The 144,179-nt window shown below is 40.6% G+C and overlaps 6 protein-coding genes and 2 long non-coding RNA genes across 11 annotated transcripts in view; 3 read left to right on the forward strand and 5 right to left on the reverse strand.

The window, feature by feature from the left end:
• Positions 1 to 6,078: 6,078 nt before the first annotated feature.
• On the reverse strand, positions 6,079 to 31,083 carry ism2a (isthmin 2a). Its single transcript, XM_006632263.3, has 6 exons — positions 30,029 to 31,083; positions 20,561 to 20,782; positions 17,393 to 17,672; positions 12,842 to 12,979; positions 11,980 to 12,048; positions 6,079 to 10,396 (listed from the first exon to the last, which is right to left on the reverse strand). Exons 1-6 carry the CDS (start codon positions 30,164 to 30,166, stop codon positions 9,879 to 9,881), a joined length of 1,365 nt encoding a protein of 454 aa, XP_006632326.2. The 5' UTR covers positions 30,167 to 31,083; the 3' UTR covers positions 6,079 to 9,878.
• A 1,958-nt stretch (positions 31,084 to 33,041) lies between these two features.
• Positions 33,042 to 53,741, reverse strand: sptlc2a (serine palmitoyltransferase, long chain base subunit 2a). Its single transcript, XM_006632128.3, has 12 exons — positions 53,496 to 53,741; positions 49,987 to 50,181; positions 48,994 to 49,148; positions 48,666 to 48,814; positions 48,237 to 48,361; positions 47,116 to 47,209; positions 46,747 to 46,852; positions 46,195 to 46,414; positions 45,830 to 45,956; positions 37,794 to 37,929; positions 37,579 to 37,708; positions 33,042 to 34,841 (listed from the first exon to the last, which is right to left on the reverse strand). Exons 1-12 carry the CDS (start codon positions 53,643 to 53,645, stop codon positions 34,722 to 34,724), a joined length of 1,707 nt encoding a protein of 568 aa, XP_006632191.1. The 5' UTR covers positions 53,646 to 53,741; the 3' UTR covers positions 33,042 to 34,721.
• A 32-nt stretch (positions 53,742 to 53,773) lies between these two features.
• LOC107077770 (uncharacterized) lies at positions 53,774 to 72,209 on the forward strand. Its single transcript, XR_001478773.2, has 3 exons — positions 53,774 to 53,997; positions 63,666 to 63,809; positions 72,033 to 72,209. It is a non-coding gene; the product is annotated as an uncharacterized lncRNA (long non-coding RNA).
• Positions 72,210 to 85,091: 12,882 nt separating this feature from the next.
• On the reverse strand, positions 85,092 to 99,434 carry alkbh1 (alkB homolog 1, histone H2A dioxygenase). Its single transcript, XM_006632264.3, has 6 exons — positions 99,297 to 99,434; positions 94,764 to 94,872; positions 92,794 to 92,956; positions 91,605 to 91,695; positions 89,464 to 89,657; positions 85,092 to 88,908 (listed from the first exon to the last, which is right to left on the reverse strand). The coding sequence occupies exons 1-6, from the start codon at positions 99,432 to 99,434 to the stop codon at positions 88,485 to 88,487; spliced, it is 1,119 nt and encodes a 372-aa protein (XP_006632327.2). The 3' UTR covers positions 85,092 to 88,484.
• A 171-nt stretch (positions 99,435 to 99,605) lies between these two features.
• On the forward strand, positions 99,606 to 101,602 carry slirp (SRA stem-loop interacting RNA binding protein). Its single transcript, XM_006632265.3, has 4 exons — positions 99,606 to 99,702; positions 100,672 to 100,730; positions 101,099 to 101,206; positions 101,444 to 101,602. The coding sequence occupies exons 1-4, from the start codon at positions 99,636 to 99,638 to the stop codon at positions 101,513 to 101,515; spliced, it is 306 nt and encodes a 101-aa protein (XP_006632328.1). The 5' UTR covers positions 99,606 to 99,635; the 3' UTR covers positions 101,516 to 101,602.
• A 269-nt stretch (positions 101,603 to 101,871) lies between these two features.
• On the reverse strand, positions 101,872 to 108,316 carry snw1 (SNW domain containing 1). The gene is made up of 14 exons (XM_015350418.2): positions 108,228 to 108,316; positions 107,176 to 107,329; positions 106,216 to 106,377; positions 105,810 to 105,905; positions 105,443 to 105,549; positions 104,953 to 105,057; positions 104,735 to 104,804; positions 104,365 to 104,430; positions 104,119 to 104,235; positions 103,713 to 103,854; positions 103,172 to 103,274; positions 102,796 to 102,913; positions 102,373 to 102,530; positions 101,872 to 102,164 (listed from the first exon to the last, which is right to left on the reverse strand). The coding sequence occupies exons 1-14, from the start codon at positions 108,239 to 108,241 to the stop codon at positions 101,972 to 101,974; spliced, it is 1,605 nt and encodes a 534-aa protein (XP_015205904.1). The 5' UTR covers positions 108,242 to 108,316; the 3' UTR covers positions 101,872 to 101,971.
• Positions 108,317 to 108,393: 77 nt separating this feature from the next.
• The window catches only part of adck1 (aarF domain containing kinase 1), a 152,651-nt gene continuing 116,865 nt past the window's right edge, over positions 108,394 to 144,179 (forward strand). For 3 of the 4 annotated variants that reach the window (XM_015350419.2, XM_069192976.1, XM_015350420.2), the window contains exons 1-3: positions 108,394 to 108,575; positions 110,148 to 110,370; positions 111,952 to 112,035. In XM_015350419.2, coding sequence (XP_015205905.1) covers positions 110,239 to 110,370; positions 111,952 to 112,035 — 216 coding nt within the window. In that variant the 5' untranslated portion in view covers positions 108,394 to 108,575; positions 110,148 to 110,238. The remainder of the gene's footprint in view (positions 108,576 to 110,147; positions 110,371 to 111,951; positions 112,036 to 144,179) is intronic. The other variant, XM_006632266.3, reaches the window with a different exon arrangement.
• Positions 117,956 to 120,811, reverse strand: LOC107077766 (uncharacterized). The gene is made up of 3 exons (XR_001478769.2): positions 120,416 to 120,811; positions 119,896 to 120,151; positions 117,956 to 118,755 (listed from the first exon to the last, which is right to left on the reverse strand). It is a non-coding gene; the product is annotated as an uncharacterized lncRNA (long non-coding RNA).

The raw sequence follows: 144,179 nt of genomic DNA on the forward strand, positions 1-144,179 counted from the left end.
TGGCATGTATTTAAAAAGCACAGAAATCAACACTTCTTATATGCTCTAAACTGTGGCACTCACTTTGATTTCTTAACCATTTTAGCTGCAAAAGTTACACAGCTACAATATTAAGTCTGTCAGTTCCCATACCTAATGAATACGTTCCGAAGTGTCAAGCTGACTGCAAGTACATGATTCCCAACCAGCAAAGCTGGGGCCCTTGTTTACAAAAGGGAGGACTGGAGCACTCAGGGTAAAGTACCAGTTATCCAGAATCCAGTTATCTGGTCTGTCTCTTCAATGTCTGTTTGACACCAGTGAGCTCAATATTCGCTGTCGTTAAAGAGGGTACAAATGTGTGTGAGAGGGGCAGCTCTGCTCTGCCACTGCAGGGATTCCAAGAGATTTGCTTGCAGACTCAGAGTCACAGAGCATCACTCTCTACAGCAGATAAGGCCCCCTTGATACAGTATGGTGCACATGTGTGTGACTTTGTTCACGTTGATGCATTTTTTCTACAAGGGTTTATGAGTCCTGAGGCAACAAGGAGCTGGCATGTTCCTGGACACACAGACAGGGCCAGTGCAAATCAGTGTGTCTGCACAGAGTAAATCAGCTTAGCCATCTTGCACAAAGCCACAATCTGCTCAGCGGCCCCATGTGCAGGAGCCCTCTCACTTGCACCAAGGGGAAGGGTGCTGGAGCTATCTTACTCTCCCCCGTCACGTGAACATAGTGTTGTGTTGTGTTGACCCTTTAAAGAGTTTTATGTCTTGTTTTGCAGACTGTCAGCACTTAATTAACATCTGTGATGTCTGACGCTTCCTGGGGGTGTTGGGCTGGAATGAGATACAGGAAAGAGGGAGGTTATGTTTGCACATGGGTTTCCTGAAGTAAGTGTCAACTAAGGTAGAGTTTGTTAACACTCCCCAAAGAATTCACAGTGTAGCAGTTAAGTACCAAGGTCACCTCCCAGGCCTGAACACTGCTCTGCCTCAGTTTTAATGTACAGTAGCTACGAGAAGACACATGGGTTTTGATTCTGATCACATGTGCATTTTCATTTATTCCTCTTTTGGCAGGGCCAGACAATACATTTCCTAATTAAATCATTTTAGGTACTGTGGAGCTCTGAGTGGAGTGACCATAAAAGCACTTTATAAGTGTAAGCAATTATTATTATTATTATTATTATTATTATTATTATTATTATTATTATTATTATTATTACTACTGTAGGTTCAGGAAAAAAACTTTACATTGTTAATTAAAGATATACATACAAGGCATATAAAAGATATATATATAATATATAAGGCATTTTTTACAACAATGTGGCATTTCTTTTCTGGACATGTACTCTTTATCATTAAATAATACGGATGATAGCTTAATGATTCAGCAGTTAAGAATATGTCCTTAGTGTGGCAAAAAATAGTTGCTCACTAAAAACACAACACAAAACAACACAAAAGACATCACACCATTTGCAGATCAGAGGAGGGCATTCGCCCCACCTTGCTTGTCTGGTAGTTTAGCTGCTGAGTCAATCTAAAATTTTGCCCAGCCGATTCCTGGAGGTCCAAAGTCTGGGCCCAAAGTACCTGGCCGGGACGCCTGTTCTCGAGACCCTTCCTGCTCTCTGTCCTAAATCAGTTTCTACCTGGGGCACATACAGTACTGCATCACTGTTTCCCTACTGTCAGGTAGTCACTCTGTGAGCCCCTTGGGGTTTTATATACTTGGATCAACCTGTATTACACTTCTATATGAGCTAATCCTGAGACCAGAAATCATTCTTTCTTTTCTCCTAGGTACTCTAAGAATTCTGCTTTCTTTTTAGTGATTCCCTGCACTGTCTTGATAAGAACGTAGGAGAATCTACATTTACTGCCAGACCCTTCTGTCCTGCTGGACAGACCCACGTGAGAGACATCATTTTCCTATCTGCCCACTCCAAGTCTTTTTGAAATTCCCTTGTTACTGCATTTACCACTCATTTTTGTATCATCTAAAAATTTAATTCATTAAATATAGATCAACATCTGCCCAATTAGACAATAATGCCCTATGTTTATTGACCAGTAATGGATTTTTCCGTGGTGAGTTTAGAACAGATCACCTGGGGTGTGTTATGTTATTAGTTTCTTTAGTGGTGCCCTATTTGAAATACCAGCGACCAAGAGTTAAACAGTCCACATGAACATGACCAGGAAGAGTTTATCTTTAATTAAGAGGGTACTGTACATGTGGGATCAGATAGTTGTAAATATGACGAAATCCTGTATACTCTAGATGAATTGAATTGTTTTATCAATTATCACTCAATTCTTTGTGTATATTAATTCTTAAAATCACTGACGTATGAGATTGATTTTGTTCTATAAATAACAAATCAACCCTACAGATTTTCTTGCTACAGTACATCTTTTAAAACCCTTTTTTTCCACAGCAAAAATGTTTTACTACTGTTGTATAACCCACTTTCAGACACCTTTGTTTTTATTCATTCTACTGGAAAACAAAGAAAATTCTTCAAGAGTCCAGCTGCTTTTCAAATGTAGAGTGTTTTCAATAAAAACAGTCATGGACACAGGTAGTTATCTCTGTCTGACCTCTGCCTTTCACCTTTGGGAATATGGCTCTGAGTTAATCCTGGGAGCAATAAAACAGAACATGCAATAAATAAGTTTTTTTAAGTTTCAGCCCGCATAACCTCAGCCTGCCAATTCAATTGGTGAAAAACAATATTATGAGGAAGAGACTTGTAAAACATTCTGAAGGTATCCAACACTTGAAAAACACCGTGAGCCTTGCTTTGAAATAATTAAAAATAGTACAGGACCACAGAGAGAACTGGAAAACCAGGACATATTCTGAAGTACCACACAAGAGCAAGTACTGTTAAGTGGGTAACATGACTGCCAACGTTTACACAGAACTGGCAGGCAGTGAATGAGAGGGTGCTGCAGTTCTATAAGAAGAAACTCTGCGCAGTAGTTAAATACAGCACAGCCGATACAGACAGAGGAACAACATCGGAAGTGTTGACTGCTCCTCTGATTTGTAAGGCTTTCTGCAGGATTGCCAAAGAAATGTACATTATTCTAAAGTGGCCTTTTAAACTTTTTTTCAGAGTGTTTCTTTGGCACTACAAGATCAACACCTGATTTGGAAGACATGTAGCCTGTATCCTGGCCATCGTATTCTAGAAGTGTTCAATGTGTAGGCAATTAGTTTGTTACTGGCCAGATGTCTGTGACATAGTCTTACAGCTATTTTATGATAGACTCCAAAGGACTTCTGAGCTCATCAATGATTCATATTAGTGGTGATTACTTTTACTCTAACATTTCCTGTGTACAAATATTTAACCCTGTGAAGAAAGTTTGTAAAAAAGGAAAGGTTCATACATATCTGTCACAGCAGTTTGTGAAGGTAGATAACATTCTCAGAGGCTTTTACAATCTTTTACTCCTCCATACTGAACTGTTTTAAAATTGCATCACACAATAAAGGCTCCACTAGAGTACACAAAGTACAGGTCATTTTGTAAAACTGTTTTGCTAGCTTACGTAATACTGTAATTAAGAGGCACAACCAGTTGATCTTAAAAATCTTTTGTCTTAAAGTCAGATGCCAAACCTACATTCTAACTAAAATAGTGACGTTACCACATGTGTACAGGATTACTACACTCAAAGATCAAATGAATATCCTGAACAGTACTGGTTAAGATACAGAGAATGGAAAACCAATTCAAAGTCTTGGCTGATGTGCACTCTAATAAATTCTATCCTCCTGACAGAAGTCTGGTTTTAATCAATCATTTTATTTTCATTTTACGTTCCTGTCAATATGAATTTTTATTTTATGCAATGCTGCTCTAGAGGATAAGGACAGAGCTCTGATTAAATTCAATTATCAAAAATATTAGATCTTTTATCTTAGATATTTTTGTGATATTCTAAAAAGTTTTATCTGTCTTGTAGGCTGAAAAATATTTCCATTAAAAGGATCAAATACAGTCTTGCTCCATATCTCAACCAATAAAGCTGCTGACTTGGAATACAGAGGCTGAGCCCATGAGCTAACAACCCAGACACCACTGGTTCTGGCCTGAAGCATTAGTAGTTTGTGACCAGGAGTCTCCAGTTATTATTCCATATAGACAGTTGAAATGGGAGGGTTTCAACTGCCTTGGAGGCCCACACCCCAGCTGGGTTTCACACCAGCCAAGTAGAAGGCCAGTGTAGTGTTACGGTTAAAAGTATTAAAACTATTAAATGCTGACTGCAGTTATACTTCTGGTTGCATTTTAAATTAACCTATTAGAACAGGGTTTCTATAAACTTTTCATCTGACTCAGTTTTGGGATACAATTACTGAACGGTGCAATATACAATTCGAGCTGCCAGATGATTCAGAAAAATAAAAGTGAAGATAGGAGCAAATCGTGACTCATTCGGAAAACTGATTTGGACCCCAAAAACCAAGAATCAAGTGTAACATTTCTCTAAGTAGAGGTAGAGTGCTAACCCTCACCCTAGCCAGAGTTTCAACGGAGCACTTCCGTAATCTGTCTACAAGGCCCTTCGCTCATCTAATTTCAAAATGTTCCCCAAACTGAGAAATATGAGCCTAAAAACAATCAAATTCATTGATGACACTTGTTGGAAATTCATTGGCTTCAAAAATGTATCTTCTTTAGGAAACTTTTCAGGTGACAAATGCTGTTAAAATGGTATTTACACAAGCATCCATTTTAAGCCAGAATAGGGTTAGGGTTACAAAAATCTTTAGATGCTGACTACAGTTATACTTCTAGCTGCTACTTAAAGGACACAACAAAGAGCATTTAACTATTACAATAGGGGTCTCTCAAAACTTTTTATTTCTGGCAATTTTGGGATTAAATTACTGGACTGTGCAATATACAATACAAGCAGCCAGAAGTATCAGAAAAATATAGGTGAAGATACGAGCAAATGATGACTCATTCTGAAGCTGGTTTGGGCCCCAAAACCCAGCATCAAGTGTAAAATTACTCTAAATAGAGGTGGAATACTACCCTAACCCTAGCCAAGATTTAAACAGTACAGTTCCGCAATCTATATCTGAAGGCCTCCAGTCATCGGATATTGACATGTTCCCCAAACTAAAAACTGAGTGTGAAACAATCAAAATAATTGATAAAAGCTCTTGCATATTCATTAGATTCAATGATGTTTGGTTACAACTTTTGATCTGGCAGACTGTTTTGGGATACAATTACCGGATGGTGTGCTGCGCCACTCAGGCAGCCAAAAGTATCTGAAAAAAATGTTTCAGATTGGAGCAAAAAATCACTAATCCTAAAGCTGTCTTGGGCCCCAAAATCTGGGGCTGAGCATAAAATTTCTGTAGTGTGTGAATGTTAACCCTAACCCTACCTGGGGTGTCAACTGAGCATTTCCACTATCTATATCTGAGGCTCCGTGGGCATAGGATTTTGACATGTTCCCCAAACTTAAAGGTATGAGTGGGAAACAATCAGAACCCTTGCAAGAAGCTCTGGCAAATTCAGATTCAATAATGTTTGGATACACCTTTAGATCTCCCAATTCCAGCAATGAGCGTAAAGATTGTCTAAGTAAATGTCATTGTTAATTTACTCCTGAAATGCAACCTCCAATGTTTCGGAGCAGACAAGCTGACAAGCAGCCAAGTAGTTCATTGTATTCACCTAGTACTAAATTACAGAATCGGGTGCAATCGTGAAACTGAGAGCAGTGCTGGGAACCTTTGAGTTGAACAGTGGCCCCCATGGCTCACTGGGCACCTGAGGCAGATCTGCTTTGCTGCAGGGTGTGCTGGGCTCTTGTCCGTTTTGGTGGAAGGCCTGTCACGTCCTTACTCCACTCGTGCCAATACAACATGGTCCCAAACCTGGAAGAGGAAAGACTGGTGTCTTTCAAAGGGCTTATCGGGTCAAGATGGGGGCCAAATCAGGCTGGCCATCAAGTAGGACAAACTGGCTGGTTTTAACGTACTGCAGGTCTGGACCCACGCCATTCCCCATGAAGAACAGCGACAGCAGGCAAACAAGTGTGGCAGACATCTTTATTACTGTTGTCACAGCACAATTTTAATTTGCAAAAAAGAAAAAAAAAACTACAATTAAAAGTTATATTTAATAAAACATTTTATTGACATGATGTGGTATATGCAAATGGATTCCCTTTTTCCATAGCAGAGATCCCTTTAGAGATGTATTTATTCACTTTCAATTGTAGTGCATCTTCAGTGTCATAGAATAATCCGAATATCTCTTCTAAAGCTCAAGCAATCATTAACAATAAATACTGTACAGAAATATATCTAATACCAATCTTAAAAAAGCAAAATACACCATGCTAACAATACTTACATAACATACAAAATATTTTAAACATAAAATGCAGCATTTTTGTGAGTTATCCCTTTACAATAGTAACACAAACACAAATTACAAAATGCTGGTACATTTTAAAATTTATATATATATACTTTAAATAAAGTGCCTTTCCTGAAAAATATAATCACAATATGATTAACTGTAATCTGACATTTTTTATTCCCAATAAGACATTTGTAGCTTAAACTTTCAACATTTTTCTGAATTCTGTATTCAGAATCCACACCCAGTGGAAACTTATCCTTGTCCCATGTAAGCAATGCAGAGGTCCCATAAACAAGAAACTCCAATTCATTTTAAAGCTTGAAGACCCACTACAAGCTACTGTCGTAATTCAACACATGCCCAGAAGAATGAAGACGGCTTTGTTTTACACATTACCACACCTCTGGTGTGTCTCAAAGGCTTTAACAGGAATTTTGGTTTTCCAGAAGCTCTCTGTGCTCTTGGGTAACTAGGGCAACACCTGGCTGACTCACATAAAGACCTGCAGTTTAGTTACTTTAAACAAAATTGTTGTAGAGTAACATTTCTGGAGATGGCAAATGGAACATCTTTTTTACACAATATTTTTTTAAATTACATTTCCAAAGGGTTTAGGTGTGGATCTACACCCCTAATCCCTGAAGAAAAGAGCTGTGTGAAATCGCTGAAGTCCTCACTATGCCCTGAAGATTTCGCTCTGTCCCTTTCCTGGTTTTGTGGATCAGAAACTTATGTTGACCTTATAAGAGAGAATGCTCAGCCACTCTCTGGTGATGAGAAACAGAGGGAAATGGTTTTGAAACAATTGTTCTGCAGGGAACCCAATCCAAAGCAAACATCAGTGAATCCAGTTAGAAGTTAGATGTCCGTCTTTTTCAGATCATCAATATGCTGTTCCAGTCAGAAAGATCCCTTAGCACTAGCTTAAGAGTACTCAGGGGCCACATAATGCAACATGCTGACTGCAGTTTTGAGATGTACGAGAGAAGATAAAATGTTCTGTGGTGTCAGCACTATTCCTGTTTAATCTGAAAAGTAATATGTAAGAGAAGATAGTATGTCAATACAGGGTGCATGGGAATTAAAAGAGGCGCCTGTCATCTGTATTGCTCACATGTTTAAAAACCCATCAGACTAAGCATTGGCTAAAAATCTGTAACAAAAACACCAGACGCAGGATCCTTTGCATTATACCCTTCTAAAATTGCCACAGGTATTTCCTATCAACTCCACACAGTTGTTACATCCTTAAAGATAAAGTCACAATTGAAAAATATGGAGTAATTTATTGATAGACTTCTCTGTATCTATACATTACCCCACAAACTATAGTCACACTGATTAAATTGTATAAGTCAAGTTACATCCACGCTAAGAAGACTAGTGAAATATTTCCTCATGAAAACAAACAGAAAGATGAAGGTTCACATACTTCAACGACTCATTTTTTCAGCACCTGGTCTGTGTTTAAAGCTCTGGGACAGACTTCTTTAAAGCTGTTCTGTTCAATGACAGAGGAGAGTGTCAATGTATGTTGCAAGAATGTCTGCACAGGATTAGAACTTTTAAATTTTCTTTAAATATAGTAGTATTAACTTCTTTTCACTTAGAAAATCATCAAAACATGTAATTTGGCCAGGGGTGCCCAAACGTCTGCATAAAACTGTAGTCAAAATACCAAAGTGCACTATGGCTAACCAAAGTAGCACCACAGAAGACCTGTCTTGATGTTTTTTTTTAAAGGAAAACAGATGTGTACAAGATGTCCAAATGTCAGAATCCACAAAAGTGTGAAACAGTGGAACAAAACTAGAGCTGAAAAACGTTCTTCCTGGATAAGACAGGATTCTGTCAACACAAGGCTTTAAAAATAAGTTCACCTTCGCTCTATACCAGGACCTCTCTGTACCACAACCCAGGCTGAATGGCAGGATTGAGGCTTTAAAACAACATTCTGCATAGCACAGTCCTTTGATGGCAATCCAGAGATTCGAAATGATGTCTGAGAAGCACTGTGAAGCCCCCTATTACTTTACAAAGCATCACCTCATGGAAGAAAGTGAAACATTTAACAAATAAAAACAGGGATGGATTTTCCTAGGACTGTACTGTGTGCCAACACTGAAGAAAAACCACAGTACTCCAATGGAATCTGGTTCTTCTCCCGATATTATAAATCCATTCTGCTAGAGCGCAGCTTTGCGTCACTATGACATGGGCACCTAGACCGTTAAATACTGGTGACATGACTCCTCAGGGGACCCCACTGCTAAAGCTGCCAGAATTCTGAAGATTCGAGTTTTGAACCAACTTCATCTAATCATATCCAAAGACGGACAGCTGACACTTAAAAAGCGACTGTGTCTCAAATGCTTCAATACAATTAACTGTGTTTTTTTATATCTATTAAATAAACAGCATCATCTGACACATTTTAAAACCCACTCATTGTGTTTACAGAGAATCATGCGCGGTCCTAAATTCCCAATCCCTTTATAAAAAGAAAACATCCGCTCATTTCATACCCATGTGTACTGTTCTTCCCCACATCTATTTTTAAAATTCATTTCTATCTTAATACCACTTTTGCTACAAGAGATGAAGAGTTTTAAGATGTAATTTAAGAACAGGTTGATATATTTTTTAAAGGCTTCATTTTCCTTGTAATAACTGAACAAAAAAACCCAAAACCTTTGAGAGACTGTCCGCCTGTGATCTATCGGGATTGTTCCTGCAGAGACTGGAGATGAGCCAACAGCAGCCTTACATCTGGGGAGATTCTGTTTGAATTCACCGAAATCTTAGCAGCTTGACTGGAATTCCTTTCACGAAACTTTAGTGTTTGAAATGTTTCCATGTGGATCAAATAAATACTGAATGCCCGTGTTCCCAGAGATATCAATTGACAACCTGTGTCCTTTCTTCACTGACACGGCGAGTTCCCCGTTCATACTTTGTAGCAGCACACCGTATCCTGTGAAAGAAACTGGTGAAGAAAGGCTTCTCCTTCAGCTCAGGCTGCTTTCTAAGCACTTTCTGATGTCTTACCCACCATGATTTCACAGCAATGGTGCTCATTCTTCTCCCAAACAATCATCAATTGCTGGAAACCCACTCCTGCTATTACCTTTCCTGTAATAATTTACTAGCCTGCCACATCAGAAATAGAAAATCCTTTCAAGTCCAAAGTCAATCGTCCAACATACTCCAGTAACATGAAAGCAGGGGGAGGGGTGGGATTTGCAAATGAATAAAAAGTATCTGTTTTGACAGCAATGGCTCTGTGAACAAACACGATCCCACCCACAACACTCGTACTCACACACACAGATGGAAGAGCATTCCACAGAAAGAAAAGGGAATCGATTCCACGCTGGATGCTGTGGACCTGGCAACATTTAGAGAGCTGTTTCTTTTTCGACGTGCAACATTATGGTAGCAAATTTACGAGCGGGTTCCTTTTGATGGGGTGGATTCAGTATTCTCTCGCCTCCCCCAGCTCGTTCATGTACACGTCCTCCGGCGGGTTCTCGGCGCACCGGAGCCCGTTGTTGGGCGGGCGGACGGCGTGGAACTTGCTCCAGTCCCCCTTGCACAGGATCCAAGGGAGCACGTCCACTTTGTAGTGCAGCTCGGGCGAGAACTCGGTGCTGATGAGGTCTGGCGCTCCAGCCCCCTTCCCCCGGGTTATGAGCTTCATGTGGTCGTTGTAGCAGCAGTGCTGCGCTGCCAAAGTGGTGCTGTCGAAGGACAGCATGGAGCGCACGCAGAACTTCGCTGTGGGCTTGTAAATGTCCAGGCGCTCCTTGGGGCCGCTGGCGTCGCGCCAGCGGAACGTCTTCTTCAGCTTCTCGTCGAAGATATTGACCGCACTGTAGACGACTTCGGACGGGTAGGTGCAAGGGCAGCTGGGCAGTTCGGTCAGCACCTGGTGGAGGTACTTCTGCAAGAAGTCGCTTTTACAGTTCAGCCATTTCTCGCAGCTGTCGACATCTGCAGGAATCAAGGTTTAACAAAAGTCGATCATCTTAATGGATTGCACGCCATATTCCACTCGAAACCTCCTTCAGCTCCGCTAACCCAGCGCCATCGTTTTCAAAGCTGTCCAGTGTGAGACTCCCTCCCTGTTTGTGCCTCAGAGGGCACAGTTTCCCCCTCTGGCAACAAGAGGGGCAGAGGATGGCAACCCAGTGCCCCACCCCACAGCCGACCGCAGAACACAAGTGAGAAGCCCTGGGGGTGTGGCTGAAGCCGATTCCCTGGCTTCCCTCAAGAATGAGATCCTGGGGTCATTTCGTTACTAAAACGGGCCTAAAGGCCTCCTGTTGCTTGTAACCTCTCAGGTGTTTTCATATAGGCCATGTGTTTTGGGATTCTTATGGACAGAAAAACTGAAAATTATTACTGGATTTGCCTTTTGGACACTTTTGCAACATGAAACATCATGGACTTCAGTGGCAGTGGTCTTCTGAGGGGGGAGGGTACTGACGGGTGGCAAATTTATCTCATTATTCCTCATATGAAACAGGTCCAACTAGCATATAAATGCCTGTTTCTGACTTTTGTTTAGTCTTTTTGGCAGCCAACAGATTACATGATTTTTATGGTGTTAAAATGTTCTTCATATTTTCATTGTCATCCATCATGTAAACACTGGCCAGCAATCGAAGTACAGACCAAACACTAAAGTAGCCTCTGACTTACATGGCTTTCATCAACACAAATGCCACAGGCTTACGTATGAAATGACACAGGACCTCATTCAGGGTGAAATCTGGCCTTCTGGCTATGAGCTCGCTTGCAGTGTTATGCAGTATGGATTAAAAGCCCTCCAGCTCCAGGCGTATAAGGTAACCCTGGCAGCCTGCACAACCTTCCTGCAGATTTCTCTTCATAAATATTTGCTCTCCATAGTCAATGGAAAAAAAAAATCCTCACACTTTAGCTGGCTATATTTTTTAACTGCATTTTTCATTATTATTATGAAGTGAAACAGCTAGATCACTTTCATGTCTCACTTAAGTAACAGCTGGAAAGAGGAGAGCAATAAAAAAAATCAAATATGTTCTGGAAGAACAGCCTGTTTCGCAGACTGCATGCCATTCTCAGGGGAGCTACCCCTCGCAGCACGCAGGTGTGGACTGTCCGTGCTGGAAGGCTCCATGCGGCCCCAAAGGCCCCTTTCAAAACAGAACAGGCAATCCGAGATGATTAAAAAACTCTAATGACCTAAGAAGCTCAAATCTGGTCAATATATTCTTACATCATAAACATTATGGTTTTCCATTTCTCTGCACTCCCACGTCGAGACGTTAATGTGCTAAGTGTCGTTTCCGATCGTCATACCTCTGCTCTGTGAACATTATTTTTATTAAAGACAAGGACAGTTGATATTTTGTGAAATTCGTGAGCTGTTTCACATTTTCAGACAACGATTCCCTCTAAAGCCGAGTCTCCAGGTGAGAAGGCAGAGCGGAATGAGATGCAAAGTGAAACCAGATGGTCACCAGTTATGACCCACACTGGGTCCGGGGGGTTACCTGAAAACAAAATTGACCAACCCAACATCCACTGACCTGCATCGAAGAGCTCCGTGCTATTCTCAGTCCCGTAGGGCATGAGATCGGTCACTGCATTCACATCGTCTTGAGGACCATTGGGAGAGAGAAAGAGAAAGGCATGAACTGAAACACATTTACTCACTTCACCTCGCAGAGAATGCTCAAAAAACAGTTTCACAGTATTTGTTAATATGAAAAATATTAAAATGGCAATTAGAAATGAATATCGCTCTGCCTGCTGAAGGGTATAAACTGCACTAGGTGGCAGAGATGTTCTCAAGGTTGAAATGACTGAGACAGACCTGGCTGTAGGTCACCCAGATGAGAGCCACACTACCCTGCTGAAAGTGGGGGGCCTATGGGCTCTCTGTGGCCATGAACAGTTACAGCAGGGCTGAAACTCCACAACAGGCTGAAAGAGATCAGTGTTAAAACAGTGGGTGGAAATCCCTGCTAAGAAGGAGTAACAGACACAAACAGGAACTGTAACAGCTCCTGTGTGAAAACCTTGCATAGCAAATGGTTTTGGACTTTCCTCATGTTTTGTTGTACAAAGCTGCTTTAATCCATTTACGGCTGCCATTAAATCCCAAACTTCAACTTGCCAATTGCACAATCCCAAACCTGTCACATGATGGCGGCAACCTGCCGGAGCGAGGCTGCTTGTGCCAGACTAAAGCTTTTCCACTCGGCCTGATTGAGCGATCGCCTTCCTAGAGCTCTTGCGTCAGTCAAGACAGGAAGTGACACGCCTGTTGCAAAGACTTGTCCCATGTGCTGCTGCAAGTCGACCCAGAGCATCCCTAGACCCTTCACCCCCAGGACACTGGCAAAAGGAGCCTGAAGGTCATGGAAGGTCAGAGCAAGGTGACAATACCTGGACATCGCTCCAGGTCGCAGGTCCGGGACTCAGTGGCTGTACAGGCATAACCGCAGGACCGCGTTCTTGTCTGGTTCCCAGAGCCGCAGGTCACACTGCAGGAGGACCAGGCGCTCCACTCCTCCTCCTCATACTCTGAGCACAACAAGCAGCAGAGAAGGCTTTTACATTCACCTCCAGAGGAAACCGATGGATTCCTGGCATAGCAAGAGGGTGGCCAAGCGTTCAAGCAGCATTACAGCTCAAATCAGACTGTAACTTCCATTAATGCATTTTAAACAACCCTCTCAAAACAAAGCCTAAAAAACCTAAAGAATTAGTACAAATTCAACAAAAAATGGGCACTGTATAAATATCGTTATATAAATTAATATCATATAAATTAATATGGAATCAAGATTTTTTTTCTTTGGGGTATAATTTAATATTTCAACTGCTGCACAAAGTGTTTAAAAAGCTTCAGGTCTATTAAATGCTCTTCTCAACTTTGTTTCCACTGAATACTTAATGATGCTTGACGCAATTAATACTGCATACTCTGCTGTAAAATTTAATCTTACTCACTCTCAGGCTCCATTGTTGTGCAATAAATATAACAATGTTAAATTCTGCTGGTTTCAGCAAAGGCCAGCAGCCAATACTAACACATTCTGTGATTTGCATCTATTTCAGCACCTAATAGCTTTAATTTCTAATGAACAATACATTCTCTCAGCCATAACTTTTAGGGGATCACATTATCTGAGTTGGAGCACAGGAAAATAAGGTCTCTGCTTGTGCTTCTCACAGGTTATTATAAGCACAGCTGCAGAGTCAGGTGGCTCACAACACTGGGTGGCTTAAATCACATTTATGAAAAATACATAGAAAGAAAAACTTTTTTTTTTTTAGATTTTGTCCTGCAACTGACCCCAATTTTGTGAATAAAGAACAGAAACTCAGTTCCTGAGCCAGTGGCAATGATATTATTAGGTTACATTTTTTAACGATTCCAGAGAGTGACCTTTGTGTGCTGGCACAACGTTAATCTGATCAGCAAAGTCCTGGGTCTCCAAGACAGAAAGCTGCTGGATCTTGAAGAACCTGAAGGCATCATCCATACTTAAAATTAACAGTCTCTAAAAATTTAAGTAAAACCAATGGGTGTCACAGCATACCTAAATCATTGCATGTAGCATTTGTAATTCAACAAAACTGAACACCACTGCAAGGAGGTGAATTCATTTGCAAGCACTGTGAGAATGCAGTCCTAACACAGACTCCTGTGGCACTCCAGAAATTACATCTCCCCAATTTAAGCATTAAACACTAATTATCTTATTACCCAGTTCTCAGTCCAAATACAATGTCTAAGGAAATGCAGTCCAACTTCCTTGGATGCTTGTGGCTTTAAAAAAACGATTTATGTGTAACCCTACCAAGAGGCTTCTAAAAACCTCGATACACCACATCCATAACTGCTGCGAGTTCAAAAATACTTAAGTCATTTAAGAAAGACCTACCAAGTTCATTCAAGCTGCAATAAGTTCCAATAGTAGTCTTATTTAATTGAATAAAATGTAATAAGTGGGCTGCAATTGTAATCACCTATGTGTCTGTGTATATGATTTTGTAATCTTATAATTCTGCAATGAGAACAGAACTCTGTTGTGGAAAATATGTTAATTTCAAAGTGGGACAGCTGCCAAAAAATAATAATGTCTGAAATGTCTGCCTCACATACAGGCATTGCTTTCATACTTGTGTAAAAAATCCTCAGACTACAGCACCCTTCATCTCCAAAGCATGTGGAGTTTTCCGCTCCACTGAAATAATGCAGCCTTCCAGCTCTATCATGGTTTGCCAGAGCATAAAGATTAGAGATGCAATGGTTTTTAATAGCCAAATTTTCAAAATCTTGTGTAAATAATGAAAACACGATGACCTTGATTACAGACTAAGTGAGCTATAAAATTACTGGATTAGCACAGTACTGCATGTCGTTTTAGTAAAAAAAAAAAGTTCCCCTTTGTTCTGCTGCCAGATCACTTTGCGGGTCACCCAGGAATAGACTTTCAGAATAGTTTTAATTACAGGAAAAGCTGAAACTGAGGTGTGTCTTTAGGGCCTGAAACTGTTAAAAGCTGGCCGCTTAATAGACACTGTCATAGGTGCACTTTTCTTCAGAGCATAGACAGTGAATTCCTGTGTACAGTCCTCACAATTCACAGTATATAAGCTTCTTCTTCCTTGTGGCTCCAGGGTACAAAAATAATAAAAAAGAACAAACTAGTGGAGATGAAAGCCCAAGCCACCAGGAGAACAGTGTTCTTCATAAACAGTAATGACTGACAAACCCGTGCAAGGTGGTGTGTTTAGATTACACTATGGAGTCTTATAGTGGAGCCTGTGCAGCACAGGAAACTTCAATTACAGGGACAAGAATACAGAGCAAGAGTGATTTTTTTGCCAATATAAGGCTAAACAAACCAACGTGACAGAATCACAGAACGGAAGATATGACATTTCAACTACATCTACAAATTATTTAAGAAAATGTATTCTCTCAGGACTAAGCGAGCATTTGAACACAAAAGTCTGACACACTGACATAATAGTGAAGCACTGAAGCCATGTATGACAGGTTTAAGAATTAAGGGCAGGAAGGAATAAAAAAAAACCATGCAAAGTACCCAAAACAACAGAAGTCAAACACGGTCAGTTCTGTTTGCACACTGCATGGGCAAAATTAAAAAAAAAAATCAAATGAAGTATATGATACAAAAATCTCTCCCCTTGTATTCTGACAAAGTAATGCGTAGAAGAATCAAATCAATGATGCATAATTACCAGAAGAATTCATTTCTAATTTTACTTAAACTCCAAAGGAGTTCCCATGTTTAGTGAAGTAAAAAACTTCAGAACTGTGCCGACTGGATGTTCCAGTTCAGAATCCCTCTTTAATTTAGAATGTGGTTTAACAAATCTGCTTAGCAGAAGGCACGCCGCATCTCTCCCATCGAAAGAAAAAAAAAAAGCAAAGTAATTTTATGTGCAGCCCGCACAGCCCCTGAATTTTTGAACTGGCTTAAAAGCTTCCGAAATGCGAAGAGCAGCCAGAGTCTGAGTCGTGGGACGAGAAGAATAGCCCAGCCTTTCCCTGTCAGCCCATGTCACCCTGTCCTCCTAATCTGCTGTCTAATTGAACGCAAATATTAGTTGTTTATCCAGTGGGCTAGGCTCACGCTGCTATTAGCAAGCTGCCCAGCGGATCTTCAAAAGCCTTTGGAACCAAGAACCAGTGTCAACTTCAAAGAGGACACAAACAATGTCCTGATGGTCGAGCGCTCGCGGGCGGAGAAGCCGCACTCCCTCTCTCTCTTTTAGTTCTCCCCCTGTGCTCTCAGTGGAGGCATCTCTTTTAAATTTCCAAAGGCTTGAAGAATGCCGGGCTCTGTGGAGAGAGAATGACCAGTGTGCAACAGGCATGCAAAAATTACTTAAATATTCCATTGAGAAAACAATGCTCAGTTGTCTCAATTGGATGTTAACAATTTAGCAGAGCTCTTCTGGCAAGCATCTGTAAAAAACGGTCACTAATTTAGTTTTTTTCTTTCCCCTCTGTCAAAGGTCTGGTAGGAAGACTGAAATGATATGGTAGGAACTGCTGGTCTAACTGGACTTTTCATTCCGAATCTTTAAAATGGTTTTACTAGAAATGAAAGACAAAAAAAATCATATTGTGTTGTATGAGATGCGTTGTATGAGTACTATGTACGAGATGTGAAATTGGTTTTATTGACTGTTCTTTTTAAAAAGATAATTGTAAGCAGTCAGTGTCAATAAATACATGAAGAGCTAAGAGTCTTGTGGAACCTGCTGAGACCACATGCTGTCGTATGAGGCTATAGAACAATCAATCAACTAAAACCAAGCAGGTGTTTAAAATCTGACAGTTGCTGCCTCATATTTTTAGACAACCATGACACTGTGCTTTATATTTTAGTGAATCCAATAAAACACTGAAAGCATTTTTTAAGAAGCCATCGGTTATTGTTTAAGCACTATAAAAGGGTCAGGAACGTATTGATAGAACAGTTCTGAATCATAACATATTACAGATTTTTCTCCGAGTTAAAAAACTGGTAGGGCTCCACTTGCAATATCTACAAGGCTCTTCAGAGGAAGATAACCTAGTACGTAAATTTGTCTGGTTAAAAATAACCCATCTTTCCCATTTTAACATTTGATAGAAATTCAGAATGAAATCCATGAGGGCATTCAGAAGGTCTAACAACTTTTATCCAACAGGCCTCCGTGAACTTTCAAGCCAGATTCTGCTACAGAAAAGAAGCTGCCTGGCCTCTTGCCATCTCTACCAGCCTGTTCTCTGTGTGAGCTGCAGCATCTCTGCTGGCAAATGAAGTCGATTTTGGAACCTCAAAAACATGAAAATCTCTGTCACTCTGAACACCTTTTAAATGATTTCTTATTCTCCCAACTCGCCGCCCCTCATCCCTCGTGCGGTGGTCTGGCACTTGACTTCCGGAGAAACGCGTCCCGACTCACCGTAAGTGTCCTTGGAGTCCCAGCCCTTGTGCCACGAGCTGTCCCAGTCTCCCCCGACGCCGCTCAGGGCGGACTCCTCGCTGTCGTACTCCAGGGTGTGATCCTCCCGCGTGTCCTCCAGGCTGGCCTCCTGCGAGTCGGGGTACTCCCAGAACAGGGGCCAGAACAGCTTCTTATCCCCCAGCCAGTCCACCGAAGACAGCGGCCAGTCGTTCCGGCTCTCCTCGAGCAGGTCCATCTCGATCTCGGTCTGAGGGTCATCCACGACCTCGATGGTGACCTGAAACCAAGGCAGACCGTTTGAGTCAAGGACGGTGGGGACTTACTGCAACATCCGCACCATAACTGGTCTATCTGAGACGGCACGACCCAAGAGCCGCTGTATCATTCACCTTCAGAGCAAACACACGAAAAGAGATTTGTATTCAATTATTATAGGCTAGGTAGGGCAAGAGAACCATGTTGTGTCCACTTCAGAACCTAGTCAACCGGTCTAATGAGCAACAGGTCTTATTCGCACCGAAATACAAAAACAAGTGGGAAGTCCAGTGTCTTAATATCAATATCCACCAGAGCTTGGTGCCAGTCTAGCATGCTATTACAATCTGCAAAATTCAAGAAGCAACCCCAAACAGTGGAAAGATGACAGATTGTGCTGAGGTCCTCTATTCTGTATTATCTCCTGGTAACAATATGCTGAATCTCTGTATGACCAGACTAGCTCTTTACAGACTAACCAGGACAAGCGACAGCTAGCAACTCCTTTTGTTTATGCAACAGAAAGTTAAATGTTTATTTTCTTTACATCAAAATAATCTAATGGCTGCTATAAAGGTTTACAAAAAAGACAAAAACACTGAAAACAGTTATGCAACCATACTTTTCACACCTGAAGAAGGCTCCACTGCCGAAACATTGTTTTCTTTTTCAGCATGGAATAAACCTATTCCTTGTTCCTTTGCAGCCTACGCAAGCTGACCCAGATACCCACCTGACATACTTTTTATATATCACACTAGAGCTTGATCATAGATCGTTTGAGAAGCACTGAACATATTGACACTCATTTATGGGCATAGAGTTCCTATGGTCATAAAATCTCATGCAAACAATTCTGCTGTATGATCTGCTCTGGTAACAATCCAGGGCACACAGGGGACACATGTAAGGGTAAGTGTGTATATAACTGATTAAAGCAGGTGCATCCTTACACAGAGCGCTCTGGATGTATATAACAGGCTGTCCAGCCAGTCTGTCAAAGCCGATGCCCTGGGCTGGATTGCCTGTTACATACATCCACAGCCTTAGATCTATCAGCTACTAGAAACCAAACTGGCTGGAGGGCCCAAAGGGCGTCATCCTGATCAGAACCTTTATGTCCTTATTACCAGTGTTGAAAACTCTGAAAAAAACAGAAATGTCCTGTTTAGGCAATAACGTCTTGGAAAGCTATATTCATTGGGGATAATTAAATAACCAAATATAGCCTGTTATGGATGAAGAATTGTAAACTCCCTGCTTCAGTGCAGATTTCATTAAGCGTGACACATTTAGTTCCTTCAATTTGTCAAGGCTATAAATGTGAACTTATTACACTTAACTACACCCCATTAAAATGTGGTGACTCATCATAAACAGCTCCTTAATGCATCTGCTTCCATTATTGTCAATAAATCAAAGAGGGTTTTTTGTGTACAGTTGTCTTGTGATTTAATGAGTCCCCCAGCTCAATCCATATATCTTGAAAATGTGCTCATCAATGTTTTAAGAAATAAACCGAGTACCCATGCTGTGATTGTCTTTCTTTTAAATTTAACAGCATTTGCTACCTGCTGTAAAAACAGCAGTGTAAAAACAGACTACAAGTCACCTTGTAAATTTGTTTCCTTTTAATATCAGCAAACTTTCAAATTAACATTTCAGAGAACTTTAAAAGAATGCATTAGTACCTAATTAAAACAATGAGTAATAAAATAGCTCTTTGCACGTCTATGAATATTCCCAAAAATAATGCTAAACACAAACAAAACTCTGAACACAAAATCAAAAAATTTAAAGTCAAAGGTGACTTGAGTGTCTCTCCTTACAGTTAGCAACAGCATTGGGCTTCAGAGAAAGTGACAAAAATGCAAGAAATCCTGCAATATCATGGCCTGGCTTTCTATAACAGCACAGGGAAATTCAAGCTGCGACTGTATAAATCTTGATTACAGAGAGAGAGAAGCCTAGTAACTTTCATTTCAACAAGAGTAATTCAATTAGACAGAAGGACCATAATTAACTGATATAAAGCATAAACCAACTGTCACATTTCATTTCTTGATCCCATTAAATGAAATGTAAAAACTACCTAAAGAGACTTTCCACATTAAAGCATTAGCTACTCTAACTTGGAATATAAATAACGATCATTTTCAAAAATGTAAAAGAGCTCTTTTCTCTTTCTTCTGTTAATCGGAGTTCTAAATGAAGTATTTAGGAGAGCTCTCAATTCAGATCACAGACTAGTTATCTCCTGCTGTTCTTCTGGCACTGTTTAAGACAACCCATGCTTCCTGTTATTATCTGCTATTATTTTAATCACCAGACTACAGTTACAAAACCTCTCAATTGTGCCATTAGTAATTTATTTGTATTATGTGAGGCTGAAAGAATTTGTTGCTCAAATAAATTACTATTTTATAAAACCCTGTAGGAAATAATGATCTTGAAATTTAGTCTTTGCAAACTATGACAATGTTACTGTTCCCCAGGAGCCCAGTTTGTACACCAACGCTTTCTAAATTTGCCTGAGGATAAGCTTATTCTTGAGCTAATAGATTTGTAATTAAGCTCTGAGATAGTAGGCTTGCAAAACACCAGGACTGCATGGTTACATTATATAAAGTCAAACAATGCAATTGCACATGAATCAGCCACTAATAAATGTGAGCTTTAAATATTGCCCTCCTCCTAGCAGCAGGTGCTGTCATTCTGAAAATTGCCTTCAGATACAGACACTTACTGGGTTTTTAAAATGAACTTTTTCAGTATGACTCATGACAGAGCAACAGAAATAATCCTTTAACAAAACCAGGCAGCACAGGTCCACATCTCTGGCTGGCTCGGTGATTACTGGCCCCAGCGATGCCCCAACAGTGGGATCTTCCTCTGCCTTCCTGCTCTCACCTGGATATTGGGGTTCTGGGAGTTGAGGTCAGCATTGGCCAGATCCGGGAAGTTCCGCAGATCCAGGACGAAGGGGTTGGTCTCCTCGGCATCGGGGGCGAGCCGGCGCTGGGACCACCTGCGCTTGTGCCGTCGCGAGGAGGACAGGAGGCTCTTCACCTGGTTCGGATGCTGCGTGCTCTCAGCCCCCTGCTGGGCAGCCCTGGGCACGGACTCCGCCCGCTGAGCAAACAGGCACAGCAAGCACATTACTCCACAGTCACGCGACACACAGTACACTTCCTGTGCCTACGAGGTGAAACCACGTGCAAGCAGAGATTAAGTCAGATATGAAAGTGAGGGGCCCCCCTGTGTGTCTTGGCCATATGGGAGCACATGAAGCACTCACAGGTGCATACAATACAAATATATAATTATTCTTTATTTTAAAAAAGAAGGTATTATGGCACTGATTTAAGAGTTATGTTGATTTACCTGCGCCACACCTAATAGTTATTCGTACTTTGATTAACAAGCTGCAAACTGAAGAACCTTCCTGGAAACAAGTGGCTCTAATTAGAAGGATAAACACATCTTCTAGTGTCTACACATTTACTGTGTTTAGTACAAGTCCAGCTGTGCTGTCTCCAGTGCCAGGACTGGAACTGTGCACACATGTAGGTTTACTAGATTTCGTGAAAGGGTTGAAGAGTTAGTAAGTCCATCATCCCAGCAGGCTTGACACTTGGAATAACAATAGACAGCCAACCACTGCACAAACCGGAGAGGGAGGATAATGCACAGGAAAGCCACTCACGTCACTGTCCTGCTCATTACTGGAACTTAATTTTCAATTACTTATCCGTGGGATAGTGAAATGCTGGCTAAGAATATGTTTTTTTACGTTTTCAAATACTCGACTTCTCAATTTCCAGTTAGAAAGAAAATGCAACAGAAAATTTAAACCGTTACAACAGAGAACCCTCAAACTATTGCACAACAACCTCTGCAATTGTTTGTCTGACTGGCAATAGATCCTTTATTGCTTGGTAGAGTCTGAAACCAACGATGGTTTCAGCAAATTTGTCACTTTCCTACAAATGGGTGAGACAGGGCGGGTGAGACCAGCAAGGATGACTTCAAAGTTCTGCAGTCACCAGTCCCACAAAGCACAGGATAGGAAGTGAGGAGAAGATGCTGATTGCCTTTTCTTCTACAACAAGTAACTCCTTTCTCCCGAGGCACAGTTCAAGGTACTAACTGAAGTAGTGTGTGCCAGATTTTCCTGCTTTAATGAGATCAGAATAGAGGCGCTGGGCTCTTGGGAATGGTTAGCATCAGCATGAACCTGTTGTGCCATACGGGCTCTTCAGCTCTGCTGTGAACTCTGTGCGTGAAGCAGCTGTGGTTTCTTAGAGCTTAGATTTCAGCTAAACCAACCCATCTGCAGTGAAATATCCAACATATGACAACATTTTAGTACTGGCTCGAGGTCAACAAGACGTCTGCAATGTGGTGGTGTTTAAACATCGTGGAACCTGGACAGATAAAACGTAAAAAAATCGCGGTCTCATAACACTCAATGCAGATTCACTACGCTGTTAAAAATCAGCTGGCGAGCTAAAATCTAAATCCAGATGGTTAATGTTAGCATAATACGCTGCTAAGCTGATGGGAAGGGGTTTGGAAATTTTTGGATGCTTGCCTGAGATGCCACATGCAGGTAAATTATTACATACTGCAGGATGTGTATCTGTACTTAATCTTCATCTGGTTTACTTTAATCTGGAGACCCAAAGTCTGGAGAAAAAAACTATGTTCCTGAACCCACCACTCCACATTCAAAATATCCTCTTTTAATTCAATGCACTTTCCTGAGCTACTCTGCTTTAGAATAAAATATTGAATCAATACCTGGTGTGCAGTTTGGCAGGCTAGGTGGACTCAACCAACACATCTTGAAAGAGACCTGGTTATCTTGTACACAAAAAAACTACCCCAAAACAAAGGAATGCAACCCTGGAAAATGACTGGAGTCCTGCACACACAAATGTCAACAGGTCTTAAATTACACTTCTTGTCTAAACATGCATGAAGTGCCAATAATCTCTGCCTTGCATGCCCACTGCTTGGCCTGTGCTCACTTGGAGTTCACCTTTTTAAATGCTCATTAAAGCCACTCAACAAGGCCAGCTGTGCGCCCTCAGCCCTTCTCATGTTGTCTGGGGGAGTGCAGCACTTGAAACTGATGCTGCGTTACCTGCAATTAGGACCAGATGATTTCTTTAAGAGTCACTTTAATCCTGATAAGTGAAGCACTTCAAAGCAAGGCAAGACATAGCCACAAAACTGACCCAAATGCGGCACAACTCCACATCAAAGGTGTCTTCGAGGTATAAATCAGCCACAGTGTGTGTGTGTGGATGATTGAAAGCCAGGTGGAACCGGAGCCACGCAGGTTACCTGCTCTGACACAGCAGTGAAAAGCCTTACCTTCAACATCCAGCCTATCAATCCAACTATCAATGATGGGACATCATTAAACTTAAAAATAAACAGAATTTAATGACAGGAAATTGATTCCAGTTGTCAGATCACGTATACGCATACCTTAGCTTTGTGCAACAACCTGAAACTTTCAGGTACCATAAATATTATTGCTAAACATATGGCATTCTAATCTGCAAGCGACCAGAATATAGAATACGAATTTTTGTATAAAAATACATTAAGTCCTGTTCTACACCTGCATGCTTTGGAAGCACTGGCCTACCTGTATACAAAATATACAAAATGCTTTTAAATCTAGCATTACCACACACATTATATATATAAAAAGTATTGATCTATCTGTATTCTTCTGATCTGCCGATTACAGTAACCCAGCCCAAATCAACATCCTTGTGACAGAAGACTTTTCTGATCAAAGAGCTAAGGTGGTAATCACGGGCACCAAAGGCCGTGCCAGGCTCATACACATCTGATGCCCTCTAAAGGCTCACTAGTGTGAGATTTATGTAGCTGCAGAAGATGTGAACTACAGTATGTATGAAATGGCACCATAGAAAACTGTATTATTTACCTTAACATGAGAGGGTTTTACACCACAATACTTGATATGAGAAATAATAACAAAAGGCTTACCGACAATTTTTGCAACAACAAAGTAAACTTGATGTGAGGCTCCAGATTATCCTGAATGTCTAGCTGTCCAAACAGCATTTGCTACTTTGAGTACCCTTCGTAGGTGTGGAAACAAACCAGCGCTGGACGGAACAAACTTCATTCAGAACACTGGATCAGAAAGAGAACCACCAGCAGAGGAGGAGGGCTGACGTGGGTCTGAGTTACCAATTAACAGGCAACTGAGGAGACAAACCATGGTCTCTGGTGTATGCATAGAAAAAAAAAACCTTTTAACCAACAAGACAATCACAGCTATTGGCTTCAACACTCTGCTCTCCTCCCCACTGAGAGCTGGTGTGTGGGGAGCGTTCTGGCGCACTATGGCTGCCGTCACATCATCCAGGTGGGGCTGCACATTGGTGGTGGTGGAGGGGAGTCGCCATTACCTGTAAAGCGCTTTGAGTGTCCAGAAAAGCTCTATATAAGTGTAAGCAATTATTATTATTATTATTGATGAAAATGAAATTTATATTTATTAGAATAATTCCTTACATTTATATAGCACTTTTCCGGACAATGTATTTTGCGCTTTACTAATAATGGAGACTCCATCCACCACCACCAGTGTGGACCCCCCACCTGTATGATGCAACAGCAGCCAAAGTGTGCCATCACTAGGAGGCCACAATGGGTAAAGGCCAGGGGGACGTTTGGCCAGGACACTGGGGCAACACCCCATCACTTTTAAAGAAACACCCTGGAATTTTTAATGACTATCGAGAGTCAGGACCTTGGTTTTACGTCTCATCCGAAGGACAACAACTTTTTTTACAATATAGCGTTTGTTTCTGTCACTATACCGGAGAATTAGGACCCACACAAACCACAGGTGAGTGCCCACGAAGGTCCTGTAGATGTGGGGAGCATGACAACGGCCTTATTCCAGCCTGCAGCCTGCTCTGCTCATTGTTCATGATGCCCCTTCCACTGCTGGAAGTTTATGGCGTGAGGAACACACTATATGGGTGGCCCATTGAAACAGAAGTCTTATTCAGCTTTATAGGCAAAATGAACAGAAATAACCGGCTAATAAAACTGAATGAGAGTCCTGTACAGTTTGTGACTCACAAATCTTGATCATTGCACCTCATGTAAAACTTCCAGGGGTCCTCAAAGTCTTTCCCACAGACCATGGCCCTAATTATTCGAATGAATGGTACCTATACAGCCTTGAAACAGGTCTCAATATTAAATGCCAAAACACATTTACTTAGTGGGACTGCAGAACAGTATTTTACCTTTAGTGCGTTTATAAACCATAGCAAATTTTCTCATCAAGCTGGATGACTAATTACAAATATACTAAAGTTATCACATTCCACTGATCTCAATGTTTTGAATATGTTAGTGGGTAACTTTTCTGAAGGGCCCTCACTGCAGAAATCTGTAAAATCAAGCAGTCACTACAGTCTATATTCTACAACAAACAAACTACAGAGAGATTTATTTGACGGCATCATAACATATTACCAAGGGTCACAGGGCAGAAAACAACTGGGACACATTACAGTGGAAAACTGCATGGTCCTTCATAATTGAACCAAACATATAGATTTGACTATTAATTTACAAAATCAAAGCTATTTTCTGTGCTGCCTGTATATTTATAGCACTGTCAGAACACTTTATTTCTCACAGTGCTGTTATACAGTTAAACATGTAAACCCATGTGAAGTAAAACACAAGAAAAGAACGTCGATCTATATTGCTTCCACTAGTCATGCCTGGCTTTGCTCAAATGGAAATAGAGCTCACAGTGTCAGAGAGCTTTTAGCTGTATGGCCTCTTTATTCACCTCCCTGGAGGAAATTCACTCTGACATCCTGTAGCTGATTAAATAAATGCATTTATTTACCACGACATTTTAAAGGTATTATTTCAACAAACTCTAGTCAAAGCCTAAAATCTAAGTTAAAAAACAGAATGTGTGGGACATGCACTTTTAACTATCCAAACAAATGTGGGGCTTTCTGCATTTCTATTTCTCTGCAAACTGCAGGAAGAACCTGCATGAGACGTGTGTGGGTGTTTGAGTATGAGGTGCACATTCCCTCCTCGTCCATGTGTTGCTGGAGAAATAGAAGCTGGTGTTTCTTCACTGCAACCAGCATATTCCAGAGGTCTCAAGCCACCTACGAACACTCTAATCTTAATGTTCGGACCATGCAGCTTTAACATACGGATAATAGTGTATTTCAGCTTAGATTCTGTTACAGTACAGCACATCTGAGGCCTTTCCACAGCGCAGCTACCTAGCAGATAAATAGACCTAGAGACCAGAAATTTAAACCACCAAAGCAACTTAAGACTTTGAATTCTTGAAAACAAAATGTAAACCAGGATCTGAGAACTTTACCAAACATCCTAAATTCACAGAGCCACTTGATTCACTAGACTGGACCCGTTCTATCTCAGACACTGGAGCTTAGGAATAATGCACATTGTTAGTCCTACACAAGAATCCCACTGTTTCCCCAGACTGTTGTCCATGAGCAGCTCCCTCTTCTTCATGTGTGCTGCTGCAGCTTTATTAAACCCTCAACAAAAACCCTTCTTGTTGGCTTTATACAAAATTGACTCTTAGAAAAAGAATGGTTAGTCACACTAGCTGCAGTAAGCTATGCACATTAAGAGCATGAGTACTGATCTCACTGCACAACATTTAGACTAATGTGAGGCCCAATAGCTTTACAGCTAGTTTCAAATTGTTAAAAAAAAACCTATACATAATGAACCTACACTTTATTAAGACACTATAACACAGTCATTTAACATACTTAGCAAGCGAGTATGTATATCAACATGTCAGAGCGAGGAGCTCCTAAATGATGCCAAGTGCTGCACTACATTACAGCAGTATCCCCTCCTTTTCCAACACGATCACCCGACCCGCGCAGATCTCAGCTCAGCAAGGTGGGCCTGGCGGGCCCTGGGACTGGGCAGAGCCAAGCCCATGCTGTAGTGGCGTTAGTGGATGAGCAGGTGCTGTTCTTTGCTCGGGGCTGGAATGTCTGCACCAGTGGCCCAGCATGGTGACTAGAGACACTCTGCTGTAGGGCTACTGTCCTTGCACTGGGATGTTAAGCTAAGGTCCTGATCCCACCACCCTGCTGGCCTGGCTAAATTCCACTGTGAGCCGAATTCCACAGGTCTCCCTACAGTGCCCCCTTTAATTCAGCTGGGGAAACGGATTCTCACTCCTCCCCCTGGTCTGCTGTACAGTGGGGCTGCTGGTGCAGAAAGGCTGCTGTCTGTCACCCTGATGGGTGTGAATGGAGTCATTTCCCTCCTATATCGAAGACTCTTTAGAATCCTCCGGTATAAGAAATGAAACCAAACAGGAATGATTTCAAAACACAAGGCATTAAATTGTTGCAAAAGCCATGGTATTACTTTAAACCATCTGCTTCTCACAATAACAATACAGAGCGCTAAGTGTGCTGACTTCTCTGTTCACTCTTGACAGTAAACAAATGACTCAGTGCTTAAAGTACAGTAATTCACTTTCCTCATTCTTAATTTATTGATAGATGGGGCTTCTTATACTTCAAACGAATCTGGACTTTGTTGAAGATCTCTTTAAAACCCAGTGCTGTTTAAACTCATTATTAGATCAAAGCTCTTCAACCACAGCACCACAATACCACTGCTTTTAATTAGGTATTTAGCTCTGCACACTACTACTAAAAGCATCCTGAAGACCAGCCTCTCTCTTTCTGACTTACACAAAGGACGATTAATGTATAGATTTTATTTCAGTCAAAAATTATCTGTAAAAAACTCTTCTGCAGGTCTGTTTATGCAGACTGTCAGCTACTTGCAACTGCTGAAGAACACCAAAATTATGTGTTGAAGAAATAAACAGTAAAGACAACACACTAATAAATCTTAAGAGTTTTAAAAGGTAATTTTGCAATAATTATGATATATAAATCAGACTGCTTATGTGTGAATTTAAACCAGATAATCTCTCTATACTCAGCTGTAGTCTTTGAGTGATTCTCCTTATTTTTTATTCTATTAGCTGACACCTATCCAAGATTGTTTTAAGTTAAAAAGATTAATTAATTGTCAATGAAATTAAGCTAATGCAAAACTAACATCCCCAAAGGAAATAATTAATATAGGTGAAGGTGAAACAAGACTACTCATATGAAGCAATACATCAATAGGCACAGTCGGTCATCTTCTGGTTTGGCTCGGTTGTTAATCCCCTATAGCCTAAAAGCAAAGTTATCATTCATTGTTAACGGTAGCTAAAAATGCAAGTTAAAAAATAAAAAAAGGCCGTCTGATTGAAATTCTTTCTGCTCAGGCAAGCAGTATTCACATAAACCCTCAGCTCACCTTGACTGCACACAACCTGACCTGGCTCCCAGTTCACCTGATGTCCGTGTGGCCTGGTCCTGCAGCTTCTGGCCTTCTCATCTCCAGCTCATGCTGGCAAGGGCCCTGGCTGTCAGCTGATGAACAGCCCGGGACTGGAATCCCGAAAGCCAGAGCGCTTGGCGAGACAGGTGGGACACATGTTGGCACAGCAGGTCCTTCACAACGTGCATCAGCCAAAATAAGGAGGTAATACTCAGCGTTAGGGGTTCCATGAGGTCTGTCACTCAGACGTGTTTCAGGAACTGCAGAACCCCGAGACCCAGAGAGCCAACAGCTGGTGAAGGGAATCTACCAGACACCCATATGGCATAACCAGGACAACGCAAAAGCATTCAAATCCAAACCAAGTGAGAGCCATTAAGCCCCATTCCTCTGACTTTACTGGTTGAACTGGGGGATTGGGAATACATGTTTGACCAGTTTATCAACGACCGGCTTTGGAGATTACTAAAAAGGAATGATACTAAAGACACGCATGGATTTTTAAAGGTTCTCTTGCTAGCCCACCCTCTTACTACAACTGTTTAGTACGACGGTTTTACTACATTTTTTAGTTCATGAAACACCCATTAAAACCATTCTCTTCAAACCTTGAAGCATACTGGCTCCTTGCTTTCGTTCCCCCTTCCAATAATACCCATTTGTTTCTAATTCTTTCTATTTCAATTTTGAGCTCATAAAATGTGAGCAAGTACTGGCGCACAAAAAGTAAAGAGCCATTTCCAAACACAGAAATGCCTTTGAATTTTAAGAAGTACTCGTTCACTTTTTTCACTCCACTCCTAAAGGTAAGGGGACTGTAGAACTTTTATTACACGTAGAATCGGCAGGACAGAAAAAAACAACAAGAACACCCCCTTGCCCTTTTTGGGAGGTTTTCAGTAGATACATTTCAGTCACTGAATTTAGACAGAATTAATTACGTTTATAAGCAGTAAAAGGAACGAACTAACCTTGAAATGACAAGCAGCATTAAAGCGATTCACGTGCCCTTGCACAACGGCGCACGTTTGCTAGAAACTGCCGACAAAAGTTAATTGCATTTTTTCAGTTTTATGATTTCTATAGTCTATTGTTTGTTTTTACACTTAAGTGTTTACAATTCGTTAGTAAAGAAATACTGCAATGTGGGCTTTCATTGTGACAGAAAGCTCATTAATCTTGGCAGCTTCTCAAAGCTTCGCTCTCAGAATATTGCTCCTTGTGCAATGCCTTACTGTAGTTACCCTTTCCTGTAATCAACTTTTTGTGTTTTAATGAACACACTACGCACTCTTTTGTTTCTGAAGAACAAGTCCCGAATGTGAAAGTCAACGTGCAAGGTTTTAAACCTTTAGTTCGCATCTGTGTTAAATAACTTCGTGTTTACAAAACAATGATGCAACTTTGTGTCCTCAAGTGTGTAGCTTGTAAAAAAGTTATTAGTATTGGCGGCACTTTTTTGGTAATCGATAAGTTAAGTCTCATTCTCATAACAAATGTACTCCGCAGTAGTTCGCTTTAAATCTTGGAAAACTGGAATACTGTTTACAAAATTCTTACCAGGCTGTATTCCATGAAACAACAAACACGTGCTTAATGATAAAAAGTCCAGTAATGTGTACTTCTTAATTCTACACACAAAAAGCACTAATGAGAACGTCAGCATTTAACAATTCAACGCGTTACATTAATAGAAATGTAAGTAACATGATGCGTTGTATCCGTCCTTAAAACTGTAATATGCTCTTAACTGCCTTGCAGTGCAGAGCATGTTAACAGAAATACAATTAATACTACAGACCGCGGCCAACGAAAACAAACAACGATAAATTGAAGTTTACAGTGTAAAAGTGCTGAAAATGGAAAACAAAACAAATATCGCATTCCAGCTGGAAAAACCTTGAACAAAAAGAGTTATTAAGGTTGGCTTACCTCCAAGAAAATGGTGCCCCTGACCTTCGGGGTGCTGTTTTTGTGTTTCCTTGCGGGGAACCCCTTGACCAGCGCCAGGGAGAGGGCGAGGAGGGCGACCCACAGCAACAGACTATCGTGCCTCCGGAGGCCGTGCATGTCTCTGCGGGTTGCGCGAACACACAGCTGCACCGAGGCTCGCAGGCTGATCCGCGGACACCCCACGACCTGATCCCCGGCCGCGGCACTCGTGTCCTCCCGAGAAAGCTCTGATCTCTTTCCCAGCCTTTGGGCACTTCCGAAGGACTCTCGTTTTCTCTCCCCCTTTCCTCTGCGGTGCCAGGCTGTTCTTCTGGGGAGCGTAATGTATTCTTGTACCCCCACAAAAAAAAAGCTAAGCTTTCATTTAAAAAAAATATCTGAAAAAAGCAAAGCTTTTAATTGATAGGCAACAATATAATGCAATTCACTGAATTCACAGTCCCCCTAGAAGTTCGTTCTGGGGTGTATCTGCGGGATCAGTGTTGTTGCACGGCGGGCTTCTCAGTCTTTGCTTCTCTGATGTTCTTTCAAACTTTTGCGCTGGTATTTAAAACGTTTTTGCTTATTCGTCCGTCTCTGATGCCTGTCCATGTGGTAACCCGTTGATGCGAGAGCTACGTGCGTCTCTCTCCAAGTGTGTATCGATGAAATAAAAAAAAAATCTTTGCACCCCTTCGTTACCTCGCTGGTCTGATTTTTTGGCTTTCCATTTGACAGAAGACGATCTTGTCTGCACTTCGCCTCTCCAGTCCGCGTCTGGACAGGTTTCTGCACAGAATAGTAAGTTTCGGAAACTTCACGGGTTGTTTTACACCCAGCGCGGTGACATCTGGATGGAGCTCTATGAGACCCGCGTTAAAACGCAACTCTTAAGCTGTGGTCTTGATTGTTCAGTATCCAAAACCAAACACGTTTTCTTCGGATTTTAATAGAAAACGATGGTGCCTTTAGAATTAATGAAGCCCTCTCGCTCCTTTCCCGGGAAGAGACTCTCCCACTTTCCTGTGCTCAGGTTGAGATCGAGCCCTGCTGCACCCCAGCTCATCTCCATCGAGTTACTGTGACGTTAGGAGGAGGGTCCCAAGATCAAACGGACACAATGAAAGAGAATGAATGAATTACTCGCAAGGGCCGATTGAAAATGAGGACAAATTGATACGGCCCGGCTGGAGAACAAAGGCAGAGGAGGAGGATGGACTGCATTCTCTTAAAAGCGTCCCCGCAGTTTATTTTGTTCAAGCGTGGGCTATGATTTCTTAGAAGCGTGTTGATAAAAGTTACGGTGAGGGGCCCCGCAAACATTCAATAAAAATACCCCTTAATAATTTCAGATTGGATTTAAAATACGTCACTTATTTCATGTCAAAGGGACACATTGCCATTTCAGACTCACTTCTCGGGGATTTATAGAGAAGTCTAGATCAGAAGCACCCACAACACATGGGCTGATGTTAGCGATACGGAAAAATACACATAAACGTACAAATATATACACATATATCTGTATTAAAATACAGATACGATAGACCATAACCGTCGAGTGTAGAAGATTTCATGTCTATTGAGATACAAGATGGAGTCTAACAGCATTACCTAAAGAAGATTTTAAGAAGTTTTTGTCCAAAGAAGAACGATCTCGGATGCGAAATGGGGACCCAAGAAGAAAATGCAGTAAACCTTCCAAATCATTAATTGGCTCAGCTTCCTTGAACTAATCCTCAAATTCGTCAGCTGTTCCCACACACCCTGGCCAAGGGGCTCCATACTCACAGGCAGAGTTTAGAGGACTAGAAAATGTTACACCTTTTTTTTAGAAAATGAAAGTTTTATTAACATACAATGATAGATTTTTTTAAATTACATTTATTTCAAAATTAAAAAGGTGACATGTCTCCACAAAAATGTTTCGGGAAATTCAACCTATTAATAGCATTTAACACATTTACATCATGGCAAAGAGGAAGCGCTGAATTGCCGCCAACAGTGCCACCTGAATGTGTGCAGGCTTGTATGTTCAGTCTTTAAATTGGCACAAAGAGAACGTAGTCCTCAGTGGAGCACATTAGATTATACAGCAACCTAGTTTAAAATTGCAACTAGACATTTTAGAAATCGGTCTAGCCAACACCCCAAACTCATAGGGCCTATGTTTACAAAGCAATACTTTCAAAATCTGTACGCTCTATATAGTGGTTGCATTTAAAAGTGCTGTTTTTGAATAAAACAATTTCTTAGTCGATACCAAATCTGAAGCAAAAAGCGACAATTGTTAATTAAGTAAAAAGTTACATTTTACCCCCAAAGATTAAGGCATGCATGCCTTTTGCACTGGTATTTATGTGTGCATAACATTAAAAATGACAACCTGGAAATACAGTATTATTCCATGGCAGCAACACACTAGTACAAGATTAATAACATTACAATCATACAACATATGATCTCTTTAAACAGTAGTAAGTCCAAACACACATGGATTGGAATACACATTTAACATGTTCCCTAAATCCTTCATAGCATTTTAATCAAACCTATGACTTCCAACACAGCATTTACCCACAATATCTCTGCTAATCCGAGCAAAATAAGTATAAAAAGTGTTCTGTATGCCAGGTGAAACCTTTCACCATGAAAGGGACTTATCCATATGAAGGAAAAAAAGTATCCTTTTTAATACACAGTGTGATAAGCAGTTCAAGGTTTGCCAGAATGAACACAAGATCTTAAAGCCACTGCAGGTTCTCTGGCAGCTTTCATGTTCCAAACTAGTCATTAACATTATTACTACTTCTGTCATCATGTAGTATCATTCATCATCATATGCACTCGTGTCCAAACTGGAAAAATAAAAGCTCTGATATGACACTTCCATTCCTGCATTTAACATGTTATGGCACAGTCAAAATGGCAAAAGTATGAAGAAGCAGTGGGATGCTTTCCATTAATTTGCTTAGAAGGGATTTACATTGTTAAATTAAGACCATTCAACAGCTTTACTTTTTGTAGTTTTCTTTATTTAAGTTGGGAATGTCCTTACATTATTAATGCAATAACTATTTCAAGCTTTTGCACTTTCAATTTGTTTTGCTTTGATGGTCAGAGTTACCCGTGAGGTTTTTTTTAATAAGAATCATTTGATTTCTAGCTGGACATTTCACTTTCAGGAAGTAAAAATAAGAAACAGACGAGAAGAAAACCATGGGCAAACAGATGTTTGACACATTGACAAACGTTTGTACCACGGTGAAGAAAAGGGGCCAAATGCTAATTCATAGTTAGAACTGGAAATTAAAAAGCTAAATATGGAATGACTCCTGTTTTTAAGACAAACCACAAACAGTGGAGTATAGTCTGTGTTATTCAGCACCTTTTACAGCAAAATAGCAGCTTCAGTGACTACGTCATCCATGCATTTTTACAGAAACAAATGAAAAAACACCTGTCAGTAGTACTTGCACTAGAGTGCATGCAGTCTTTAAACAGGCATGCCATTAAAGGTTTCTGGAGCTGCCATCAGTGTGAAATATTTAAATTGTTGGAAATAAAAACAAAACAATAAATAAATGAATCTGTACATAAAAGACGCATATTTTCTTACCAAAGCAAAACACATGCACAGGAATGCGTGTCTCAGACACCCTTTTACATTTGTTTTTACAGGTTTGGAAGAGGAATTATGCAACGTTCTTAATGCCAAAAACAAAAATGCAACAAGTAAGAGGTTCTAGGAGTGCAAGTACTGCATAAACAAAATGGCAATATAAAGACAGAAGCAAGACAATGAAACACCACTTCTGGAATCAAAGTGAACTACAGAACTAAACAGCAAGATTAGGTTGAATTTTTTTTCTTCTGGAATATACATCTGATTAAATGCTCATCTTTCTGTAATTTACAAAATATATCCTTTTTAATTAAATAATTTTTTTTTTCTTCCTAGTTTTTGGACGTAGATTTACTGTATGTGCAAGTTTTGCAGTGGACTTGCATCTTGATGGCATCAAATGTTGCTTTTTTAACTGCTCCTGGGAAAAAATTGTTGTTTTTTTGGTAAAATTGGATACTATTTCTACCAAACATTATCCACACCTTGAATTTGAATTTATGGAAGATGTTTAAACACAGCATGAACTTTAAATACAGAGGTAACAACATTTCAGTTGATGAAAAAATTGCACTGATTGTGAAAAAGTTTTATATACACATCTGAATTTCATGGCAGAAAAATAATGTGGGTAGTAACAAATGGTCCAAGGCCAAAACTGGACAGCCCTGGTCTACAGCAAACATTTCTAATAAACATTTACAAAAACAGCTTTTTTAAAAATTTATCCATCAAAGAGGTTCGAAAATGTTTATATTGCACAGAAAACTGCAGGCGATAAGCTTAACAGATTTGGAACATATAGACGCACAAGCTGAAGACAGACTGACCAATCTCGGTGTTTGCAGAGCCTTAAAAAAAAGATTTCAAACACAAATACCATAATAAGTTAAGAACAAAATTACACTTGAAATGAAAAAGATAAAACCTTTTTCATTTTTTACACTGCTCTGCCATCATTAGCTCAATGTATTAAAATAATTTTAAAAAGTGTATACTAAGTGGTTCTGTGACTTTTCACTGAATGCCTCAGACTTGCAGTGCACATTTGGTTAACATGGAAAACAATCAGTCTTCGTTTTCTTCATATGTGGTCTCATCAAAGGGTCGATCCAATAAAGGGACTGGTCTGTGCCGGGAATACTTCAGTTGCAGTAGATCTCCTACTTCGCTGATCACATTTAAAGCCTGAAAGCAAACATATTGCAATTTGGGTGTAGTTGTTACAATAAAATAATGAGAACACAATTAATACAATATATTACAATCAGTGTATAGCTGACTTAAAGAAGAAAGGTTGTTTCAAATGACAATATAAATAAAAGGGAGACGAGTCTAATCCAAGTCATTATGCGCATCATTAAATTTTGCCAAAGTTTTACCCATTTGATTTGGCATAATTAACATCACAGATGCTACACATATGCTAAGGAAGTGCTGAAAGGGTGGTAAAGCATTGAGCAAACAGCCACAGAACAAGAACACAGGACCAGATCAAGAGAGAAAGGAAACTATGTCTTGCTGAGCGTTGCCCTGAATAATCGGATGAAAACCAGACCAGTGCTGAGAAAAGATGCAAGGTCCTCACCCAAGAAGAATATAGTTAATAAGCCAAGACCATCAGAGGACATTCGGTGATGCACACTAGTGAATGGCAGTATAATTCCTGAGCTCCACTAAATCTCCTCTTTATGCGATATACAGCAAACTCTTTTGTATTCCTATCCAGCTGTATCAAACAACAATCCCTCATGTGAAACTAGCTTCACACAAAGCGTACTACACAAGTATTTCTGGGTAGGATGAATTATATTGCAAGAAGTACACACTAGGCTTTGTAAAGAAATAATGAATAGTATTTATTAATTAATAAATAATAAAGGTGGGCTAAGACTTTTGGACGACACTACTAAGGCCACCATGATGAGAAAGCCAAATCTGGTAACTGAGGAAGCACTTGTATGTTGCAGCACCTTTAATGCAAATTCTAATAGCAGTAACTATGGTTAATAATTAGCCAGATGAACATATAGAACATGGGACATTAAACCAAAGCTATTCAGAAAACAAACACCACAGCAATGCATTCCTTAACTGATTCAATACAAACCAAATTACAGAATATTGGAACACTTCTGCACAGCATATCAAAACAAGCAAAAGCCTTTTCTTTTATAAACTTTTATAATCGTGTAACTGAAAAGGGAAATTAATCTTTGCCAACATTCCTCCAAATACAGATCCAATATATTTTACTTCGTTTTTGCTCATTGCAGTTAAAGATCTTTTAATTAAGGTTTTACATGACTGATGGTTTTTAAAGAAGCCATGGAACAAATGAATTTCATGCAGTGTGAAGGAAAACTACAGCCAAGAGAAACTATTGTATCTGAGCAGCAGAGGATACCTTTTTACACTGCATTACTGAAACCCATGTGGAAGCAATTTGGAGTTTTGGACATAAATAAAATGTTAACCGTTTCATGAACTTGTATTTGAAATAAGTTATTTAAAAAAAAAGGTTCAAATGACGGGTTGCACAACAAAAGCAATTTTATTCTTGTGCAGGTCTTTATGAAAAGTGTAATATACTTTTCAGCACAACTAAATCTCTAGTCCATAGGGAGGCAGGTTACATATTCTTTGATCTTGTGCCAACAGGGTCAAACATGGAAGTCTCAGTTACACAGAACTCTCCAGCTCCTGGCTTGAAAGAAGCAAACCCATTGTGCAAGCTAAAAATTCATTGACAATCTTCCAATACAACTTGCATTCAGAGGTTTAACACCGATATTCTGTGTTACATTGCTGCATTTAATAAACCTTTTAAATTCTGCACTGGTACAATTAGTATACTTTGTCCCATGAACTACACAACCCAACTGCAAAAATCCAAATAAATTTTCTCATCCATCACCTGTGTTGACGGTCTTTCAACTTTTCATCTTTCAGCAAAGTCATTCAGTATGGCATAAACACTAGATGAAAGTCAGTGATGCACAAAACCTCACTTGCTTCTATTTCACCCAGGAGAAAGTGCTCATAATGAAGCATTAAGTAAGAAAGAATAATTTTACTCATCTATTAAAACAGAAGGCTCTTTCTAAATAATGTGAATCATCCCAATGAAAAGGACTAAAAGAACCCCATCTTAATGCAATAGAGAACCAGCTCTACTCAGAAAAGGCGACACTTCCCTATTCCTGCGTCATTCTTTCCAAAGACAACTATGCCACCAGACTAAATAATGCAGCTCAATAAACTTTAATTTTTGGGTTAATATGAGAAATTGGCTACTACGATCTTAATAGAAGAGGAGCCCCAGCCTCCAGTCAAAGAGCAATAAAGTTGTCAGGACAATCCTGAAATCTAATGCTCAATGGAGAAGGAAAACCAACAAATTCACATCACAAAAAATAAATGCATTGAACTTGAAACTAATCCTGCAGCAATTAAAACCTTCACACCTTGACTGTTCTGTCTGAAAGTAAAAACGGTAAACGTGACAAAAATGCATGGGAGTATCTTGATCCAGTGCGATTTATAGCTCACAGAACATGATACGTTTTAAAACTGTACAAGAAACAGTGCTTGTAGGCCAAACTTAAGAGGATATATAGTAGAAACCAGCGTTTCGATAACTGAATGTGGCTTGTGGATAACTCATGGCATTTCAGGTACAAGCCAATAACCGTTATGAAGACAAACAGCACGGTTCTCCACTTATGGACATTAACATCCACTTTAGAACAGGGAAGTAATTAAGTACTAAAATATACATATTGATGACTTTGCTGAAGATCATGAAGGGTCAGACAAGGCAAATGGATTCAACCTACACTTTGAAGAACATCACTAAATGAAAGCAGAAGAAAAAAGGTTTTGAGTAACAGAAGTTTTTAAAAAGACAATGTGAAAAACTTACTGTATCGAGCATTTCTTTGGTGTGAGCAGCAGATACACAAAATCTGGCCCTGGATTCAATGATTGGTGTGGCTGGAAAGCCAACGACAACCACTCCAATGTTTCTCTTCAGCATTTCTCTTCCGAATGCGCTAAAATTAAAAGCGAATAAATTAGAATTAAGTGTCAATTACTGCAGCAATGTGAACTCAGGGGTTTGAAGAATTTCCAACTTACCCAATTTTTGCAGGCATATAGAGCATCATGGGCACTACGGGCGAGTCATCATTTCCGTATATAATGAATCCCATCTCCCTTAGTTTTCTCCGAAAGTATCTAGTGTTTTCTGCAAGCTGCTGAACACGTTCCAAGCCTGAAAAACAACAACAGATTTGCGTACTTGTTCCTACTTCCTAAATACCAATGAAGTCCCCATTTCTTTCAAAGACCGTGCAAGTTTTCTAGGTGCTCATTTGTGCTGAAAGTCACAATGCGGTCCCATTTTTGGTACGAGAACTGTGGTGAAAAACACATCTGATAAGGATACGTCTTCCCCTCTGCTTACTCTGATTCACCTCCCAAATATCCAAATGTCAATATGCAGTACAATGGTATGCATGCCACCCACTAGCTTCTCACCAATTAAAATGCTCTGTGGAGTTCTATCTCATTCACAGCTTCTCACCTACAGCTGTTAATAAACTTTCTTTCAATATTGGATTAAGTGACCTAATTGTAAAATATTTCAAATAGTTTAAGCAACAATGAAACACAGCGCCTGCCTTTCCAACTCATCATAGCGATTAATCTTATCACGTATGTGAGTGTAACACAATGTTCACCTGACCATGGACAATCACTGTTAGTGACTTATTCACAGTAGAAGTGAGAAATCTCAGTTCCAGAAAGAGTAAATAACAGATAACAGAGGAAACGTACAAGAGAACATATGGGACCAAAGTAAGGTTCCTCGGATCAGTCAGATGCACTGGTATTGTGAGCGATACTGGCTAGCAAATCAGCAATAGAACATAACATGTACGTCCCAAGATGAAGAATGATTTATATAACCTACTTGTAGGAATTCTTATACCATAAACCTTTTTCATATGTGCAATCAGATTGTGAAACATCTCATTATTCCTGCAATGTCGCTTTTACACCTAACATTCTTCGGCTGAAGAATGATCAACAATGTTGTAAGCCTTCATTTTTCAGATTTCAGAATTTTTTTCCCAAATACATTTGTCTCTACTTCAACTTGACTTAATTTCTTTTAGATTAATCCCCTTTGGCATGTGGCCATACTTGTCTTATTGCGCTCATTACTCAGGCTACTCATCTATCATTCTACCCACATTGCAAAGAGGTCACCAGTGGTCTTCACATAGCTTTGAACTGAGCCTCAAAACACAGGACCCCTGTACTGCTACTGTTTTTCCCTGACTTCGGAATACAGCCATCATCAACTGGTCTTTCACAAGACCTTCACATGCTCAAGCAATTAAATGCAACTTAGACCAAGTTAGCTGATGAAAAGATACCAATAGTGATCCGAGCAGCACTCATTTTGTATCCCATTTCAGAAACACTAACAACCACTGGCACAAATCCTCACATTATGGTCTGGCAAGTGTAACTGCTTAACCAAGTTCAGGCCAGCTTTAAGTATCAAAATAGCTACAATATGTTGACAAAGGGAGTCACGTCTGACTGCCGATTGTTTTTTAAAACTAGAAACTCCTAGTTTGTACACCTACCTTACAAGTTCAGCATTTACTGCAACAATTTCAAACATGCAATAGCATTGTACTTGGAATTCTTTTCAAGCTTATATGATTCCAGTTTCAAGATTCCCTTCTGCAAGAGTTGTGTGCACAGTTACAGTACAAGACACTACAGGAACACAATAAAAATAATATCAAACACACTCAACTCCATCCATTTTGGATGCACCAAAATAATCATGTCTTTTACAGAATAAAATTAAATAACAGTTAAAAATAAAAACACTTATTCTTGTTCTGGCAATATTTCAGTTGTAGTTTTCTCTTCTTTAAAACTACAACATTTCAGAATCCCTGTACCCATGTAAGCGATGTGACGTTGATGTAAATGTCAAGACGTTCCTTCATCAATCATCCCCTGCATGCGCAAAGAATTAGCTTTTCATTAAAAATGTATATCCTTTTGTATTTCAGACATTTGAACAGGCTATTTTGGCCAAATGCTATAGAAAATGGATTGTAGACTTTGGAATAATAAAGCAGGTTTTCAGTCATAGCAAACAGCAATCAGGATATAAAAGGTTACAAACAAGAGGAGGCCATTCAGCCCATCTGGCACTGAATGGGACGGATACCTGCATATAGGTATTAAATCATTCTGAGCACCAAGGTATAAAAAAAAAAAATCGGGTAGCCCATTATACTGTGTTCTTACAGCTACTGAAACAAGAGTAAAAGAAAGCAAATGTTCCTCTATTGCATGAAATGAAACCAAAATGCAATTGCTGATGAGCTGAAATATCAGTTATCTGATCCATTTTAAGAAAAGCGACTGGCTGTGAAATCCTTAATCTTTTCACGATCCTCATGAAAACTAGCTACTGACAGACACTCTATTCCAAAAGTCGTGCCCAGGTCATCCCTTCGGTGGCTGAAAATGACACCAGCTCTCTGTAATCCTAAACGCCTCATTTCACTTCTGAGCAGCCCCCGGTGAGCTAGTGAAACCAGGTCTGGCCAGTAACAACTCGCAGTCTTATCTCACTCTAGATTTGTAAAATAACTTAATATAAATGCATCCATCATTGTTTTATGATGGCTTTACTTTTCATATACTCTAAAATTCTTGTCTGACATGAATGATCTAAAGCACTCAAATAAAGGAGGAATATAAATCATCTGCTACAAAAAGCCATGCATGGATTAAAGATAATGAAGTAAAAAAAAATCTTAAGAAAGCTTTAATTCAACAGAGCCAAGACAAGAAAAAGGTGGTGTGATACTTAACTACGTATCAATATGTTTGAATATGAAGACCTGAGTTTCTCTCTGACTAGTAATACAAAAGATTTATTGATGTGCAAAATTCAAATCTTTTGAGAGCCATTACCGAATAGCTTTTCAATCCAAGTGCTGATCAGCTTCATAAACTGCTAGACGAACAAATGTATTAAATAATAACGTGCATATGAAAGCAATAAAATTTTAAAGAAAATTGTACTCAAACTTCAGACTCCTCAGTCAACATGCATGTTCTTCTTGGGAAAGGGTGCTCTCCAAAGTAAATCTTTCTGGGGTGCACTTTCAACAACTAGTTTCACAATACACATTCTTAACTCATTCCAGACACAAACTTGAGATGTAAAGTGAAAAGGGCTTAAAGAGTTTCCAGATGTAGAGGCCATATCCCTTTCAAATGAGTTTCTCCTGACTTCCTTTTCATCTAGCGAGAGATAATTACAAACGCCCGTGCCTATTTTTCAGCTTTTGAGGAGGGGGTAGGAATGCCTACACATGGTATCAGCCTGTCAGTACAACTTCTTGTGCCCTGCACAGGAAATCAAGTGGCAGTCATGCTGCTGAAATTAATTGTCTAACTACTCTTTGTTTTTTTGGATGTTTCTGACGCATTTCTGCACAGAAAAGCAGAATGTATACATTTCTTTACCAACAACAACAAAAAAATGCAATCCATTGGAAGTACTTGAGTCTAGTTTTCTGCAGCCATGTTTTTTTTAATGGCATGGTCTTCATTCAACAAAAACAAATAGTAATTTATTATGTTTTGTTTATTACACTTTAAACGTCTGCCCATCACTATCACAGAAGAAAACATTTATATTTTCTCAGAGTACATAAAGCTTCAAAAGAAAGCCCACTGCAGTTAAAAATCTGCTAAACCAGGTCTTAGATTGTTAGCTCATAGTAGTTAGGCAGGGATCCAAAAGAGATTCTTTTTCAATAGATTCTAATATGCAGAATAGCAAAATGTAAATATGACAACTGTGGTATACACTTTTAAAACTTAGAAGAGCAAAAATAAAATTAAGAAATCCTTCACTTTTCAAATTCTTTCCCATTAAAAGCATACTGTATTTCATTAACTTCCACCAAAGTATAGATAGTTTTGTTTTATTCAGACTAAGTGCATTATCACTGCCAGAATCATAGTGAAAATACCACAGACAGATGTGTTTAGCAGACCTCCAGCTGTTAGGATAGCTTAGGCAGGCAGTAGATCACTCTGGTACAGCAGGTCCGGCAGCCACTCAGATCTCACATTTAAGAAGAATGCCCTTATGCTAGAGGTTAACGAAACCAAGGGGAAACTGAAGTACAAAAACACAGTTTAACACCTAAAACGCATGTAGTAACACTAGAAACCCTGAGAATGTCAACATTGAAGACAAAGACGAATGGGTACTATTTGTAAAATCTGTGTTGAGTACACAAGGTGAAATCTAATTCAATGCTGTGATGAAGGACATGAGCAAGTACACTTAACCAAATGACTTGAGCTTCCTTCACACCTTTATGGTCTAAGGAATGTTAGACATTTTTATAACATTTAAAGGAAAACCTGCGTTAATCATCTGTGTTTGCCCATTACCCAAATAAACACCAACCATTTTTAGTTTCGTAGTTTAGGAAATAACATTAACAGCAGAAGAAATATTCCTCTAATATCCGTGTCTTGCTCTAGCTGCTCTGGTTTGAAACACTGCCAGGATTAAGGTTTTATGGTTTACCATTCTTGATCCTAGAACTAACTTAAATTTTCCTGACTACGTCCATCTGACTTAAACCATATTCCCCCGCATCTGTTGTCAGTAAAAATATACATGCTTACAAAGCTGATGATGCTACAGAGATCCTGTTTGACTGCAGTTCAAGTCAGAACAAGAGATCCATGGAGTATTTAAAATATTTACTGTGAGAGGATACAACATGGCTGCACCACATACATTTGACTGTTCACTATATGCTCAGAACCTTAAATGGCTTGATTTGGAAGATGAATGAACTGCTATTTAAACAAACCAATTCAAATGATTTTCTTCCTGGTTCCAAAGCGGTTTCTTCACTAACATTTTCTCCACATTTGCTCATACCACCCACACACATTTCAGGTTCATTTCCTGCAATATACAACTGTCTGGTCCTTGAGGTGTTTTCTCCTTGGGGTGCATGACAAATGCCCCACACTCATTCTATTTCAGGATAATGTCTCGCATGTTAGAATGGTTGAAATCAACTCTCCAAGACAATGAGAACTATTTGTTGTGATATTGTAAAGCCTAGCACAGGAAAGCCTTGGATGAAAGCCCGAAAAAAAAACAATTTGGCATTGTCTTAGCTAATTACCATGCCTTCTCCAAATCAAGAAATCTCTGAATGCACATCAGGCATTAAACACCTACAACCAAACCAGTACGAGGGACTAAATCTCCTTCCACTACTAAATACCATTTTTTCTGTATACTGTGATTTACACTATTTATTTTCATAAAGCATTATACAACACCCCTTCAGGCACACAAAACCCAACTGCATAATTTTCAATGGACATTTAAGTAGAAAAAACATCTCATGAATGGAAAAATATTTTTAAGACCAGAATACTTACATTAATTTACAACATTAAATGAAAAGCGATCATATTTACAACCTTTAAATGCTCTTGGCGTTACCACAGACATCTGAAGAGGTGCCAGGGCCATCAGAAAATCAGGAAATCCACTTTTCACAAATTGATTTCTATTTGTTTTCCACAGTTTCCCAAGGTTTAGTCCGAGACCTAGTACTGCTGAAGTGCTGTAGTATCTTTCATCAGATGACAGCTTTCCTAGCATCTGAGTCTTAATTTAAAATGTAACTGGCACTTCATTAAGCAAAACACAATCACACTTTTGTTCACAACAATAAAAAAGGCAAATACATTCACACTTACAAAACGCAAATGTTGTTCACTCCAGCATACAGTTAATCCTGTTAGGTTTTTAAACAGGCAGTCAATGTTACTCACAATAGCTGGCTTTTACACCAATACGCTAGTGTCAATAACAAAAAAAAAAAATGCCACTGTTTGAAAACTTAACTGCCGGGAAAGTCGTCTCATTCCAAAAACCAATGCATAGTGAATGTAGAAAGGTTAGCACGCAGAAACTACATGGGATCCATTTCATACTCAGTATGGAAGAAGTGAAGTGGTGCTAACACTGCCATTTGGTAACAAGCACAGCTTGTTTCATATTCCTGAAAGAGTTTGCAATAAACAGGAAAAGATTTGTTACAGAAAACGAGCCTCGTAATTCCTGTTTCAGTAGGAACAACTTCCTTTATTACAGAATGGACTGGGTCAGGGCAGTTATAGTCTCAGTTCTGTGGAGCCGCATGTTTAACCCGAGATGGGTAGATTGGGGCGATTGTGTTTTCGTGATTGCTAGAGCAGCAAAACATTAAAGGAGTCTCAACGAAGAAAATATTATATTTGTGTTTCTGGTAGTTGAGAACACATTGTAGAGATTTAAACTTTCTGCTTAATATTTCACCCAGCTCTACACTGTTGTACCAGTAATTATATATTTTTTTACATTTAATACATTTGTGATTATTTTTCTGTAGGAGCAGCCCTTCTGTTACAGAATATGGAGTATGCATGGGGACTACAAATTCTTATTTGGGTGTAGGGTTCGAATCTGCTTTTGTTATGAAGACAAGGTTCTTCACTTGTATCCAACAACAGTTAAAAGAACAGCGGGAATTTACAACTCGACTTCTTGATGCAAGAATGCATTATTTCAGATTCATGCCAGGACAAAAAAATAGCATTAAAACAGCTTATCAAACATCTTAAAAATGATGACTGCCTGATTAGGATCAGTTTATGAAGGAGAACAATGAGTTACTTGTTTATATAGCCTGTATTACTGTAAAGAAAGAATGACGCTGCTGGTAGCAGTTGTATACCAAGAAGTCTCTTGAGTTTCGGTATCAGAAAAAGATCTCCACTTTAGGAAAACTGATTTTACAAACTGTTCAAAATATGGAACATGGGTTGTGTAATACTATGATGTTGAATTTAACTTCAACTGCAGTCATTATGATTATATTCCCCCCACTATTTCTAAAAATGAATTTGTTTATACAATGCCGAGTTTAATGTTAACAATGCCCTTTACAAATAAAATCACCCATTTAACTATGGCATGTGTACTTACAAAGGTGAAAAGGAAAATACTTGACAGACAGGTCTATATTTATGGACAGCAAATTTATGAGAGTACCACACAGATAAGGCCAAAACCATAGTCTTTAAAACGACAGTCAATCTAAAAAAAATCCTCTCGCAAAAAGTCTTCACAAAGCACTTAAAAACGTCACAACCTTCGTGTCAGTAACAGTTGCTTAACTGGAATCCTCATTTATTCAAGAGGACATTAAACATTCCTGAGTCTTTGGTGCCCTCTGGCGGCCGACTAGCATTATACGTTAGAAGACTGCCTTGGACTTCAATCGGCAGCCACAGGAGCTCGATGGCCAGAACGACCTCTTTCTCTGCTGTCACATTCCTTATAAGGTGGGCTGATGACAAAACGTGCTTTCCCCACTTATGAGTGTTATTTGCATTTTTTTTTCCCAGTATAGACTAAACATACAACAGAAAACAATTATTTTTCACACATTTAAAGATGGGTTAGTAAGTTAATAGCATCTCTATAGAGCTTTTCATCTCAGGGATGTTACAAAACGCTTTATGCATAGAAGAAGACACTTCTTCCACCAAAGAAGCACAGCGTCCACCTGGGTGACATGGGACAGACATGACGTACCAGCAGCCCCACTACATAGCAGAGGAAACTGCTTCAGGCTTTGATAGAGTAACTTTAGGGAGGCAACATTGTACGAGTCCAGCGTGAAGTTAGCTAGGCCACTTAGGTAAACACACCTTCTCTTTCACGGGACTTGTGAACTGCCTCAAGTTTAATTTCCCTTGCAAAGAACAGCAACTCCTACAGCACAGCACTCCCCATCACCTCCCTAGAACACTGGTTTGATCATTCAGGTCCAGAGGTACCCCTGGAGCTCATGCCTTTCCCATCTCTACCTACAGCAGCTACATGGTCTTCCCTGGAGATCTCCTGTCTCAGTGCAGACCAGGCCCAAATGCTGCTGTCAGCAACCTACAAATTTACAAGTTACTGTGTTTGTTAAAATTATTCTGGAGACTAACCCCCCCCAAGTAAAGTGTGTTTCCAAACCTACCGATCGTAGTTCCATCTTCTCCCATTATGCACTTCATGGAAGTGATGATCTGCTCCACCACGGGCGGAGACATCGACGTGGCGTACACCGCGCTGTGAGAATGCGTGCGGAGATAGTCTATGAGCTCCTGTGGAGAGACCAACACACAACATTGGCCTTCCAGCAACCTCCACGCTTCTTCAGTGAGGGTCTCGATTTCAAACCAGGCCTTGGCAAAAGGACACGTCTGTGCCAGCAAGAAAGTGAGGCTGTAGCTTATTACAGCTCATCTTAACTAAATTATAAGAGCCAACATTTCTGACAGCCTCCCACTCAAGGCAGCTTTCACAGACACGGGTTTGCAAACCATAAGGGGAATTATTTACCTTTCTTCCGCCAATGTATCCTCCCGCTGCCCCGAAACTCTTTGTGAAAGTTCCCATCATGATGTCAACATCTGTAGGGTCCAATCCAAAATATTCCACCACGCCTCTTCCCGAAGGTCCCAGTGCTCCAATACTGTGGGCCTCGTCAAGATACAGGTAGGCCTTGTACTTCTTCTTCAGAGCAATCACCTCTGGCAAGCGCACAATGGAGCCTTCCATGCTGGAAAATACATCCAGTCCAAGTCATCACACCAGGTTAGAGCTACAGGAACTTCTCACCCAAAACAAGATGCAGGAGACACTAAACAGCACAGTACAAACTTGCGTTTTTGAAAAAAAATCTTACACCAGTTCAGATCAACACTCTTTCTGCCCAACTGCCTTTGATAGCAGATCATGAATTATTCCTCTTGCTCAAGAACTGCCTTTTTTACCAGGTACTGTGGCACTGTTGCATTTCAGGAAACATACTTAACTACTGTTCAGGCGCCAGATGGAAACCTAAAGCACAGAACTGCCAACTTGGTGGTGGAAGGTTTCAGAACAAAATACCTGTAAATTCCTTCAACCAAAATTAGAATCTTCTTCCACGGTCTGTGAGTCCGGGGCTGTCCATGAACAATGGCATCCCTCAGAAGTTTCTCCAAACTTTGCATATCTTTAAAAAAAAATTAAGACAATGCAGTGGCATTATTCTCTTTCTGGTAAGTTTTTAAAGAAGCTGTAGTGAAGTTCTTGTGTTGTCCAAAACTGCACTGTAATATTACAAACCTTTCCTGTAGAACCAAGACTAACATTGGTGTTAATTTCACTCAATTCCATTTTGGATTAAACCCATTAATTTAGTCTAGTTATTAACTTATTACTGGTAAGACCTAAACAAACGATAAAGTGTTCAAGTCAAAGCACAATGCCACTCACTGTTATGTTTGAATACTCGGATAGTGGAACCCGATAATCTGGCTCCCAGAACCAGCGACGCATGGTTCAGCTCATCACTCAGAATCAGGCAACCCTAACAGAAGGAAACAGAGTTAGTGCAAGTGCATTGTTAACATAAAGAGGTGACTTAAGTGTTTGCAAGATGTCACACCATTTCCTCTATGGAAGATGTGCGTTGCTTTGGAGCTTATTTATGCACCCTACTTTATTGATTGTGTTCTCTACCTGATCCCCAATTTAGAAGAGCCAGTACCTGACCGACTGAGCTGCTGTGTGCGTTTTGAACTTGGGAAATTGAAGGTACATGCATCCCGTCGGGAAACTGCAGCCCAGAGCAGAAACAAGTGCACAGACCGGCACAGGATAAAGGCTGCCACTTCAGAGTGTCTAGGCATAAACTACATGCAGAAAGATTTACACTATCAAAACTATAAAAATGCCTTCAAACAAATTAGGGCAGGACTAAACATATTTTGACTCATTTAAAGGAAACCTCATTACATTACGTAATGAGTAACAGAAGAAAAATAAGCACAGGAAACTTTCAGGCGAAACGGTCTTCCTTCCCCACAGTCCAACCGACACAAAAACAAGCCGTGCCTTTGCCAAGACAAGCTTAGAGAGATCTCTTTCACAGGCACATTTTGCAGAGAGGAAACAGAATTAACTACAAAGGATTCATCGGCTTCAAAACAGGAAGTTGTGTAATAAAGACTACGAAGGTATCAGTGAGTGACAGCGCTGCAGACCGTTCTGAAATAAGAGCTACCCCTCAGCTAGCCACTACTCAAGACCATTCACTCTATTACAACTGCTTAAAAATAAAATTACTTTTATGCACAAAAAAGCATTGAGATGCTAGTAAGTCAAACTGTTCCTTGAACAGTCTTCTAACATAGTATTCATCTCGAGACATTTCTTTATTTAGGAATCATTTAAACCTTTTCTCCAGAGTGTAGAAAGGTGCAGCATGTAAAGTGGGTGTGAAAAACATATTAGACAAACATGACATCCCGCTTTAAAGAGCCACAAGAAATGTAGCTACAAAGAACACGAGAACAACACCACCTACAAAGTCTACAAGCAAGGCGGCGCCAAACCTTTCCAGCAAGAGCAGGGATGTTCATTGAGTTTGTAGCAAAGCCCATGCCAAAGGCCATGGCAGCTTCGACCCCCAGAAACCTCGCCACTAATTTCTCCAGCTTTTCGTGACTGTCCAGATTACCTGAAGAAAAAAAAACAAAACACAAGTGCCGTTTTTACCGTTCGTGTTTGCCGTTACACCCAACCAAAAATGCCAGCTGTGCATTTTTTTTAAACATCTGGGCACAAATGGAGGGAGGATTTTCCAGATGGCTCAGGTTTGTGTGCGCAAGAACACCAAAACTGAACCGAACTTAAGACCTCAAGAAAAGACGCCCTCCAAGCACCAGACAGATCCAGCTCACAGTCGCTCTGCCACGCTCCCTGCCGGGGCTGTTCTTCCTGGTGGCCTGTGCCTGCGCAGTGCCTGCCTGCAGGTGACTCACCCATCTCCTGCCTGGTGCTGGCCACTCCAGCTCCATATTTCTTAGAGATTTCAGCAGCGGCATCAGCGCAGATTCCAGTATTTTCAGCAAATCCCAAATAATTGTAAGACCCCATGTTAATTACACCTTTGACAACTTTTCCTGTGTACCTGCAAAATGTTCAAAAAAAATACCATTAACGAATGTAAGTTGTCCCACATTTCTTCAGAACTAAAAATAATAGTATTCTGGCCTGTATTTTCCCAAAATCTAAACAAACGTGAAGGTGGTTCCTCTAAGTTCATGGACATATCCTCTACATTTATAGAAAAAAAAGCAGATCACTCACTTAAATGTCCAATTGTAGTCATGGGACACCCTCTCCACAAGGTCAAACTTTGCCCCAGGAACACTGCATATGGGCCTGTTCCAGCTGTCACGAATCCTCATGTACAAGTTTCTCGTGTAGAAGTTTTCAAAGTCCTGATAAAGTGGAACAAAATCCTAAAGAAAAAAAAACGTGACTGTCATTCTTTAAAAAAAACATTATAGAAAAAACAGCATTTCTTTATTTATGGAAACTTAACAGCAATTGATGTAATATTCAACATCTCATCCTGAAGAGGTGTGGTACATTAGTACATACTGTAAATAGATCATTCCAACTTTAAACACAGACCGGTCTGTTTAACCAACAGGAGAATGTCTTGTTCTCTAAAGTTTCCTTCCATTCCAATATCCCTTTTGATCTTACCCATAATCTTGCAAAATGAAAATGTGGATAAATGCTCCTCATATGGAAAGTGATTAAAATTCTGAAATTTCCAGAATGTTGAATTATATTGAGCTGCAGCTTTTTTGGTAAACATGCTTCTAAATACCCTAAGCAAATGTGCTATTCTCTTGCAATTTTTCCTAATGTAATCTCATTTACCTAGATTTTTAAAAAATATAGGTATCACCAATTATTAATATACCCTCCTGTTTATCATACCCAGACAATCATGTGTTTGAACAGTTCTGAACCCTTGGACTGCACAGAATGAGTACGCGAAGCGGACTCCTCCAACCCCACCCCACCCCTGAGCAATTTGTCTTAACACATTCAGCTACCTGCTCCCGGTGCTGGAGGTGCTGGAGCGTCCCTCACTGCCAGCCCGCATGCCTGTGAGCTCCAGCAGGGGTCACCAGAGAGACCAGACCAGAGAGAGGCCCGGCCGACGAACCCCACTCTACGCTAGCTCGAACCCAAGCTCACAGAGCTCCACCTGCGAGCTCGAGGGAGTTCTTTTCGCTAGTTTAAACCACAACAGCCGCTTGCTAAAGCCAAAGAATAAATTACCTTTTGCTCCTCCCTTTCTCTGGCGATATGGCATTTCTCGATCTTCCATTCCCTCATAAAATCCCGCAGATACCCGAAGAGCGTGAGAATGCCATAACCCATGTAGGTGAGAACAGCAACCAGCATCGGAGTTTCTTCGAACGATTCATTGAACGGCCTCTTGTACAGCCCCCCATTGCACGCAATGTGATGAACCTGATCAAATTTGGAAAAATGAACAAAACCACTTTAGAAAAAAAAAAGTTATTCCTGGGGACTTTGTAAGACAGTGTCATTAGAACATTTAAAATTCAAACTGTGATTCATACAATAAAGTAACAATTTAATCAACTATCATTACTGTGCCAAAGCCTTGACTAATTTTAAATGACTCGGTTTGCAAACTGCCTTTTCATTTGTGTGTAAGTGCTGAAATCTCAGTAACATAAAATACGGATCATTGGTAAACCACACATGTACAAAATGTCCAATTAGGAAACAAACACTATACAACTTCCACACAGAAAATGAGATTTTCAGATATGACACATTTGATTAAATTACACATTAAAGTTATTTTCAGAGAATAGGATTATCGCTCAAGATCCAAAACAGGAAAAGTTAATTCTGTCAAACATGGAGCACCTCAGATATACTTTTCAAATGAAGGAAAGGAGGGGAAACACTTTTTATTTGAATGTGTTACTGAAGGTTAGCTGGTTCTTTGTTCGCTAAATCAGGTAAAAGCCTGCCCCGAGGGCCTTCATTCAATAGACTATGTACACAACGCACAGAGCTCGTATTGTTCTCTCCACTTTGCCACACAAACCAGTGAGGCTTGGAGAAGGAGACTAAAACAGCTCGAGAATGCTTGAAAAGTACAGGAGGGGAATGGGTCACGCCAAGAGACATTAAGGTTAACCTTTGAAAATGTGACGGATTTAAACCTCACACTGTAATCATAAACAAAGTGGTCAGACACACATTTGTCCTATATGCTTAGCTCTGGATTATATCAAAAACTGGATCTACCAGAGTGGCAAATTACAAGGACAGTGTGTATTCACCTTCAAGCCAGCCTAAAGGAACTGTTGGTGGGGGGAAATCAACACTTATTTATTTTAGACCTAAGAGTGGTACTTAAGATAAGATCACTTTATTGGCCATATACAATTTCTTGCATTAGGAATTTGTCTTTTCGCATAACCCAGCTTGCTCTCCATGAGACATGCAAACAGGGAAAGAAGCTTGGGGTCAGAGCGCAGTGTCAGCCATTTATAAGGCACCCCTGGAGCAGCTGGGGTTAAGGGCCTTGCTCAGGGGCCCAACGGAGAAGGGTTCCTCTGCCGGCCACGGGATACGAACCAGCAATCTTCAGCCACAGTCGCAGATCCTGAGCCACAGAGCCACTGCTCCGCCCCAGGTAATTCCAAGTGAGTAAACTTGCTTTTCAGGGTTAAAAACTGAACCACAATTAAAGTTTTAAGCCCTTCATATCTATCCTTCAATACAACATGCATGACCAATTGCTTTGTGCAATAAAGCTCCCATAATACAGCTTTGGTCCAACATTTTAAAAACCATGTTTTTAGTACTGACAGCACCAGAAGTCAGCAGCAAAATATTTTTTAATCTTAGCCATGGGAAGAAGACAGGCCCCTGCTCTTTTGTTTCAGATACAAAGAACACTGCAGTTTTATAATGACTGATAAAAACCTGTATTACAAACATAAACCATAAGACACTGTACAACAATGTTAGTCATGAGATGTAGATTTTCAGTAGAGAAAATCCTGTAGTTCGATGTCCTACGTTTCTAGTTAAACAACATTAAAGAACAGCTGCTTAAACAAGTACATGTGACTAGTCATGCCTCAGTAAGAAATACCCCAGTGGCTAGCTGCAATGGCATTGGTATGAACAGTCATTTCAAGGAAATCTCCAGTAGGAACTGCTGATTCTGCTTTATTTCAATCACTGTAAGGCTAATGAAAGGCATGTATACATAGTGGCATTTTATTAAACAATGTAAATTCTTTCTTTTTTAAATCTCCTAGACTTTTGACATATGTTCCCCCCCACAGAAAAAAAAATGTAATTGGAGGTTTTACTTCTGTGGTACGGCCAGCTAACGGAAGGAAATTTGCAAAGCTTCCTTCACTGTACTTAAGAGTCAGAATATCACAGAAACGGGCCTCCATCGCCACCCGAGTAGCGCTGGGGCAGAGCTGGGCGCTGTAAGAAACAGCTTCTCAGCTGGTCACGAACAGTACAGTGCCAACAGCGGGGGGGAGAGAGATCCTGAAGGGCGTGTTCACTCTGCATCTGTTCAGTTTCTTTCCCTGTAATTTTTTTTCCCAGCTGATGCTCAACAGATGTGAGGAATGCAGGGCTGGGGCAGCCGCAGCAGAAGAGCTCCCAGCGCAGGCCCAGCCCGTGAGGAGTCCGCAGGCATCCCGTTTCCCGGACTGCCAGTTCCCGGGAAAAACACACCGCACTCCTCACAGCCAGGCTGCACTTCCTGCGCTTGGACTGCAGTCACTTACATTTTCAAGTTTCTGTAGCATAAGCAGAAGCAAGTCTACTCTTCCCTAAAAAAAAAAAAAAGACCACAGCAAAGCTCTGTTCAAGCTACACTTTCCAAAAAACTTCGAACGGGACTCTGTACCCTCAGACACCACCGCTGTAGGCCAAATATGATCAACACCATTTAACAGAACAAACCTAACAGTGTCTCCGTCAAGGGAAAATAGGTAAAAATTCAAACTTTAAGTGGTCAGAACTACAGAGAATTAATCCACTTAACTAGATATCAATACATTTTACACCCCCCTTTTGGATTTTAAAGATCAGACAAGTTTTAGAACCGGCAATAACTTGGGATTCATTCCTGCTATGAAGCCAGTCTCTTTCTCTCCGGATGGGTAAACTTTAACACAAGTTGACCCAAGTTTTTTTTTTAACAGCAAACTTGACATTGGAAAAGTTAACAAAATAGTTATCCCTAGTAAACAATGCTGAGTTAAATGCTCAGACGGAGAGCAAAAAAAAAAAAAACACAACAAACCAAGAAAACAGCCTGGCCGAGTTTCCGGTGTCAAGTTCGGGAACACCAGAGGATTTCCTTGAGACGTGCGGGGACGGTGTCAGTCCGTCCCAAGCGAGCGAGTTGCATAAACAATCCCGTAATCTAGAGGCAGAGCCCAGCAAGCCCCTCTCTCCTGGGCTGAGCCTACACCCACTGCCCGCCGGGCCGCAGAAGCGCTTCACACGGCTCCGTCCCACACGTCCGCGCCGGGCCAGCCCGAACCCGAGCCCGATCCGGCCGGGAAAGATGCAGCACCCCCCGGGGCGGGGCGAGGCGGGCGGGCGCGGCTGGCACCGGGCTGCCCCCGGCACAGGCCACCCGAGGGCGGCCCGGCTCGGGTGTCCTATCCGAGGTGCCAGCCCCGGACGCGCTCGGAGACACCGGGGCGGCGGCGGCGGCAGGTGCGGGCCGTGCCCTCCTCCGCCAGCCGGCAGGGCCTCACCTTGTCCTCGGGGTAGCCGTGCTTGGGCGGCGGCGCCTGCTGGTAGACGTAGTGGCCCCGGACGCAGCCGTTCCTCCCCGGCTTAACCCCGTTGGCCGGGCGGTGGCAGCCTTCCCCGTTCGCCGGCTTGTTCACCGAGCCTTCGGTCATCCTTCTGGGCACGGACAGCGGTGCGTGTGACGGACGGGAGAGCGACGCGGAGCCGCGGCAGACGAGCGCTGTGACAGGGAGCCGCGCGCGAGGGGGGGAAACCCGCTACTATTCGCAACCCGAGAGCCCCGGCCCTCGCCAAACCGGAAATAAACGCCCCTAGCAACTGCAAGCGGCCAATGAGCGCTCCGGGACCGGGGCGTGGGGCGGGGCCGAACGTGGTGCGGGCTGAACCAGGGAGCGGTCCCTTGTGACGTCACTGGGATTGACCTGTAATAACCCCGCTGTGGGCGTAGGGCCGGCAAACGTGATGTTCGGGATGAAGGATCTGGCTCACGTGTTCCGCCTGTAGGTAAATATCCGCTCACAGACTTGCACTGGTGTCTTTATTCTCGGCTACCTTCATCGGGTGGCTCTTTGTACAGTTGAACGGTATATGGGCGTCTTTTTATTGCTAAATAGGAGGGCAAGATTTTTTCAGGTAATGAAATACCCCAATTGTTTATCAAGGGGTCATTATGCGCTCGTACGCTGCAAATAAAATGCTCACAGGCTACAGAGAAGATTAAGTCAAGAACAGTTCTTTGTCCTGTGCCTGGATCACCGCAACAGGTGTGCTCTGTAATACCAAAGACCAGTATTACTGCACTACGGAGACCGGGAGGGGCCATCGGTAGGAAAAAAAAGTTATAGTGAGGGAACGGTTTACAATTCGTGCGCACGAAATAACTAAATCATTCCCTCGTTTTGTTTAATTCGTGCGTACGAAATAATGTTGTCTAACTCTTTCCTTGGTTTTCTTTGTGTCGCGGTAGTCGCAGGCACATAGAAGGTTTCTAAAACGCCAGCAATATCCCCGGCTCCTGACAACAACGCTATCAAACGCAAGTGAACACGTTACCGGGTCTTTTATATCGGTACAATAAAGCCTAACCGTCTGACACTGCTGTAGATTAGGATAATGGATAAAGATGAACTGATTAAGTTTTATTTTGGTTTGGGGATGAGTTATTAGGGCATTGTAGCTACTGTACTCTTGAACTACTAGTGAGGAATGCACCTCTCTTTCACTGCTACTGCCACACCTGTCCTTGCGACAAAACAAGGGAACGGTTTAGTTATTTCATGCGCAGGAATTGTAAATCGTTCCCTCGATATAACTTTTTTTCCTACCGATGGCCCCTCCCGGGCTCCGTACTGCACAGCTAATACTTGCTTAGACTTGAACCATGGGGTTAAATAAGCAAACCAGAACATGAGGAGGCAGTGTAAAACCTGAGCCCATGATGGACACTGAAGTGCTTCAAGATGGCCCTGTCTTTTACTAACACCGCGTTATCAGTGCACAAAGCTGTATACTGTAGATCTGTGGGATGTCAGCACAAGGACCTTGACCACACTGAAGGCATTTTAAGGTTCGGGTGCATATAGTCAAGCTGGAGATCTGATTACCCACTTCTCCTCAGACCTAACGTGTTTTGTGTTGAAATTGGATGAAACAATACAACTGCTTTGAGAAATGCTCGATCCAGACTTTGGACTTGTCAGCAGCTATCTGGACACTTGAGTCTGAACCAGGCTGTTCAAGGGGCAAACCTAGCAGCTCAAGCCCAGCAACCTCAAAACTGCCTGAGCCCATATTCCAGAACACAGGATGCTTTTTCTTTCACTACCCCTAGGGTTGAACAGTAAGAGCGCAAGTTGTGTATGTACTGCAGTGTTACTGGTTTAAATCCTACCTTTAAAAAAAAAAATGTAGAATGACTTGACAGTGTTCCTATTAGACTTTTATGTAGATTTAAAAGTGGTCTTGAATCACGACATGAGTACATTTCCACCAGCTGATACTGTACTCTGCATAGTGATGTTCCTTCTTAACGCTAATCAAAGATTCCTTGCTGCCTCGCTTTTCCCCACACAGGTATTGTACTCACCTGTTCTGCCTCTCTGTTCTCCACAGTGTTCATTTTCTCTCCTGTATTTGAATTATTCATTGTATTTTTACTTTATGTATTATATATGTCACCTTGGATAAGCACATCTGCAAAACAAAGTAAAAACAATTAACATAAAATGCTAATTTTATTCAATGTTCTTTTCAAAACATTTTTATCATGCTATATGGTATATTTTATAAATAAAAAAGAATTGTTCCCCATTCAGTAAGAAGCCACTTCTATAAGTAGTCACCTCACTGTGCATAGCTGGAGTGTCCATTGCAGAAGCTAATAGGTTTGTTTTGATGTGTGTCCACTATGTGTCCCTACATGTAAGGCTGCTTCCTTGAACACAATGTTACTTTGGTGCAGTCACATTGTGTGAAGTTATTCAGGCAACCTAATCTCTGCATAATCCTTTCAGTCCATATGCATAAAGGTATTGTGTAGATGTGGAGTCTGCACACTACAATGTCTTACAGTGGCATTTAATAAGCCTTTACAAAAAACATAAGAGGAACGCAATGTTAATCAAAAGTGCATTTCTAGGTAATTTAATTTGAACATGTATTAACGTAGAAAGAACGGAAATAACATTTCTTTTTCCAAATTGAAAATGACTGCTTTTGCTGACTTCAGCTGTTTGAATTAGATGAGACTGCTGTGATAATCAGAGTTGAGTCTGTAGTTTAATTTCTGTTTTAATGTTAAATACATTTTGCTGTAGAGAGAAATATGTGTTTTCAATATGTTTTATGGTGATATCTAAAATAAAACCTGTCAACCCATCCACCCGCCTGTTATCAGCAAACCACTCATTCCTGGAAAGGGTTGTGGCAAACATGTACTTTCTGGAAGCAGAACTAAAAATAATATTAATAATAATAAACATCTTATACAGCACCTTTAAAAGTAGCATCTCAAAGTGTTTTACAGTTATAAATATAGCAAATTACAGAATGAGCACAAATACGAGAGGCAAGCACTTAGAAGGGCAGCAGAAGGTAGAACATGGAGCAGACACAGACACAACACGAGTAGAAGGCCTTTCTGAACAGAGAGGTTTCGAGTCTAGATTTAAATGCCCTCAGGGTGGGTGACTCTCTGTTATCCCTGGGGACCAGATCCCAGAGCTCTGGGGCATCGCAAGAGAAGGCCCGCTACCCACAGAAAGTAATTAATCTGGGGGTGAAAATCAGTAAATTCATGAGGAATGGCTTAAGGAACAGCTGTGTTACCGAACACTCCTGGTTAGCGTTTTTACCCAGCATCAATAACATCAGTAACTTCACCTCAACGGATCCAAACTGACAGAACTGAGCTGGTCCTGAACTGAGCAGGTGTCCCATGGAGCCTCATCAGCAACTGGGAATAAAGAAGTCACAGACAATATTGAACTTAATGATATGTTCTATATATGGATAGTTGCATAACATTAAGATATGTTTATTGAAGTTTTTCATAAGAAACCCACAAACTGGCTATCAAATACTGAAAAAAGTTTAACAAAATACTCTTGTTAAGAATGTATTACTGAATAGAGCAAAGATTAATTCATTATTCTGTGCCTTTATTACTTAATCACACGTGTCTAGGCTAGGAAAAATCTATATTCAATCATTGAACTACGCTTCTCTTTTTTTCATTGTATGAGGGTTAGCAGCAACAGGAATTATGTCACCGTTTTACTTTAAAATGTTTCCATGTAATTTGATTTATGTTTTGACTCTGCCCTGCTGTAGATGAACTACTTAGATAATAGATAACTGTATATTATTTAGGACAAAAAAAAAAGCATGCAGTAGTCACTTTTGGAAAAGTCTGATTTTCCACATCGCAGCAAAATCACTTTTAAAATGCTGTTTCATTTTCTTAGATGCACATATGATCTGAAGTGCAAGAGATTGATATATATCTCATCCTGTAGTGTATGAGTAGAATTAAGCTTTCATACTGTATGTTCAGAAGGAGCCACAATGTAGAATATCACTCAGCTTATGGCAACTTTTTTTTTTCTACAATTCAATAAAAACAATTTGAATCATGTTTTAGAGTTAAGAATTAATTGTAGCTGTGTCGAGGCTGGGTGGCATGGCAGTTAGCACTGTTGCCTTGCAGCTCTGAGCCCCTGGGCTCAGGCCTGGACATGGGGTGCCATCTGTGTGGAGTTTGTAAGAAACCATGTGCTCTGGTTTATTCCTACACTCCGATTTTGATTTTTAAGAAAGGTTAAGGTTTCTTCCTACACTCCAAAGATGTACTGGTAGGTTACTTGGGTTCTGTGGAAATTGGCCCTGGTGTAAGTGTGTGTGTATCTGCCCTGCAATGGACTGGCATCCTGTCCATGTTGTACCCTGCCTTATGCCCTTTGCTCACCCCCTGACCCTGAATTGAATAAAGCAGTTAGAAAATGGATAGATGTTTCAAGGCTGCTTTTCACAAGCTGTTGTAAAACCATTATCCAGCAGCTCTGTGGACTCTGCTCTAACCTAACCAATTTGAAGTTTACAATGTAGTGAATTTTGCATGCATGTAAAGCAGTTTTGAGTAACCTCTAACAAATGTCTCTGTAGAGCAACATATTCTGTGTGCAAGTTGATCTAAGTAATATAAATCTCTACTATTGACAAGTATTTAAAAAGTAATGAAGAAATAAAATTGCATTTCACAAAACAGGAGATAGGAATGTGCGAGTATCGAAGTGAATTGATTTCATGTCTATGATTTGATGGATTCAGGTCTTAAACAGTTTTCTTTTGTCATGACTAAAACTGCTTATACAGCATTGTATCAGATACTATACCTGATGTTTAACTTTTAATATGAACAAAAGAGGACTAACATATACAATAAGATATTCCATCAAGTGTCAGTGCTCAAAGGGAGGATCAAATATTAAGTGATATTTTATCACCATTCGGCAGATAGGCAAAAGAAACCAGGACCCATCATGTCAATATCCTAAATTGCTGTTTCTTAGTTTTTCTGCAGCATGAAAATCCTAAAACACCTCCGTGGACGTGCATGCAGTTGGCCAGATGGTGTCCCTCTAACACCGTTTATCTTCAAGAGCCAGTGGCATGGAGCTGCTGTGCTGACTTTCACATGGTTCCAGGGTATACTCCATGTTCTTACCTTTTCAGTTTCACTCACATGATATACAATATGATGAGAATGAAATACAAATGTGTGCACACAATGCACATTCAGTTCAAATTCACCCCTTCCGTTTGCTGAGTACAGTCAATATTAATGTCAGCTGGCAGATGGGATGCCTGGCCCTCTAAAACCTTATTTTCCTGTGGAGCTAAGATAAGCTTGTGACTGTGTTCAAACTATCGTCTGTATTTTTTTATAAATGTTTTTACTACTCGATGGCAAGGAAAATATTAAGAGGTTCACTGAAAAGAGACTAGCTAAATATTTTGCCAGAACTGCATTAGCAAGTTGTCTGAGGCTGTTTTCAAGACACTAATGTATTTGAAAGGCTTTGAGAAGCTCTCACACAGCTTTTATCTTGATTTTTCACCTGACAAAATACAGGGAGTGTTGGGAGATTTCAAAATATTGTGGAGCCTGGCACATTTCCAGTGTGTCTCCTAAAGCAGTTACCCCAGTGAAGATAATTGGTTTTATAAGGAGGGCTTCGGGGGGGGGTTGGGTTCTGCAATGCATTAATCAGAAAGCAGGTGGGAGACTTTCACACTATCACTATCCGCTGTTCAACTGAAACTGGCCTGAATTGAAAGAGAAAACCGAAAGAAATTTAGAAGAACATTTTTTTTTTAAATCCGTCTATAGGTAACACCACCGTTCCTTTATGTGTTTGAATGGAAGTGTATCTTGCTCAAGACATGATATGGAGCCTCCAGTCGGGCGCATGAGCAATTTCATATGGGGGTGCCTTCTGGGATGCTGGCATCTGTATGAAAACATCCCGCTTGAAATGACCTGTTAGCCATAGAAAAAAAATAATGAGTGCTAGTTGCTGTACTTAATAATTCACACCCGAGTGCATACTACTCTGGAGCTTACAACTGGAGCTTTCCTGAAAACCTTATTAGAAATGTGAGAATTGAGTTGTAAAATCTGTCAGTTTATATTGTCACCTAGAACAAAACTGCCTAATCAGAGTGCCTTAGAGTGAACAGCTGGCTCGCTGTACTGTAGACCACACACATTTGTTTTGTGCACAAGACCAAATTTGGTAGGAATACTAATCTAACAGAAAAAATATGTATTCCTGAAACTGTTAAAATGGAGATGTTGCTGTAAAAACAATCCACAGTGACATTTTAAAAAGCCCTGGGTGAAGAAACACATTTTCCAGGAGCATTTTTTTAGCTGTTTCCCTGAAATTGTGAGCCTCTGATGTTCAGAGCTTTGCAGGGAGCTCGTGTGTATTTCTTCTGGCTTCCCTGCATCAGATGTGTCCACTTGGAAATAGTTATCGGTAGCCACAGGGTGTTGCTGAATGTTCACCACATCACACAGCGTGCATTACAAGCACTAACCAAAACAGCTTTTCTTGGCCTGAGAGCACAGCTTTGCAAGCTTCGGAGATGTCAGTCTGACCAGTCGGTGTGCGTGATTCAGTTCATGCTTTGGTCCATGGTCCTCAGCTGGAGCCTCAAATACAGTAACTCCTACGTGAAGGTAGTGTTATCGCTGTCAGACAGATTTCCTGTGTCCTTTCTCTAGCATTTGATAAAGCATAAATAAAGCACAATAGGCTGGGTTTGGATCCATTTTTGCGTTTTCCTTAGTGTGATAAAGTATAGTGAATGTATGTTAAAAGTATAGGAAACAACAGTAAAGGTCTAAAGTATCTAGTATGATAAATTCACTACAGAAAACATCCATAAGAGAATTGTGGGCAGATGCTGCGGTTCATTCAGAGAAAGCACTTACTGCTGCATCCAAAATGCACCACAAATCATGAAACCAGGCTTCTGCGTTGTCTTGTTGCTGATCCATCACCTACTGCACCCGCGAACTGACAGTGACCGTTACAAGCCACGTGCGTCAGGAAAGCTGACAGCATTCCAAAACACAAGAAGGTGGGGATGCTTTAGTGAGAAGAGTGAAATTGCGTGGGCAGAGTTTGGTTAATCCCCCTCTTCACTGACATTGTATCCTACAACATTAAGACAATGCCTGACAGTTCCTGTGGAAGCCTGCACATGTTTTTCCACTTTCTCAGCCACTTAGAGAGGCTGCTTTATAAGCTCTTCCCCATAGAGTTTGTTCTTGGGGTGTCAGGACGTGAACGTGTGGTTGTCTTTCTGCTTCTCGAGATCGGCATGCTGTTTGCACTCTTTCCCTTGAAATTCTACAACCGTTAGGTAATTTAACCCAGTTTATAAAGGAACAATAAAAGGATATACAGCACATATAAAAAAAATAATGTAATAGAATGGAGGAGAATTTCAAAATGAAATTGTGTCAGTAGCAGAAGTAAATTATTCTTCCTTCATTCCAAATTTTGTCTGTTTTTTAAATATTCAAATCATGTGTTGACATGGCTGTGTAACATGTAAGAACCAGAGCAGCTTTTGGTGAAGGTGTGTATTCCATCTGAGCAAATGCCAATGCAACAGACAAAGGGCAGACAGAAAGCCCCCTGACTCTCTGCAGGTCTCTCCTGTTCCTTGGTCCAAAGGCTATCGCTCCAAGCTGCTCTTAGTTGACTTTGATTTCAGTAGCATTTCAGAGGATTTGGTGGGAATAAAAATCAAATAAAACCTTTTCTTTTATCGCTGTCGTTAAGCAACTATCATCTTTTTAATTGCATAAAAACAAGACAGAAAGAAAGGTTGCCCTCGGCATTCATCCATTCTGAATCTTTTTTTCTTTTTTTTGGACTGCATTGACTTTCTGCTGAGAATGTGGCTAGCTTATATAATTGTTTGGGCAGAATGTCACTCAAGGAGATTGGTGTCACCCCAGATAAGGCACAAAAGTGATCAGAGTTTGAGATCTCGGTACCTAATTACTGAGCTCCTTGCCAGACTCACATCTGGCAGGCAGTGATAAGAGCGCGGAGCCGATGGGAATAAAGCAGGTCAGGAGGAGCAGGCAGAGGAAAGGGAACTAAAGCTGCTTCTTCCTGCATTCATGTCTGTCTTGGCACAGGGCTCCATTTGTTTGAGGAGCTGGTTATTTTCAAGATGCACCATTCGGCATTAGGCTGCACGCAGAGCAAAACGTTAAATTAATTGAAAGAATTCATGCATTTTTTGCAGACAAATGAACAGTTCCCAGAAGCAAGCTTGCTTATCCTCTGCAGGAACCCGATTATCAGTTTAGCTGCAATCTTTCTTTTTTCATAGCTCATTTGGTATCTTGCCCTGCCTTTTATGATATTCTTGTATTATAAAAATGTGATTTGTAATCATCTGGCTTTAGTGATACTAAACTGTTGTATTAAGCCATGTCAGTAGTTGTGACTCAGCACAGACATCTCTGACTCATTTTGCAATTCAGTAATGTACTCAAATGTTCATATGTACTTTTATTCACTCGAGATCAGGTCTAACTGTCACCGTATTGTTCTGTGAAATACTGGTACCACAGGTGTGTCAAAGACGTGCGATCTGAGGGAATGGATTGGGTTAGGAATCAGCCACTCCCTTGGCACCTGAGGAAATAGCACACACCCACAAAACAGGACAAACTGCACCCTGAATCATGATTAAACGGGTGATTGGAACAACATGTCGTGTTCTGTCTTGTATATGCTATATATTCCCCTGTGAAAAACTGAACACTTCAGCCTTTTCTTATTATAATAACTACTTTTACTTTTGTTGTGGGCAACTTCTTATTCTACTCCTATCTCCACATAGCCTTACATTCCACTTACATTTTTCAATGTTTAATAAAATTAGGGTAACACTTTTATGTGACCTCTCTAATGACTATGACCTCTCTTTTAAATATGTTTATTTTTTTAATATTGTTTCGTGTTTTTTTTATCTGCAAAGCCCAAAAAACCTGACTTCTCTTCGGTGCACAATATAGTCAGCTTACACAAGTAAATCATTTAAATTGAATTGCTGAAGTTCCTAATTTATGCATCCTCCTGAATTCCAAATGAATGACCATGTTGACCACATATATTGGAATCCATCCCACATACTGTAGGTGGTCTCCGTGGAGGAGCACAGCCCTCCTGACGATTCCTATAGGTCTCCCCGTGGAGCACAGCCCTCCTGACGATTCCTGTAGGTCTCCCACGGAGGAGCACGGCCCTCCTGACGATCCCTATAGGTCTCCCCGGAGGAGCACAGCCCTCCTGACGATTCCTATAGGTCTCCCCGGAGGAGCACAGCCCTCCTGACGATTCCTATAGGTCTCCCCGGAGGAGCACGGCCCTCCTGACAATCCTATAGGTCTCCCCGGAGGAGCACAGCACTCCTGACGATTCCTATAGGTCTCCCTGGAGGAGCACGGCCCTCCTGACAATCCTATAGGTCTCCCTGGAGGAGCATTTTGCTGTGGTGCAACAAGTCACTGGAATGCATGCTGGATGAAAACAATAGTCGGAGCTTAAAAGCACAAGAATGCTACACTTATTCTTTACATCATTTCTTGGTTTCTTGGAAGGTCCTTCATTTCCTGTTTGTTTAAAAGTGTGGAATTTCTCCTGTTCCTCCACTCAAGTGTGACCCTACCACCCAGAGGGGGGTGGGAGATAAAGCAACGAACCATAAGAGTAACAAATGGATGAGGTAGACTGTAATTTAAGGCAAAGTAATAATAATGATCACCGCCACATGCAAACAAATGCAAAGCAGTTTTGGATTAATTACAATGAAGGGAAAAGGGAGAATGAATATTAACATATTGCTGACTTACAGCTTTATCAAAACCATTTTGATCATTCTGGGTTTTTAAATGAAGATCACAGTTGCCAATATCACACGTGAACATACACACGGCACCTCACAGGTGTATGGGAAGAGACGGACGTCAGCAACGTCACAGAGAACACAGTTTCAGTGAGCTGAAAGGGCTCATCGCCGCAGAGTGAATAATTGCACAGTAACCTCAACAGAATCCCTTTGTGTTTCTCGTGTAGCTTGCCAGGATAGGCCCCTGCTGCCCCATGGCCGGAGCTGAAGGACGTGGTTAGGAAATGGATGGATCCTACAGGTGGCACTATTGGACCGGAAAAATGACAGTACCTGAAGAAACCTCTGTCTTTGAAAACAAATGTTGTTAGGTAGATTTCATGTATATGTCATTACATATACCTAGTATATGTAATATATATATATAATATTTGGTGACAAATTAGCTTTATTTTTGATAGTGTGAAACATTTGGCATATCAAACTATTCCTGTCAAGCAGAAATGTGAAAATAATAAAAATAAGTACATTTCAATATTATATAAGAGTAGTCGACAGTAGTGATTTTGGGGGAATTTTTCTGGCTGTAATTCATACATGTCGTTAAACACTGTTACAGATGCATTAAGATATTGTCCCTTTCCTACAAGATTTTAAACAGTCAAGGACATTGGTCAAGGACTGAAAGATTGTTGCACAAAGAAGTGCCCTTTCGTGTTAATACAGTATAATCTTGTGACACTGGAAATGTGTTATTTTTAGCTAAACTGTGTGAGGTTAGTTCGGGGAGGGGGAGGTGCCTGCAATTAGAAGGCTCATAGCAGACAGCAGACAGCCTGTGTTATACTCCACAACAGTGATAACAAGTCGAGGTGTGGAAGTCATTCACATACAGTCACACATGTGGTTATTTCTGCTTGGCAGGCCTGAACAGATCTGAGATGCACAGGTATCAGCTCTGCTGAACTGGGTAAATGAACCGTAATGCATTTTACATTTAAAAAAAAATCCCGCTATGCCAGAAACAAGCTCCATTTTCAATTCTGTTCACACTTTGGGGATTTGCCACTTCCTGTGGTAGCGATTTACTGCCCAGAGTCTGCTTCAGTGTTGCTGGAGCTGTGAAGACACATTTCCTTTCATTAGGAACATATAATCAGGCATAGCAGCCACAACATTTAAGATTTTGTTTTAGGAAATTGTTAAATAGAAGTCCTAATTTTACGGGATTGAATTAGACCATACAGATCCAGCCTTGGATTTATCAGATACTGTACAGTAAATTTTAGATGTCAAACCAGAGAGAGGTCCTTCAGTACAATACAGTAAAACTAAATCTATGTCCAGAAGGTTTGATACAACAGATGCTTTTCATTTTTTTCTGTAACCGAGAGGCAATTATAGAAGGCCCTAGAACAATTTCACAATGTGCGCCTGAGACATGGCAGGTAGAGTTGCTATGGGAGCATGTATGATTGAAACAGAAAAATTACATACTGCCAAACAGCTGTGAGCAGTGAGGATACGTGCCAGAGCTCTACTGTAGCCATGCACACAAGGAGATTACATTACATGGGCACACACGGTGTTCACTTCAGAGCCTGCTACAGTTTCACTCCAATAACTACCACTGTCTTGAGAAGCATCCCAGGCACACTTTCCTGGTTTGGAAACAGGTGATCTAGTGATGCAGAATGAAAGCCATTAATTTGTCATTTGATTAGGACCCCTCACCTTTGTAAAATGGAAGTTCGATATTGACCCCCCACCTAAAGGCATTATTGATGAATGTTGGGGATATCAGCTATGCATTCAGAGATCTGTTTATTTAGGGTAAATGAATGCAACAATTTGGGGAATCAGACTGAAGAGCTCCTTAAACAGAAAAACATGACTAATGTATCAAAGTCCTTTTGAATTAGTACAGCTTGTTTCAACACAATTGAGTCTTTGTTGTGGATCTGCTGTTCCGTTAACTGTGTTCTTTACTAAACATTCTTATTTGGTCTACGCAGGTTTGTATCTTATTGTTATAACTAAGGTAATAATTCTCATTCAGATTTTCATCAAAATGTTTAAGGTTAATGTTACAAGTAAACGCAGATTAAATTTAACATCATCAACCATAGTCCAGATTAAGTAATGCAGACTTTAACTCATACTCATTCTCAGGCTTAATGAGTGGCTGTACTAAAGGGAACAGATGCCACATGAACAAATGCCTGTAACAACTCAGCTAGGACCCAAAAAGCATCTTTTACCACAGATTCCATGGTAACAGAAGTGGACAGATTAAAATAATAATGTCAAAGCAAATAACATAATAGGCCGCAATCAACTCCCCAGGAACCAACAGCCTCTCTTACAAATTATCACCATAACAACAGCTGCTTTCGCTGCCTAATCTGTACATACACTTATTTTCCTCAGTTTTTGGCTTTTGTACAGCAAAAGCTTTTCTATAGCTTGCTAAAACTAACTTTTACATATGTATGTCAAAGAACATGAGATTGATTTCACGTGGAAATGTACAAAATAAAAAATATGTTCCAGCTGTGAAGTCTTCTTCTACTTCTTTTTTTATTAAAGACATTTCTGTGGAGACACAACGCGAGGACTGACACCTTTACAAAGCAACAGATTTAATAGATTTCTGTATGTTAATAAATTTGTCAGTTCTCAGTTCTGACAGAAAACAACTCAAAACCAACATTCCATCAGGTGTTTATAAATAAGTTAACACAGGCAGACTTAAAAAAAACAACTTGATGTAACTGAAAAAAGTCAGACAGACTTATGTCTGGTCACCTAACTTGCGAGTAGTAGAATCCAGCACAGTAGCCACCACTCGGTCAAGTTCTTTCCCTTTCTTCCAGGTCTTGATCTTGTAGCTATTTCTAGTATGCTTAATGTTTCACAATTCCTTTTCTGCTTCCTTTTCATTCTCCATGCTGGGTTTATTGCTCCTGTACATATTCTCTGTTCGGGCAGCCTTGACAGTAGTTCAGTGTAGCTGTGACACTGGCTACTGGACAGAACAGCTGAATTACGGCCTCAGTCTGTCCCATGGGGGGTGTTGCTCAGCCCCTTTTTAACCACTTCATCTTAAAATGACTTCCTGAACTACTGACAACACGCCGGTACTGTATATAAAAATGTAACATTCAGACACTACCACCTCCTCAGCCTGTAAATGCTGTTTACCATTCTGAGCTCAGTGGTTGCTTTTAGACTCAGCTTAAAAGAGCAAATAAAAGGTGCTAAAATTCCAATGTTGCTTGACTGGTTTTAATAGGAAAGTGCAGTAAAAGTTTCTCGTAAGTAGATTGTAATTAATTATTTCTAACAGTAATTACCCTTGATTAATTGATTTGTATTGAATTAAGAATTAATGAGAATGCATTTGTGTCCCATCATCTGTTTTGTTAAACTTTAGCAACAATTTGCAGAGCAGCAATAAACATGTAGCCTGGTAATTGAATTCTTTTTAAGACTTTTATCTTGAATTGTAACCCCATAATCATCATATCATGTCTCAGAAGTGCAAAATAAATATCTCTCCATCTCTGTGCATTACAGTAATTATTAACTGTTTGCATCTGGTAGGAAAGGTTCGGAACATCTCTGTGGTTTTAATTTCACAATTCATCCCAGAATGGTCTATAAATAATCTTACAGGAGTGGGTGAAACATTAGCACCCGTATTCTTAGCTCAGCAACACCCCACCTAACCTCCAGGACAAATGAAATAGCATGTACATAGCAAGGTGCATATGTAGTTGGAATTTCTAATCTGTAAATTAGATATTACAAAAATTTCTAAAGGTCTATTAGGAAGGAATGGCCCATGTGGAAGTCTGTAAAGTGAACAAATAAAATGCAAAGCCGAAATTTCTCTTTTTTTATTGTTTTTTAACTTTGCATGTAGCTATTTCTAGTAGTTAACCTCCCAAAATTGTGCACACTTGCTCTTACAAATTAGAAATTGACAAGTGTCTAATGATTCCATGATCTGTAGGTAAGGAAGTACAGAACCTAGTAAGTCAACTCTCTATAAAACAGAATAACATAACAAAACAGACCATCTTCTTGAAGTCCATGAATGCATCTTATTTATGCCCAGAAACCACGACATAGTATGTACCCAACATTTCGGTACTTACAGTCTTCAGCTCAAGGAACTGCAATTAGATCTGTGGTGACGTCTGTCAGTGCATTCATTCTCTTCTATAACACATCGTCTTCAAAGATTCTCATGGCATTGCAGTGCATACTTAATACACTTTATTATCACAGCCATTCAAATGGGTTGCTCCTTTAGCAAGGTACACTTGGTTTTCATATGTAACAGTATCAATCATATTGACAGAAATCTGCAGACAAACGCGAACATCCATCTGCTTATAGTCCAGCACAGGGTCGTGGTGTCTCAGAGCCCAATCAAGCAGTCAGTATGTGCAAAGCAGGATTATTTAAAGAAATTATAATTTCAGTCAAAAACTGCGTTAGTTTACCTTATTTACTAGAAAAGCCCACTAGATGATGTCTGAAAGAATTCCGTCATACACTCTTATGCAGCTATAAACTAGCAAGTCACTGTTTCCTTAAAATAAACAAAATCTTCTTTGGTTGCTGTAATTCAGTACTTATATTTATACCAAATTCCTTACTTCATCCTTCTGTGCATGTTGTGTAAATGCAATGCGTGTAAATGCAATTGAATACAGATTATAAAGAGCATCAAACCTGCAGTAAAATCACTGTAAATGGGACTGCAGGAGTGGCAGTTTTTTTCTGCAGATGTGATAGATGCTATGTGAAAACCTATAATATAGGATGCTATAGAACACGCTATATAATGAGTGTTACTTACACCACACTAATACAGTACAGATTTGCAAAATAACATTCTTCAGCTTTCAACAGTACACTAAAAAATCTGGTGTCTCCTGTTCTTTGAGTTTTTGTGTGTTTTGCTGTATTGATAGTCTCTTCTAAAGAGTTATTGTAAGTAAAATCAGCTCCTAAATGAAGCCCATATATTGAACAAATGTACATAATATTGCAGCACTAATTAATTGCTAAGATGCTGTGGAGTTGTAAACGCTGTTTAGAGGTTCCAAACCATTTTACTCCATTTCGTGAGTCTAAAGCAGAACCTTGGTCAGGCTTAACTCAGAAAATGTTTATGGTTCTTGAAAGAGGCTAAGAGACCTGTTGGATACAGTTTTAAAATGGCTTGCTAAGGAAAATATGTTTTTTCTGTGATCTCCAAATGAAATTGTTTAAACAAGCGTGTTTAATTGACGATGACGATAAATATTTCATTCCAAAAATATAGTCAGAAATTGGCTTAATGTATCGTGTTGTTTAATGCACTCCAATTAATTGAATTATAGTTTTAGTGATGCTTTAGTCACAAAGATTCAAACAGAAATGGCCAACTCAATTATCCCTTCTTGATACTTCTGCACCTATGAAGCTGAACTTTAGTCTCCTACCTCCAGCCAAAGGAAATTGTATTCAGATGATTTACAGTGCAAATGTAAAAGTTCCCAGAGTGTCATAACTCAGTTTGTTGTTACTATTTTGTATTGCAATAGAATGGTGTTATGCAGGCCTTCGCTGTGGTCCCAAGCAATTTAGCAAGGAAAACAGGCCTGAACTACGTCTCTCAGATGTGTAAATGTTTCATGGTTCAGTAAAAGTGGATTATTCTGCAACACTCTTGCCTTAGTCATACTATCACTAAATCAGTAAATTGAAGCCTCAGACAATTGTCAAGACATCTAATAAACAAGCAAGCAGTCAGTATGTCTTCAGTTAATTCATTAATGCTTGCACCCATTTAGATCTTTTATAAACAATTTCAGAACCTAATCTGTATCCAAAACTACTGAAATGCTGAAACACTGTGCCAAATGACTGTCAAGTCAATACAAAATAATCAACACATATGTATTATATTTTTTTTGAGTAAAGAAAAATTGATTAAACGTGCCTGTGTTTTGAATTATTAAAAGTTCCTTAATTAACCCAGTTTGCTTTATTGCAAAAAAAATGAGTGAAATAAACAATTTGTGTCACAGAGTCTGAAGATGATGTCAAGAAGGAAACAGTATTAACCTTTAACTTAGTGGTAAGAAGGATTATAAGTTCAAAAAATTGCTTTTCTTAAGAGGAATACTACAAACAATTTAATCGTATCCTGTGGAATTTATTAATGAAATTTGGTGTCTTTAATGACAGCAGCTTTTATCTGGTTTCCTGAATTGCTCTAGTTCAAGGAGAACAGCAGTACTATATATGTGAAAGAGCATCACACAAGTATAATATTTCAGGGCAGATTCTTCACAGTGACCTTAAAATTGCTTTGTTCGCCGTTCTTGTGTTTCTTTTAAACTGTTATCATCCTGACATCTATAAGTGCTGGAAGGACCCCAGGCATGAAATCTAAAGCTAATTTCATTATCCATGTGTGGCTCATATCCTTTAAATATATTAGTTGTTCCATTTGTCTGAACTACAAACTTACATGTTGTAGAATATCAGTAGGATGCATTATCGGCAGCGAAAACACAGCCTTACTGATCTATCTCCTGTGTGTTTGTGAATGTGAATGTGTGGAAAAAGCTTCTCGAATTATTAACAGACGACCTGCTGCAAGGTTTCAGTTTGTCACAGATTGCTCAGAATGCACCTTAACAACATGTTTGAAGTTCTCACTTGGGAAGGAAAAACAGAGCTTCTTTTGGCCGGGGATGACAGGTTTTCTCTGACTGCACACAATCACAGAGGTCAAGGAGAAGCTGAGGAACGGGAGAAAGTGGAGTCTGTTTCTGTGGAGCAAGCTGTGACGGAGGAACAGATGAACCAGCAAACGCAACTCGGTTCCTCTCCAGGTGCCGGCTTTTTCCCAGGAAGCTCTTAGCTGAAACTGATCCGCCTGGGAAAAAAACTATGGGATAAAACAAATCTGGCTCCATCATACATCTCTGAACTCCTCTGTGTTTACAGTCCGTTCCGTTGGCTCCGGTCAGTTGAGGCAGGTCCTCTGCTGACTGTACCCAGGACCAAATCTCAGACTTTTCTGTCTCTGCTCCTTTGTTATGAAACGCTCTTCCTCTGACTCTTTGACTCTTTTTAAGTCTAAACTTGTAAGAGTATAAAACTCATCTTTTTACTCGAGGCTATATCTGATTTTATCTGGTGTTTCATATTTTTTTCATTTTCATGTACAGTGTCCTTGACTTTAGAAAGATTATTATTATTGGTAATAATGCAAGCCCCTGACTAATAGCGTACTAATATAGAGTATGGTTTTCCATGTAAAACTGCTGCATGGGTCTACACATCTGCTTCTTAATTTTGTACTTAGTAACAAAAACAATATGATGTTCTGCATTATTTCAGTAGTCAGAGTAATATATGGAGTTTTGAAGTGACTCATAGGAGGTGGACAAAGCACACTGTTTTTGGAAGACAGATTGCTCTCTCTCATCTAAACTTAAAAAAACTCCTTAACTTTCTCATAAACAAAATAAGAAATATTGAATTTAACAAACTATTGTCTCATCTAATCCAATACTTTTAAAAGTGACTGATCCAGGATTTATAACAGGGAGTTAGTGACTTTACCTTAACTTTCTTGAGGGTTTGCCAGAACAATTCTTGTAGTTTGATAAGAAATGTTATCATGTGGGAAATGTTGCAGACGATTCGGAGCTTTATAGAATTACCAGCAGCAGTCAATATCCAATCATTGTGGATTATGAGAGTAAGTAAAAGGACCTGTGGCAGTAGGTGACTACATTAGCATAAAGCAGTCAATATCAATCTGAAAAGACTGCAAAGCAAGGAGAACGCAAGTTTGTTATGATCAGTTATTTTATCTTCCTGTTGTCCGTTTTTACAAAGGCCAAAAAGAAAATATAATATGAAAGCTAGACTATAAATGCATAGGAATGCCCCATAGTATGGATGTATTATGTATGCCTATTATTGGAAATTTTCCTTATAGATTACCTGGTCATGGTATTATTGTCTGGATTATAATAATGCACTATTTACTTGGAATAACAATACGTGGTTATTAAACACACAAAAAAGCTTTATGGAGTGCTTTAGTCCCAGTAAAATGTGGCTGAACCCTCTTACCTGAGGGCTGACCTCCTGGCCAGAGGACGAGGAGGCTGGGACCCCCTGCAGAGTGAGGGGTAACCCAGGGGCAGCCCAGGAGGGGGAGATGGACTGAAGGAGGGATGAAGGATATATACGAGAGGGAGATAATAATAATTGCTTACACATATAAAGCACTCTTATACTGGGGCATTAGGACCCACACAGACCACAGGGTGAGCGCCCCCTGCTGGCCCCACTAACACCTCTTCCAGCAGAAACCTCTTCCAGCACGTCCAGTTTTTTGTGTTTTGAGTGAGGAAACAACTACAGGAGTGATTGCGAATCACAGTCAGCCGAGACATCTCTCACCAGCTTTCATTGTAAACTCCATTTAGTCAACGGTTAAAGAATGAAATAACATTCTGTAGGAAGCAAAAATATTTAAATTTTTCCATTTGTCTTCCCCTTTGCAGCAGCGACCAATTAGAAACGGCGAATTCTGTGTTCAGAATTTCAGCCCATGCTTGCAGAGGATCCAGAAACCCCACTGAAGGACCCACTCTTCCTCCCTTCAGGATTACTAACCCCAGAAATGAAGATATAACACCAAGGGGTAATTACTGTATCCATAACCCAGGGAGCAGATGTATTCCGTGAAACTTAAAAGCTATCAAGAAAGCTTTGGGCTTTTCATTTTCTGGTCTATGAGCTCTCAACATAAGTATCCAATAGTTAATCTAAACCCTTTTCGAAACCCATCCCAGGAAACTGACCTCCTGTCACAGACGGACTCGCTGAGTGCAGCTGGTTCAGTCAGACTTTAGTCACTTGAAAGGTACTTTGTGTATAATATACTATTCTCTGGGCCCATATAAATCTCTATTCTATAGAGGTCTGCCGAGAGAAAATTATAGCTGAGCCGCCAGAAAGTGTATTTGGCTGAGGAGACCTGACCTTAATAACAATGAGTGCAGAGAAACATGGGGGGGGTGGGGAGAGAGAGGCGAAACAAAAGAAAAAGAAATTCAAAGGAAGAATGTGGAGACAATTGATTTTCATTGGAGCTGAGGAAGGCTCCAGATTATCTACGCGCAGGCTGAGGCAGGCCGCACAATGGAAGGCGCTGATGCAAATACCTGCATCTTTTGTTCTTCGGGACAGCAGCATTGGGAGCACAAGGAAAGCTCTTTTGTGTATTTAAACAGGGCTACAGGAAATCAATACTCCGGCTCACTTTCTCTGGCTGTTATTCTCCTCCTTTTATTTTTTATTTCTAAGGGGGTACAGTCGTGGATTCTGGAGTCAGAGAGGGGCATTGGACGTACCTCTTTAAAGTGTTGAGATATAGATATTTTTGCTTTAATGTTCAAATTACACTCCTTTTATGCCAAGCCATAAAGGTTTCAGAGCCTCGTGCCTCCATTGATCTGGATCTTGAACACTCTCTCTGTTTAAAAAACATAATTCTTTAGCAGTATGAAAGTGTGAAAGATTGGGGATGGTTCCTGTATTACTTCAAATACTAAAATTTCAGCATCCATCATGACCTCTTCTGATTATAAAGCATAAACAAGAAGCCAAGTAAAGCAAAATGAAACGTTTCAACCTGTAGTAGTAGACCAAAGGAAAATAAAAGCTAAAATTACAGATTAAAAGTCAGATCTAGACTCTAGTTTGAAGATAGATAATCCATATAGCACTGCAGCAGAATACCCAGAGAGACCACATTAACAGGAAATAATTTTGTAAGCACTATCTTAGGAAAAAAGTATTTATTAGACACTCATACAACTACAAAACACAGACACACGAAAACTACAAATATTTCTAACAGGAGATAAGTTCTCAGAGTCCAAACACTGCCTTCTGACTTCTTTCACTAGATCCTAACCTTGGCACAAAAGTTTGAAATATTCCTAAACTGTAGACATAAAACTCTATAATGATAAAGAGGACTGCTTCCAGAAAACCAAACAGTTCTCCACAAGAGAGCCAACTTCCTAGATTACACAAGACACACCCTTCCACCCCTAACAAAAATATATCCCAATAAAAGAAGAGACACTAACTCAGCTTGGCACTCGTTCCACTAATATGAAATGGAGCTCCCTTCAGTTCTCAACTGGGTGGGTGCATCTAATCAAAGAGAAATGAGTGAAGCCAGGTCCTCCACTGTTCCTCACTCACTGGCCTCCTGGTCTTCAGGTGTGGTCTCTAATGCACACTTCTCTGTCATCTCTTACCCAAGTATCCCGCTGAGTCCCTTCTGGTCATTACTGAGAGGTTTCTGGAAATGTCCCCAGTGACCCCACATGCGGTTTCCATAACTGGGTAGATAAAGCGCCAGGTGATCAAACAGCAACAGCCTCACTCATCAAGATCCCAGATGTGCTGACTTCCTCACATAAAGACTAGTCACTACAGGCCCTTCTTTAAACAGCAACAACAATCATACCTGTGAGTACTTTCAAATATCCCTTGCACTCTATGGTGTATTATTAATTTTACTTGAGGTCATACAAAAACAATTATTGAGGAGTTATTTTTAAATTAACCAATTTTCAATTGGTAACACTGATGAGTATTTGCACAGTCCAGTCTCATTAGTAGCTGGTATACAGCAGAAACTGGTCAGTGTTAGATTTTTTTCCTGGTCATTAAAAAATCAGTGTCATTATAACAAATAGATGGCACATTGATTTCTTCCAGATCAGGGCTACTTAAGCTTTGTTTAAACACCCTGGCATAAGTCTCACTAGCAATCATGGTGGCAGATATAATGTGTTTAGCATGTAAGTTTTTGAGTACGTTGTCATGTGCAATTCTGTGTAAGTCCAAAATGTAACTACACCTTGCAATACAAAGCTGGTTATAGCCTGGAAAAAATTCAAGAATCCCATAATAACCTAGTATGCAGCTCACAGATAAATGCAAAGGGAAAAGGCAAGACTATACAGGCGTGTCAATCAGCAGCATTTTGCATAATACTAAGACAGGAATAACAGTTCAGGAATATTTCAAACCTGGAGAATTGGGAATAACAGGACCAAAGAGATCAAAGGAGCTCTTTGTCAGAACACTAGAGGGAGCTTTCCACTAAGGGAATAGGCACCGATTTTCCTCCACCATTCCAGAATTCCGCATTTTAATTTGACTGCAGCAATTATTGGTAATGGCAGTGATTATAAAAATGACACAGCAAATGCAATTTTGTTCCAATTTGCAAAGCTAATTTTCTCTCATTATCTCTAAAAATGAGAGCCCTGAAAGTGAAATCCACAAAGCCAGTGCATGCAATTTTTCTTCCTGTCTCAGTAATACATCGTGCCTTTTTGGAAGTATGGATTACCCCCCGAAAAATCCACAATTAGTTGCTCATCAGTTTAACAGCTTTTGTGAAAACACTGAAAGAATACTGAGTGGAAACCTCCTGAGTACTTCTCTCACACTCAATACAACATAGTTTTTCATATGCTAATTCACCCAGTTGGCACACATGGCATAAGAGCATTGCTGGTTTGATCTAAAATGATTTCTGTCTTGGGGGACACAGTCGACATTATACAACTGGGACACATGGGGAAGAAACGCTCTGAGCACACAAGTCCTTGATTTCCTTGTTAAACAGTGGCAGATCTCCACAGCCCCCTTTATAGTTATGTGTTTCCCTACAAAATGATTTACAGAAACAACACAAATAATAGTAAAGAAACAGCAGCACAAATAAATCTGCACTGCAACGCTTTTACAAGCTGTACTGGGACAGATGCACTGAAGAGCCTGAAACGGAAAGAGCTGCGAGCAGGAGGTAAGATTAATATTATTATGTCATGTCATTCGCCAAACCACGTTATACCATACGGTGTGATGGGATGCCAGAGCCTACCCAGCAAGCAATGAGCGCAAGGCAGGGTTCACCCTGGACAGGGCGCCAGTCCATCGCAGGGCAAGTGGAAGACAATCACACATGGGGACAGTTTGGAGGCCACGGTAAAGGCCGAGGGGGGAAACCGGGATAACTCCCTACTCTTATCAAGAAATGCCCGGGGATCTTTAATGACCACTGAGAGCCAGGGCCTCGGCTTAACGTCTCATCTGAAAGACAGCGCCCACTACAGTAGAGTGTCTCTGCCACTAGACTGGGGCATTAGGACCCACAGAGACCGCAGGTTTGGCAATCCCCACTGGTCCCACTAACACCACTTCCAGCAGCAACCATAGCTTTCCAGGAGGTCTCCCATCCAGGTGCTGACTAGGCTCACACTGCTGAGCTTCAGTGGGTATCCAGTTGAGAGCTGCAGGGTGATATGGCTGTCGGCATTATCATAATGATTATCATTAATAGTGGTAATAATAATTTGCATTTATAAAGTCCTTTACATGAGACCCACCTCATCCAGTAGTGAAGTGCAGCGGAACCCACCTGGGTGATGATCAACTTCCTCCTGGCAAAGTGCAGGAAGGGAAGAAGACAGAACACAGGGGCTGGGACTGGAAGCTGCGGTGCTGAAGTAACTTACTGAAGCAATCATAAAGAAAAGTAAAGGAAGTCCTACTGCTCATAGAGACTACTTATGCCACATAGGTGTACTATTAGAATGGTAATTGTACATGACTGGATTACTGAACTCACGATACCTACAAAAAATGATCTTTGCTTAAAGGATAGTATATGAAGATGAGTTGAAGAGGAGTTTTATTTGCGTTTGTTTCCATTGATCTCAAAATTTGGCTGCAGTCTCACCAGGAGTGTTATGACACCTACAGTAATAGAAAGCGTGGCTCTTTTATACCTGGTGCTGCAGCGTGGAGGAGACCTGTGGCCCTGTAATTTTCTTGATGATTGTCTAACATTGCAGTGCGGGGCCGAGGGAGGCTTGGATGAGTGTACATCGCACTGCTCTGTACCCCAGAGGAGTTAGTCTGTTCTTCTGTGCTCTCTAACATGAGCATCAGGGTAACAATGGGCATATTACAGACATTTCTCTTCTCATGGTAAAAAGAAGTTTAAGAAGTTAGTCTTTGAAGAATTGTGTGTATGTCAGCATCACAAAGACAATATAAAGCCATTTTGAGCTTTGGACATTATATGCATTTCTATTTCAAGAAAAAGAGAAATAAAAATTATGAGCAAAGAGTAGTGAGAAATATAGTCAATATCGCACAACAATTATACAGATAAACAAACCTGTTGCTTGATTTAGCAGGTCCTCCAGACCACAATAAGACACACATAATATACCAATAGAGAAATAACATCACCAAACCAAGGGTGAAAATAGGTCACTCTTAAAGGAAGTACTATCATAAAATTGTAACAGGATACTTCAGTAGTATAATAAAAAGAGACATTGTCCTTCAAGATAAACACTGGAGTAAAAGCAGCCTGCTTCACAACAGAGGAAATGCTTTAATCTCTCCACACAGTCTTGATGACTCACATTTTGCAGAACTGAATTGTGTTATTGTTAACAACAACAATAACAACAACAATTTCACACATAAATGTAAGGGAGGCTTGATTCCGGCTGTGTGCTTCTGATTTGCGACTATCCTGTGATTGTGGATGGTACAGAGCAAAGCTGCTTCCCTGTGTTCATTAACAGGAGAGAGAAAGGCAAAGCCTGAGCAGCTAGAAAGAGTAGATAAAATACATGCAATAAAAATTATATGACTACATATATCACCCTGACAGCCTATAATTTTATCTGCAAGTGCAGAACCCTTTCCTTGCTTTTGAAATGTTCTGCTGAGAAGGGGGTGGGAGGAGGAGAGTGAGGCATAGGTTGGGGCTGTTTGTGTTTGTGGGGGGATGATGGTTGATGGTTGATGAGTGTCACTGCGAGCCAGTGGCTGGTTACTATTTTTGGAAGAATTTCAAATGCTTGAAGAGAAGGTGCTGTTTAGAAATACTGAACTCAAGAACTTCAGCTTTTACTAAGTGGATATTATACTGCTGATTGTCCCTCTCTTTTGTACTTGGCATAATTATTCTTGGCAACAGCGCAGACTATCCAAGTCAAGTCAATTTGCATTTGTGCAAGACTTCATTGCGGAGGAAGAGTAGGCCAGGCTGTCATTTTCAGTGACATTCATGGCCTCTTCACTGTTGCAGTTTCCCCATTTTAAGAGAGTGCTGTCTGCCTGTCATCTCGACCGGCTAAACGTCTTTTCTCCCATGACAGAAAAGGTTTATGGACAAGCAGCAATTGAAAAGGCACCTTAAGAAAACTGGTTTAAATTAAGTGCCGTTTTCCCAGCTGTCCTCTGAACAGCATAGTAAGAATCAATTTAATTACATAAGAACTAAAGCAATAAAAAAGAATCTAAAGGTATTGGTGGGCTTTATGCCTAAAATAATTTTTTATTACCTGAATAAAGCTGTTTTTCTGAGTGTGTCCAGACTTCACAGATTGTCTTTGTTGATGAATTCAATCTTGTGAGCAAAGTCAACACCATTCATTTTTATTGCTGATTTCAGCACTGGTTCAGCATTCTTAGCAGGCAGTACCCTTATTGCTGGCCATTTTTGTTGTTTCAGTGTTCAATATTGTTTCAGTGAGAGTTTGCCGATTCTCAACCAGAAAATGTCAATAAAAAAACCAGCAGCTGACTGCATCCTGTGCTCGGGCTGGTGGCCTCAGTCATTGCACCGCAAATTCTGCAAATCCTGTTTTGGAGAAAACGAAAAGTCTTTTACCATATGACTCCCTCTGCTTGGTTCAGCTCGATTTGGACTGAAAAGAGGGTCTGGGCCAATCTATCACTTTCAGAAAACGAAACACAAAGGGAGAACGCATGTCCCTTGGTGGTAATGCGGGATTTTCCAACAGGAGTAATCATCTTCATTAAGGGATTTTCAGTTGGTTCCAAATCTATTCATACCCTTGATGAAATGTTACTGATGTTGCAACTAGTGATGCATTATGATGTAATTTAAACCTCCTCCTGAGAATTGCCTTATTAATAAGATAAGATCACTTTATTGGCCATATCCAATTTCTTTCATTAGGAATTTGTCTTTTCGCATACCCCAGCTTGCTCTCCATGAGACACACAGACGGGGAGAGAGAAGCTTGGGGTCAGAGCACAGCGTCAGCCATTTATACGGTGCCCCTGGAGCAGCTGGGGTTAAGGGCCTTGCACAGGGGTCCAACGGAGTAGGATTCCTCTGCTGGCCGCAGAATTTGAACCGGCAACCTTCCAGCCACTGCTCCGCCCCCTTTTAAAGATTTTTTTATAAGAGAATAGAGTGCCAGATGCACATATTCATTTTGATCATATACATTATCAAAACCAAAGGAGGTTCAATTAAATACTTTTGAACATTGTTTATTTGAAAAGATATGCAATTATTTTAGACAGAACATTTGTTTTTGCAATATCCAGTAAGGAAAATATTTAAATATTTCACATATACTAAAGGTATATTTGCAATTTGTTTTTTTGCTTAAACTAACTTTCAATGACATCATATGAACAATTTGAATGCAACTGGATCCAAATGCATGGTTTAATACAGATTGGCCAACACCTCCGGACAGCACAGGCGCTGAATCACACAAGCATGTACAGTTTGTAAAGGGTGTTGCAATTAGCGTCCCCTTTCCTTCCAGCTGACAGGCTTTCGAAGCTCAGAAGCCAGGAGCACTTCCCTTCACCTTTGTCCTTGTTCAGTCGGTCTTCATCAGTGTCTTCACAAGAACTCTCCATTATATTGCAACATCATTTTCAATAAATAGCAACTTTTGTCTTCATTATTGGCTGATGCACACCATGGGGACACTGCCTCGTCTCTCCATGCCCCTCACGGAGTGACACCAGTGAGCTTCATAGCCCAGTGTTGTCTATAGGCCATCCTCACCGATTACATTGCCGCTCAGTGATTTATGCACCCTGTGGGGATGTGATGCAGAGATCCCGGAGAATATCTATGCCTTTATGCCATCAAAGCTTTGCAATTACCTCCCTCCTGAAGAAAAAGATACTGTTTCCTTTCAACCTCCTAAAAGATCCTCAGTGCATATATTTTTAGACTCATGCATTATTCATTGCTTGGTGATAAAAACGCACCTGCATTTCACAGTTTAAAAATACTACATTGCTGTGTAGTGATGGGTGGAACACCACAGGGCTCATTGGCTTATTATAAACTGTTAAAAATAATTACAAGCAGCTTTCTTTTACAGCTCTGATTTAAAAAAAAATTAAATATCCATTTTCAGGAGCGTGTCACAGAGCCGGTCGATTTTGCGTGAAGCGGTCTTTCTTCAGCGCTGAAGTGCAAAATAAACCAAACATCAAAATTAAATTTTTCTCATGTTGAAATAAACAATCGCAAAGCATGATAAGTAATATTATTTGCTTCCATTGCCATGAAAACAAATAATCCAGAAGACCACATAATCAAAAATATTACAATACGCCTCTATAATAAAACAAGCCCAGTAATGAGACAACAGTATTTCTTAAACGTGGAATGGGCACGATTCAATGAAACAAAACACATTTTGCAAATATTTGGCTTATTTCCTGATTTTATTAATTTTCTGATAAACATTTTAAACAACTTTCAACATTGACTCTTGTGAGAATGGAAAGACAGGCCAATGCACAGACACCAGTCCCAGGAAACAGCTGTGACAGAGGCTGGGAACAAGAGCCCTTCTGTAGACAAGCTCACATGAGAGGAGGCAAATTTGTCTACAATAGATTTCTCAAAGTCTGCCTACAGAGATGAAGCTTGAAATGGAGAGTTTATGTGAGGCTCAGTTTCAACTGATGCAAGCGCAGTTTATATATTTTTACAACTCTGCTGTTCACTGAATCATCATCTTTGCATCATCTATAGGAAAACATTTGAATGTTTTCCTATAGATTTGAATCACAAATGCTAAACTTGGGATAAAACAAGTTTTGCGCTCTGACCCCAGGCTCTCTCCGTGTCTGTGTGCCTGTGTGTCTCATGGAGAGCAAGCTGGGGTATGTGAAAAGACAATTCCTAATGCAAGAAATTGTAAAGGGTTAATAAAGTGATGTTATTATTATTATAAAAACATTAATCAAAATTCACACTGGTAGAGAAACAAAAAGGGTCCTGCGTGTCATGCAATGTGTAGGGCTTTGCCATTCAGTGGATAAACATCACATTTTCAGGATCATCTTGACTAATTAAGACAGCAGTTGGCTCAGTCTAGTCTCTGAAAGGTCAGTTGGAATGAAAAGCTGAAGGCCCTGCAGTTCTGCTGATGCAGAGCTGTTCTTCCTGATACATCTCAGGCAGCATCATGGGGTGTGATATCATCCATGACTGAGACGGTATCCACTGCTGATGCTCCCCTGCTTCATCCTTCCTGCTAGCTGGTGGGGCAGGCTTCCACGTTGAGCTTGATCAGACGGGAGAGTTGCTCCAGAACAGCAGAGCAGGGTGATCGCCACTAGGGCAGGAAATGCCAACAGAGGAACAGGGCCTGTTGTCTTCCTTCGCTGGACACTAGCAGGGGAGCCTGTGTAGCTGCTGAGGGGCATCGTGAGGAGAAACAAAGAGATGCATTCCTCTACACAGAGGCCTTACAACACCGTGTCAGCTGGGCTCATTAATGTGGCTTGATCGGACCTGGCTGCAGACACAGGGAGCCTCTGGAGCCCTGGGGTGGATCTGAAGTGACTTGTTTCTAATGGCTTATTTCACTCACACATTAGATTGCATCCTTTGACCTGCGAACAAGGCATCTTGTACCAACAGGTTTACCTTTGCTGCTTAGAAAGGAAAAACAGAAAGTCAGAACTCTACAGGTCAGTGAATGACAGGGGATATCGTCTAGGAGCACAGCTTTTCTTCATAGGAGAAAATATCAGAAAGAACAAGGGTGAACCTCGCTGCTCCTACCCTGTTCCTCTCTCCTGTTTTCCTTTGTTCAAAATCCTCTCATCTGTACAACAGAGGGTTTAAAAGACCCAAGCAAGCTTCGAATCATCTTGCAGTATCTCGCAGATCATCACCTTAAAAATGTACCACCCACCCCCCGCTCTCTGCCCAGATGGTTAAGACTAAAACTACAACTGTGAATCTTTGACGGGCATCAGGGTTTTGGTGATGAAGACTCAGTGTTGTTGTATTTTATAATTTAGGACAAAGCTTGTTTCTTTCAGAGAGAGCATGTACTGAATGTGACCTCCTTAAGGTCATAAACCTGGACCCGCAGAATATTTAAGAGCGTTTGTCATCTTTAATGAAGAGCATTGATTATGTGATCACTGTTTTAAAAAACCTAACAAATGACTAATATGTTCTTTTTTAAAAAAATCAATATGGCTGCTTTCCAGGAGAGGATAAGAAGGACCTGGCTATTGATTGAGCACAGAGAGAATAGCTGCTCCATGATATTGGGGGAGCTACCACAGCTGAAATAAAACAGTCACCTCTCAGAACAAGAACATGAGAACGGAAAGGAGAACACAGCTCATCCAGCCCACCGGGGCTGAAGAGATCAGACGACGGGCAGAAAGCAAGTTTCGTTTCTAAAACACTTTCCAAAGTTAATTTATATAACTAAACGCAATTTCAGCTGACTTTTTAATGTATGTATCTCAAAAGGTAATGAAAGCACAGGCTTAAATCTTCATGGTGCTTCTGGCATCAGAGATACAGCAGCCTGAACTTTACCTCGGTGTTCAGGGACCTCCTTGGCTTCAAGAGTTGATTGTCATCTGCTTGAAATGAATTTGGTGGCTTTATACCTCCTTCAACACACAGCCTGTGTCTTGAAATTACACAAATGGCTCTTTGTATCCATTAATTAGTTTATTCAATTGTTCAGAAGCTTATTTGTAAGTAATGTGCAGTTAGTTAACAATAAAACAGATTTATTCACTATTGGTTTAACAGCTACACAAAAGGGTATTAATTTAGGCCTGTTTATTACTTACGATTGTAGGCAGCTTTTCCTTTGAAGATTTTTCTATTACTGCATTTACAAATTGAATACTGAAAAAATGATGTATTTAACATTATTTTGCATCCTGAACTGCTGTATACTCAAAAAGCACTGAAACACCAAACCAAATTTGATAGTTTCATTTTCATGCGCCACCTACTTGGAAAATAATCATTAAAATGTCTGGACTACCTTTGTTGATATTTATATATACTGTATATTTAGACTGATTTTAAACATGATATAAATACCCTTCTTAAATTTCCATTAGTTTCTAGACTTTCTGCCAGACTGCATTATGGTTTTAATTAATAATGTAGAGCCAACAGGAATGCATTTTTTTATCACAAGTATGAAATGTCAGGCCACACCCTGGTTGTACAAGTCTTTATCTCGATGGATGATGGCTGGCATGTTTTTATTTTTCTCCTGATTTAAACACAGTAGAAAAACCTTCACTGATTTATGAGATTGCCACTGCTGTACTTCAGGGGAAAAGGCTTGTGATTTGTGAAAGGATTACATAGGGCTGCGCAAACCTTTGCACTGCATCAGTTAATTTAATATATGGGACGAGGCTAATTCTTTGTTAATATGGTTTAAAACAACTTATTTCAGGACACATTCTTGGAAAACAGTGTGGCAGTTTTAGGACATTAAATTATTTTTTATAATGAGCTGGGGAAAAACTAAGGTTGCTGCTGGAAGAGGTGTTAGTGGGGCCCCAGGATGGTGACAGGGACACTATACTGTAAACAGGCGCTGTCTTTCGGATGAGATGTAATACCGAGGTCCTGACTCCCTGTGGTCAACAAAAATCCCAGGGCATGTCTCGAAAAGAGTAGGGGTGTTACCCCGGCGTCCTGGGCAAAATTCCCATGGCCTTTACCAATCATGGCCTCCTAATAATCCCCCTCTATGAATTGGCTTCATTACTCTGCTCTCCTCCCCACTGAGAGCTGATGTGTGGTGAGCGTTCTGGCGCACTATGGCTGCCGTCGCATCATCCAGGTGGGGCTGCACATTGGTGGTGGTGGAGGGGAGTCCCCATTACCTCTAAAGATCTTTGAGTGTAGTGTCCAGAAAAGAGCTATATAAGTGTAAAAGATTATTATTGTGATTATTATTATTATTAAGATGACTGGGATTCTACCGTTGCATGTTTTAAACAGAAACGTAAAATAACACATGTATTGCTAAAACCCTTCCTTTATTCAATTTCATACCAAAGGCAGCCACTCTGAAAAAAAATTGATACAAATACACTGTAAAAGCAAGCAACAGAAAAATCCTCATAAAAAGTACAGGGGTTTTTACAGTCAAACATCCAGCTGAGAAACTGACAAAAGCCCATCAGCGATAAATTGAAAAGCACTTGTGAATGTGTTTCATTCTCATTGTCAAGCTTTTCCACTCACGAGGCTCTCTCATACAATTTGCTCTGCTGAAATCCAGACCCTCCACTGGCAATGGCAGTAATAGCTTTTCTCCTCCTGTGCGGACAGGTCGTTTTCTGTTAGGCTTCTGGCTCGACTGTACTTCCGATCGATCACACTGCAAAACTCCAAATCCACAGAATTAAAGCCCCAAACCGGGGAAGTGTCCTTGCTGTGGAAAGGGGGGTACTGTATCGCCACACGTGCAGTCGTTACATCATGTGAGGAATATGATAAACAGCAATACGGTCTCACTGGTGGACTGTGCATTACCTAAAGTCTAAAATCAGAAAAACTACTAGCTTCAATACAATAGTCATACATTTCTTTTGACAAAAAAATAACCTCACTAGGGAGCTGGAGATGAAGGACCGAGCAGCAGGTTAAACCGTATACAAGGTTACCTTAGAGCATAAATCTAATTAAATTTAGTCAAGGTGCTATGGTCGTCTTATCAAAACATTGCACTATGGGTAATGTAGTCTTATATCTCTTGCGAAAAAGTGTCTTGTATAATAGTTTAAAAAATTCTGACATCCAGATTAGAAAAGATGAACTTCCTGAAGTTCCAAGTGTGTGCCAGGTAGGTGGTGTATATAATCTGTGTAAAATATAAAAAACAGCATTTTGTAAGATGCACCAATTTTTATTTCCAATAAGCCTGAGTACCCGTGAACACATACATCACACAGACATTTCTTCATCATCAGAAGCAGGGAGAGAGTAATATAATGGCCCAACAGCTGATGTCCTGAGTTATTTTCTGTGAATTCCCTTCTTAGTTTGCAATTTCATTACTATTTTTGGCCACCATTTCAAGAAGACTCTGCCTGGTGACCTGCCACCAGTACTCGACTGTACTGTGACATTTCTTTATGCTTGGGTTTGTATTTGCTGCCTGCTACACCCCTTCAATACGCTCATCTGGGTGAGACTGAGAGGTGATCAGAACGCTCAATCATCCACACAGATCGGTAACAGTGCTGGGATGTGGATTATATATTTATTCTAACGTTATTCAGAACTTGGTCATGGGCTTATCCCCAATATAACATCCACATCTTAGAATCCAATCAAATACTGTCCCGGTCTTTTGATAAAACAAGTATTACCAGTTATCAAGTACACATGGTGAAAGAAGCAACCACAGCCAACAAGGTTCATCTTTAAAGTCTTGTTTTATTCACACTCCAAGGATTTCAAGGGGTCTCACTCCTTTCCCATTTATTCCCTCAAGCTACCAAAGGCTTTGCTGGTTATTAAACCTATGATCCCAAAAAAAAAACAGTGCGGCATTCCCTGAGGAACAGCTTTTCTGACACCTGTTTCAGGCTGTTTCCTGCACGTGCTGTCAACAGTGATGCAATTGTGAGTTTGAAATGTCTGACATCGGCTGATCAGATTATAAACATTTTACACAATATCCTTGGCCTTTAAGAAAAGGTCAGTTCTAGTTAAAGTCAGAAGAGAAAATAACAGCACATGGCAGTATTACTTAACACCTGAAGCACAACACCAAATCGTGGTGTGATATGTTTGTTAAAAGCTCAGAATTCTGCCTTTTTAATCAGAACTGATCATTCATCTGCAGTGTTACAAAACTGCCATTTCAGACAGGCATAATGTTACAGCGACTTAGAAAAGCAGAGAAAGAGCAAATTCGCCATTTGAAAAAGTACAAAATCCTAGTAAATGTATAATTTTTTTGTTCTGAGAAATGATTCATGAAATGAGAGTTAGGCAACACCATTACACCAGAGTGACATAAACCAGCTTTATCCAGTTGTATCTGAACTGATCTGGTTTGTTACAATAGGTTGTTAATAAGTTATTTTTTATTCTTCATATTTGATGCAATTTTTTGTTTTTTTAATGCACCTTTTTGGAATTATTAAGGCTTCCCCAAGGCATACAGTTAAATTAGAATTGGACTTTAAAAGTGTATTCACTTTTAAATCAATATTGTCTGTTTGAAAATGATTCCCAGGGGTAATTAACTGGTACAGGCAGTAAACAAAAATAAAATTATAGCCTTATTTTATTCTGACAGCTCCTATTTTTAAACTGCCAAGAGATGAGACATTTTTTCAAGGTGTCATCTGTTTATCTTCACCGTGATGTTGAGCTCAAATAGACAAATTAGTCTGCTTCCGGTTTCCCCAAGAACCATGATGGGAAATATGGAGAATGTGGGTTATCACACACGCTGTCCCTCTCCAATGATCCCGCATCTCTCTTTAATGCAGCAGCATTAAACCCACAGTCACTGGGGCCAACAGTGTGCCTATTTGTCAAGTCATCCTTAAACGGTTGTACTGATTCTCCTGCCTATCAGTCTGTCAATGGAACTGATGTGAGTGGGGTTACCAAAGACCAAAGTGACCATACTGGTGGATTCTCCAACTGAGCCCAGACAGACACATGGAACACAGCCCCACTCTGCAAGATGTGGTCTTCCTTTAACCCGGCAGGATGACAGTGAAAGTCTAGTGAAAATGGGGAGCAGCCTGCACTTACACTGGCACCACTACCAGACCCTCGCGAGGTGTCCTCACAGACTCGTGCAGTGCAGCGTCATCTGTCACGTTTCACTGATACTTTCACACAAAGCAACAATATTTGGTACAAACTGGCCTGTTTTTAGCAAAGAAAGGAGAGAGAAAGAGATGCAAAAGAAAGACAAAAGAAAAAAAGACAAAAGACGCAAAAGAAAGACAAACCAAACTGTTGCTGTAAGCTCGAGGAGATAAAACAATAAATTGGACGGAAAGGAAATTGTGATTATGCCTCGTTCACACAACGGCGAACTCCAATGTGTCCACTAGGGGGCAGTCATAGAGAGTTTAACAATCAAAACAGCTAAATGTAGGAGTAAAACAAGAAGTGCAGGCTTTGAAATATATATATAATATGCAACACTCCACTGATCAAACACAAAGTCCTAAACCAACCATAGAGTGGCTACAACTATACAGTTGCAAGTTCAGCTTTGCAGTAATTGAAATGTATCTATTCTAACTACTTTACTTACATTCACTTTCACCTTTAGGTGAATTTCAGACCGGGAAATGCAATCACAAGAGACACAGTACTGATTTGTTTTCGCTCCTCATTCCAGTGATGCCGCTTCCTGCATGACTTTCTGCTGTCAAGAACATTATTTTCTACTTAATTAAGCACTTACATATGAAGCACTAGGGTTCCTTCTAGATCATTTACGCATTACATAATAATAGTAATGCAAAAAGAGGCTACAAATTTAACCTGAGAAATGGGAAATGATATTACACGTTCATGCATGTGTCAAGGGGAAAATGTTCTAAAGGTCAGCAGGTGTCATTTTGTAAGGCCAATGCTAAATATTCAAGTCCCTTTCAGATGTAAGTAATACAGCAGGTACGCAGCCTTATATCAGAAAAATGAAAGTCATGACCCATGTGTTAAACAAATTCTAGTGCTATAAAAGTTCTGATTATTTTTCTGTTAATAGCCTGGCTTGACAAACAAGCATTTCAGTTATGTGGTTAAAGAAAAAAAGGAAATTTAAACACCAATTTGAATATTTTGGGGGAAAAAAACAAATCTGAGGCTTACAGTAAACACAAACAACAACCTAGTGATATGTCATAGGACCACACTGTGAACATTACAAATGAGGACAGACCAAAACATCCCAGCCTTATTTTGCCTCCAGCAAGGATAGGAAGAATATTTAAATAAACCTACTGCTTCTAAACAACTTAGGAGATTTATGCCTCCTTAAACTCCTTTGGCTTTTTTATTTAAATGAAAAAGTCAGGGACTACAAAACACAGTGAGTCCTCAGTCAGGAATTAGATTATTTTAAATACATAATGACATTGCAACAAAAAGAAATCAGATATGATCTTTAATTCAGAGTAAATGCAGTGCAGGGAGGAGGTGGGGGGATCATTCTCTGAGATGGATAAACCCCAGGGGACACCCAATTCATCCTGCGCAACAGAATAAAAACCACTCACAGCATCGGGAGGAAATTAGCTTAACAGCCATTTGATCATTATGCAAATAGAAGCTACTTCGTCTTCTCTGCACAATGGTGGTGGTAGGAGCTTAAAATGATCGACACAAGTGGTGAATGAACTTAGCCTGTTTGTTTAGTTGGACAGATCAACAACATGCCAAAGATGGGAGTGTCTGGGCTGATCCTCAGCCTGAACCTGATATTTGCAGTACATTCGACTACACCCCCTGAGATCCCCTAACTGCGATCTTGTTTCGTGTATCTTTACACTGTCACTGGGAACACAGAATATGCATCAATTCACATTCAGTACCTCCTTCCTGTCCAAATCCAGCTCAGGTGCACAGTAGCACAGCAAAATTAATTTAATCTACACACATTAAATAACCCTTTTCTTAGATGTACGATTTCCTTACAACTGAATTGCACCGTAAAGATCCTCTGTATAACAGCAGTGTGAGAGGACTAAGGGACGCAGTGCAGTTTTTGAGCGCAGTCTATCTTCTCGCGGGAGAAGAACATCTCTGGACAGAACCGCCTGAACGTCTGTTAAAAATCCCCATAGGGACTCTTTTTCCTTTTCAAGTCTCTTTCTCTCCCTGAGGCTCCCCCAGACGTCACAGCGCCGCCGCCGCCACCGCGGTCCCCAGGAAAGACCCCCCCAGCCTCCAGGACCTGCCTCACCGTCACGTTGACTCGCGAGCTCCGGATGTACCCCGCGCACACTTCCCAGTCCTCCCGAGAGACCGGGCCGACGGCAGAGTCTTCCGGCGGGTCCGGCTGCAGCCGCGGGAGGAGACACGGGGGCAGGGGGTCTTCGGCGGGACTGGCGGCGACGATGCGTGGCACAGCGTGGTACCGCAGCCTGCTGGGCCCCGACATCACCATGATGTCGCCGCTGTGCATGAACATGGCGGTGGCGGGGTCCTCACGCCTCATCCCGCCAAGAAGGAAGACGGCCGACTGTCCGAAACTATGAGGAACAAAGCGGAAACGGGAACACTGACGGGGGAAGATGGTACCATTCAGGACATACAGATGTCAAACACCCGACTGTGAGGTCATGTCACTGCAGCGCCCATCTGGCAAATAAAGCGGTAGAAACTGCCCCTGTGCGATGGCGCTCATTCTGAGCAAACGTCTTCGATAGGAAAATAATCTTTAATCTTTGGCCCAACTTTGAAGAAGTGTGATACCGTCGGAAAATTTTAATGATTTCCATTAACTGCTCAGGGTTAAATTAAGCGTATGTCTTATGTGTTGTTCCACTTACTGCTTCAGTCCGGGACTCCCAGTTAAATTAACAGGCACAATTACCATGTCATAATATGGTAATGGGATTTCTTCTTAGATAGCAATTTCCACTATCCTACTTGGCAACTAGTTACCAAGTAGGAGTGCTATCTGTGTGATAACAATACAACCATGTTATATAACAGAAGGCCGGGCACTGAATTAAGTTATCTTTTGTGTTTGCCCAGAAGAAACGCCTGGGGTTTTCTCAAACAGCCCTGCCACATGAGCTCACCTGAAGGACAGGAGTGGCTGCGAGTGGTCGAGCTCAGACTCGTCGACGTGTATCCCCAAAGATGAATCGAGGTGATAGTAGTTCAGGATCCCCGCCTCCGAGCTGAAGCTGGGAAAGCCACAGGCCGTGGCCACTCGCGCGGCCAGCGTGTGCAGGTCCGAGGGGAAGGGGGTGTGGTGGGCTGGGGAGTACGTCTGAAACAACAAACCCATCCCTCAAGGTGTGAAGCTCACGTGAGCAAAGAAGCACAGCGTCCCCCAGGAGAGGGCGAGAAGGCGCCAGAACGCTCTATAATTCTTTCCCTGTTCTTTTCTCTTCAAAAAGTTTATAAGGACACTGTGGTAACAGGTAGAGCAGATTTCCAGTCTCAGTCATCTGCCAGCTTGGTGATGCTGTTTGACACCATCCTGAATGTCAGGAGGCTGTCTTTCTAGATCCACCAGAAACTGTCAGGGGCTTAAGGGCCTTCCGGCTTAACTGGAACCCTAAAACTCCCTTCAGCAGCAAAAGTAAAATCATATCGGTACCAAGATGCACTAAAAATACAACAAAGCTAGATGGTGCTGTAACCATCTTTTGTGTTTTTCATGCCTCAAAGTGCACATAACCTTCAAAGAGCTACAGCTGCCTAGATCTCATCACGACTCAAAATGCTTTCCTGACATTTTCAGAGCTGCTGAACTCCACTGTACTGTGACAAAAAAAGTCTGTATCTGCCTCACTTTAATATTATTAAACTTTTGTTTCATGCAGTCAAGCTGTTGGGACTGGCAGACGTTGCCAGAGCGTTTCTGCGCTGGTAGAAAAGAAGAAACCACCTGTCAAGTGGAGGGCGGTGCCTCAGACAGACACAAATGACGTCTACCACTCAGTACAAGGTCAGCTCGTGGTCACTGCAGAAACCCAACAAATGGCTTGGCCATGTGATGAAGGAAATCCATTTGTCTACAGTGAAACTAATCATTTAAATTTCATGAGCAGGGATACAAAAAGGAGAACAAATAGATTCCTGCCACCTTTTCTGAGGTTTATCGGTGCATTTTGTACCTCCCTCTGTTTGCCTCCCGTATTAGCATTCAGGCAGAATTATGTAATCAGTAAATAAACATTCAAGCTGCCTTTACAAACGGTTCAATGAATACATAATACATCTGATCTTAATGGTGCCTGTACCGAGACTCTTCTGCATCAATTAGGGCAAATTCCTGTTAAAATTCACAGATTGTTGTCAGACATTTTGCAATGTCAAATAGAGATCAAAGCTAATGAATTCGGTATGCAATTCCTGATTTAATATGGAATAAGACTAAATAGTGTTACTGCAAATAGCATATAAACTAGACAGGGTTCATTCCCATACAATAAGGAAAGAACTGTCCTATAGCCAAAATAAAAGAATCCTAAAGGCAATGCACTCCCTTCAGAAGAATAAAACCAAAACCGGGTACATAAATGAAACTGAATAAACAGAATAAATCCAACTGAATTAATGTAATAGCACAAAAAAACAACAAAACCAACCAAACACTGAAAATCCATGTAAATATATCTGAAATGGAGAAGCAGTTTATGAATCACTATCAAAATCTGAAAATCAATGAAAATATCTAGGGCTCCACTTTTTCCAGGAGGTCAAATAAATAAGGAGGGACACACTGTAGAAATTCTCATATTCAAATCACTAAGAGGACTCTGACTCCCAGAGCCTTGTGATGACATTTAATCTGTTCAAAATCCATATGAAGATATTATTACCCGCAGGAACTGCTACTGAAGAATGCTTGGCGCAAAGACAGACAAGAGAGCAACTGGAATCAGAAGACACTGCCTTCATAAGAGGCTTGGACACTCTTGGGCAGGGGATGGATTTCATGAGAGAATTCCAGGAACAACCAAGAATTAAGATGGAATTTGAATTGTTTCACCTGTATCAAAAATCCAGAAGAGGCCCTTTTAACCTTCATGGGATGTCAGATATTCTGAGGGTTAGCTCACTCAGAGAACACGGGTGTTCATTGGTGTGGAATACAAAAACACAACATGTCTCATGTTTAAAACTGTGCTATAGTGACAAATATTAGCTGTAGTTTTTAACCTGTGGCTCCTTGTTGCACATGTGGACCAAACAGACTAGCAGTCACCTTGGTGTCCCAGTTATAGTGATAGCCGAGGGTCACCCAGCGGAGTTTCTCCAGAAGGCTCTTCGGCTCTCTCTTCCCGGCTCTTTTCCGCCTGCGGGGGAGGGAGAAGCTTTTCAGTTCATGAAAGAGATAAAAAAGGACAGAGCACTCGACATCGTTGACCTTTCGAAATTCCCACTGCGAGCAGCCTCTTACGAGCAATCAGCTACACTGCCATAATCTCCGCGGGCAGCAGGTGGTTTCCAGAAGCTGTAAAAGCGGAAAGTGAACATTCGCACACGGATTAGTCAGGTCAAGATCTGCACCGCCGTGCTAAAGGTCACGAGGAAAAGCAGTGATCACCAGGCGCAAAACAAAATAGCAACTTTAAAGTAAAGATTACTCCAAAGGTTTTCTTCATTTAAAGTACATATGGCATATAACATTCCTTCCAAGTTTCTTTTTTTTGACAAGTTTTTCTTTTTTTCCCCCTCCAAACAAGTACTATTTAAAAGAAAAACTTTACACAAGTCTCCAAACAGCGCTGGAAAACAGCATGAGGTCGCTTATCAATCACACACAGATCTGCCATTTTACTTTAGACTCTGGATTTCAAAGACACCTCTTGGTTTATCAGATGAGGGAAGGACAGTACAAAATCTAAAAAGACCGTGGAGAAAGAAAAATGATTCCATGGAATAATTCTAATGCATTTTTAGTAGGCCAATTCAAGCTGACTTTGATGTCTAATACATAAACGAAAATGCAGAAAATAAATGACTCACCACATATTAAAAAAAGATGCAATAAACATGATTAAGACTCAAATGGCAGGGGATTGCCTGCACTCTAATACTCCTCTGTGTTAAGAATTAAATTAAAGACTGTACTGGGAATATAGATCCACAACCCAGGATTTGCTCCGTGCCAGCAATGGGCTGCATAGCTACGGACATGCATTGCTGCAAAGTCAGAGTAGAGGGTGGCATCACAACCTCCTTCTCTCTTCACCGGCCTCCACACGGCTTCCTCAGACCACAGCTGTAACATTTTTACTCATTTCCAGTTAGTGACTGGGAACACAGGAACAGAAAACTGAAAATGAGAAACATCAGCAATGTTCATCTGTAATATGCACACAACCCCCGTGCTGTGCAAAGGAAGATGTCAGTTTTGCGCCGCAGGTGTACGGTACGCAGTGAGAGCTCACCTCAGCTGGTCTTTGCTCTGTTCCCAGAGGTTCTGAGTTTCAGACGTGGGCATGTGCATGTCCAGGTTGCAGATGTTGGGTTTCTGGGGGTACACTTTCAGGCACTGCTTGACCCAGTGCTGCTGGGAGCCAGGCAGGAAGGGGTTGGTGATGAAAATAAACCCTGTTTAAAGACAATATTTGCAACCATCTTTCACAGTATCTTAAGCAACCTGCTTATTTTTAAAACATTTTAGATATTGTTAATTCTGCATTTATTTCAAATTCATTAACACCAGGTGTTGCTGATACAGTTTTTTCAACCATGTGCTTCTGCTTACATTAAATGTCAGGTTTTCTCCTTTTATTAAGAAATGCTATGTAATCATTTATTAACTGCAGAGTTATTTACACAGCTGGTGCACAGACATTGCTCTTTCTATCAAGTTACACTGAAAGGCTTTAGCACTGTGATACAACCTTGCACTTCATACTGCACTGACTGTTTTGTTGTGGTTTTATTGTTGTCTTAAGATAATGTTATATGCACCTTTTGTATTTTAACTGGATGCAATTGTAATTCTTTTCAGGTAAAAACATCTGCCAAATGGGTAAATGTATTGTATAATATACAGACGTCACATAAGGAATCCAAAACCTTTCAGCAAGGAGGGAAAAAATGATTTATTTTAAAGTTGATTCTGTGGAGCACCTTAGAAGGTAATTATTTTTTAAATGAAAATGCAATGGATATTTTATTTATCTACCATGTGGCTAGCAGTTGCTCAGTTGCATTCTATACTGGCATGCTTTTTTGAGAAAATCGCCCAGTATTATCAGTCCATATTTTGTAAACATGACCTTCTGTACTGCATAAGTTATGGTACAGCTGCTCTGTACCTACAGAGCTGGAACAATGTTTTTTTCTGTCACCACATGACCTAAGAACAGAAGGAGCACAAATGACAGGAGGCTGTTCAGTCCATCTTGTTTATTTGAGTTGCAGTAGCTTATCGATCACAAAATCTTCTCCAGCCACTTCTTCAACAGAATGCTGTTAGTTCCTGGCACCTCTGACTCTGTGTGCAAACACATTCCTTCCTTTTACAGTCTTAAACACATTTTCCCTTCATTTGCACTTATGATCCTGTGCCCTTGTGTTGTTGGTGAAGCACTACCCTTGGCATGATTCTGAAAACCTGCATAACCTCATCTCACAGTCTTCTTCATACAAGTCGAAAGACAGTCAAGCAATAGAGACATTCTGTGTGGCTTCAAAACAAACCTGTAACACATGGAAATATGTCCTACTTGTCTTCACTGAATAGAGCATTTACCTTCGCAGTGGTAAATGTGCTTCTTAAGTACTGATCAAAATTGCTTCTACCTCTTGAGCTGTACTTCATCTCAAACATCATTCTTCTTTTAATCTGTATCTTGGCTCATAAGGTATTAAAGTCATAGATACTTCTTAAGTTACAAATGACTTTTCCCCATTATGTACATTTCAAGAGTTACAAAACAATAGCTTCTGGGGGGAAAAGGAGATTCATTTTAACACAAAAACGCTGATCTTGACAGAGAAACTACCAGCATCGCGCCTGATCTCCAAGAAGGAAGGAAGGCAGGGGCTGGTAAGAGCTTGGCTGGGAGACCTCTGAGGTTGAGGAAAAACAAGGGAACAGAGACAGTGTCTTGTAGTCTGTGCCAAATTTTAGATGAGACATTAAACCAACTTCCAAACAGCCATCGAAGGCCCCGCTTGACTGTTTGTAAGAGAGGGAAGTTACCACTGATGTCCTGGCTGGAACTGAACAATCTGGCCTCCTCATAGTTCCCCTTAAATAACCTGTTGGGGCTGCACTTGACGTGGGCCACCTCCTATACTGTATGTGAGTTGCTTTGGGATAAAAAGTGCTATACTGCATATACATGCCAGGAGTGCTTATAAAATTGTCATACACATCTTCTGACTTCAGACAGAAAAATACCTGGATGCCCCTCCAGGCCAAAGGCCTTCCAGTGGTGGACAGGGTGCAGTCCAGCACACCGAGCAGCTGTGTCACTCACCGATGTAGCACTGAGCTCAGTCCTGAGCACCTGCAGGGAGAGAGACTGTTCGAGAAGCAGCCCCTGGTACAGACCAGTGAGTCAGGTCACTTCTTAAAACTCTAACAGGACCTCTGTATAAATGCCCACATTCCTTTGTAATAGATGATACAACAGAATAATCTGGGGCTAAAAATGGTAAATACACCTACACAGATAAACAGGAGGTTTGGCATCACCTGTGTGAACTGCTCTTAAAAAAAAACAATTGCACTTGTCTCATTCTGGTCTGAAAACCTCCAAAAACCTTTTTATTGGTGTTTTCCTTTATGCATGAATTGTTTAGAATTAAAGCTTTAGCCTGTATATATCAGACCTGTGCTCTATATTTTTAATATAACTTTGAATTAATGTTGCTTAGAAACAATTGAGTCATAAATAGCCCAGAGAAAGAGAACATAGGTCAGTGTGAATCAGCCCTGGTAACTGAAGCTATTGACATTCAAAGAGACCACTTGTTTTACTTCACGGACTACAGTGAAATAACAAGAAAATGGTCAAATGAAACATACTGAATCATTGGTCAGCCAAGCCCACTTTTCAACCAAGAACAAGACAATTGCCGTTGTTACAGTACACATATTTAAATTAAGACTTATTACATTTATTTTGAAGGTTGCTGGCATTAATGTATATTTTATCCAAACATTTAAGGAGGCTAATTACTCCATGAAAATGTATTTAATCATAAATGAAATCACTATTGATGCATATAATTTAGAATTTAGAATTCAAATTCTACACATCAACATTAATGCAAAAGTAATAAAAACTCATCTTTGAATTGCAACCCCATGATGAAGCGTCTCTTTGGAGCAGAGCCTCCATGTTTCATAATTTCCTGTTTGATAGCCACATACAATTCTGTTTTATTCATCCGTGACTGCAATTTTTCAAACATTGAAAACTTGATTAAAGAAAATTACTTTCATAATTCAGTATTTAAAGAACAACGGTTCAGTGAAAATATTTTCAAATGACTAATTCTGAGCAATAATTAATCCAAAACCTCACACATTTTAGGATTGGGCAGCCAGCTCTGTAAAACTTGAGGTAATTTCAGCAAAACAAGTGAGTGTTCGTCTCATTCTGATCCAAGGTGTGTAGGGCCAGTCCAAACAGACGTGGCCAGTATTTCTTCAGTCTGTGTCGATAAAGTAATTGGGATTGTCTCAGCCACATTCCGGCCTTGGCTCTAAGTTGTAGCCTTGTGGGAAGTAACAGAGAAAGTAGAATGGTCCAGACAAAATGTCAACCAAACCATTTACACTCATTATCAAATGAACCCTTGAGCCTTAATTGGCTCTGGGAGAACAGTAATGGTGCATGAAAGATCCAGTCTGGATTGAGAGACCAGTAACAATTCACACTGTGAAGACAGCAGGACAGAGGAACGCTCTCTATGGCTAGACAGCGTTGCTATCTCCGGCAGTCTTCTTGTCAGTGAGCACTCACCTCATGGTACAGAAAGATTTGCAAGTTCTGTGTTGGCTTGTTTTCCAGTGCAAGAAAGCCACATGTGTTTGTCATCTTTATTCCTAATCAGTTCACAGTAGACCTGTACTTCACCCTCTCTCTGCACGTAGGAAGGGTGAATGCTAGGGATCTGAACTACTCCATTCAGAAATGTCTTTATTTTCACCCACGCAAACAGCAGCTGCCAGAATCCCTAGGCAGCATCCATCTCTCAGAGCTCTGGCACGCATCTCCTTCAGATTCCACTCTAAACACAAGATGCCCCTACAGAGGGTCATTTCCTTTCCGCTATCCTTGCCGAGCTTTCGCGTAACGCAAGGCGATCAGTCTCATGGCTTTGTACGGCTTATTTCACTTTTCATATCTTGCGGCAGAAAAGGAAAAATAAGCACTGTAGTGTCCATCCTTAATGATATTAGAAGTATTATGCAATCTACTTGGCTGTCAAGAGGAAAAAACTGTTACACAGCCATTCATCCCAGTTGTCTTCAAACACCACTGCTTTTCATGTCCCTGTTGTTTCGTACCATTCCATCAGACTGAGTAAACTACATCTCGATACATACATCTCAGTACATATATTGCAGAACTTATATATATAATATATATATGTAGTATAAATACTTTTCTGTACATATAATAAATACATTACATATTGCACACTAATAGCATTTGTTCACCAATCTCTAATTAAAATCGTCAAAGTAATATGTAATTGTTTGTATTTTCTATTGTGAATTAAGAAAACCTGATTACCAGGGCCCATTAAACAGGCCATAAGGGAAACACTGGAGATCGAGAATCACAAGATGGCGGAAATGGTAAATCCCTGCCTCTCAGGTGGCACACATCCTTCATAACACAGAGAAACTGACTGAGAGCAGCTGGAACCAGGTGGCCAAAGGAAATGAAACACTAACAACCCCACCTACTAACACATCGCCAAATACATCGGCTCCACTCCAGAACCAGAACACAGACAACCAAGACCTGAACCAAGCTCCTGGAGTCCAGTCACCCCTCTGATCACCTTCAACCACACCAGTGACACCAAGAGCACAAGAAAAGGGAAATGGTGATGACTGGAGATTCTCTCCAACAGAATGCTTTCTCTCCAAATACTGGTTAATCTCACACAAGGAGAATGAGGTGTGAGCAAAATCCTTTGACATCTACTCTACACCGGGCGGTGCTCAGGGTGCCCAGCGGTGTGCCGCCACAAGTGGCCTCTGACTCAGGCTCCGCCCCGCCGTGCGTGAACGACAGGGCCTGTGCTGGCTGGACCACTCAGGAGCCCCATGTCCTTAATGAGGGCTAATTCTACACTCAAACTATACAACTTTAGCAATTGTCCAACGAACTCCCAGCCAAAGTGACAGCTGGAAGAGTCACAAGTCTAATAAAATCTCTTTTTTTATTTAAATATAATTTAGGAGAAACCAGATTGGGTGCATGTGTGACTTGAATATCAGGTGTGACGAAAATCAAGAAAGAAAAATACAGAAAGTAATCAATGAGCTTCACTTATCTGAATGTTGGAGCCACATGTGCTAAACCTGCCAGTAGTGGAGCCAAGTGCTCTTTGGAAATGAATCAGAGCGTTGTGTAAAGCACTCTGATGGATGTCAGGGAGTGTGACACAGTAACTGTTATGTACAACACTTTTGTCAAAGGGGGGTCCAAATGTGATAGTGTGTGTAGGAGTGTCTAGTCACGACAGAACTACACTTAGAGTTACTGTGGGTCTCACTGCAAGGCACTACACTCATGAAGTCCTGCGACCTCACTCCCTGCAGGTGAATCCACACATGATAACTCACTGCAGGACAGAGCACGGCCCCACAGCGCTTGCTTAACCACCCTTCTTAGAAGATGAAAGTGTAGCAGCCTTGTTGTGGAGTGGCCTACTCTTTTTGAGCCTTGTTGGACATTTGCAGGATGACCTGGAACAATGTGTGGCATGTAGGGCACAGAAACCAGAGAACAGGTTCATACTAGCCCTGACAGTATGCCACCAGACAGCACTTTGTGTAGAGCATGTACTGCGGATGTATGGCTTGCACTGCTTCCAACAGTGGCCAGATATGATTATCCAGGTGACGTTCAGATTAGACCATCGGTGATGACAACGGGTAATCATGATAATGAACGGTCATTGCTGTTCAATAAAATGTCACCTGTTACCAAAATATGGTAATCTTTCTGATACTTTTGTGAATGTGTCGCCGCTACAAGCGACACGCTTCTTTCAATGCCCAATATAGAAGCCATGTGCCTTAACCACACAGGGAGAAAACGATTTAGATGATTATTACTATTTTTCAGTGAGCTTTTAAACAATTGAAGTATGAAGACACACCTGGCCCTCTGACTTTTCCCCAAGGGCTCTTTTTGCTCTGCTCCTTGTGCATCTGAGGTCCCCCGAGTTTGAATTTCTCCTTCGATCCCTGTCTCAAGCCAACTTCATGATTTTCCCCGGTATAAAATGCTGTGTCGTGTGTGAACCCACAATGATGCAGAAAAGTCAACTTTGGTAACAAGTTTCACCACAGCTAGTTAGATGTTATTAGGCATTTCTCATACCTTATCAGCTGCGCGTATGAAAGTTGGTCTCTGAGATAGTTTCTAACAATTATCACTACTAGCTAACGTAAGAATGGTACTACAGCACTCAAATCAAAACAAGACAGCTTCAGCTTTGTCGTCCGAAAACACTACATTAAGAAGTACAACAAATGCTTTGCTATTAGACAATATCGCACTACAAAATGTCTCTCTCCTATACTACCTATCAGAACGACTCTGAACTCTCAATAAAGACTGACATAACAAAGAGAAGGGTGATACTTATTTTATTCGAACAGAACTTTAGTTACCTTTCAAAAATCTCAAAACGCAAATAATGCACATTTTTTATTGATTAATTCGGAAGAACTTACTTTTCCATTTGTTACACCCTTTGCAAAATCTATGACATCGATGAAATCAGGGGGAGGGCTTCTTCTCTTATAAAACTTAAAAAGCTTTCTAAACGCATCTTCACCGTGCTCCACCATGGAGGCCGCCATCTTGATCATTCTTGTTTGACCTTTCAACTCCGCTTACTTCAGATTTTCACATTTTCCACCAACGACAATTTTTAATAAGATATTTACAAATTACAATATATTGTTTATAATATTTTCATTTATTTCAGCACTTTATCAATAATTTTATGGAATAAATATATTACATCAGGAGGGACGAGGTCAAAGGTAACTAATCGGCAGGTTGGAAAGATGGCGGCTCACACGAAGAAAGCTTTCGAAGTGTTTGTCTCTAAAATACCATGGACCACGGCAAGCCGTGAGTATTAGCCCTGCTCCTTTACAAAAACAACAGCCTGCAATGCAAAACTGGTGTTTTTGTGGTTCACGTTTTATATTTTATTATTACTTAAAACTGAAGCACTCTGCAGTGACATTGCGGGCGGATGTACGGTGTATTATCTATATTGGATAACTATATTATCCAGCGACTTTCCGTAATGTCAATGGACCCGTACACACAACGCAGTCTCACCAACACATTACAATGAAGGCATACGAGAATTAAGATAATGAAAATGTTTAAATTGAACCCTGAATGAGTTTCTATGGAGGAATTTTATGAGGAATGCCAATAATAAATCCATAGTTATACGGTGCTCTTCTGGACACTCCAGTCAAGCTCTTTACAGGTCATGGGGATCCCCTCCACCACCACCACCACCACCACCACTGTGTAGCCCCACTTGGATAATCCACCAGTACTCTCCCCACACACCAGCTCTCAGTGGGGAGGAGAGCAGAGTGATGAAGCTAGTTCATACATGGGTATTATTAGGAGGCCAAGATTGGTAAAGGCCAATGGTTAATTTGGTAAGGACACTAGGGTTACACCCCTACTCTTTTTGAGAAACTTCCTAGGATTTATAACGACCACAGAGAGCCAGGTCCTCGGTTTTATGGTCTCATCCTTTTTTACGGTATAGTGTTCCCATCACTATGCCGGGGCATTAATACCCCCACCTCTTCCAGCTGCAACCTTAGTTTTTCCCAGGAGGTTTCCCATCCAAGTAATGACCAGGCTCACACCTGTTGAGCTTCAGTGGGCTGCCAGTTGTGGGTTGCAGGGTGATATAGGTTCTGGCTCATGATCTTATTTTACACCTAAAGTACTATTCTATGTGCCAGTATCATAACCTTCCCTTTCAATAAATTGCTCTTCTTTGAGTTATTGTAACTAATTTTGCTGGCAACACCTGTATGATGCTGAATTATTTTTCTGTTGCAGAGGAGCTGAAGGAGTATTTTGGACAGTTTGGACAAGTGAAGAAATGTCTTTTACCTTTTGTAAGTCTTCCATATTTTATTCTGAGTTTGTTTTAATATTCAATACATCTTTGGTTTGTAAATGTACAACATCTATAGTGTGACTTTACAAGTGATGGTCACATTGGCTTTTAAATTGAGTAATGTGTTGCAGTGACCGATAGCACCACTGTCTCTGGTCCCGCGTGCTATTCAGGAATGGGAGGGATGTGTGGAGCTCGACTGTTCTCTTAAGAATACCCCGAGAAAACAACTTAGTCGATGGATTGTCCCGCTGTGTAGTCTCACCTTGCATTCGGTTTCTGGGATAGGCCTGCTGATAATTTGGTTATCGATTTACAGATGAGCATAATCTACATTTAAGCACTTTTCTACCTTTTACTTTACAGGATAAAGAGACTGGCTTTCACAGGGGCTTCTGCTGGATTGGGTACACCACTGAAGAAGGTCTTCAAAATGCACTGCAGAAGGACCCACATATTATAGAAGGATCAAAGGTATTTGATATGCAAAATGCTGTGCAATTAACTAGATATACAAAAGTGAAGGAATATTTTGCAGATTGTTATATGTTGCACATTTATGGTTTTGGATAGGTTTATGTAAGCATTAAAATTGTTTTTCTTAAGTTAATCACCATGACAGCTTTTGCATTTTTCCTTCAAACAGAGCTTTTACCAAATTGTATTTTTCAAACTATGCCCACTAAATAATTAAAACCGGTTTCTTTTCAGCTCCAGGTGCAAAAGAACAGAAGAGTATTTGTGGGACGGAGGATAAACAGAGATGCTGGTGACTCAAGCTGAAAAAATTGTTTATGTACACCATGTTACTAATGTATAATTTTAATAAAGTTTACATTGGCATTGTTTCCCCACAAGTGAAAAAAATTATTCCATGTGTAACTGTACAGTTTGTGATAGAGAAAGAAATAATTATACCTGATATACACGGGCTTACAGGAATTCTACACTTGAGAAGACTATTCCAACATTTTTTCCAAAATGTGGCAGTTGGTTACTGGTCCCTTTCTGAATTGTAACTAATACATGAACGTAAAGCTGACAGGATGGAAGCTCTTGCCAATTAAACACTTTTTTTGGACTTCCATACGGACAGTGCCAAATCTTGCCATTAAAAAGTACAAAACACGAGAAACCACTTAAAATGTCAACAGCCGGCATTTCTTCTGAAAGAAGCCTTTGCTTTATTACACCTACAGCAAAAACAAAAACTATTCTACTAGACCGAGTAAAATGGAATCATTCCTTTCTCCGTTTTTTCTCATGGTCATAATCCTTTGAACGTCCACTAGCTGAAGGGCGTTTAGAGCCACCGTGCTGCTTGGCTTCTTCCAAGAACTTATCCAGACCAAAAGGATCCTCTTCGAACTGAACCGGGCCATCCCTGCGAGGCCCGTGCTCGCTCGCAGGGAATTCCTTCTCTGGGACAAACCTGAAATCGGGAAGGAAAGAAAATCACTTAGAATTAATTGAAGCTTAGACTTTAAATGGTTAATTTTTTGTCTAGTAATAAATGTTAAAGATAATTCTTCAGTATCTGTATTAAAGAACAATGTAAGATTCACTTAATTTAAGCAACATAAGCCTTTATGAGAATCAAGTGCACACTTTAACACCCCCAGAAATAATTCTGAACTTACCTGTTACTTTCGATCAGTGTGTCCAAATTAATGCTGTCTTTTTCAGTGTTCTTACTGGGCCTGTAGATAGTTTGAGCCATGGTGCTACCATTTCTAAAGGGCTGATCGTACACGTTGTACCCCTCATCATCACCACCACTAAATCCACTGTCCATACCCTGTAATCAAGAAGGAACACGGTAATGCTGTAAAATATTGAATACTTGAAAGATGCAAAATACAAACTGCTTTTCTATGTGATTTTACAGCCTTTCAAAACTGTTGCCCATTCTTTTTATCAACAGCAATACATTTCTGTACAATTTTTAAACATTACAATTGCAAAACTAACTTACTAATGATTAATAAACTCAGTTATCCCTTTTTAAAATCTAATGCTAGGTCATAATTCTCCCATCAAACCACAAAGGGAATAAATTCTACCTTGTTTTGGTTGAAAAGACGCTGGTCATACTGTGCCTCACTGGATGGACGAGGATTAGGCAGATTTAGGGCAATAATTTCACTGATATCCCTGTCCTGGTCTCTCTGCAGCTTCGATCTAAACAAAAAAAAAAGTCATGCCTTAAGTTTTTCTAAAAGGATTACACGTTCATGCTACTTGTGACACATTCAATATTAAACAGTAATAGATAAACACTGTTGCAGTAAAAACTGTGAAGTCATACCATAACATCTAAGAAACAGTACAACAAAAGATCATATTGATTTATATTGAGTTAGAAACTGAACATCTGCCAAGACTAGAGCAGTGATGGTCTATTGAAGGAATCGGTCATCTTGACCGGAGCTGGGTCACCTCTTGTCAGGAGCTGCTCTAGAGATCAGCCGCTCATGCTGTCTCTCTTTCCTTCTGTCGTGACGGATTTCATCACGTTCTCGAACCTCTCCGTCCTCTGCTCCTGGGGGGGGGGATGAAGTGACATTGGTTCAGAACAAATGAGCTGGGAGAACTGAAACGTTCCAGGTGCACTGAGAACTTGCAAGTTCTTGAATCTAAGCAACGGCCCTTATTTTCACCGTTCACAACCTCAGCAGCCTGCAAACATTAAGTCCAGTGCAGGACAGCTCTGTTCATGGGGTTCGTGGGCTTGCAGCAGGCAATGTCTAACATTCTCCAAATCTCCATGCAACTGAAGGGCCACTAAAGTGGTTTTCCCCCAACTCCAGCAGATGCAGGTGGTGTCAGACAGACAACCCTGAGCACATACATCTGCTGCAGCAAAAAACATCTATACATCTTAGGCAGCACATTATATGGTATCTGCAGAAGCCACTGCCTACTCTTCTATGGAGAGTTCAGTAACTCAGCGTCAGTTTTATGGAAGGCATTCCTGCACCTTTGTCTCCATGGCCTTTGATGCCGGCTCTTCGTTCTCTTGCCATTTGAGCGAGTTCTCTGAGCTTCTCCTCTTTTTTCTCTTTCTCCTTTTGAGCCATCTTCCTTTCCACCTGCGCACGCATCTCCACTGCTTCACGAGCCTAATGGAAAGAAAAAAGCCAATAGAAATAAGCTATAGAAACAGGCTTACCAATCCCCTTTCGTACTACCCATGCACCAGTGACCAAAATAGCTGCTCACTCCTAATAACAGTCACAGAAAGCCAGAGCCCATCCTGAAAGAGTGTGGTGCATGGCAGAAATTTACTCTGGATGATACGCCAGTGCACTGCAGGGTGACCACTGAAGATAAAATAAATGCATAAACATTTAATACTGTCGAGACCGTAATTCACTCTTATTTACCTTTCTGTCTGCAATGTAGAGGGCCTCGGCAAGCTTGGCGAAATTCTCATTGATATGCACTGTCTGCAGACCCCGGCCATCGGCAGCCAGACGCTTGTCTAGAGGGATCGTGTAACCCTGAAAAAAAGTAAAAACAAAATAATTGAAAAGCTGTTAACTACATCCACTGGTTCCAAAACATGCAATAGGCATTCTAATGTTCTTATTCCTTTCTAACGATGGATGGCAACAGTACTGAAAACCAACCTTTGCGTTTTTCCAGTTTGAAATGCATGGTGGGATCTTCCACTCCTGTTGCTCCTTTACAGTCATCTGCAAGAGGTACAAAAAAATGGTTTAAATCAACACATAGTAGCACATTTCCTCAAGTTAGCGTCAGAGTGAGTTTAAGATTGTGAACCTGGAAATTCCCAGAAATCATATGCTTTCCATTTCTTTAAACAAAGAACCTGTGCACCGTGAAAAGTTTCACTCCTTCTGAAGATCAAATGTTCACAGATTAATTAAAAACAGTAAAGAGTAAAGTTAAACGTTGTCTGCTCAAGGTCACCATTTTTTAATTTCGGTTACCCATTATAATCTAATGTCCATGGTGAAACGGTAAAAGTTAATGTACCTTTCTGCTGGGAGAATGCATGACGGGAGCAGGTGGGGATGGAGGTCCGCGTGGAATCTTCTTGTTAATCCTAGGATATTAACATAGCCATAAAAGAATGTGAGCATTGTAAAATTTTTACCATGTCCGAGGCATTTACAATGACCTTCCTGCAACAGTATCACTGCGTGCAAAGAGAAACATTCAACAGTGAAACGGCCAGATTCAGGAACACATACTTAAAGCGTGGTGGCTCCATGGGGTCCTTCTGCATTTCCACCATGCGGATGACACGCTGCTTGGCTCCAGAATTGAATGCAACTCCTTGCTGAGATGGAGTGTACCTAAAAAGCAGAGTGTATTGATCAACTGACTACTGGTTAACAATTAAACACATGATGAAGATCTAAGGTTCCACTGAAATGCCTTAATGTGTTAAATTAAAGTGCTTAATAAAAGAAAGGAAAGTTTGTTTCCCAAAACATGTAATGCCCTTTGAAAGACTTTCATTAATCAGCATTTTTAAAGGCAGCACAAATCTGCAAAGCCCTTGTTCTTCATACAGACTTAAAAGTAGCTTACAGCAGGGGTTCCCAGGCCTTGTCCCAGAAAGCCATAAACACGCTGGTTTTGTTCCAGCTGAGCTGAGTTTGATTTCAAATTGATATTAGGTCAATTAAGGGATCAATTCTGTAACAGAGACCAGGAAGTACCAGTGACTCCTCTCACCTGATGTACTGTGCAGGGGCTTGCTTATCGGCTGCCCGCACAGGCATGGCTGCCGCGATCTTCTGCGATACCTGCTTGTCCAAGGCAGACCTGGTCTTCTCTGTCAGCTGCATCAAAACAATTGTTTTCCCTTCAGTTTGAAGACACTATTTCAAAATGGGCTCCAAGGTAAAATGTGGATGGACTGATAAGTGGTAATATTCATATCAAAGTCCAAAGCCTCAGGTCCAGGGAATAAAAGCTGTCTTTATTGAGAACATGTTAATTTATCACTGACCATGAAACAAAAGCAAGCGGGAAGAATTAGGAGTCAGCAATCAAAGTGCTTCTTCTTCCCAGTGCAGTTTAATCTGGACAAAATACGCACCTCTCTAACCGCTTCTTCATCAGGCCTCTGCAGGTCTGGGTCATCTTCATTCATAACTTCCTTAGGAAGCAAATCCGTGAACTTGCTGTATATCACCTAAAAGCAATTAAAAACAAGAACATTCTGGTTGCCAGTGCTGCACATTTAAGAAGAACATGCTTAAAACATCATTTGCGCTAATCTACCAATGTAAACAAGGCATCTCTGGCAAGCAGATGAGTAGTTGCATCACTCTACGTTATAAAGAATACATTTAGGGTATAACGACTGAATTTGCAATCGTTTTTCTTGCTTAACAGTTCCTTTAGGACTTTAAAAACAGAAGTTAACCAAAACCGGCGGGTTTATCTCCCTGTGCAGCCAGGATGTTTGTGATGCTGCGACATTTGAAAACACGGTACCATACCTTATCCTTGCCCTGCCCTTGCCTTGCAATGGCATCATATTTGACCTTTCCCTCCGCATCCACCTGCAGCGCCAGAGCATTCGAGGTCTTCTTCTTCCTGCCCATTTCCAGTGGGTACTGGGCCACATGGATCTCAGGGAAAGCACCGCCATCTCCAAAATCCTGGGAATGAGTTCAAAAACAGTATGTGTATTAGTGGGTCTGTGTTAGTCCCCTGAAGCTACTGATGAGGTCACCTTGGAAAGTTTGGAAATCAATACTCACCTGCTGATCCACACAGTGGATAAGATATTAAATCTAAGTCTGACAATTTGGTTATTAAAAAGTGGTGTTAACACTGTGTCTCAGATAAGCCATCTCTCAGCACGCCACTTGCTGATGTGCTGTGCAATGGGGCGGAAAGCAATAGATAAGTATAAGGAATAATGTACAGTATTGTAGGGAAAGTCTCAATACCCAGGGCAGCATGGGACTTTTAACATCATATCATGCTTAAAGGGTTTTCCGTCAATTCAGAGGAAAAAAACACAAAAGAAATAGTTTGGAAACAAATGCGAGTTATAATTGTATTCAATGCCCGGTTTCAGTATTGTACTTTTAGTCTTAAAAAAAGAAAATAGCAAGCACGCTCAACACTAGTACTCAAAATTGTGAGACAAGCTCTGTGGATTTCTTCGGAAGCCACAATGAAACGTTAACCACGAGACACAAGCAGAAACGGCAGGGGAGTGCATTTAAAACTGAGAAGGAGAAGCATGTCTTTACTCAATGAGTGGTGGGAGTGTGAAACAAGCCACTCGCTATATGTTGATATCCATACCCTGGCAGGGAGATGCTAGGTACGGACCAACTAGCACATACCTACTGGACCGGCTGAACGGCAAGCTCATGAATCACACAGGTTAAGCAGATGCAGACATTTAGCAAGGCAGGCAGCCCGAGTAGCTGCAGCAGAATTACCTCCAGCGTCCTGGGAATCCAGCCTTTCCGGTAGCCGTACGGCGGCGGCTCTCTGCGGGAGGACACCAGCGCGGTGGACGGGGGCCTCTGAGAGCGGTGCCCATCCTCCGCCTCCAGCTGGTCCTGGGTCAGCTGTGTCGGGGCCGGTAAAAAGCTGCAACCCAAAACACATTCCCCGATCAGCGCTCCCACTAACAACCAGTGCACCAAGCAAAAAAACAAACAGGGGCTTGAGGTGTTTTAAAGATGAACTGAGAGTAACTGTAATCTCCACAAACTGCGGTTACACACTAAAGGACAAAGGATAAAGCGTCCCATTGTGAGACTTTTTATTACAGACGACCACTTCACAACAAGTGGGCGGAGCAATGATTCTGTGGCTCGGGATCAGCGCCTGTGGCTGGAAGGTTGCTGGTTCAAATCCTGCGGCCGGCAGAGGAATCCTACTCCGCTGGGCCCCTGATTAAGGCCCTTAACCCCAACTGCTCCAGGGTCTGACCCTGCGCTCTGACCCCCAGCTTCTCTCCCTGTCTGTGTGTCTCATGGAGAGCAAGCTGGGGTGTGCGAAAAGACAAATACCTAATGCAAGAAACTGTATTTGGCCAATAAAGTGATCTCATCTCTCCTCAGCACGGAACACTGCTGACCCCTCACTTCAAACTCACACCATACAGCTGTAAACCGATCCGGCTCAAGAAACCGAGGCGCAGCCAGACAGCGAGAGCCGGCAGTTCAAACAGCTAAACACCGTGGAGTCAGCCAATGATAGGGATTCCTACATATAATCACATACGTTGAGAATAACATTCGAAAAGGTACTGAATAAACCTCTCTCTCCCGGAGGCCAGGAGATAAATAAGGCCCGCAGGACGGGCCCGGAACTGCGCAGAGCGACCCGAGCGGGAACGGAGGCATAAATCACTTTATTGCTTTCGCATATTACCAGAAAGGAATTGCAAACAAACGTGTTAGTATTCTTGATCGCGAGATACTGTCGTACACACAATAATCGCCGTTTAGTCCCAAAACAAGCTCTGTCGTACACAGCTCACCTCGCCAGCGACATCTTGTTTCCCCGGAATGTGGCGTTTGACGTCACCACGCGCTTCCTTGCGTCACGTCGCAGGCTTAACCTCCGGCAGTTGTACAGTTTCCACTAATTACACAACCTTGTGATTCAGTAGCGGACAAGACGCGCTTGCAAATACGCGTAGAATGCCTGTCATATTTAACATTACTAAAAATAAATCAGTCCCGTTGGTGAATATCGATTCAGAGTAATCTTTTGAATAAAAAAATAAAACGAGACTGCCCCGATCATCAACTACATTGTCCAGGGTGCCTTGCGCAGAGCAGGTCGAGAATAATTGAGGTCGGGAGTTGAGAGGTCGTCTGGACCGGTAAGTGAATGGGAATTTACTTGCACAAATGTGCATAATAAACGTAAGCAAGTGTTGTATGTGTGCACTTTGTGCGTATTTCATAACAAGACAAAATGATTTGCTTTTTGGTGCATTTATTTTGTAGCGTCTTTTGTATTTGTACATATCGTTAGTGTTACAAAACCTTCAACTTACATAATGTCAATGGCATGGCACTGCACTGCACTGCTCATGAAATGCAGTACAACTCCGATACCTTTCTTAAACATCCTTAATGAAAAGCCTTGTTGCTGCTGTAATGTTACAGGTTGTTTCTGAACGTTTAGTTCATGTATGATGTCGTGTGTCTTCACCACTGGCGACATGAACTGCCATCCACACAGTGTGACTGTAGCCATCAGTACTGAAAGCAACACACAAATGACAACAATGGGAAAACGATTCGTGATATACGAAGACCAATTACCATAATTAAATATGATGATGGTCAGTATTATTTGTTTAGCGACTTAGTAAAGTGCTGCGCTCACTGCTGAATAGTACTACTTGCAGGAGGTTCTCTGAAATGCCTTTCTGATTCGTAACGTTAAACTCAAGGCAAGGTCCCTTTCTCTGAAACTCTACATGTATTGTAACCTTTTTCTGTTGTGTATTATGTTGGTCAGTAAGAGTATTTCCAATGTTAGTGTTCAGAATTTGTGTTATAATGCCATAAATGTTACTGCTTGCTCATGCATGGGCAGAGACGGGTGCTGTTCCCATACAACAATACAACACCCTGATGCAGAGACACAATCTTTGCTAATTCTCCCTCCAACTGCTCAAGCATGTGAAAGCAGTGCTCAGGGACCCTCTACTTCCTTCCTTCATCATCCTACACGGGAAGTATGCTCTGCAGGCAGGTAAAAGACTCAGTGCACCTTTGATAGGACGTGAACTAACAAATAAGAAACATGCATAAGATGAAAAAACACCACAAAAGCTATGGTCGAATTTCTTTGACTGATTATATTTTTTTTATTTTATCTTAATATTACTGAATATGCTGATAAAGAGTGGAAGATCATAGCAAAAAAAGAGAAAATGAAGTACGTAGAGCAGCACACAGTCCTTGCAGCTGCGTGTCAGAGGCTGTCTGCAGAGACGGGGAGTGGTATATCACTGAAATATTGCACGAGGTAATCCGGGCTGATTGCAGGCCTGAACTGGATGCAGCCAAGCCTGTTTCAGTACAGTATGATAAATGAAGAATGAGCCAGGGCTGCAGAGCGCTTTTTTCAGATGTAAAGGCCACTCATCTTTAGTGGCTTGTGAGGAATGGCCCTGCAGGCTCATGACAAAGCAGACCAAGGTGTCACAGCCCTCAGTACCGACACACTCCCACCTGTCCTGTTGCCTTACTCATTGCAACACCCTCATCCATGCATCATCATGCTTAAATGTGTTTTAACCCGTGGAGTAATACTACTTTTTAATATACAATGGGTCTTGACAGAAGCAGCTTCTGGGAGTAAGATTGTTCAGGGTGAAGTAACTGCCGGTAAATGAAGCAGCTGATTGTGTCAGAAATGTGTATGTTCATCATCGCAGCCCCGTTTGTACTGGAGCTTCGCAGCTGGCGTGGGCAGTGCTGTGGGAGAACAGAGCGTGTGCTTCCTCCTCTCCACATTGCAGTGCCCTCATGGCTGGACGGCTGCTGAAGGTCTCCTCGCTGGCCACGGCCCTGTTGGCCTCTTCGGGGTTCTGCTGGTATCACAGGCCTGTGGATCTCAATGACATCAGCTTCATCCGGTTCGGAAGAGCTGCGGTCACGGTAGGTTCCTGTCGACTTTCATCTATTGCACCAAAAATAGCAAGGTGGGCCAGGCGGCTTCTTCTTCCTCGTGTTTGTAACCTGTGGTGCGTCCTTGATACATAAGAAACAAATATGAAGAAGAGGAGGCTAAATTACTATGGCCCATCTATGGCCCAGCATCTATGCTATTGGCCCATCTGAACTTCAGTAATGAAGATGGTGTGTGTTTATTCACGCGGGATCTGTCATTCCCAGCATAAGTGCCGTACCTTGCAAGTCTGGACCAAATAACACCCAGCTGCGAGTTAACAGATGAGCTGCCCTTTGCTACTTTATGAGAAACATTTGGCAAAGCAACTCCACTGTTTTTTTTATCACCAAAACTCTTTGGGAAACTGTTGGTAGGGTAGTGCTGAATGCTAACCTTTGTAGAGGAGGACACCCAGCCTGTGGGAGCTGTTATGATTTAATTTAGCTCATGTGTGCTGGATTAAATACAATTGATAGTAGTAGCTGTGCCATGAGAGGGTTTCTAGATTGAAGACAGGTGGCTTGTTTAGAAATAACACAGCTCAGACATTTGCCAGTTGTCCAGGAGTGGATATGTACATTGAAAATGGCCAATAAGCCTGTGATTACTTAAGTGGCTTGTGGACAGTCCCAGAGAGTTCCCACTGTTCTGTTCCTCCTTGAAGAAAGAGAGCGTCTGGGACTCGGAGGGCAGGAGATGGAGGAAAAGGCAGACCACCCACAGTCAGCACAGAGCAGCCGATAGAGGGCAGCTGGGCTCAGGTTGTCAAAGGACGTACAGCCCATCCTGACACTCCCACCCAACAACTCGTCATCACCAGACACTCTGGCAGTGGACTTGGAAGTACAGGGTCAAGATTGGACACCTCTGAGTAGCAGAAAACATGATCACAGATACTGGAGTCCACTGCACAGCTGTTATAAAGCCTTCAGTCTGTGACAGAGCCACCAGAAATGCATAGAATATGGCAGTGGTGGCTGTTGGAGGCGCTGTTATCAGACAAACTGCAAGTGAAACGAGACATGTGGATCCCGGGTCAGTAAGAGTGAGCCACAATGCCTGCCATTCTCCAGACTGCTGATGGGGCTGACTGGTGCCTAGCAAAGGCAGGAGAGGAGCCAGTTCTTGTTTGTCCATGTTGGGAGAAATGACACTGGCATGAACAGCACACTTCGCACACCAAACACATTCAGAGTTACTCAGAGAGAAACGCAGGCTCTAGTTAGGTTCAACCTTTCTAGCTTCTACATTTTCATGTGGAACTGTCGTAGGACAGTTTCCAATCTGCTTTTTCTTGTAAGGACAGTCGTCATGGAGGCTGGTATGCTAAGAAGAGACAGTAATGTGGGATTTACTATACAGTGCGTTAGGAGTGTAGTATAGTCTGAAGCTATTTCCTACTAAGAATTTGGTTATTGTTTTTTTTTTACATAAAGATAACCAAAAGGATGACTTGACATTAATTCCGCATGTGCTGCCTCTTTAACCTACTGTTCATTGTAGAAAGTGTTTATCCAATATCTACAGAAGCACTGTTAGGTTAATATCCCTGTACCTTTCCATTGTAGACCGCAGTTATCAGTTACGACTACTTCACATCTCTCCGAAGATTTGAATATGGGACCGAGGAATACAGCGCTGCCAAGTCAGAGGTAAGTAAGATTTCACAAGAGCTCTTACTGTGTGATATGCATTTTGTTCATTTTAATGACATTTTGTTGATAAAATTCAAAGATAACTTTTATTTAGGATAGAATTTTTGTAGAGAACCGATTTGAAATTTCAGATTTCATATCCTTCTTAGATCCAGCCATCACCCTGCAATTCATAACTGGGAGCCCACTGAAGCCCAGCAGGTGTGAGCCTGGTCAGTACCTGGATGGGAGACCTCCTGGGAAAAACTAAGGTTGCTGCTAGAAGAGGTGTTAGTGGGGCCAGCAGGGGGTGCTCACCCTGCAGTCTGTGTGGGTCCTAATGCCCCAGTTTAGTGACGGGGACACTATACTGTAAACAGGCGCCGTCCTTCGGATGAGACGTAAAACCGACTCCTGACTCTCTGTGGTCATTAAAAATCCCATGGAGTTTCTTGAAAAAGAGTATGGTGTAACCCCGGCGTCCTGGCCAAATTTCCCATTGGCCCATATTAATCGTGGCCTCCTAATAATCCCCCTCTATGAATTGGTTTCATCACTCTGGTCTCCTCCTCACTAATAGCTGATGTGTGGTGAGCATTCTGGTGCACTATGGCTGCCGCCGCATCATCCAGGTGGGGTTACACATTGGTGGTGGTGGAGGGGATTCCCCATTACCTGTAAAGCGCTTTGAGTGGAGTGTCCAGAAAAGCACTATATAAGTGTAAGCAATTATTAATTAAAATTATTATTATTATTCTTAGGCGGAGGGTGGAGCACCGGGGTGCTCTGCTTGTAGTGTTGCAGTTACTTGGTCCGCTTGCCTTCTTAGAATCATAGTCATCCTATTAAAAAAAAAAACTCATTTTAATCCTCTTTTTTAAGGCTCAAAATCCCAGATCGGAGTACAGAACTAAACAGCTTTTAACGTTATTTGAGCACTTTACTCTTAATTTCTTGTTTGATTGGAAGAACTTGAAGCTTGCTGCATGTGCGCTAGATTTTAAGAGGTGTTTTTTTAAGGTAACAGTTATTTAAAAAGCACACCCATATCTTACTGATTTCAAATTTGAGATTTTTTGTTCTGATTGGAGATTGCGGTTTCATGAACACGCTGGTATTTTTCTCACCTGTGGCGAGAGTGACTAAGTCTGAGACGTCAGCCCACTTTAGGCGGCTTAAGGGAACTGTATTAGTGGGGGAGCATCGTCAGTTTGGTTTATTTTTATAGTAGGTCTTCGTTTATAAGGCAACCGACCTGTCTTCTAACGTTTAATAAGAACAGTGTGTAATTTGGCGTCCGCTGGAAAACCGCAGTAAACGTCAGTCAGGCGGTGGGGCACCGCGTGGGCGAGACTCCGCGCAGGATCGCACGCAGTTATATTACTCCTGTCGCCGAATGGTTGGGGTTTTATTTCTTTTTTTCGTAAAATAAGTTCAGGGTTAGGTTTCTAAACTAACTGATATATTTTTATTTTAAAAAATACATTATACAGTATTAACAAACAATATCTTATTTCTCATTAAACAAGTACTGTACTAAATGTGCTTTGCATTACACAAGCTGAAGTAATCTGCACTGTACTGCTAAACTGTACTTTAAACGTGTACAGTATGTAGTATGTTTTTAACTACTCAGTACCTTATATATTATTTTTATGCAATGAATATATTTAAATAACTCAACAACATATGCACCACTGACTGTCTAATTCATGTGATAGTTTGAAAGGCCTGCATTAGAAATTGTGAAGATTTCGATATGAAGCAGAAAAAGTTCATGGTTTGTGATGAAGACTCACACATATGATATATAAAGACTTGCAGCTAAATTGTTCTGTCTTAACTGAGGCTCACGTAGATGAGTAACTGTCCTACAGGGAAGAGATTCTAACTTGTTTTTAGTCTTAAAAAATGCCTTTACAGAGCATTTAGGCACTTGCCTGGTTTAGAATGGATAAATCCAATATCCTCTCTGACTCAATTCAGGGTCCAGGCGAATCATATGTTTGGCCTGGCATATCAAACCCATAAGAGAAAAGAAAACGGGGAATCGATTTTTACAAAATGCTGGAATTTGAAAAAGAAGACCCACGATGTACTGTAATAAAAATGGCCCATCACAATACTTCAACACCACAATTGCAGGTACAACAGCATTTTTATGAGTATTTTCATTTTTTAGTTAGAATAAGTGGAATTATTTTTTATTGGTATTGTTATATTTATTTTCTTGAGCTTCTACTTTTATTCAAATCGACTTGCAGCATATTTACACATTTACATCCATTATATACCCTGGCTGGTAATGTTACTGAAGCGATCTGAGTGAAGTAATGTCCTCAAGGGATTGGCACGCCTTCTGGTATATGACAATATGAAACCTGCAGTTATGAGTCTACTTTTGCTTCATCTCATGACCTGTTGTATGATGCAGTAAAATCCTCCTAAAGTTATTTAATGCTTATTCATTCTTGCAAGTGGTAAGTGGGATGGTGATAAACATTCTTATAAAGCACATTTCCAGAAGAAATATCTAAACCACTGCCCAATAACGGTTCAGGGGAAAAAATAAAAATCTTGAAAGAATTAGAAAAAAAAAACACCTGAATTTACATCATGCATCAAAAAAGGCGGTTTTAAAATGAGACCTGGAAACAGGCTCTCACGTTTCCTGACTGAGTTGCGAAGAGTGTTCTGCAGCCTGAGTGCACTGCTGAAATAAGAGGGGAGAGAAGGTGGGCCTGTAAAACAGCTTATTTAAGATGCAAGGTGTCTGTCCTTTTAGATGCAGTTGTGCTTTTGAAATAAATCCTGTTTCAGATTATGGCGGGTTGATTCTCGAACGCACTGCCATTTGAGATACAGTACCAGCTGACTGTCTGAAGAAGCCTTAGGCATGGTTCAATTACCTTCTCCATCGCTCGCCTCTCAGATACTCAGAGGTTTTACTGCAGTGCAGAACTCAGAAATGTTGGTCCTGGAGTGTGTGTGTGTGTGTGTGTGTGTGTGTGTGGGCTTCTCTAGGCAGCACACACATTGTGAAAACTGGAAAAAATAAATGCATGTATGAAATGAATAAGCAGAAAGGCCCAGGTAAGAAGTCTGTTTAGATAGCATGAATGCATTCCTCCAATAAAATAAATAAATAAAATAAATGAATTTAATCAGGGACTTCAGAACAGACCTGTCTGTGAATTGGTAGCTTGTGCTTTTCCCTTCCCCTCTTTGACTAATCCCTGAAATCTATTCTTATCTGCAATCTTTTGTTGTTTCTGTTTCCAAGATGTCTTCAGAGATATGGAAAGGACTGTCATTATTGTGGCGTGACTGTATTTCATGCTGTATCATTGAAGATTTATAGCAAGCTTGTGCTCTGGTAAACAGTGATATTTCAAAGAAAAACTCAATGCGTCAGATCAACCACGATTACAATATTGTGTTTCAAGCAAGTCAAAGTTTGACAAACCCCTTTTCCTACATGACATTAAGTCACATTTCAAACTAGTTACATTTGGTACCACCTAAGCTGCTTTTAGAGGGATAGAGCACAGTACCTGGTGGCAAAATTAAATGTTAAAGCTCTGTAATAACAGCCAAAGCTGTGAGGCAGAGAAGACAAATATGGCACTGTAAACATTTCCTGTTGCCATTTTGACTGCCTGACCTATTTAAAAATTGTTTCCTTTGCTCTCCCAGTCAGGTGATTTGTCCCGGTTGTTCAGAACTGTTTGCTCATGCCTTCAGGGATAGTCTGACCTTTACATTTCAGAAGGAAACTGGTATTTAACCTTAAATGGCTTTGCTTCCTACTGTAAAAATGGCATAGCCTTGGAGAGAAACACCTTTACAGATATGCATGCACACAGAAAAACACCTCGATTCTAATGGAAGGATGAAACCCATGTAGCATGCCCGCCACTTGGTAATGTTGTGTTTTACAAAGAAATAGAATAGCAAGTTATTTTCTGTTATGTGTGCAGTCAGTTTAAAATAGTGGCTTGTGACCTGTCTCAGCTCAAAGCAGTGCAGACAGACTCCTCCGACCCCCTCCTGTTCCTCGTTAGGACTGCCCTGATTCACTGACTGGATCTCCTGTTCCTCACTGGTATCACCTCCAGGCTGAGTAGACTCAGGAGTTGGGGGTTTTGCTCGGACCAAAGAAACCCCTGAATGACCACTCCCAGCCCTTCCCTCAACCCTCTGCCTTGGGTCACAGTTGGCTAGAGACGTGACCCCGAATAGAGTCTGTGAGTCTGGGGCAAAGAGCTCACCCTGCACCGAGAGTGAGCGGCTCTCCTGCTTGAGCCTGCTGGGAGATCTTATGTATCTCAGGGCAGAGTCTATAATCACAGGCCAACCAGTGCTGCCACAGGGTTACTTTTCTGTATTTCTGCATTGCAGAGGCCAGTTTTCTCCTATTTTTTTTTAAATCCTTAGGAAGCTTTAAAATTGGCAAATTTAAGACAAGACAACATAAATGCAGAAAATAGTTTTTCTCTCTGATACTTGCATTTTTACGATTTTTATTTACATAATTAAGAGAGTGATGTAATAAATTTAAAAGGATACCTACTAGCACTCAGAAATCCGTAAAGGCTGAAGATCAAAATCATGTTTAGCACTTTAATACACGTTTTCAAGTTGATCACCTTTGCCCCCTCTTCTCATCCTATGATGTCAAGTCTGACACCTGTCCTTCGAGAGATGAGAGCTTCGATCGCTGCCGGGTGTGACCACTGTGTCCAGTCTCTTCATGTAGTTTTGATGTGTTAACCTCCACACCTGTTTCGACGGAGAGTGGACTACTTGTGAAACTTTGTTTTTATTTTTGAAAAACAGACTTTGTGTAGTATTAGCAGTATTTACCTAGAAAAAGGAGTATCTGGAATGATGTGTGAGAAAATACAGAACTGTAAATGAAACAAAATCCTTGAGAGATTGTGAGAGAAAAGGAAGAAGCAACGAAATTCAGTTCAGAAGTGTCACTTCATAATGGCTTTTGAAGACTGAACCACTTGGCTGCAGAACATTTTTATGTGATCTTTGTTTTTAAATGTAGGTGGATTTCCCTTAAGATCCTCAAAGTTCTTAATGTGTGATGGTGACATTCTCTGACAACCTGTAAACCTCCATATGTGCAGCTTGGAAGACAATTATTGCTCCATCCCTGTGATCAGTGTGTATCGGCCATTCTGTCTTCCTGAAACTTTTTCCCCCAAGAAAGGCATTTGATAGTCTCTCTGCCAGCCACTGCTCGTCTCTGAAAGATTTCACATTCACCTCTATCTGAATGAATAGTTTCCTGTTCCATAAGCTATTTAGGGGAGATAAACAGAAAGACCACTCACAAGCATGTAGTGTCCTGTTCTCCGCTCCTATCAGTTTAGTATTAAACAAGAAGTGAATGCCTTCTGAAAACTGCCACTGTGGAAGAGCTGAAGTTCAGCTGTGGGTTCAGAGCTGAACAATGTCACTGACGTGTGTCTGTTCCTCACAGAATAGAAACCATTCGGTACAGTATACCATTCTTGAGCTCCAGTCATCAGCTACTAGCTGTACTTTGTTAGGTGAAAGATTTATTTAAAAGAGCTTAAATTACAGCACAATATACACATTTCTGACTAACAAAGAGATTGTGGTGTATTCCAGGGTGTTCTTTCCCATTTCTAACTTTCATGGAGTTCTGCCACACACTTGTCTTCTCTAGCCATGCTGTCACCCTTTTGGCATTGGTAAACATGAATAATCAAATCAAAGCATGTACGCCCAATAATAATAATAATGATGATAATAATAATGAACAAGTAATAGGTTTATTCCATGCTGAAAAGAGAAGAAAATAAACAACGTTTCTGCTGTGGAGCCTTCTTTGGGCTGTGCCGAAACGGTTTTCTTTCTTCTCTTTTCAGCATGGAGTAAACCTTGTTCCTTTGCAGCCTGCGCATGCTGATGCAGCTACCCACCTGAACTATAATAATAATAATAATTCATTCTAAATTATTTTTAGTGCTTCTTTTGCAGTTACAATGTTGGATTATATAGCTTTTTTTGAAAGCCACATGCTGAAAACATTTCTGAAAGTACAGTACCAGCGTGCTTGTTTAGTTTCAGTAGTTAAGCATAACCCTAAGACAAGCAAGAGCGATTATTGTGCTGTGCTATTTCTTTCCTTTCTGATATTTTTAAACAAAACAATACCTGGTAATGAATTTGATCTGGCAGTTTAAGACAAGACAAGGTTGATACTGCTATCTTTTAGAGAATTCTTAGTCTTAATTAGAATGCAGTTTAATCTTAGAATGATGGCTTTTCTGTGGAGGTGCACTGCATGTTGTCTTCACTCTGTGGTGGCTGTTTTTAATTTATGAATGAAGCCAATGACAGATACCATGATCTTCCAGAATCGGTTTCCCATGCAGCTTCAAGGCTGAAAATCTATTACTTCCCAGCTGGTTGCTGTCAGTTGTGCCTTTTTGCCCCCTTTAACCTCTGCCTGATGGCTTCTGATGGTGTATTGATCTGGCCTGCTGTTCTATGATGTGTTGAAAAAAATGCAGTGCTCACTGTTGCAGGATTGCTGTCCCAGCCTTGCAAAAACCACAGCTCAGCAGTTTACCAGGACACACAAGACAAGGGCCAGTCTCCCTTGTAAACAGGGCTCTGGAGAGCTGCAGGTGAGATGTCCTTCTGCCACGCAGCTTAGAGAAAATGGAACAGTTGTCCTACAGGTCTAGCAGCCTGCCATAAAGAAAGAAAACAGTGTTTGACATAGGTTAAAATCAAGCATTTTCAGTAAAGCTTTTGTTTTTCAATTTCTTGACATGCTGGTATTTGTTAATTTCTTGACATTCTGTATCTGTTTTCCCTTTCAGTATGTACAGTACTTGTAAATAATTTATGTAGAAAATAATTATTTGTCTCAAATAAAAAAAACAACTTCATATACATGGAGTGCTGTAAATAATTCACTTGAAGTATATGATGAAATAGATAAAGATGTGTTTATATATTTATGGATATACTGTATGCATATATCAAGAGACAGACACCCTATATCCCTGCTTATTGCTTACTAAGTTACTCTTTTCTAAATAGTGCAAATATAGTACAGACTCCTTCTACTATACGCTGGTAAAATCCCTGTATTTCCTCAATTACAGTGCACATGTTCATGCGCAGTTTGTCAGGTGTGGCAGGATAGCCCATGAAGACTGTGGTGACTGGTGCTGGCTGCTGGGTTTGTGCAGTATGTTTGTAGAAGGAGCTCTCCTGGTTGATGGAGCTGTGTAGAGCCCTGAGAGGCACTAATGGGTTTGAGTGGAATGTGGAAGCTTGAACAGAAGCCTTTCACTCCAGTTCCAGTTCAATATACACCAGGGAGCTCAGATTCCTCCTGGAGACTGTCTGCATTGCGGCCTCTAGTGGCTGCCTTGCGGTCACTGCAGTCCCTCCATGCAGAGAAGACCAGCATCCAGAGCCTGGACATCACGAGAGGGTAGTGTGAATCAGATTTTGGAATGCCATGCCTCAGAGGTGTTTTCGTAGTGGGCCAGGTTAATCAGAAAAGTAGAACAACGAACACTGCTGTCTCATAAATCAAAGCCGCGATGGTGATCTGGCCTGTGGATTGGAGGTAGACAGCCTGTCTCCTAATAAGGCAGTCCCCTGACTGCTGCTTTGGCTCCCGATAGTTAAACAGAGCAAGCTGTTCTGTTTAAACCATTCATGTGGCCCGGAAAGTCGACTCGTCAGCTTGATTATGGTGCTGGGACGCATGTGGCTCTTCTGACAGAAACATCGGCTGCTAACTGCGCGTCAGCTTGCTGCGTTATTTATTGCTGTGAGAGGAGCGAGCCGCCAGATGTTTAACACACCTACCGGGGTGTACCCAGACTCTCCTGGATGTAATGTGTTTTCATCAGCACACAGGATGTGGCAAAACACATCACTTCCACCCTGCCGCTTGGCTGAGGTCGTTGCCATCCATCCTCCGCCGGCTTGACTCGGGGAGAGGTCAATGCCCGTGATGGCATACAGGAGCACAGGAGCACAGTGCTCCTCGTTCTCTTTCGCACTTCGGTGCTTGAGCAGCTCACCTTGGACGTGCTCTTTGAGTCGTGCGGGGATGTGTTTTCTGTTTTGGAATACACAGTAGGCAGTAATAAGAAAATTAACTATGAATGTCGTCAAGCTGTCAAAAAGGCAAAAAGTGCACAGTGCTTCTTGTGTCAGTTGTGTATGAAATTCTGAGCAAAGAAAGTGATTTGAATAAGATCATTCTGTTTTAATACCATAAAACTTCTAGCATAGAGTTGTTTGAATGCAACATTCTTCAGTTTTGAAATCTTCTGTTTTTTGGTTCAAATTAAAAATAAAAATCTTTTTTATAAGCACGTACAGTTTTGCGTGGAGCGCCAAGCATTTGCACAATCTGCCTGACCAGGAGAGGTTCTTCTGTTTCACACTCAGCTGTTACTCCGAGCCGTGGGGATGAGGCAAAGCCAGGTAGCTCTCGAGCAGTGAGCAGAAGATTGAGCCAAATGTTATCTTGGCCCTCTGCATCTGAGTGTCTCCAGTTCAAGGTCTTAACATGCTCATGTGTTTCAAAATCCCCTTCTCTGGAGTTCAAATCACAGTATCCTAAGTGTTCCCTAATATTAATTAATCTTTTTACACTCTTTGTGTTCTCTCAACTGATCATAAGAGTTACTTAGGTTCTAAAAAAACCCAGACCCTGAGTAACCCCTCATTTAAGTGTATTTTATTTTAGATACGGCAGATTGTCAAATTCCTGTGGGGAATGCAGTTATTAATGTGACAAAGGATAAAAGGATATGCCAGATCCATCATGTCAGTATGGCCTGGGAAAAAAGAAACAGGAAAAGAAATATAAATTCAATACAGGGAATAATGTTAGAATGCTGATCTTCTTTGTATGACATTTAGCAGCAGGGGCTTTTCATTCTGTAAATGAAGCATTTGTAAAACAGCTACAACAAAACAACTGCATCTCCTTGTAGGTAAAGCTGATTTGCTAGAATGAGAGATCCGTTGAAAGGTCTGCAGAAAGGCCATATGGCAGCTGTCACATGCATTGATCTTGTATTTGTGGTGGGGTCTCACTGGCCTTTATTGGAAGCCCTGGCTGAATGTAATTAATTTGTTGTACCATAACATGGAAAGCACCAGAGATTATTGTAGTGGAATTAGCGTTCTTTCATTATGGTAAACATGGAACACTGATGGAAGTGGCCGCAAATCATTGGAAGACTGCCCATCAGTGAGCCAGAACCCTATCCTTTAGATAAGCGGCCTAACTAAATAATGAAGGAACAATCACCACATTAAACAATGTGAGAAATTCTTGTTTACAGTTTATCCAAGCAATGGCTGTGTCAGGAACAGGATGCCCAGCTGTAGTCTTGAAAGAGGCGCCCTCCAACCTTTCACGGAAAGCTGGATGAGACCTTTGGGTCAATAAGACACAAGCAGCTAAGTGATGGAGATGTACTGCAAGGCCTCCACTCTTCTGTAACCTTTCTCGTGTTCTCATGAAGAGCAGCATGGGTATTGGAGGAGTGTAGTGGGCATGGAAACCTTATTTTCTGCATGAGTCAGTTCTGTATTGTTCTGCAGGCCCCTCTGCTTTTATGACAGATTTCCTTTTGTCGTATTGTAGCACTTACGTGCTGAGGTTCAGAAGAATGAGGTGATGCGATTGTTTGCTCAAGCTTTTTAAAAGCACACAGGCTCGGTACCAGCTCTGCCTTGCAGCAGTTTGCATCAGTCAGGAATTGCTCCCTCCAGACTCCATTAGACAGTACGACAAATAACATAATAATAATCCACTATTTAACCATATGGGTCACTTGAGAACAAATTCTCATTTACAGTAGTGTCCCTGCCAAGAGGTCGCCACCAATGTTGTATGGAAGACAAAGCAGTGAAAGAGAGAGCAGGACAATCAATAAAAAGGAAATAACAGGACAGGACATCACATGAGGTGGCAGAGTTAACAATTGCAAGTGTCAGGCAGAAAAGATTAAATCACACAACTGAAAGCACCCTGAGATACAAAGGTGGACAGTTTCAGCTCACTGTGCCGACTGGTGCAGTGTTTGGCAGTGGCACATGGAAAAGACAAGAGATCCAAACAGGTAGCTGTTCCTGGCAAGTTCAGCTTGCTAAAAGCACTACATCTTTAATTGCAGGATGGCATAGAAACTTCAATTAATAAGATAGGAAGCTATTTTCTCTAATAAAGATCTGTATATTAATTTAAACCAGTGATGCATTTGTCTCGTAAGCAGAGTGGACCAATTAATCAAAGAATAAAGCTCATGCAGTGATGTGTGTGATGGGGGCACCGGTAATTCATTTGTGTCGTTTCCTGTATTAGTACTTACCAGTCACTGCAAAAATCAGACTGAACCGAAAGCTTGATTGCAAAACAAAATCCTTAATATTATCTGGAGACTCTTGAGATACAGCTTGAATAGCAGGTGCAGAAAGAATGGAAAACAGCTATCTTTCTTCTTTGCTTTGCATATTAGTCAATTTCTAAGGTTTGCTTGGGATATATCCTGCAACAGTCCAATATTGTATACCTTTTGTACTCTGTGGATTGTGCTGCAATTAGGGAAGATGCAGCATAAAGGATTTTTAAAATCTAATCGGTTTAGACCTTCCAAATATGATTAACCTCATTCACAAATAATTAACCTTATTTTCCTTGCTCTTAAGAAACATCTTAAGAGGCTGTGTAACAGAAGTTCAGTCTGAAGGCCACTGCACTTGTTCTTTTTTAAGTCATGCTTTGAATTTTTATGCTCCTTAACTGTATGTATATGTTATTTTTTATTTTTTATTTTATTTGGGATGGCTTGGCAGCAGCTGCTGCTGTCAAGATGGCACTAGTGATGGCTTTATAAGGAATGACAGCACTTGGATGTCCTGCCTATTCAATCACTAGTTCATATAACAAGTAGGATCTGCACATCCTGGCTTAATTCCTTACAGTCTCAGTTAGCTACGTGAGTCACATAGGACCACACAAAACATTTCCACAGCAGATTAAGCTTCAGACATTTCAAGTTCCACTTGACTTGACTCCAAGTCGCTGAAATATGCTCCTAATATTCCCTGGTGAAGAATCCTGTGCTCTGAAATAGTCACAACAGAGGGGTGAAGGGGCAAAATCCTGTTGGCTGAGCCTCAGTGGTGCTGCTACGGTATGCAGGTCCAGGAGTTCATGTAGAAAAAAGGAGAAAAAACAACACTTTGTCTTAAAGTGGATGAGATGATAAATGTCTCTCTGTATTGGGCTTTAAAAATGTTTTAGTTGTATAAAAATTATTACCAGTATAAATAAACCAGAGAATTCTCTTTTTCGTACTGTGAGAAATTGTAAATAGGTCTTCTGTCTCTTACTGACAGTTGAAGGTAACAAGGTTGGAAATTGACTCTGTGGTTTTTTGCTTCAGGAGGTGAAGTGGCACTTGATCACGCAGACCTAGGAGGGCAGTGTGAAACAGCCTGGGCCCGGGCCACTCACTCTCGAAGCACTGCGAGAGCTGAGGCCGGCGCTGCCTGCAGTCGTCTGCAGGGAGAAAGCAGCTTGCATCCCTGCACGGTTGTAAGGTTTTTCCTGATGCGTTGCTATTTCTGGGGAAGTTTTATTTTATATTGACTGAGCTGCGAAGCCTCCGTTCTGGAGATCGTCATTGACGCCTGACCGTGCTTGTTTCTAACAGTCCCACTTACAGATAGAAAAGGAGCTGTCCCAGTTTGGAACGTGGGTGATGCCATCATGATTTCACCTGTAAACCACACTCCCAGTGAACTGCATAAGTGAAAGAAAGCAGAGCGTTCAATCCTGAACCCTCAGGGTGTGTCACACTCGCTCTGGGGGTTTCAGGGGTGCCTCCCCTATGGGTGGGCACTGCTGGTGCACGGGGAAGCAGGAGCAGCTGGCTGGTGCAGAATGAGTCCTCTGGTTACCAGCAGGTGTTGCTGCTAGACCAGTGAGTCCCCACTCCTTGGTAACGAAGCACTGCAATTCTGATATTAGTCATATCACTGCACCTTGAAACCATGCGAAAGAGGCAGAGTTTACTGAAGCATCCAGAGCCCAGCGGCGCCACTCTCCTGGAGACTTCCCAATTGGGAACTGGAAAATTGTGAACTTGTCTGCATTAGAATAGAATTAGTTCATTGAAGTCATTTGCATACCAAGTTAAATAATAAAAGCTAGAAGATGCTCTAGTCCCTTTATATCAGAAATTTGCTCCTTACCGTCAATGCTTTTTCCTTTGAAAGTATTCCTTCTGTTATTCATGAAGTATGTACTGCACTTCTATACTGTAAATACATTATTTACTGTAAATATTTATTTCATTCATCACAGTTGCAGAGGTTATTTCCATCTTTTACCTGTGCAGAATTATATTTTTTGTAAACTTTCTTGTCATAGTTCTCCCCCTTCTTGTTGGCAAAGCCAGATGAAGAGCGAGGTCAGAAGAGCACACCCTTGACATATTGTTCTAATGAGAAGAGATTGGGGATAGTTGCTACGTAGAAAAACACTTGGGTTTGGTGAAGGATGACAGGTTTCATTCTGTATGAAATCTCAAGAGGCTTGAAACCTAAGATAAAAAGAGAGGACTGGAAAGTTTTCCTTTCCCCTTGTTCTGGTGCTCTCTTCCTAATCTGACCTGCTGCTTCCTTGTCTAAATGATAAATTTCTCATCAACACAGTTTACAGCTTGGAGGCAGTCAAAGTTCTCAGCTTGTGGGAAGAAAAAAACAAATTGGACAGCTTCTTCCTGGGCAGAGAATTGAGTTCAGTCCAGTTTTTTATAGAGAGGTACTGCTACATTTTGAAGTAAAAAGAATATTTTCACGAGAGATATACAATAAGCACTGGCAGCCTGCATCAGAAGCACTGATAAATTAAGTTTGAGAAATGCTTTTGCTTTTCCTCCTTAAGGATTATGATCATTAATATTGGTAGTGAGTTATTGAATTTTCCAGAGTGTACAGTACATGCATATTCCTGCAGTTCTGTAGAGATTCATAAACACACTGTGCTTTAAATTAAGGTACTGTACTAAATGGAAGTCTTCCTCAACTGTTATAGTTTTATTTTCTCTGTGTTGGAGTACATTAGCATCTAGTGCAGAAATCCCAAAGCAAATCTCTTAGCGAAAAAGCACTTTGGAGCTGTTGGCACCGCCACACTTTCTTCCTGGCCAGGCCAGTGAAGGGTGGCCTAGGAAGAGCATTTGGGTTCATGTTGCAAGATTCAAAGGAAGACATTTATCTCTGACTGGAACAGAAATATCCCGGGAATTCTGTTTTTACAAAAAAATAAAAGCCTATCAAAGTCTCACACAAAAGACAACACTACATTGAGAAAGTCTTATCATGCCAGCAGCCATATCACCCTGCAGCTCACAACTGATAATCCACTGAAGCTCAGCAGTGTGAGTCTGGTCAGTACCTTGATGTACAGTAGGAGACCTCCTGGGAAAGCTAAGGTTGCTGCTGGAAGAGGTGTTAGTGGGGTCAGCAGGGGGTGCTCACCCTGCAGTCTGTGTGGGTCTTAATGCCCCAGTATAGTGACGGGGACACTATACTGTAAAAAGGTGCCGACCTTCGGATGAGATGTAAAACCGAGGTCCTGACTTTGTGTGTTCATTGAAAATCCCAGGGCGTTTCTTGAAAAGAGTAGGGGTGTTACCCCGGCGTCCTGGCCAAATTTCCCATTGGCCCTTCATGACTATTCATGGCCTCCTAATAATCCCCATCTCTGAACTGGCTTCATCACTCTGCTCTCCCCCCCACTGAGAGCTCGGGTGTGTGGAGCGTTCTGGCGCACTATGGCTGCCGTCGCATCATCCAGGTGGGGCTGCACACTGGTGGTGGAGGAGGGGATCCCCATTACCTGTAAAGCACGTTGAATGGAGTGTCCAGAAAAGCACTATATAAATGTAAGCAATTATTATTAGTATTATCAGGCTTTCCGTCAGAATGTCTAGATGGGTGCTTGTAATGAACTGATCCAAGGATTTTGGCCAGTCATTTCTTGAAAGAAGCCAGAGGAAGTGCACCTTGCTGATGGAGTATGGGTAGTTTTGCCTAGGGATGCAAAAGCAGACCTAATATTGGAACCCTCAAGGTCCAAATCCTGAACACTATTGCCATACTGTTGCCCCCGGTCACTGGTTTGTCTGAGTTAATAGCTCACAAGTACAAACCAGTTGTCAGTGGTTTTTAATAACATGATGCAGATATTGCTGCTTCATCTCGTTATTTCTTTAACAATTTAAGCACTGTACTGAGAGTCTTTGTGGTTTTAAATGAATACATTCAGACAGCAACAAGTAAATGAATTAATGTTTTCAGAGCCTGTAGTTTCCCTGTAGATAAATTTCTGAATGGCCCCATTAGTATTCAAGGATCATAGTCCTTCTGCGCTTTTATTTAATTTGAGGCAGTGTTGAAGGTAAGTGGCACAGCTGGAAGTGATACTGTTTGTGCTTTATACCTTACATTTAATAAAACTGAAAGGCAGACAAAGAGTTCAGCACTGACTAGCCAAACTCATTGATTGACCCGTATGATCATTTTGTTAATTGACAATCTGTTTGCTTTGTAACTCTCTGGTACACGGAATTATTCACTCTAGACCTTTGATGTGGTTAATTATTTTTATTAGTAGTAGTGGCTGTAGTAACAGTTTTGTTAAGAGTAAGGTAAGGCAGAGTAATTTTTTTAAAACCTACTTGTTTCGCCAAATTTAAATTGAAAATCTCAGTGGGGTGAAGATTTTAGGTTAATTTTAAGTATAGACTAACCTTAACCCGAAAAAAACTAACATTAAAGGAAGTTGGCCTGTGATTTAAATATAGTGAAAATTTAAGACCGTTGCAGCCTTTGTAATCATGTTCAGTTCTGATACGAAAGAGCTTCCATAACAAAAACACTGATGTAGCCATTAGTACACAAACAAGTTAAAATAAAATCTACAAACCAGCACAGTGTGTAATGAGTGCTTACTGTCAATAATGGCCTTAATTAAAACAGTCATTCAGGCTATGGAAAGAAGAGGTGTACATCTTCATTAGTGGTATTCTCGTAATAGAGGGTTTTTTTTTTAAGAGTTATCCTCCAATGGCAAATAGAGCCCTGGTGTGGGGCAGTGCTAATAGTGTTAGTGAGAACAGTGTTAATAGAGAGGAGATCTGGGAGACGCAGTGACGGGTGATTCTCCGATGCAGTGAGGATGAGCTGCAGTAAGGTCTCCAGCAGCACACATCAGCGTTTGCGCGGTGAGCACCAGTGTTATTGAGGAGACCTCACAGGAGGGCATGGGCAGCCGCTGCTAAATACCCTCTATATGAACACTAACAAGACTGCGTGGCTCAGCTCACGATTCCTGATTCTCTCCGTGTCTGATACTGTCCAGGTCATTTAGGGCTGTTCCCGTTCCTCTTTCATCCTACAGGAAGAGCAGGCTGCCCTGTCTTTATTACTAAATCGGAGACATGGTGCTCTGCTGCCTTTGTTCCTTGCTTTTCCGAAGTCTGAGAGCCTTGGTGATGCATGAGCTTGATTGTAAAATAGTTACCATTTCTCAGCATGATTAATGTTTCAGGGATATGGAGGATAGGAGATGGAACTCAATGGTGTGTTTTTTTCTGTAGGATAATTTAAATGGTACAGTTGATTGATGGTCCGAGTTATTAGTATTATTGGTTGTTATTTCTGTTGATAAATGTGACGATGGGCTGTTTAACGCCCTCTTCGCATGACCTCTGTTGAGGTCCTTGATAAACTCTTTTTCATTTACTCACCAGTTATCTTTGTCATCCTGGAACAAAGGTTAATGTATCTACGTATTTTTGCTGTATTGATATTATTGTAAATAGGTATTGTTGCTGTGTGCGTTGGCTGTTTGTGTTTTGTCCTACCTGTCTGTCCTTGTCTGTCTGTCTGACCGCTCTCCTGGAAATTGAGCCTCACCTGGCCATCAGGAGGAGCCGGGGGCGGAGCTCAGCGCCGTCACTCAGGTGTTGTCTTGGCCTTTGTGGTGTAGCTGTGTCTGTGTGTTGCTACACCACCTTGGTTGTTGCTGGCCTGCTTTTGGAAACTGCTAGAAGGAGAATTGCTGGGTGAGACCGAAGTTTGCTCTTTTGTTGAATGTTTTATCTTTCTCTTTTATTAACTTTTTTTTTCTTCCTCTTCTTCAAGAACATTATCGGTAAACAGACACTTTATCTCTGTTTTTTCAACTGGTGTGTATTTTTATGACTTCTATAACTACCCCTGAATTTAACTTCAAGGTGGTTTAGGTACAATAAATCAGTAACATGTCATGATACAGGTTCCTATGAAAGTTTCAGCCGATTTAGCTGTTTCCTCAAATTGTCGGGATTATTTTCCATAGTATCCGCTCCCATACCTCTGTTAACAGGTGCATCTGGGCTCATTGAAAAATTACTCCATCAGGGAGGAAAGGAAATACTGTGCAGGAACATCTGAAGAACAGCAGCCAACCTTTTGTTTTTGCTGCACAAGGTTGAAATCACGTTTTAATCTCTCCCCTTTTCTTGATTAAATCCCATTGACTTCTTTTCAACCAACTCGTTTAGATTGGCCTTGTCCTCCACTGCTGATTCATTCCACTGGTAGACCTTGATCACAAAGTGCAGTCTGAAAACTCACCTCTTCAAAAATACACCAAATGCATTGCAATAAAGAAAATTCAAGGCATATTTCAGAAGGTGTTGGAAAATATATAAATGCCAAGAAATGAATTACTTCTATTCAGCAAGGGGTCTGCAAATAAAGGAGTTAATGCACCTGCACTGTTGATCTCTTGAAATCCCATCTGCTTGATTACATTGCAACGTTTTGAGTTTATTTATAAATAAATATCTAAGATCAATCACTATTGTGCCCACTGCTATACCTTGTTGTGTTCTTTTTAGTATGACTGTTTTTTCCTCTAGATTCAAATTACCAAATGAAAAACCCTTCCTGGAATCTCAAGCCGAAACGAGGAAAGCAATGACTGGACAGTGGATAATTACATGCATGGAGGAGCAGAAATATTCTGATAAATCAACAGGGTTTCTGTTTGATGAAAATGGAATATATGCAAACACCATTTATTCATTTTCGTAATTGAACCAAAACACTTTATATTTCAGTACAGGCTAATTGCTTCATATCTAAATTGATGCAGTGTTTCACTGTTTCCCCTTCCAAAGTCCTAGAGCTTTACAGCAACTGTTTTAACAGTGCATTTGGTAATGTGCTGTGCGGGTATGTGCCATCACTTTCAGATCTAACAGGTGCCCAGGATTAGTTTATTTAAGACCCCATTAGAAAATGTCCTTCCCTTTGGCTCCTCGCCATTACATTATCCCATTTGAAATTAGGAATTTCCGAAAGGGCGATTTATCATCTTTAGGTAACAGATGGGAACATTTTTCCACATTTTAAGTAATTTATACCAAAGGAAGGCAAGGAACCTTCATCACGGGAAACAGTAACCTCTTTTTCACTAGCGCTAGCCTTGTAATTTTGACTTGTTTGTAATGAGTGGGTACAGAATTTTTCTGTACAATGGACTAAATTGAGGGTTATGGAGGAAATTGAGCCTTGTATAATGGAGGGGTGTGAATACTGTTTCTCTGCTTGTCCTTCTTTGGCCTTGACCTCTGTGGTTGCCTTTGCTGGCTTTTTGATGCTGATTAATTTGCCATCATTGTGCACATTAGAGTTTGTGCAGGGAAGGCGCTGTGCTCAGACCCTGTGATACATGTGCCACAGAGGGAAAGTCGCACAAAGACATTAGAAGAGTGACAGCCATTGTACACCAGCATCAGCAGAAGTTGTTAAAGTTCTGCAGAAACGTGCCAAGAAATGAACTTTTGCACAAATCCTTCATTTGGTTTCAAAACTGAAAATAATTCTCATGGTGCATTAAATGTGGGTGGTTCTAAGAATGTACATTTCAGATGGACACTCACTTGGGTCGTGACCTCTTCATAATGCACTTGGGTTGTCATGTAGATGAACAGTTAGTGATTCTAAGCTGATGGAGGCGTGCATGTATAAAGAGAAAAGTATTCGGGAATTCCTAAGCAAACAAGGACGCACACAGGCTTCGACACACACGCAAGGCCTTGAGTACAGAGCTTTCTTCCAGCTCGATAGAACACTTGCATTACACCACTACAGAAGATTCTGATCGGCAGTGCTTTTTATTGAGCCTTTAATCTAGTCTACTAGTTTTTTCTTCTTTGGTTGCTGTTTTTGGTTAAGGCTTTCATGCTGAGAGATTGGAAAAGGAAGGGTATCTTTTTATTGTTTTAATGCATAAAACAGACATTTCCTTAAATGATGCACTTTCTATTGAATCAAACGGGCACTTTAAACCCATATTTGTCCTGGACACTCAGATACAGCTTTGGGGGCAAGATGGCAGTCAGCTTTCTGATTTTGAAGAAGTACGTCGTGTAACAACCACCCAAAAGCTCTTTGTGCTTTACGCAAATGGAAGTGTGTTATGTAAGGTTTTTCAACTTACAGTAGCAACTGATGAGAATCAATCCATCAGGTTGGTTAATAAGATTGTGGACCTTTTTTGGGAATTATTTTTAATTTATTTTGTTCTCGGCGCTGCAGAGTAATAGCTTTTGACTGGCTTTCGGAGCTTTTTGACCTACGGCAGAGTTTGACAGAAAAATGAACGCAGTTGGTTGAGAGTTCAGAACCTTCGAAAGAGCTGTTTTTTTTTCCTGTGTCATTTTTCCTTCCTTTGCAGCAAATAAATTGCAGCTGAGGTAATAAACCTGAGCCCCCCTGTGCACAGTATTTAGCCAGCGACAACAGTGATGTCAAAATGAAATTAAACAAATAGCTTTGTATTCCAGGGGCAGTGCTCAATTTTAAATGCTCATAAGTGAAAATCGATGATGAATATCAATCAGCTGCAGCCTGTTTGCTCAGAAAAGTGGCAAGTCACTAACCCTCTCCCTTCTGCACCCCAAGGGAAGTATCCAATTATATAGGAGCATGCTACAGTATGTGTTTCAGTAGAGACCAGGTTTTCTAAAAGAGGAAAAGACCCCTAAGCAATCTAAACATATTTGTTTTCAGGCATATTAATCAATACCACATGTGCAGACATGTAAGTAAATAAATGGGTTACACTGATGATATTCTCTTATTCTGAAGAAGCACCAATCTGCGGTATTGAAGTCAGATCTCATGGGACAGATGTTTGAGTTCAAATAATAGAAAGACATTTGCCTGGTCTAACTTTCATCTTCCCTTGTGACATGCAGAAGGGAATTTTCATGATGTGTGCATACATCTTAAACAGAAAGCAAGAAATAGGATAGTAAATGCTATGATCTGAATAGCAGTCTCTTCTCTAATTTAGACAAGCTGTATTAAATTTGGGTTTTCAGAGTTCTTAAGGGGTTATTCAGTGCTGTTATTTCTCTTCTGCAGATCCACATATTTCAGTTTAAATACCACTGATTGACTTGGAAGAACAGAAAGCACAACATAAAAAGTCAACACATTACTTGTTTTATTTGTAGCTTGAATTCATTAACCTGCTCCTGCTACTTACAGTAGCAGTTTACTGTACTGCTTGTAGCTGCGGGTCTACCACTGAGACCATCTGCCCACTCTGCCTGAAGCTAACTGCGAAAGTGAATAAAAAAATGAATTACTACAGAGAAATGCTTCCCGGAAGAAAATATCTTCCCTTGTGGTGTGAAAATAGAACCACACATTGAAAACCAGATTTTGTTCCCTACTTTCTGAATTCTTCACAACATTCCCACTTCACAACCTCCACAACTCCTGCCACTCTGTTCACTCTTAATAAAGTCTTGGGGATTTCAGTGCTATTTCAGTTACTTGCTGCTCTTTGAGTTGCAAATAAAAATTCTTAAAGTGTTATCTCTGTTCTTTTCAAGCTTAAAGAAGTGGAAAATCACCTTGGTTTTTTTTTGTCTGTGTATTAAATCTTACAGCTGCCATTTAAAGTGTCAGAATTTGCAGATCTGCCCCAAGGTGAGTTCAGCATCTGTCTCCCTGCCCTTTCCTCTGGTGCAATTGCCCCATCAAGACTGGATCTGACCTGCACTCTCGTACTTGCTGGTGTTTATGTTGGGTCACCAGGAGGCTGTACTGTCTGGATGTCGGAATGAAGATATTTAAGTTGTGTCTGCCTGCTAACCATGGAATTCTTAACATCAGAAATTTATATTCATATTTTGCTGACTTTGCAGTGTCTCTGAGTTGCCCACTGTCTCAGCTGTTTCATTCTCAATGTAAAAAAAGTTATTTCTTTGGAAGAAAATGCTGTTGTATGGAGCGTAGACATCTGTCTCCTTGCACTGTCCCATATATCTGCACGGGGGGGTTGGTCATAGATTTTTATAATGTACAGTTCAATGCAGCATCAGTTTCCTTTGGACAAGTCAACATTCTAATTGACCACGATGCCCTGGAATTGATTTAAGCTGTCTGTACAGTCCTTTTGAGATGGAATTGTACATTAATTCTATCTCTGGAAAAAGCATCTAAAGTACAGTTATTTAAAAAAAGCTCTCCTTGACCAATAAGGCCTTGCTATTTGATTACTTTTTATCACTGAGAAAGTTCTAGATTATTCAGGTTTATCATCTCAGCTTTGTACTAAACCAGGTTCCTCTTCCAGGATACTTTTGTTTCCAGGAATCCAGAGTGTTGAATAGCAGAGCTGGACAAGTAGCTGTGCATCACATTAACATGGCTCAGAGACCACTGTTTGTACCTATATTTAAATAATTTAAATGAATTGCACCAAGGTTCCTGTAGCCAGGAAGGATTCAGTTTTTCATCAATTGTTTTCTGATCCTTTGTAATTACAGTTCCTGATTTTCCAAGAATATTAATTTTAGGAGATTCTAGTGTCCATGTTGACTCTCAGTACTGTTCTTTCCTGACAGACTTCTGTACTCTCCTAAATTGTTGTGGCTTTACTCTACTTGTGAATATGCCCGCTGTTGATAAAGATTACATACTGTACTGTAATTTATAATCTGTGGTCTGCTTGTTAGTTGTGCTTTAAATCTTATTGAAGATAAAAACAATTTGTGCAAGTTGAGCATTGTTTCTCTACAGAGCTGGTCACATCTAGTGTCCCGCATGGCCCTGGTTTTGGAGCCCTTCATTTTAGTGTCTGTATTTCACCATTGGGTCAGATTGTTTGTAGGCATGGTATCAAATGTTGTCCATTCTTATGCTCTTGACGAATTGAAATATTCATGAAATGTGACATTAATCACATTATCACAGCTCTTAGATGATATTAAAACATTTTTTTGCTTTTAAACTCTCATTAAAGTTATGTTATTTTTTTAAACTTTAGTTTGACTGTTGATTGAGTTGGAATGAGTCCATCTACTAAAATTGCTAAAGCACATTTGCATTGGGTAAATGTGCCTTTGTTCAGATTTGTAAAATTGCTCGTACGCATTCACTTCTCTCCCACTCTGATACAGGGAAGCTAATGCATGCTTTTGTCTTTTCCAGGCTTCCTCCTGTATAGTAGTGCTTATTGGCATACTCAAATAGATACTTTACAGCTTGCATTACATTCAGATACTTTAAAATATTCTCTTACTTTTTACTCTTAACTAAAGGTAAAATACACAATACAAAATCTACAAAATCTGTATCTTTGACATTTTAGCTCCTTGTTGATTTCATTATAAAATTCAAAACTTGTTTAAGTTTTATTCTGAGACTATGCTCAATTTTAAGGTGTGTTGTCTTCTAACCAGACCAGCGAAGCATTAACTCCTGCACACCTACCGTTTTTTGTAGGCTCTGGCTTTCATTACATCACAGCTCCAAACACAGTGAGATCTTGGGATCAATCCTTCAGACTCTGGGTAGTTGAATAAACTGTCTAGTGGAGAAAAACTGAATTGCAGTGTCTTAAAAACAGTTGATATAATTATTACAGTGAGTTGGTTTTATTAACAAGGAACAACAGATTCATATATCAATATACTTTGGCATTAATATAAAGTATTGACACCAATTACTGGATAGTTTACAAATTAAAGTAACTTGAAAAAGTTACTTTACAGTTACCACTAATTAAAAAATACTTCCTGCTGAAAATTTTGATTGTTGCAAAATAAATAATGCCATAGATAAGGCAAAAAATCTAATGCAAATGTCTTTATCAGCCCATGATTATGCAATCATAAATACTTTCATACTCTGAAGATTCCAGCTAAGGGAATTCACGTTCCTTAAAGCTATTTGCATATCATTACAGAAAAAATGAACAGCTGATTTCTAAATTAAATGTATCTTACTTAGTCATAATGAATTATACATATCAGATCAAAGGGGCCTGCTGACTAGAACAATCTCGATTAAAGAAATAAATTAAGGTTAAGGAAAGGGTTTCTGTGTGCTCCAAAGACATAATGTCTTCCTGCAGATAATGCCATTTCTCATACTTTGGGCTCTGCCTTTGAAAGAAATAAGTAGGTATTTTATGATAATTAAATGGCAATATGTACTAAAATAATCAACTGTCACTTTAGCAGAGAGAAATGTCAGTTTTGTGGACTCCTGTTGTCTGACAGTTTAGGAAGCGCTCCAGGCACTTTGGCGATGACACATCTGTAAGGCTTTTTTTTTCTCTAATATATTTGTATTTGCTTAATGTGGCAGAACTACATCTAAATAATGTTGAGGGGATGGTGTACTCTGCACTTCAATCTCAATCGCTATTTAGTGATTTTATTTTCCCAGATGTTCTGTATGCTTTGCTAAGTGTTGGTGCTGTCTGATTAAAAAGGATTTCCCCATGTTAGAAGAACATGGACATAACCCTTGCTTAAAGACTTTCATAAAGGAATATACAGAACAAACCATGTGTAATGCATTAAGAGTAAAGAAAACTAAGTTAGTAGATTATATAGTTAGATTTCTAAAAGAACCAGCTAGCTTTAAGTGTCCACATAACACTGACAGTTACCAGTGCATGTCTGCCTCTTTATAGCACAGTAAATCATAAAGCTGCCTCATTCTCCACATAGACATGTGCTCTAATATGCAGCTGACAGCGTCTCGATTAGAGATGTTTGTATTTACAATATATGATGAAGTAGCTCCTCCTGTCCCTTCTTTATTGAATGTTAAATGTTAGCTCTTCGATCTCTTTGGACAACAAGCACAATTAAGGTTTGATTTCTATGGGTCCTAGGCTTCTGCTGTATGCAGATTAAAGTAAAGAATCACTTTTGTGTGATTTCCGTTTGTGAACTTCAGGGGTTTCCTAATGGGAATGGTCTCCAGAGAAGGCAGGCTGTTCCAGAGTGTGTTCAGCCGCATGGTTGTCTTAAAGGAGCAGCAGGCCACTGCCACTGACTTCACTCTGCTGGTGTGTCTTGGAAAGACTCTTAAATCATGATTAAAAATATCTCTTGTGTTCCTGGCAGTCAGCTGTGTTTTTTTTTTACCTGGATGAGCTGTTTTTTTTCCTGTGTGGCCTGGAGCTTTTCTTAAGAAATACCTTAAAATAACTCATTCAAGATGGAATCACACACTGACCTTTGACTTCCCATAGCACTCAAAACTATGACTGCTCTGATCTTCTTTGTGTTTGACATCAGGGTAATCCCCTGGTTGCTTTTTTACCCTGGTTTAATTGGACCACTTATGTTTCCTTTTTATAACTCCAGTTTATGAAGTACCAAAGACAAGTCGGTTCGGCTTCCTGGATACTGCACTTGCGCTGGCACGATGGTGGGGGATGGGGGTGCAGGATATCTCAGATGCTTTCTCCCGAAATGCACGGCCACCATTCGCCACTCTCCTACAGAGCCCTCTGCAGGGTTTGTGCTGTCTGGGGAAGCGTTGTAGCTCTATGGCAACCCAGCGCAGGGTCAAAGTCACACCACGAGTCCTGGGGGCTGGTGCTGCCAGGGAAGTCCAGGACTGCAGGGCCGGCATTCATCCTCTTTTGGTACATCCTGGACTCTGAGAGACTCAGTCTGTCGTGAGCCTGTTTGAGCCCCCAGGCAGCATATCGGGAAAATATTCAGCCATTAATCAGCAGCTCCTTTCAGCTGGAAGGTGAAGCACCTAAATTTGATAGAGTCAAATGTTATAGGGGCGTTAATTAGATGCAAGAAGTGGTTTTGCATGGTTGTTTTTTTATTTTGTGGCAATATTTCAATTTTGAAATTAAATGCTGGGTTTAAAAAAAATACTTTTTATCAAGGTATTTTGCATATCTCATGGAAATGGATTGTATGTATAAGCAAAATAAGCGCCAATAAGTAGGATTTGGGTTTGCATTGAGCAGGCAATCAAAACAGGTGTAAATGTTAGTGTTTTATCAGCTGTCTTTAAAAACAAGTTTGCGGTTAATGGCCATTTTCACACAAGCTTGTCCTGAGATTAAAAACTGCCATATTTTAGATTTCCCTTGAGTTACAGTTTCACACCTGCTCTTTTTTTTGTCGGTGTAATGCTATTATTTTGATAAACCAAGCTGGAATGATTCAATGTATAAGGTGTTTTTTTTATTATTTTAGAGTTTCGAGTAAGGAGCTGCGTCAGCATGCGTTGTCTACAAAGGAGCCTTCATAGCCAAATACTGTTTCTTGTTTAACCTTTCAGCACGGAATGAACCTTTACATGTTCCTATATTACTGTAGTTTTATTTTTAAAGAATTGGAATGTTAAATCAAGTAATGCATTTACCCACAAATTAAGAGCAGTATTGGAATGAAAAATATCCACTGATGTTTGACCCATTTACCAGTCGTGATATATACATAAAGTGATGTGAAAAAGAAGGTGCACTCCCTTATAATTCTAGGGTTTTTACATATTAAGACATACAGTATCTAACCTTCACCTAGTCCTCACCAATAAACAGATAACTCTAACCTCATATGACAGATAACACCCAATTTGACTTTGTCATTATTTATTAAACAAAAAAATCAGCCAACATTCAGTAGCCTTATGTTAAAAAAGTAAGTGCACCTTACTGCTTCCACATCAGCGAAGAACATAATTAGAATCAGCTGCTGATAAACAAGTGCACATGATTAGCTGATCATCAGGAAGTGCTTCCACCTGTATATAAAATCAGAAACTTTGTCATTTTGAGCTGGAGCATTCAGGTTCTGGTAACGCATCATGCCCAAGTCAACCGTCGACAGAATGGTTGCTGCAGTTGCAGTGTGTGTGCAGTGGGTGGCGCTCTTCCATTTTAGCCCAAATTTTTAATTCAGTGCGGGGCAGGGGATATTTTTCTTTAGTGGGGACTTTGGCTTTAGATGGGATGTTAAATCAAAGTCCTGATTTCTTTGTCATTAAAGATCCCGTTACACAGTTTATAAGAGTAGGTGTTTCATCCTCAGTGTCCTGGCACAATACCACTCTGGGCTTTATCAACAAGCAGCGCAAGCAAGGAAGTTCATGATGAGAAATGAGATGCATGTTGGTATTTACTGTGATTCCCTAGTCATAATTCTAGTTTTGTATAGATCTTGGGAAATTTTGAATTTAGGAAGATGAATTTTGCATTTCGTTAACCTCACAATGTTTGGTCTTACCTTCATTTGATAAATTATTTAGATTTATAGTATAGAGATGAAATAAACAGAAAAAAAGGCAAAAAGAAAGAATATCTGTTAGTATAAAATGCTAGCTGTTTAGAATGTTTTGTTTATTTCTGTGACTTTGAGCTTTTCTTACAGCTGGATTCTAGGTTAATAAAGCTTATTGAAACTCTTAATTGAACTATTTTCTTTTGAAAATCAGATTCAACCATTGAACAGTAAAAAGGTTAAAAATTAAAAATTAAAATTAACACTACGCCAGAAGGTGGGATTCAGAATTTGAGTAACTTAGGTCTATTGTTTAAAGTTGTGTGAAACAGAAATCCATTAGCTACTTTTCTTGGAGACAATACAGATAAAACAATATTTCTGAAACACCTGAAAAACCTGATTGGAGAAAAACTGTTAGAATCAAACAGCTGGTTTAATGAAGGCTTCAGTAACCTAAGTTAAAAGCAGCTCAATTGGAACTAAAACCAGAAGTCGCAATAATACTCCAGGACTGGGAAACGTGGAAGAGCTGGTTTGCTTCACCGTGTACCATGTAATTTCGCTTGTGAACACAAGGTGGCAACACCTTTCACGGTGGTATCTGTAGGAATAGAACCTTTCTAAAGCTTTGTAATGCAAATCAGTTGAAGGCTAAATAGTACCGTGGACATTTCTGAAATACAAGTGTTTCTTACTATATCTTCATAAGGAATAAAGTACTTCAGGCATTGTCACCCTTATTTCCTTATTTTCTTTTAAACCACTGCACCTGGTGACCTGAATACAATTCTTCTCTTACTGCTGTTGAAGACAAAGCTGGGAAAATATCTGGAAAATTGGAGCGTTTCAGATTTGTATTCCCTGGAAGAGCTGAGGAATGCTGACGACAGTCATTTAAGCAACTGATATAAATCTTAATTTTTCTGTCACTTTTACCATTGCCTACTCTCGTCCCTAACAATCTTAATATAAACTATGCCTGACACAGCTAAAAGAAAACATTTCATTATGCATTTTCCACTGTAATTAATAAAGCTTGCATTGGAACAAATGATTCATCTCATAATCAATAACTAATTGTTTTATAACCCTGCGTGTGCTCATTAAAAGCTGACTAGCTGACTAATTAAAATGCTTTCAGTAGATAAACAAGGGTTTTTCACAAATTATTTCAATGTAACTAGGATTAAAATGTAAAGGACTGAAATATGCAAGGCACTAAGTGGTACGCTTTGCAAGCCTTTTTCCATTAAAGCAGGGAATGCAGTAATGTTCATGACCCAGCAGACCCAAAATCTGGAAATAGTGCTTAATAGAAGCTTTCGGTATTGAATAGGCCATCTCAAAACTGACTACGCATCCTTTTTCTAGCTCTTAAGGCAATGCTGCATCATCCACAGAGTTATTTGTCATCGCCATGTCTAGTTTATATAGTATATTCAATGTCTGAGTAACATTGTACATATAGATTCATTTTGTATAGGTTCATCCAGCACTAATCCCCCAGTTTGAGTCAAATTATCCTTGTGTTTGGGAATAGTAGACTTCATGATTGGAAACCTCCTACCACACTGCTTTTTATCTGATTTGTTTGTAACTTTTCTCTCTGGCATTCTCACTGCTTTTGCTTTGTAGTCAGCTATGCTACCTAGCAACTTTAAGGGTGCTAGGACTCTTTTCCTGGTGACAGGCTATTTTGGCCTCCCAGGACCTCCAGTGCACCCACAGACCAGACAGTCATCCTGCATAATATCCCATTTTATTCCAGTATTTCAGTCTACCTATCACACAGAGCACATAAGACAACTTGTCCACTCGCTCACAGGCTTCCGAGAATCCCACAGACCCCGTTCACCAACGTCCCAACGGGAGCGTCCGGCGGTGTTATTTTCCCAAAGCAGCTCTGTTCGGCGAGTGAGGAAGCTCCGCGGTGCTTCGGTGGTTCTCATGCTTGCCCTTAGCCCTGGCCACCCTGAGCAATGTGGTGCCCCGTGCGGCCGCCCTGCCGTGACTTCTCCAAGTCCAGCGTCGGGCGGGGGGGGGAGGAAGGTGATGCAAGACTGCTGCCTGACCGAGTCCAGTGCAGCTACCCCTGTCTCTGGGAGGAATCTCCCCTGACTGATCTAGCCAGACCCCGGCTCCATTCTTGTGCTTGTGTGGGGGAGCAGAGGGAACTGCTCAGGGCCCGTTGATCAACTGGCTGTATGCAGACGGCCAGGTATAATGATCCCGTGTGTATTTGCCCCCGGTTCTAGTGCCCCCTCCTGGTCAGAGACAGAACCTGTCAGTGCACCCCCTGACCTCTGAACTGTGTGGTAGCCAGGCCTGGCTAGGAGGGACTTTGATCACTGGGAGGAAGCTCAGGGGACAAGATGAAAATCAGTGTGGTTCCTGGTTCCTGTTGTCCACACCCATTTTCACCTCGTAGAGTTCAAATAAAATTCTGTCATCCTGTCAGGATTTCTGAGATCGTCACTATCATTGCAGTGGTGTTCAGTGTATCTTTAAAGAATAGGATTGATCTGTATATTCTTTAGTTCTTCTTTCAGCACTCCTTTTCACTCTGTAATGTCAATGATAAGCTTAGCAATTATTTTTTCTTTGTGCAATCTCTGCTAAAATAAAATTGTTTGAAAACTGATCTTCATTCCAGCTGTCCTCTTTAAAACAGCAGTGAAAAGCACATTGCCCAGAGGATCTAAAGAAGGATTGTTAAAATAATTTGTTGCCTGTTTTATCTCCAGGCTTCGGGTGATTTTTAGTGCTGTGTGCATCGCGCACGCCACAGACAACCAAGAAGGACAGAAGGAAATCGAAAATAAGCATTGCAAGTCAGGCCTTAGGACTATATCCTTATCTGCTTCCTGAGGAAAATACAATGTAAGATGAGGTTATTTTAACACAAAGAGACATGGTAATATGTATTCTTTTTAAATTATACAGCATAGAGTCAGAAACCTCTAATAATAACCAAAGTGACATTAAAAGCTTCTTGATTAAGAGTCCAAAGTTTTGCAGATTCTGGCAGTATATCCTTAGTGTGTTGTTTGTGTATTGTTGGCAGCTAGGTTGTGGCTCTGCAAAGCTGCTTTTAGTGCCTAAGTACAAATGTATGGAAACTTCTAGACTTCCAGATTCTTCTTATAGCAGCGTAGCAGTATTATTGTAAATAACAGGGTTGCATGAGGTCTTTATCAAATAATTGTTAATAGTTACAGGCTTTGATGGGTGTTACTGATGTTACTATTTCTCGGGGAGAAATAGAAGGCAGTTTTGGAGTGGGAGAAGGAAACAGAACTTTTTCGACTGGTTTGGGCTCGTTAGATTTTTTTCTGTGTTGAGAATGGTGTATAAGAGAAAAAAGCTGGTGAGGAAGACAGTCTTTTAGCATCAACAATTAGCAGAATTCTTGATTAGAAAGGAATGTGAATAAAGAGTTCAATAGATGAAGGAGATCATGAAAAAATCGTAATGGTAACGCATTTCTGCTTTGGTATGATCCTGCATTTTGTTAGTATGCACCAGCAAGCCTTTTCATAGCCTTTCTAGCCTTTCTGATTATGCTGCTTGTATTGTATATCTTGCAAAGAGACCCTAACAGCTGCTGTCATTTTAACTTATACAGGGCTGAGAGAACATTCAGCTCCTTTCCTCAAAGCACCGCTTATTAGGAAACTCATCAGATCAGAAGTGCTTCTTTCTGTCTGCAGATTTCACCCCTCACAGTTGACTTGAATACCTCTCTGATTTGAGCTTCCTTAGAAATCCTGTCCCAGTGTTCTGGGGCCAGGTGGCAGTACTTAGCAGACAAGGTTTGAGTTTCACCTGGATTTAAGCATGCAGGCGTATCGCTCCCTGTATAGTGTGGTGCAGATGTAATGATCAATATCTGCCTAATAAAGCCCTTCTTCTGTCCCACCTTCACATTTTTAATCACCTCTTTCTGTGGAGAATGTAGCTGTCTCTTAAAATTAAAAAACAGACCTCTAAAGACTATGACAAAAATTGTCAGAAGCTGTGAACAATCTAAAATACTCTGTTCCAAGCCTCTTTTTAAAATGCAAAGGTTGTGAAAACAGGACATCACATGCCACAATGCATAAGCTTTTTTTCCCAATATAGACCTGCAAATTGCCTAGAAGAGTCTTCAGACCTCATGAACAATCTTTGCTACACATACTCAAAGGATTATGTCTGACCTTGTATGCTCTGCAGTTGAAAACTGTGAAAGAATGATCTCCGTGTTTGTATTCTTTGGCTTATTCCTATTGAAAAATGAAAAAACATGGTGAAGAATTAAATGGTTTTCTTGAGAATATGGATCCGCACAACTTAGTGCAGCTGCCTTTTCGCCTACATTCTGTTCCTGCTTCATTCTTGTCTTGTGATTCTTGGCTCCATGGGATCCCCTGTCGTCCCTGAAGCAGCAGGTGACATCTCAAGAGCCCCTCTTAGCTATTACTCTGGGGGGCCTAAATGAGAGGGGCGTCAGCACCATCTTAAAACCACCCAAGCAACCATCTTCAGTTTTAAAGAATGCAAGAAGGGCTACAAACGAGAGGAGCCATTCAGCCCATCTGACCTGTTTGGTAGTTAGTCGTCAACTGATGGGAAGCAGTTAGTTATTAGCTGTTTATTTTAAATAAGGGTAAATGGTGTAAAAATTTAACTTCAAAGGGCTGTTCAAATGTTGTTTTTGTCTATAGTTTCAAAACACTTTAGAAAACTAGAATGTTATTTTCAGGAGCAAACATTTAAATATTCTTATGTGATATTTTCCACACTTTGGAAGGTGCTAATTTTAGCAGCAAATTGTTTGAATCGGAAAATAACAATTACACAACGCGACAGTGCTTTCTCATATTGAATTGCTGGATTGCCAAAAGTGTGAATAAATAACCAACAGTTTTTTTTTCTTGAAATAAAATTAGAGCAAATTGGAAAACTACAGGAAAACAAAATTTAGCATAGTGTAAAATTAAAAAAAAACTACTAAAAGCTTCCTTTACAATCCTTATAACTAAGGATCGGCCGTTCATAATTATGACATTAACATCCGCTCGTAAATATGACATTAAATCAGAGGATTCTAATTATTGCATCAAACAAAGGGCTGCTCTTCTGAACAGTGTGTTAGCATTTTCTCATCAGTTTGTCAAGGGAGGGCAGTTTAGTTCTATCAGTTTTATACATGCTAGTGCCTTCAGCTTTCTGCCTGATGCCAAAGAAGCAGCTCTGTTATGGGAAAGATCTGATTATAATAATGAGGTTACTGCTGCTTACCTGCAGACATTGTCAGCCTTGTTCGTAACTAGGTGGACTGTCTGAAATTCAATCTGCAGTCCGCTTTAAATGTTTAAGACAGTTAATCTGTCTAAATTGCATTACTGAGAAGGTCTTGTGTTTACTTTGGGAAGGACATCACAAATTTTGTTGTCTGTAATGTCACTTAGGAGACACATTTAATGATTCATTGTTTTTATAGATGATAGAAGCTCCTTTAAACAAAACTGTTACATTTATGGCATGCCATTATTCTTAAAATAATAGTTTAAGTCTATAGTTAGTTTTTTAAAATCTTCTTGAATGTATTGTATATAATTCTCTGCTTGCTAAGAGATTTATTATGACCCTAGGGGGTCTTTTTTCCAATGATACCTGGAAATGGAAAAAGCTGACAGAACACAGTGTCAGGTGTTGTGAACTAAATAAACCAATTGTACCATCTTACAATAGAGGTCAACAGTGCTGTGCATCCTTTTATAATACATTTGAATGTATTTGAAGAACTTCTTAGCTAACAGTTTGTGTAGAAAGGTGGTGGCTTTTTCGTGCAAACAATAAGATTTCCTCCTCTTTATCAGGTGTTGGATCTCTAATAAAGTGAGTTTATGTCACTTGTGTTCTCAGGCTAAAACATAGCAAGCTCTGATTCACAATATTGTTCGCATCTGGAAGTGAAATTTCAAAGTCACAGTAAAGATGGCTGAAGGAAAGAATTTTAATCAGACAACAATGTAAAACGTTTCCCTTAAATGCTAAAATAACTGAGTAACAGTGTCTGCATTGCCTGAAAGTATTCTCAATGATTAAAATATATAAGATTTTAAATGTCTCTGGTGAACCATTAAACCTTCCAGCCTTTCTTCCAAACATAAAACAATGTCTATTGTGTTTTCAAAAATATTTTTCCACATGTGAAATCAACTGAAGAGGGTTTACAGAATGGTTATAAATTATTTATAGAAGAACTCAGTCCATTTCCCAGAACGTATGTTGAACGTACGAACAATGGGATGCTGTTCAGCTTACCTAGTTATTTGGCTGCTAATAGCATGTGGCCCCTGGGATCATATCTAGCTCCTTTTAGGAATGATCCCAGAGGAGCTGGTTAAAATGTGTTCTAGACTCCCCCAACGCTTTGTGTAAAGAACAGTTTTCAGTCTTCAGTGTTAGAAGCATTTCCTTTTAAATTCCATTTGTGTTGTCATC

This window comes from Lepisosteus oculatus, chromosome 8 (genome assembly GCF_040954835.1).
Source record: "Lepisosteus oculatus isolate fLepOcu1 chromosome 8, fLepOcu1.hap2, whole genome shotgun sequence".
Classification (NCBI taxonomy): Eukaryota; Metazoa; Chordata; class Actinopteri; order Semionotiformes; family Lepisosteidae; genus Lepisosteus; species Lepisosteus oculatus.

Coding starts and splice junctions, on each gene's coding strand:
- snw1 (XM_015350418.2), bottom strand. Junction 106,378..107,175: donor GGATTCCCAGGACGCTGGAG/GTAATTCTGCTG, acceptor ACTCATTCCCAG/GATTTTGGAGATGGCGGTGC. Junction 105,058..105,442: donor GCCCCTGCACAGTACATCAG/GTGAGAGGAGTC, acceptor TCTGCTTTTTAG/GTACACTCCATCTCAGCAAG.
- slirp (XM_006632265.3), top strand. CDS start 99,636: ATGGCGGCTCACACGAAGAAAGCTTTCGAAGTGTTTGTCTCTAAAATA. Junction 99,703..100,671: donor ACCATGGACCACGGCAAGCC/GTGAGTATTAGC, acceptor TTTCTGTTGCAG/AGGAGCTGAAGGAGTATTTT. Junction 101,207..101,443: donor ATATTATAGAAGGATCAAAG/GTATTTGATATG, acceptor GTTTCTTTTCAG/CTCCAGGTGCAAAAGAACAG.
- alkbh1 (XM_006632264.3), bottom strand. CDS start 99,434: ATGATCAAGATGGCGGCCTCCATGGTGGAGCACGGTGAAGATGCGTTT. Junction 94,873..99,296: donor AGGGTGTAACAAATGGAAAA/GTAAGTTCTTCC, acceptor CTCTCCCTGCAG/GTGCTCAGGACTGAGCTCAG. Junction 91,696..92,793: donor CAGAGCAAAGACCAGCTGAG/GTGAGCTCTCAC, acceptor CCTCCCCCGCAG/GCGGAAAAGAGCCGGGAAGA.
- sptlc2a (XM_006632128.3), bottom strand. CDS start 53,645: ATGACCGAAGGCTCGGTGAACAAGCCGGCGAACGGGGAAGGCTGCCAC. Junction 48,815..48,993: donor GACTACAATTGGACATTTAA/GTGAGTGATCTG, acceptor AACATTTTGCAG/GTACACAGGAAAAGTTGTCA. Junction 46,415..46,746: donor TTGGTTGAAGGAATTTACAG/GTATTTTGTTCT, acceptor TGTATTTTCCAG/CATGGAAGGCTCCATTGTGC.
- ism2a (XM_006632263.3), bottom strand. CDS start 30,166: ATGCACGGCCTCCGGAGGCACGATAGTCTGTTGCTGTGGGTCGCCCTC. Junction 20,783..30,028: donor GGGGCACCATTTTCTTGGAG/GTAAGCCAACCT, acceptor CTGTTTGCTCAG/CGGGCGGAGTCCGTGCCCAG. Junction 17,673..20,560: donor CCCAGAACCCCAATATCCAG/GTGAGAGCAGGA, acceptor CCTTGGTTTCAG/GTCACCATCGAGGTCGTGGA.